At 35.5% G+C, this 140,062-nt stretch overlaps 17 protein-coding genes and 1 pseudogene across 22 annotated transcripts in view; 12 read left to right on the top strand and 6 right to left on the bottom strand.

Moving 5' to 3' along the window:
* The first annotated feature begins 10,617 nt into the window (after positions 1–10,617).
* Positions 10,618–12,877, top strand: LOC106428223 (F-box/LRR-repeat protein At3g59190-like). Its single transcript, XM_013868976.3, has 4 exons — positions 10,618–10,765; positions 10,895–11,885; positions 11,985–12,125; positions 12,218–12,877. Exons 2-4 carry the CDS (start codon positions 10,920–10,922, stop codon positions 12,665–12,667), a joined length of 1,557 nt encoding a protein of 518 aa, XP_013724430.1. The 5' UTR covers positions 10,618–10,765; positions 10,895–10,919; the 3' UTR covers positions 12,668–12,877.
* Positions 12,878–14,494: 1,617 nt separating this feature from the next.
* Positions 14,495–16,614, top strand: LOC106428228 (F-box/LRR-repeat protein At3g59200). The gene is made up of 4 exons (XM_013868983.3): positions 14,495–14,618; positions 14,709–15,656; positions 15,784–15,924; positions 16,058–16,614. The coding sequence occupies exons 2-4, from the start codon at positions 14,736–14,738 to the stop codon at positions 16,457–16,459; spliced, it is 1,464 nt and encodes a 487-aa protein (XP_013724437.1). The 5' UTR covers positions 14,495–14,618; positions 14,709–14,735; the 3' UTR covers positions 16,460–16,614.
* Positions 16,615–16,889: 275 nt separating this feature from the next.
* On the top strand, positions 16,890–19,223 carry LOC106428229 (F-box/LRR-repeat protein At3g59210). 3 transcript variants are annotated; one of them, XM_013868985.3, is made up of 5 exons: positions 16,927–17,124; positions 17,266–18,186; positions 18,258–18,398; positions 18,498–18,764; positions 19,021–19,223. In XM_013868985.3, exons 2-5 carry the CDS (start codon positions 17,278–17,280, stop codon positions 19,048–19,050), a joined length of 1,347 nt encoding a protein of 448 aa, XP_013724439.1. In that variant the 5' UTR covers positions 16,927–17,124; positions 17,266–17,277; the 3' UTR covers positions 19,051–19,223. The 3 variants fall into 3 exon arrangements, with proteins under 3 accessions (XP_013724438.1, XP_013724439.1, XP_022560974.1); XM_013868984.3 differs by lacking the exon at positions 19,021–19,223 and having other exon boundaries at positions 16,890–17,124; positions 18,498–18,997; XM_022705253.2 differs by lacking the exon at positions 19,021–19,223 and having other exon boundaries at positions 16,941–17,124; positions 17,288–18,186; positions 18,498–18,997.
* On the bottom strand, positions 19,173–21,417 carry LOC106428232 (F-box/LRR-repeat protein At3g59250-like). Its single transcript, XM_013868987.3, has 3 exons — positions 20,005–21,417; positions 19,790–19,927; positions 19,173–19,706 (listed from the first exon to the last, which is right to left on the bottom strand). Exons 1-3 carry the CDS (start codon positions 20,923–20,925, stop codon positions 19,383–19,385), a joined length of 1,383 nt encoding a protein of 460 aa, XP_013724441.1. The 5' UTR covers positions 20,926–21,417; the 3' UTR covers positions 19,173–19,382.
* Positions 21,418–26,321: 4,904 nt separating this feature from the next.
* LOC106428241 (F-box/LRR-repeat protein At3g59250-like) lies at positions 26,322–28,628 on the bottom strand. Of its 2 annotated transcripts, XM_048761773.1 has the most exons (4): positions 28,165–28,628; positions 27,409–28,050; positions 27,196–27,333; positions 26,322–27,116 (listed from the first exon to the last, which is right to left on the bottom strand). In XM_048761773.1, exons 1-4 carry the CDS (start codon positions 28,327–28,329, stop codon positions 26,793–26,795), a joined length of 1,269 nt encoding a protein of 422 aa, XP_048617730.1. In that variant the 5' UTR covers positions 28,330–28,628; the 3' UTR covers positions 26,322–26,792. The 2 variants fall into 2 exon arrangements, with proteins under 2 accessions (XP_048617730.1, XP_013724449.1); XM_013868995.3 differs by having other exon boundaries at positions 27,409–28,628.
* Positions 28,629–29,276: 648 nt separating this feature from the next.
* Positions 29,277–30,314, top strand: LOC106428242 (putative pirin-like protein At3g59260). The gene has a single exon (XM_048761775.1). The coding sequence runs from the start codon at positions 29,669–29,671 to the stop codon at positions 30,179–30,181; it is 513 nt and encodes a 170-aa protein (XP_048617732.1). The 5' UTR covers positions 29,277–29,668; the 3' UTR covers positions 30,182–30,314.
* Positions 30,315–30,553: 239 nt separating this feature from the next.
* On the bottom strand, positions 30,554–32,905 carry LOC106428212 (putative F-box protein At1g58310). The gene is made up of 3 exons (XM_048761774.1): positions 31,412–32,905; positions 31,187–31,327; positions 30,554–31,093 (listed from the first exon to the last, which is right to left on the bottom strand). Exons 1-3 carry the CDS (start codon positions 32,054–32,056, stop codon positions 30,743–30,745), a joined length of 1,137 nt encoding a protein of 378 aa, XP_048617731.1. The 5' UTR covers positions 32,057–32,905; the 3' UTR covers positions 30,554–30,742.
* A 2,897-nt stretch (positions 32,906–35,802) lies between these two features.
* LOC125588456 lies at positions 35,803–38,407 on the top strand. The gene is made up of 5 exons (XM_048759805.1): positions 35,803–36,067; positions 36,176–36,345; positions 36,905–37,590; positions 37,702–37,777; positions 38,048–38,407. The coding sequence occupies exons 1-5, from the start codon at positions 35,803–35,805 to the stop codon at positions 38,405–38,407; spliced, it is 1,557 nt and encodes a 518-aa protein (XP_048615762.1).
* A 9,318-nt stretch (positions 38,408–47,725) lies between these two features.
* On the top strand, positions 47,726–48,999 carry LOC106428243 (solute carrier family 35 member F1-like). Its single transcript, XM_048761776.1, has 6 exons — positions 47,726–47,981; positions 48,070–48,121; positions 48,212–48,280; positions 48,384–48,470; positions 48,576–48,637; positions 48,741–48,999. The coding sequence occupies exons 1-6, from the start codon at positions 47,935–47,937 to the stop codon at positions 48,856–48,858; spliced, it is 435 nt and encodes a 144-aa protein (XP_048617733.1). The 5' UTR covers positions 47,726–47,934; the 3' UTR covers positions 48,859–48,999.
* A 3,019-nt stretch (positions 49,000–52,018) lies between these two features.
* Positions 52,019–56,538, top strand: LOC106428196 (solute carrier family 35 member F1). The gene is made up of 11 exons (XM_013868953.3): positions 52,019–54,234; positions 54,306–54,400; positions 54,835–54,892; positions 55,104–55,298; positions 55,387–55,463; positions 55,537–55,619; positions 55,709–55,760; positions 55,851–55,919; positions 56,044–56,130; positions 56,230–56,291; positions 56,400–56,538. The coding sequence occupies exons 1-11, from the start codon at positions 54,111–54,113 to the stop codon at positions 56,515–56,517; spliced, it is 1,020 nt and encodes a 339-aa protein (XP_013724407.1). The 5' UTR covers positions 52,019–54,110; the 3' UTR covers positions 56,518–56,538.
* An 82-nt stretch (positions 56,539–56,620) lies between these two features.
* Positions 56,621–60,253, bottom strand: LOC106428197 (uncharacterized protein At3g49140-like). Its single transcript, XM_048761075.1, has 12 exons — positions 59,948–60,253; positions 59,553–59,676; positions 59,277–59,487; positions 59,102–59,204; positions 58,943–59,007; positions 58,716–58,832; positions 58,536–58,634; positions 58,288–58,441; positions 58,096–58,211; positions 57,298–57,447; positions 57,086–57,181; positions 56,621–56,983 (listed from the first exon to the last, which is right to left on the bottom strand). The coding sequence occupies exons 1-12, from the start codon at positions 59,982–59,984 to the stop codon at positions 56,873–56,875; spliced, it is 1,383 nt and encodes a 460-aa protein (XP_048617032.1). The 5' UTR covers positions 59,985–60,253; the 3' UTR covers positions 56,621–56,872.
* A 3,903-nt stretch (positions 60,254–64,156) lies between these two features.
* LOC106428215 (beta-galactosidase 15-like) lies at positions 64,157–68,261 on the bottom strand. The gene is made up of 11 exons (XM_048761074.1): positions 68,068–68,261; positions 67,897–67,985; positions 67,709–67,814; positions 67,522–67,609; positions 67,324–67,442; positions 67,084–67,245; positions 66,674–66,974; positions 66,485–66,594; positions 66,165–66,386; positions 65,866–66,077; positions 64,157–65,764 (listed from the first exon to the last, which is right to left on the bottom strand). The coding sequence occupies exons 1-11, from the start codon at positions 68,185–68,187 to the stop codon at positions 65,377–65,379; spliced, it is 1,917 nt and encodes a 638-aa protein (XP_048617031.1). The 5' UTR covers positions 68,188–68,261; the 3' UTR covers positions 64,157–65,376.
* A 15,187-nt stretch (positions 68,262–83,448) lies between these two features.
* On the top strand, positions 83,449–85,149 carry LOC106370645 (mitochondrial import inner membrane translocase subunit PAM16 like 2). The gene is made up of 4 exons (XM_013810644.3): positions 83,449–83,643; positions 84,100–84,187; positions 84,566–84,699; positions 84,805–85,149. The coding sequence occupies exons 1-4, from the start codon at positions 83,641–83,643 to the stop codon at positions 84,916–84,918; spliced, it is 339 nt and encodes a 112-aa protein (XP_013666098.1). The 5' UTR covers positions 83,449–83,640; the 3' UTR covers positions 84,919–85,149.
* A 1,346-nt stretch (positions 85,150–86,495) lies between these two features.
* Positions 86,496–89,367, top strand: LOC111212264. The gene is made up of 4 exons (XM_022713723.1): positions 86,496–86,759; positions 86,934–88,052; positions 88,116–88,511; positions 88,693–89,367. The coding sequence occupies exons 1-4, from the start codon at positions 86,496–86,498 to the stop codon at positions 89,365–89,367; spliced, it is 2,454 nt and encodes an 817-aa protein (XP_022569444.1).
* Positions 89,368–96,385: 7,018 nt separating this feature from the next.
* LOC106359129 lies at positions 96,386–104,586 on the top strand. Of its 3 annotated transcripts, XM_048761090.1 has the most exons (3): positions 96,386–98,435; positions 100,237–100,405; positions 100,487–104,586. In XM_048761090.1, exon 3 carries the CDS (start codon positions 103,593–103,595, stop codon positions 104,505–104,507), a length of 915 nt encoding a protein of 304 aa, XP_048617047.1. In that variant the 5' UTR covers positions 96,386–98,435; positions 100,237–100,405; positions 100,487–103,592; the 3' UTR covers positions 104,508–104,586. The 3 variants fall into 3 exon arrangements, 1 of the variants encoding a protein (XP_048617047.1); XR_007325211.1 differs by lacking the exons at positions 100,237–100,405; positions 100,487–104,586 and adding an exon at positions 98,610–99,678 and having other exon boundaries at positions 96,386–98,455; XR_001272512.3 differs by lacking the exons at positions 100,237–100,405; positions 100,487–104,586 and adding an exon at positions 98,610–99,678.
* A 3,735-nt stretch (positions 104,587–108,321) lies between these two features.
* On the bottom strand, positions 108,322–110,179 carry LOC106370655 (solute carrier family 35 member F1-like). The gene is made up of 6 exons (XM_048759806.1): positions 110,056–110,179; positions 109,362–109,556; positions 109,194–109,270; positions 108,884–108,961; positions 108,674–108,760; positions 108,322–108,576 (listed from the first exon to the last, which is right to left on the bottom strand). Exons 1-6 carry the CDS (start codon positions 110,177–110,179, stop codon positions 108,322–108,324), a joined length of 816 nt encoding a protein of 271 aa, XP_048615763.1.
* Positions 110,180–126,261: 16,082 nt separating this feature from the next.
* On the top strand, positions 126,262–128,457 carry LOC106359188 (annotated as a pseudogene).
* Positions 128,458–138,939: 10,482 nt separating this feature from the next.
* Positions 138,940–140,062, top strand: part of LOC106359268 — a 2,690-nt gene continuing 1,567 nt past the window's right edge. Inside the window, exons 1-6 of the mRNA XM_013799017.3 lie at positions 138,940–139,199; positions 139,283–139,359; positions 139,479–139,554; positions 139,727–139,799; positions 139,878–139,929; positions 140,021–140,062. The exon at positions 140,021–140,062 is cut by the window's right edge and continues 20 nt beyond it. Coding sequence (XP_013654471.1) covers positions 139,117–139,199; positions 139,283–139,359; positions 139,479–139,554; positions 139,727–139,799; positions 139,878–139,929; positions 140,021–140,062 — 403 coding nt within the window. The 5' untranslated portion in view covers positions 138,940–139,116. The remainder of the gene's footprint in view (positions 139,200–139,282; positions 139,360–139,478; positions 139,555–139,726; positions 139,800–139,877; positions 139,930–140,020) is intronic.

Genomic DNA, 140,062 nt, shown 5'->3' on the forward strand with positions numbered 1-140,062 from the left:
CAGGATCCACAAAAACTCCGTCGGATGTGGCGTGAGTCATCTTGAATAGTTCAGACAGAGAAGGTAAGACTCCCGTCTTCTCGAACTACAAAAAATAAAATTAAATATTATAAATTATATTAATTGAATATTTTAAAATATATATTTAAAACAAAACTTACAGCTTCTAGACGGACTCCTACATAAGGTTTTTGTCCGGTTCTGTGAAGCATGGGCAAATGACCATCTTTATCCTTCGTCCTTCGAGAAGCCGAGCACGAATTGGCCTTTTTGATCAAAGAGGGGTGCTCCCAATAGGCGATGAGGCCATCCCACACATCCGTCGTGAGCTCAGTGGGCTTTCCTTCATACCCGTAGATCTCCCACTTGTCCTTCCAATCAGAGATTGTGTTGCAGAGGCGTATCTTTGCCTTTGCAACGAATTCCGCCTTCACCCTCTCGGTGATTCCCAAAGACCAATGCCACTTTTGCTGAAACATAAAAATTTTGAAAAAATTACAATTAATAATAAATATTAAAAATATATATATATATTTAAAAGTGAAAATTTAATTAAATTTAAAAATCTTACCACAAAACATTTAAACCACGTGATCTTAACGTGATTTGGTGTCTTGCTCCAGTTCGGGTATGCCCCGTCGTAGTAACCCTTAATCGTCGCCGAAACGCTCCGGCTAACACGGTTGTTAGCCCCAAACCTGAAAAAAAACAATTTAACCGTTAGAAAATAAAAATTAATTAAATTTTAAAGTAATAAAAATTAATAACTTACCAATAAGTTCCTCGGGGTCTATCGGGGTCTAGAACATCCAAACCCTCCCGTCCAGGCTGGGCAAGCAAATCCTCCACCGTATATCTCGCGAAGGGAGCATATGAAGGCACACGCAAATCCGGATGAACTGCACCTTCTGGGACAGGCTCAGGTGCAGCCGCTGGAGGAGGAGGTGGAGGCATCTGCGGTGGAAGAGGAGGACTCGAAAAAACTCTCTGAGAAGTCTGAGAGTCTGGAACTGCATCGGAAGACGATGGACCGGAAGAAGATGTACCGGAACCATCGCCAAACAACTGGGCATAAGTAGGTGCTGCTGGTTTCCTTCTAGGAGCCATCTAAAAAAAATTTAAATAAATTTAATCAATTATGACGACATAATTAAAAAATTATTCTGTTACCTAACTAATCACCTAAACTGTAGTATTCCGTCATCTAACTAATCACCTAAACTAATTATCTAATTAATCACCTAAACTAATTACCTAACTAATTAATAACCAAAACTAACTTAAAAAAAAAAGGAGGAAAGAGAATGTACCTTAGAGGGAGAGGAGAGGAGTTTGGGAGGAATGAACGAGGCAGCCTTGTCTCGGCGTCCCAATATATAGAAAAGGTTTCGTCGTAAACGCGACGTAATATTACGACGAAGTTACCAGGCCCGCGTTTTTTCATTTACGACGAAGTTACCATGTCCGCGTTTTTCGATTTACGACGAAATTACGTCGAAACATCGGTTTACGACGAATTTACCAGGCCCACGTTTACGACAAAGTTACCAGGCCCGCGTTTTTTCATTTACGACGAAATTACCTGGAATAGATAACCATTTACGACGATTTTACAACGCTTAACCCTAAACACCGAGAATGAAATCCCTAAACCCCAAAGTCACATATCATCTAACATCATATCTCTTCTCTACTACTTTGTGCTCTTTCTCCAACTTAAACTCTAAAACCCTAAAACTCCAAATAATTTTTTTAAAACTAACACAAATACATATTATATAAAACAACATTTGTTACACATACATTAGGATGGTAAAAAAACAATATTTCTTTAAACATACGTTACAATAGAGAAATACAACATCAGAGACATATATTACATCACTCTAAATCGTTTTCGTTCTCATCAATATTACATCACTCTAAATCGTTTTCGTTCTCATCACTATCATTACAATCATCATCGTCGCTTCTCTCGAACTCGTCTTCACGTGCTTCATCTGTCGCATCTTCGGGAATATCTTCATATTGAAAGTTTTGCGGGTCGATCAAAAGGATTTCATCAGTTGGTTGTTCTGGTACCTCAACTTCATTGATAGCGTCTTCTTCTTGCAAGGGCGGTTCTTCTCCAGCGACAATGCGTCCACGAGGTGTAATTTTGATAGCAGCTAACCAGTTTATCCCGGAAGTTCGAAGCCGAGGATAAGGAAGGAAGCTAACTTGCTCGGCTTGTGAAGCTAAAATGAAAGGCTCAAATTTGTTGTATCTTCTCCCAAAATTGACATCCACAACACCAAATTTGTTATACCGAATCCCTCGGTTCACAACAGGATCGAACCATTCACATTTGAAGAGGACGCATTTTAGCTTCAATAACCCCGGAAATTCCACTTCAATAATCTCCTGCAAGATCCCGTAAAAGTCCGTTTCACCTTTCACACATATTCCGTAGTTACTCGTTGCCCGATGTCTCCCATACTCGTATGTGTGAAAGGTAAATCCTCGTGTGAAATACATAGGTGATGTGGTGACCTTTGCAACTGGACCTTGAACCAATTCGTGAAACCATACGGGATAATAAGGATCGTCATAATCAACCTGCAAAAAGCAGTTATTCTTAATTAATATTGAAGTATCAAAACACTTACTTAATTAATCAATGTATGAGATATATTACGTACCTGTGATTTTAACCACTTGACAAAGTGCTTATCTTTACGTGTGTCCACATCAGTTGCAGATATTCCTGGTATTGCTTCTTCAACTTGAGATACAAACATGCTGCAAATTAAACAAATAATCAAGTCATACATAATTAACTGCAATTCATATAATTAACATTCACAAAAATATTTACCTTTCAAAGTAACGGGTCACTGCATCCTCGCAGTTGAGCAGAATATAAGTGTGGGCACTATGTTTATCCTCTTCACATGACCACCATACTTCTTTCGTTTTACCACCAAACCGTGCAATTTCGCAGAAAATGTCAGGAACACCATCAATTGGATATGATGTCGGTACTCCACCATCATCATATCTTCTAGGAACTCTTTTCCTCGTACGAACAGTTGGAGCAAAGTAGTATGATGTGAAGTTAGATGTTTCGGCTGTCAAACTTCCCGCAACTATTGAACCTTCCACCTTTGCAAGATTTCTTGCTTTCCCCTTCAAATGTTTCATCTGTCGCTCATACGGATACATCCATCCGTTGTGAACAGGTCCACGAAGCAATGCTTCATACGGTAGGTGGACAACTAGATGCTCCATGACGTCAAAAAATGAAGGAGGAAATATCTTCTCCAGGTTGCACAATATGATCGGAATGTTATGATGAAGTTGTTCGATGACTTCTTCCTTGAACGTACGTGTGCTGAGATCTCTGAAAAAAGCGCCGATGGCTGTATATTGCAAAAGTAATCAAATTAATAACATTTCATAACATATGTATATATATTAACGTTTTATAATTACCTGCAAGTGCTTCATGGACATTTGCTGGAAGGAGCTCGGCAAAAGCAAATGGAAGTAGTCGTTGCATAAACACATGACAATCATGACTCTTCATTCCGGAGAACTTTTGACCTCGTTCAACACATCTTGACAGATTTGAAACATAACCATCAGGAAACTTAACTTCTGATGCAACCCAGTCAAACAAGGTTGTTTTGGCTTCTGATGACAACCGGAAGATGGGAACAAGAACGTTTCCATTGCTCTTGATATGTAACTCACTTCTTGAGCAAATATCAGGTAAGTCCATCCTTGACTTTTTGTTATCTTTTGTCTTCCCAGGGACGTTAAGTAATGTATTCATGATGTTCTCAAAAAAGTTCTTCTCAATATGCATGACATCCAGATTGTGGCGTAAGAGAAGATCTTTCCAATAGGGTAGCTCCCAAAATATACTCTTCTTATGTCAATTGTGAGACACACCATACCCATCAGGCATATTTCCAGGAACATGCCAATTTCCTCCAACTTTAACTGTTTCCTGAGCTCCGTAATAATCAATGTCTGCTTCGATCTGCTGGCCGGTGAGATATGGAGGAGGACCGTCTCTGACAATTTTTTTGTGCCGAAACAATGTCTTATTCTTCTGTACGGATGGGCAAGTGGAAGAAAGCGACGATGACAGTCAAACCAACAACTCTTCCTACCATTCTTCAGTTGAAAAGCATCCGTCGATCCAAGACAATATGGACAAGATAATCTTCCATGTGTTGTCCAGCCAGACAACATCCCATAAGCAGGGAAATCACTTATCGTCCACAGTAGAACTGCTCGCATCATAAAATTGTTTTTCAAGGAACAATCGTACGTCCTCACCCCTTCTGACCACAATTGCTTTAGCTCTTCTATCAACGGTTGAATAAAAACATCAAGAGACCGTTTTGGATGCTTCGGCCCAGGGATTAATATGGTCAAAAATAGAAATTCTTGTTCCATGCACATATCCGGCGGTAAATTGTACGGCGTAAGAATGACTGGCCACAAAGAATATTGTCTACCAGACATTCCAAATGAACTAAATCCATCGGTGCATAACCCAAGATAGACATTCCGAATATTTGTAGCAAAATCTGCGTGTACCTTGTTGAAATGTTTCCACGCTCTTGCGTCTGATGGATGTGCAACCTCACCATCTCTCTGGACATGTTTCGCATGCCACCTCATCAACGCAGCAGTCCTCTCAGATTGATATAATCTTTTCAATCTGTCTGTAATTGGTAGGTACCACATCCTTTGGTACGGTACCCTATTCCTCCCACGGCCTTGCGGTTTGAATCGTGGTTTTTTGCAGAATTGACACTCTTCTAACTTGTCATCTTCTTTGCAGTAGATCATGCAGTTGTCGATGCAAACATCAATCATCTCCGAAGGCAACCCAAGACTATAAACCAAATTAGGTTCTTCTACATTTCCAGTTCCATCAGCTATTGTTGTAGTTGTTTCTAAAAATGCATCACTAATCATATCTTGAACCCTATCATGATCTACCATCTGCTCATGATCTTGATGATAATTATATAATTATTATGCAAATGATTTGGTTCTTCACTATGATGATCATCCTCAAAATTATTATTACTACTACTAGCTTCATTTCCCCCATAACCCTCTCCATGTTGATACCAAATGTAGTACTGTGGTGTAAATCCTTTGTTTACTAAATGCTTCCATACAGTTTCACTACGTGCAAATTTTGAATTTTTGCATTTCCGACAGGGGCAGAACATCTTACCGCTTTCCTGTGTGATCGGTGTACAGCCCGCCTGGTGCATGAATGTTTCTAGCCCGCTCAGAAATGCGTTCGTCACTCTCCCGTCGGAATCTTTGTGCAAATACATCCAACTCCGTAACTCGTAAATACTACCGCCACCGGCCATTTTTTTCTTAGATTTTTTTTTGAAATCTTTTTTTTTCTGATTTTTTTTTTCTCCCGTTTGTGTGTTGTGAGGAAGAGAGTTGTGGGAAATGACATATATATAGAGAAATTTTCGAGTTGGGTAGTTGAAATATAACAACGATTTTACAAGGAATATTTTACATGGATTTTACATGGTTTTAACATATTATTTACAACGACTTTACGACGAAATTAGGTAAGTTAAAGCACATTGAATACATGTTTTCACCTAAGTATAACGGTAACATGTTTCGTTGTAATGTCGATGTAATGATTACGACGTATTTCTCATTCCACGTACATTCGTCGTAAATTTACATGGAGTTTACAACGAAATCTGTTCGTCGTAAATTTACATGGCTTTTACGACGAAAGTTGGATTCCTCGTAATTGCGTTGTAAACACCATGTAAATTTACGATGAAATATTTTCGTCGTAAATATTCGTTGTTATGGGCACGTTTTCTTGTAGTATATTGGTTTGACGTACACTAAATTTTTTTTGATCAATTCTTTAATGTATTCTATTCGTTGTAAACAATGTATATAGATCTGTTGTTCAATAAAATAGTATATAAACCAATGAAATACAATTCACATGAATTCCTCGAGAATTTAAGACCAGTCAATATCGATTTTAGAGAGACAAACATTTACATTTGTGTATTTGACTTGGGTTCATTGAATTTTTCCTTACTATCAGGCCAAACAACGACCTTCCACGTTCTTTTAAACTTTTTATTAGTTTTTGATGGCTTTTACATAAGGCCATCTTTATTTTTATAGTACTGTCATCGCTTTAAGTCTCCTCATACCTGAAGTTCTCTAATTTTCCAGTTACTTTCACAGGTTATAAAGAGTAGTGCTTGCTTCTCCTTCTCTCCTACCAAGCTTTTGTTTTGATGAAGATTGTAGATAAAGGAACAAAACGGCTACACAAGAACATTCATCACTCTGCCTTCCCACCAAACCATCCCATCATACAAAACAAAGAAGATTATGATGTGAGCACGGCAACCTGATATAGCAATCGGCTCACATGCTTTTTTGCAAATATCATGATCCAATTTTACAATAAGGTTAGTGATGTCTTTTTTAAATTGTTCGTATATTAATATATTTTATTCATTTACATTCATAGGTCTACATACACATGAATGTCAATATTTCAAAACATTCAGGTGTAAGAGATCAAAGTTGTGATGATTTTCTTGCGTCTTTTTCTTTAGTATGTAAGTAATATTTTTAGGTTTCTTTTGTGTGTTTGATTGTTTTGGTGATTATGAGTTTATTAATGATTTACTGATATTTAGGTAAGTGTATGATTTTTTTTATGTTGTTGAACCGTTCTTAGGTATTGTTCTTAGGTACTGTATGCACGTGTAAACCGTAACAAAATGACAGTCTATTTACCAACACGAGTATGTTTAATTAACACGAGGCTTAAAATACATAACCCATGCTCTTTTGGTATTTTAAGAAACATGAAATAAATGGAACAAATAGGAAACAACAAATAATAACATGGAACCATTTGTTAAGATGTCTGGGACCTCGAAGGACTTAAGAATATAAAGGAGGAGTGATATCAGAGAGAAAATTGTTTGATGCATGTTTCTGGAGTTAGACAAGAGATTAATATATAAAACGATGGTGCTGGGTACTTGGTCAGAGTAGCTGGAGAAGAAGACTAATGGATATTACGGGAGTATAATGAAGAAAAATGAGCTGATGATTGACTCGAGTGAAGGTCAAAGAAAATCAAGATGAATAACTCAGTTTAAGACGAAGATGACCAAGCTTTTTTTGCAAAGATTTAAATTACTGTAAAATAGGTGATTAAAATGAAGTGAATCCATCATGGTGAAAAATGTATACCCCTACGGGAAGAAAGAAATAAAAACAGAGAGCAACGCACAATACATTCAAATTATCTTCATCGAGCAGTAAGATTGGGATGATGATGGCCACAACTTGTGGAAGATTTTATTACAGATGATTTCAAAGAAACTGTCTTGCCGTTTAACTTAAAAATGTTCTTTTTTCTTTATACTATTGTTTCCTTGGCGACAGGGTACGATTGGGCAAATAACATATACTATTAAGAAGCTGAAGGTTTATGTTAGATTGTTCCAACAAGTGGTCGGGACCTATGTCCATGAGAAGGAAACTTTATTTTTCTGTAGAATCTGCAGAGAAAAGATGCAGTGACACATGTGATTAGATGTTAAGGAGGTATCGAAGCATTCTCTTATCCAAAGACTAATTACATTTCGAGCTCTGCTTTCTTTTTATTGTCCGACAAGGAGAAGACCAGCGCATTGCGCTTGATAAATTTATTTAAAATATTATACGGAAAAATAAATTTATATTCTTGATTGAATTAATATTTTGGTATTTAAACATTTTTTTAATTTTTTGTTAATTACATAATTTGTTTACTGATGAGCTGATCCTATTTTTTTTTTTTTTAAATAGGTTAAAAAATCACTTACCGCATAAGAACCTAACGTTTATGTCGAAAAATCTCGGGTCTATTTGATTACAATGAAACTATGCCAGCTCGGTATTATATCATGATTTAGTAATTTAAAAATTAATTATGGTTATGAGAAGTTTACGTTCACGTACTAATCCTATCTATCTTCAATATTTTTCTCTTTTTCATTTTGGTTATTGTTCGATATAAATATTGATTTTGAAGTTTATTCTCATTTCGTTTGTTTGTTTTGACCTGAGATTTAGAAAATGCTTATGATTTAAAATAACTAAAGAGATACATATTTAGGCTAAGATCTGCACCTTTTGCAGAATAAATATTTTATATATATTTTATTTTTTTCTGCATATTATGAAATAATAAAATAATAAGTATATATACTAAATAACTAAAAAAATAATTACTATTATATAATAAATTGGCGTGTACATATAAATCAAACTATCACTCTTGTTTATTCGCAATCATTTTAGGGTAATAAATCAAAACAATCAATCTTATATATTATATATGATATATAATTAAATTTAAATGATATTAACATATATGTATAGTACACTTTTAATATGGATATTTATTAAATAAAGTTTCTACTCATATGATTTTATGATTATTTGCATATTTGTGTAACAAAAGTTTACACCAACAAATTTGTTTTTAATGTGGGATAATTTCAATACTTTATAATCATTTAAAAAAAATGAAGATTTCAAAATTAAAATATTAACTTTTCAATATATGTTCAATGAAAATATCAAAATATAAGTATACATTTTCATGCGATGTATAGTTTAATCTAAACGATACAATATATATATATTAACATAAAAACCTATTAAAATAAAAATATTTCTTCATATGGTCTTCATATGTGCCAGAAAATAATCGTCTTTCGTCGTTCACATGGATGCGGAGTTACCGGATTGGTTCGCAGAGTCTATATGAGTCTGTTTGTTGATGGCAAAAAAAAAATCATTGTATCTTAATATAGAAAAAAATTTAAACTTTGATCATAAAAGTTTATGTGAGACTTTTAATAGTTTTAGTAATTTATACTCATTTTGAAAAATTCAAAATACAACATATAAAAAAAATCAAAATTTTTATTATATGATTAATGTAATTATTTAATTTATTTTAATAATAAGGAAATAAACAAAAATGATAAAAAGTATACAAATTGTTATCAAATCTTTATTGTTTAAAATCATTAATTGCTATATATATATTTTAATCACATTAGGTAATTTCGTAGGTTTTATTTAAGGAAAGTCTGCGAAACAATGAAGATTTGATATATGCGACCAACTATAGTCTGCAAAATATTATTTTGCTAGAGAGTATAATTTTTAGACTATAGTTTAGATAAAATGCTCTAGAATTCTTTGAAATAGGATTTAGAAGGCATACACAACTGCCGCATAAGATGAATTTTTTTTAATTTTTACAAAATTCAGGTTATAACTTTTTAAAAGATCTTCAATTAATATATAGGGGATGTTTGAAATGAATATGGCGAAAATGTTAGGTCTCTGAGGATTACAAAAAAAATATATTTTAGGTCTCTGAGTAAAGTAGTTAGACTTTTCACTATTTCAGTTTATGTTTTTTTTTTTTAAAGTGCATTGTGAAACTTTAGTGTTTGGTCATATATACAGTGTTATTATTAATAGACTAACCAAAACTGATGCATTTCAAGATGATGCAAATTTGCAAAAAAAAATATGTGTATTTATTCTAAAAGATCAGAAATCAGAATGATGATTTGGCTAGGGATATTTGTGTGATGACCATATGTGCTTGCTGGTACAAGATGGTGTACGAATAGTCAAAACAAGTGCATTAATATTTATAAAATATGTTAATGTTTTTACATTTTAGAATTTATAAATTTTCTATATCGTTTAAGGAAGAGACACTTATGTTTACAGCAGAAACACCAACTTCAGGGTAGGAGGATGATAGAAGAAGTGCCGATAAATCTTCTGCCAAGTGCATTTGAAACACTAATGCTAGGAGTTTTTCGAAGATGTAGTTTATATTATCAAATGACAGTTAAAGCCAAGTAGACGAAGGGGATAAAACACACACTCCTTCTATTTCCTTCTGTTTCTGAAAGTAGGATTTTTTAGATTTATTTTTTGTTCCAAAATGATAGATTTTCTAAAATTTTAAGGTACTTTTAGTAGTTAATGTTGAAAAATTGTATACTTTTAAGAAATATTAATAGAAAATATTTGAATTGGTTGAACACTATTGGTTGATATTTATTGAAAAATGTATAGTAAAATAAATAATAAATTCAATTGTAAATATTTATTATATTCTTAATATATGTGAATACTCTAGAAAATCTTTCTTTCGGAAACGGAAGAAGTATTATATTATGTTTGGAAAGAAGCTTTCTAGAGATAGAGAGAAAGTTGCAATTACTTAGCAAGTTGGGACAAGCCATCTTGCTTCTAAGTCTGATGATTCGAACTGTGTTGTTTTCATTTTTATTGGGAAAAAAGTAACAGTTTAATTCGAAGTCAGTTCCGTTTAAGCATGAAAATCTTACACTAATGTTATAATATTCCGCGGCGTAGTGCGGGTTTTGGCCAGTAATACATAAGAACTAAAAAATCTTTCATTTTTGCTAAGACAACAAAGGGATCAGAACTGTGGCCCAATACAAAGATGAAAGACATAAGCTCAGGCCAACAATTTACAACATATCAAAGCCCAGTTAGAAAAGATCTAATGAACTCATCTACGACCGAACAGCGTCGGGACTCAACACGGAGCACAACTTCACTCTCCGCGACAATGGCATAAACCCTAGTTTCCTTTCCCCCTTCAAGCATTCAAACCTCTGTAAGTTCCCAGCTTCAAGCTCAATGTTTATTGATTCTCAGTTCTCAGATTCTGCATTTGAGCACAACACAAACCACTGCTGTGTGTTTTGTCTAATTACTTACACAAGCCTCGTTTCTTCATCCACAGGTCACAACTCTCTGACTCGTCTCCAATGAACTCGAAAAAGATGGATACTGGCTCCAAAGACTTGATCAGCAGCCTACCAGACGCAATCATCTGCCACATCTTATCCTTCCTCTCCACAAAAGATGCAGCTTTGACCTCAGTCCTCTCGAAAAGGTGGAGACATCTTCTCGCTTTCGTAACAAATCTCGATCTTGACAACACCATCTACGACCGTCCTAAAATGGGTAGAAAGAGAAGGCGCCATTTGCGTAAAAGCTTCAAGCTTTTTGTGGAAAGAGTCATGGCCTTGCAAGGGAACGCTCCGTTGAACAAATTCTCTCTAAGGTGTAAAATTGCTTGTGTTACATCTCGCGTCAACCGTTGGGTACTCAAAGCATTGGAGCGTGGTGTAGTTGATCTTGATCTGTACATCTCTTCGGAACACGAGTATCCTTTGCCTCCACAGGTTTTGATGAGCAAGACGTTGGTTAAGCTTAAACTAGCTGGTACAGATGAGTTCATCATTGATGTCAGAGAAGTTTCACTTCCAAAGCTCAAGACTTTGCATATGAATGACGTTTCTTTCGCTGACGAGAGTGGTGCTGCGTTTGGGAAGCTAGTTTCTGGTTGTCACGTTCTTGAGGAGTTGGTTATGGTTAAAATGACGTGGGACTTTTGTGGCGCTTGCTCTGTCTCAAACCCAACTCTCAAGAGACTGATAATCTATTGTGAGTACGATGAGGAGAATCCAGAGAGTGTGTCTTTGGACACTCCAAGTCTGGTCTACTTAGAATTAACTGATACTGTTGCGGCCAAGTATCCAAAAATGAATCTTGATTCGCTTGTTGAAGCTAGTGTAGGCATTAGAATGACACCTGGTCAGGTCTTTCGCGGAAGAGATCTAGTAAACCGACATTACGGCTATAAGCTAAGGAAAGACGTAAGTGCAACAGATTTTCTCATGGGAATAAGTCATGTTAAGATCCTTTACCTATCGTCCCAGGCTCTTGAGGTTAGCATATACCAATCTCATCTATGTGTTCTTAGTTTCTTTGTAAGTTGTAAGAATTAAACATGTGAACCATGTTCTTGTTACTTGTTGTTGTTTCAGGTCCTTACTTTCTGCTGTAAAGAAATACCAGTCTTCAACAACCTGATTCATTTAACCATTGAGACTGACCAAGACGTGGATTGGGAATCATTGCCGAACCTACTCAAGAACTGTCCAAATCTAGAAACCCTTGTTTTCCAAGTACCATCTCAAATCCTTTTACTGCATTTGTTTTCAAACACACTTTTAAGTTCTGAAGAATAACAATTTCCTTGATTGTATTTGTACTTCAGGGACTCCATTACGGAGACACAAACCAATGTTTTGATGAGGGATACCGTTTCAAAGATACAAATGAATGTTTTGTCAAGGGTGCGGACAGGTGTGTATGCAAACCTTGGTTAGGCACTCCGAGTTGGCTATCATCAAGTCCTGTGAAGAAGCTGAAGGTGTTGAAGTTTGGAGAGATCACTACTTATAAGGATGACATGGATAAGCAGTCGGATCTGATCAACCACTTCGTGGAAACAATGCCGAATCTTGAAGAAGTGGTGTTATACTATGATACTCCGTTTGACAGTGATCTGGAAGTAGTATCAAACGGATTTCAACAGCTTGAGAAGGTAGCCTCAACCAGATGCAAGATCCAAGTAGTCTCTGATAACATTAGCTTCTCAACTACCGTGCACTCTACTTCAGCAACAAGTGGGCTCGTCTTCTTTAAGAATACCTTCCCGGTTTGAAGATCATCCAGCTTCATATCTCAGACAAGATTAGCAAAGCCTTGGTTGTTAGTGTTAGTCTGGTCTCTTTCAGCTGCTCCATAAGTACTTTCTTGTTATTCATGTTGATATGCGTGTAAGCTTTTGTAAAGTTTGCTACAATGTCTAGTAGAACTCCAAGGAACCTTCTCTGTTATGTTTGTTGTTGAAAAAGACTTCTGCTTTTAGGTTTGTTTTTCTCCATCAGTCTCTTGCTGTCTCAGCTTCTCATACTAGGGGTAGGCGTTCGGGTTCGGATCGGATATTCAGGTATTTCGGTATAAGAGTATAGAACCCGTTCGGATATTTTTGACATTTTGGGTCGGGTTCGGGTTTTTTCACTTCGGGTTCAGATATTTTCGGATATATCCGATATCCAAACTTCAAACAATTTTTTTTTTCGAAAAACAAGTTCTGACATGTCTTGAAACCATTCCCGAAACATTATACAAACATCGAACTGTGCACAAACAAGTAAATCAAACCAAACCTAAACTGAACACAAACAAGTAAACCACGTTGCATTTCTCTGCTTGTAATAAACTTTACAAACCAAACATCAAACAAAATCGACGAACTTTTACGCATCATACAAACAGAATCAAACTTCTAATCATCACACGCAAAATCAAAACAAATGAAAGAAATTGAAAAAAAAAAATCGACAATTAATACTTGTTCGGTTTCTCGACATCACTGAGTAAGAAAAAAAGAAAAGATGAGTATTTAAGGTTTCCAGTTTGTTAATTTATGAGATTAAATCTTAACCACTTAAGAAGAATTTAGGAAACATAATTTTCGGGAACACTAAACTATTTGTATGATGCTTGGGTATATTGTACAACTGAATTTTGGGAAAGGGAATAAATCATAAATGGTAAGGTTTTGGTTAAGTTCAGTTATGTTCGGGTAGGTTCGGGTATCGGGTAATAACCGATCGGGTTCGGTTAACCGAAAAAGGATAGGAATAAAACCGATCGGGTATTTGGCACTAACCGAACCCGAACCGAACCACTTACTTCGGGTCGGGTTCGGGTATCGGTTATTATGCCCACCCCTATCTCATAGTATGCGTTCTACTCTAATCACATTGGTCACATACAGTGTCGTTCCTAGCGGTGCGTGCTACCACTCACCACTTATACGATTTGACATTGGAAGCCACTAGGCCTGGGCATTTCGGGTATTGTTTCGGTTCGGTTCAGGTATTTCGGGTTTCAGGTAGTTCGGATAGGGGCTAGAGGATCCATTTAGTACTTGACCTATTTTCGGTTCGGTTCGGATAGTTTCGGGTTCGGTTTCGGTTCGGATAGTAAATGTAGGAACCAGAAAATATCCGGAAAAAGTTCGGTTCTCATTTGGATCCGGTTCGGGTTCGGATAGTTCGGGTAGTTCGGATAATTTGGATAAAATATCGGTTATTTAGGGTAAAATATCAAATAATTAGGATGATTTAGATAAAAATTTGGACATTTCGGATTATTTTGGATATTTCGGATAAAAGTTTCGGATACTTTCGGGTAGTTTGGATACTTTATAATAATTTAGTTATCCTCAAGTATTTTCAGATATTTTTAATAGAATTTTAAATTAAAAATATATATTTAGTGATGTTATATGTATATATAATTAATATTTTTATATATTCGGGTACCCATTTGGTTTTCGGTTCGGTTCCGGTTCGGTTGAGTTATTTCAGATATAAAAATATAGGAACCGTTCGGATATTTGAGGATATTAATCCAGTTCCGGTTTCGGGTATTTTGGTTCGGTTCTTTGGTTCTGTTATTTTGCCCAGGCCTAGAAGCCACATTGGAAGCCACCCATCCCGCCACATTGCTCCTATCTCACAACGATAGACAATTGAAAAAACCCTACTTTTTCAGTTTCAAGTTCGTCACTCCACAAAACTGGTGATTTTGGTGGCCTCCAAGTAAGCTTCTTCTTCTTACGAGATTATGTATAAAGACAAGACTTTGGAACTGTTTTGTAGTTTAATGATATTGTTCTTGTTATTGCTTAGGTTTTGAGTTCTGTTCGAAAGAAAACAATGGATTTTGTCTCAAGAGATATGTTCAGCGGTCTGCCAGATCCTCTCATCTCCCACATCTTGTCTTTCCTTCCGACAAAAGAAGCAGCTTCCACATCAGTTCTCTCTAAAAGGTGGCGCTTTTTGTTTGCCTCTGTGACAAATCTTGATTTTAAAAGCAACGGCAACAGTCCAAGTTTCATGGAGTTTGTTGATATGTTATTGGATCTCCAAGGGACTGCTCCTTTAAAAAGATTCTCTCTCCACTTAACTGATTATCCCGATCCAGTTCATGTCACTGTTTGGATATTACATGCGTTGGGACGCGGTGTTTCGGATCTTACTCTACGCCTCTCGGAGTATCCCTTGCCTCATGAGATCTTAGTTAGCAAGACACTGGTTAGGTTGAAACTAGAAGAAGGACATGATGTCACTTTCAGCGCTGATGTTGAAGATGTGTTTCTTCCAAAGCTCAAGATTCTTGATATTGATTCCGTTGTGTTTGAAGAAGAAGGTGTTGGGTTTGCGAGGCTTCTCTCTGGCTGTCCCGTGCTTGAGGAGTTGGTTCTCACGAATATGGGGTGGGAAAACTGGGAGTTTTGCTCTGTTTCTGTCACAACCCTCAAGAGGCTAACGATCTTCTTGGATGACTTTGATGAGAATCCAATGAGCGTTTCGTTTGATACTCCAAACCTTGAGTACTTGGAATATTCTGACAATATTGCGAGAGAGTATCCTAAGGTTAATTTCAGTTCGCTTGTTGAAGCTCATATCGGCCTTCGACTCTCTGAAGATCAAAGTGCAGATGCAGACTTCTCTGAAGAAGATGGCTATTTCTCTGGAGAGTATGAAGAGGAGAAGGAGATGGTTGGTAATGCAACAAATTTTCTTTTGGGATTATGCAATGTTCAGATCTTATATCTATCTGCCAAAACACTTGAGGTTTGTATGTCAATCAAATCTTTTCTCTACAGCCTTTTTAGTATAGCATTGTTGTTATAATGGCTTCAGCTAGTGATCACAAGTGAGTTGCTTTGTCTATTTGTTGTTGTTGTTGTTGTTGTTTCAGGTATGTACTTTCTGCTGTGAAGCTACACCGGTATTTAACAACCTGATTCAGTTAACGATTGAGAGTAATGATGAAAGTGGATGGGATTCATTGCCAGCTCTTCTACCGAATTGTTCTAATCTAGAAACCCTTATTTTCAAGGTACAAAACAAAAACCAGTAAAGCATCTCTGTTTTTCACTCACATGAAAACATTATACAACTTACCTTTGTTTTCATTCTTTTTGTTGGTAATCAACTTTGACTTTGAGACGTTCCTTAATGCTTTTCTACAGGGTCTTGTCCACAAAAGTACCGATGTATGTGGCAACATGTGCCTTTGTAAACCTCTGAAGAATCCTTCTTGCCTTTCATCTTCTGCTGTGAAGGTGCTAAAGATCATTCTATCTGTAGACATCGATGATGAGGGGATGGAAATGGAGCAGATAATGCATTTTTTGGAGAAAATGCCACGGCTTGAACAGTTGGTAGTTTACTTCAACATATCATATGACCCTTCCGTGTTTGATCTATCCAAGAAGCTTCAGAGTATTCCTAGAATAGCTTCACCAAAGTGCAATTTCCAAGTAATCTCACCGAATCTTAGCTTGTCCTCTACTTTGCCTTCTACCCTATCAAAGAAATGGTCTGCTCCTCCAAATGAAGAATACTCCTGGTTTCTCAAGGCTTTGACGTAAACTCAAAGCAGTTAAGGTTTCCTTTTTCTTATGTCTTTTGTACTCTGCTCAGCATCTTAGTTTACAGACTGGTGTGTTATGCTTTTGTTGTACTTTTTGAAACTTAAGAATGCTAAGTTTGTGTTGTGTTAAATCACAAATGTTGTTTCTCAACTCATTACTCGAGTTCTTAGTATACATAGAAAACTAAGTTTCTTTGTTTCTTTATAGTTAGGACTGCGGATTCAATACTTGACTAAATTTCATTATAGTCTCACTGTATAAACATTTAATAATAGAAATAAATGACTTTTGTTTCTATAACCTTTTTATTTTGAAAAGTTCCATTATATAAAAGTCTAAACGTTTGAAAGTGACTTCTCAGAACCGACAAAAATAATGAATTATTAACATTATCTTTAGTTTGTGAAGGAAACAAAGCTAATGTCCTTTTAGTTTGTGAATATTGACAAAAAGGAAAGTTTGTGAATATAATATTCTTTTCAGTCTTGGTAGTTGTGAGATAATGTCATAGTGTCATGTTTTGCTTCTTCCATGTTTACAAGATCCAGAAGTTCTGCAACAAAAAATAAATAATACAAATCTTCTGCCTCTTCCACTCCCTTATTGAACCTCCTCTGTCTGGTTGCACATGTAGGGTGACTCTTCTTTTACACTCAGCCCAAGTAAGTTTTCTAATCTTTACTTTGTTCTTGTGTCCTATATGATCTGGTTTAGTTTTGTTGTTCCTGTGTAGAGGAATAGACCTTGAAACTAGTTTGGAGTTTCAGCTTTTGAACTCCACTTGTTTTGGATATATTGTTCAGGTTTGTAAGTGCATGTCTATAGGAAACATGGATGATTTACCAGACAATCTTCTTTGCCAAATCTTATCCAACTTGTCTACAAAAGAAGCTGCTGTGACATCACTTCTCTCAAAAAGATGGCGGTATCTGTTTGCTCTTGTACCAAATCTTGATTTCGAGAGCTTTTCCTCTCAGCATACGGATCATACGAGTTTTATAGATTTTGTGGATAGAGTGTTGAAGCTACGAGGGAAAGATCATGTTAACAAGTTCTCTCTAAAATGTGGAGATGGTTTTGAGGACGAAGACGTGTACCCTTGGATATCAAACGTGCTGAGACATGGTGTATCAGATCTTTCTCTACACGTCTCTTCCTCATTGGTTTATTGGTTGCCTTCGAAGGTTTTTGTGAGTAAGACACTGGTTAGGCTGAAGATAGGACCTGAAGATGGTCCCAAAGTTAAACTGAGAAATGTTTATCTTCCAAGGCTCAGGACTCTGATTCTAGACTCAGTTGTGTTTGTAGAGGGTGAGATTGGTTCTGCAAAGCTTCTGTCTGGTTGTCCTGTGCTTGAGGAATTAAGTTTGTGTAATCTTGAGTGGGGTTATTGGGGTTCTTGCTATGTGGCTTCAAAAATCCTGAAGAGACTAACTCTCTGCTGTGCACACTGTGATGACAATCCAAAGAGTGTATCATTTGATACTCCAAACGTTGTCTACTTCAAATATTCTGATAATATTGCAAAGAAGTATCCAAAATTGAATTTTGATTCGCTGGTTGAAGCTAGTATCGATATTCGGATGACAAATGATCAGAAAGCAAATGTCAGATATGTATCTAATGATGATGAGGAGGAAAGAGAGATGGTTGGCAACGCAACAGTGCTTGTTATGGGAATATGCAATGTGAAGACCCTTTACTTATCTTATGACACTCTTGAGGTATGTCAGTCTAAGGTTTTTAGCTAGTGATTGGAAATGAACTTATTGATTTTTCTTTTGTTTTGTTTTAGACACTTAACTTTTGCTGTGAAGCAATGCCAGTGTTAAGCAACTTGACTCATCTAACTATTGAGAGTAACCAAGAAGTGGGATGGGAATCATTGCCACAACTTCTCAAGAACTGTCCAAATCTTGAAACTCTCGTCTTCCAAGTAGATGAACTAAACCCTTGAAAATGAATCTCTTGGCTCCATTTACATCAAAGCCTTTTTTGTAAACCATTTTGTATTGATGTTTCTTTAATGTTTTAGGGACTCACTCACAAAGCTACAAGTAGTCCTTCCCTAACACATTGTCCGGTGAAGTTTCTTAAGATATTGAAATTTGGAGAAGCCTGCGATGATGACGATGTGGACATGGTGATGGAGATAGTAATGATCAACCATTTCCTACAGAAGATGTTGAATCTCGAACGGCTCATAGTATACTACAATACATCAATCGAAGATGATCTGGTTGAAGTATCAAGCCAACTTCAGATGCTTCCTGCAGCAGCTTCATCCAAGTGCAAGATCCAAGTAATCTCTGATAGCCTCGGCTTATCAGTTACTCTGCCTATTTCCTTATAGATGAAATTTGCATTGATCCTCTAGAAGAACCTTTCTGGTTTCTTGGCTCCTTTACCAATGGATGTTTCTCTTGGCTACAAGTATATGTAGTTACTAAAATACCTAAAACTCAAAATCAAGATTTATTGATTCAACTTTGTTGGTTAGTGTTTTATGCTTTTGTTGTGAGAAAGTTGGGTTCATGTTTTGCTTTGTTTATTTATAGATGCTGTCTTTCAATGGAGAAGAAGCTTGACATGAGACCTAACTATCTATAGGAGACTGTTATTTAAGTGAAGTGGAGTAGAAACTAGACTGTAGTCTGTTGCGTTTCAAAAAGTTCTACTTGTGATGCTGCGTTTTGTTGATAGAGTATATTATGTTCACATATTCACACAATAACAATGCAATTTTTCAGAAAGTTTATTATTATGAGTGATTTGTATGGCAAACAAGCCACTCAAACTAAGAACCAAAACGAAAAGCCAAAGATAATCCAGCAGTCTCAATAAAAAGCACAAATCATCAAACACAAAGTCACAAAAACTTGAAAGCAAAAAGGTAGAAAGAAGAGGAGAGAATCTTGGTTTAGCTGCTGGGGTCACCAAAGATTACTTGGATCTCACAACTTGGTGAAGCTTTTGTAGGAAAGCTCTTAAGTTCACTTGACAGTTCAATCACACTATCATCAAACAATGTATCGTAGTATATCATCAGCTGTTCAAGCTGCGGCATTGTCTCTAGGAAGTGCTTGATAAGATCTGTCTCTTTTTCTACACCAGAATCACCAAATCTCAGAATCTTCAAAACCTTCACTGGACTTGATGATAAGCAAGTAGGAACCTCCCCTGAAAACTTGCATAGGCACCCATCAACATCCATACACTTGACTGTAAATGTGTGGCTGAGTCCCTGAATCATAGTAGAAACAACTTAGAAACCTAGTTCTGTCTATGTTAGAAAATAGCAATAAAGAGATATAATTAGTGTTTTACATCAAACACCAAGGTTTCAAGATTTGGACATTTCTTGAATAAAGCAGGCAATGATTCCCATCCTGATTTGCGTGTCTGAATAGTTAAACCAATCATGTTGTGGAATACAGGTATATGATCACAGCAGAAAGTAAGAACCTGAAAACAAAAATGTATCTTCTCATCAATATGCAAATAACTAACTAAAAAAATCAGTGTTAGTTACAATACTATACCTCAAGAGTGTTGGCAGATATGTTAAGGGTCTGAACATTGCGTATTCCCACGAGAAAATCTGTTACATCGCCCACCAAATGTTCATAGCTTGAAAGTCCATGCTGCTCACTTGTCATTGCAAGGTCGATACTAGCTTCAACAAGTGAATTAAACTTGACCTTTGGATACTTGCCCGCTACGTAATCATAGTACTCCAAGAAGACAACATTGGGCGTATCAAATGAAACGCTATCAGGATTTTTATCATAGTCTATACAAGATAGGATCAGTCTCTTGAGGGTTTTGGAAGACACAGAACGGTTCCAAAAATCAGAGTAGACATTAATCAGAACTAACTCTTCAAGGACGTGACAACCAGAAGTAACCTTTTCAAAGCAATCTCCACAATTACCTAACATGACTTTGTTGAGGTAAAGAGTCTCAAGCTTTGGAAGAAACACATCTTCCACATCCATGGGTATAACGTTTTGGGATTCTATCCTCAGCCTCACCAGTGACTTGCTCATAAAGACCTCTGAAGGGAGACAAACTCCAACCAGGTTGAAGTGTAAATCAAGATCCGATACACCACGTTCCAACACATTTAGTATCCAGTTTGTGACACAGACTGGATCAACACCATGTCCACACTTTAAAGAGAAATCGTCTAAAGTGGAGTTCCCTTGCAACACCAACACTCTATCCACAAAACGAGTAAAGACTCTCAGAGTGTCAGCCATTTCCCATTCGCACGTATCAGGATGAGAACGTATGCCCGAGCCATCGAAGTCAAGGTTTGGTCTGTCAGCAAACAGATACCGCCACTTTTTAGAGAGAACTGAAGTCAAAGCAGACTCTTCTGTGGGGAGGAATGACAATATGTGGCTAATCAGAGCTTCTGGTAGATTGCTGATTCTATCCATCTTCTTGGAACTGATCATAGTGACAGATCTCAACAGTTATAACCTACATAGAAAACAACATGACATGATTTTGAATGTGTTATATGAACAAGAACCACAAAAGAAAATGGCTACAGAATTACAAGATCAAAAGAAGAGTTGTGGGAACTCACTTGTGTGAGTTTTTAGTGCAGAGAAGCCATCATTTTCGTATTTTAAAGAAAACACTGACCACGTTCAAATGTATATATATATATATATATATTCTCCCTTACATAATGAATAATGATACGTTACAATTAATAGAAAGATTCAATTTATGATACAAACAAAGGATTATGGAAACGATAATTATATATAAGTATAAATTACTTTCAACAGCAATCAGTTTCCCATAAATTCAGATTTATTTCCTTTTTTTTTTGTTTTTTTGCTGTTGAGATTGATACCAATCTTGGTCAATTCCCTGCATTTATACACGAACCGATGATTTTTAAAAAAATGCTTGCACGTCAAAAATAATAATTTAAGAATCAAATCATCCGGTAGAAAGCTTTTTGGTATTATTGATTTTGGAACTGCATTAAAGAGAGACGGAAAATCTTTACATTAACATAGTTTTACTATCATCATAATGTCACTGAAATAATCAACAAAGATTTCTCTGTTGTGTAATGTTTCTGTCTTTCTAATATGCAGTACCTACAATGTAGGAGCATCACCCCGGCCGACGGTGTTACAAATCCGTGTATATATGAGTTTTATATTAGTGTGCGTATGATTTTGTAAAGAGAAATAACATATTAAAGATAAATAGAATATAATTTATTATGACATCAAATAAAACATAATACAATGTGATGTTGAATGGAATGATATTCATATGATGTTGTCTCTTTCCTATTTTCTCTAATGTTGTCAATCTTCATTTCTTTCGTACAGTCAATCTGAATTTAGTGTAGTCATTACCTCATTCTCTGCAATCATGGACACTTCAAAATTTGAACAATATGTATTGTGCTATATCGTTTGTCACCTTTTATATTATATATGCTCATGTAGAATGAAAATGCATATTATTGTCATTTCAAAATTTGGGTTTAGTTTATGAAATATTGAGGTTGAAATTGGATTAGGATTTATATTTCCATGTAGGGTTTAGTGATTAGTGGCTAGGGTTTAGTTTATGGAAGATTGGAGTTGACATTGGATTATGGTTTATATTGTCATGTGGGGTTTAGTGATTAGTTGATAGAGTGTAGTTTATGTATGATTGAGGTTGACAGTGGAGCAAGTATTACCACCTTCCTTGAAGGCATATCAATGTTTGAGAAGTACGTTAAGATGATCTTTAGATTGCAACTACATTATCACATTTTCTATTCTGTATAATCATGTAGAACGGAAATGCTAACATTTCAAAATTTGGTTTAGTTTATAAAAAGATCAGGTTTGATATTGAATTAAAGTTTATATTTCTATATAGGGTTTAGTGCTTAGTGGCTAGGGTTTAGTTTATGGAAGACTGGGATTGACATTGGATTATGTTTTTTATTGTCGTATATGGTTTAGTGATTAGTTGATAGAGTTTAGTTTATGTATGATTGGAGTTGACATTGGAGCAAGTATTACCATTTTCCATGAAGGCATAGCCGTATCAACATTTGAGAAATATGTTAAGATGATTTTTAGATTGCAACTACATTTTTACCTTTTTTATTTTATGTGTCTCATGTAGAATGGTAATGCATCTTACTGACATTTCAAAATTTGGATTTAGTTTATGAAAGATTGGAGTTGACATTGAATTAAAGTTTATATTTGGGGTTTTGTATTTAAAAGCTAGGATTGCGTTTAGTATTTAGTAGTTGTGACTAAGATTACAACTATATACTATTTCGGTGATATGGAATATACTTTTTTATTAAAAAAATTTCTATGCTATCTATTCATTTTACTATCCATAATGACTAAGCATGCAGTAAATAATGCTGTGACGTTGTCTTTTTAGGTGATGTGCTATTTAAATAGTAAACATTCAGTTATGTCCATAACAAAAATCCATCGACGTCATCCACTATCATCTGCTATTCATTAGTATCTATATTATTAAAATTGAAGTACTTTTTGGTACTGTTTGGAAACATAGATACCAGTATAAATGAAAATTCTTTGGAAACATGGATAGCTGTATAAATGAACATTGTTTGGAAACATGGAGAACAATATTAAAAAAGTATAGTGTTTTTTTAGTAATTTTATTAATTGTATTTTCATATTTCACCCAGTTTAACAATCTCATTAATTATATTACGTTAACAATACATCACATCATTAATTATATTACCATAATAATAATAATGCATATTTTAATTCATTATTTTTCAACAATAACTTTGTGAAAATTATAAAATCAAAAATGTAATATAACTGGGTTTTGCATATGGTTAAACGTTCGGTTTAGTTTGTTTTACTAATACTTTTTTTTAGTTTCAATCGGTTGAAAATTACATACCCAAAAACATAATTCAAATACACGTTTTCTCAATAAAATAATAACTTAAATCAAAATAATGAAAATGTATTACATTTATTGTCACTTAATTTTTCATTCCATATAATTATTTTACTAAATAAAAAAACTCTTTCTATTTCACTTAATTTAACCAAACACATAAAAAGAGTCTCTTTTATTAGTTTATAAAATCAGTTAGGCACAAACGTTAGCTATCCATTTAGGTACGAGTTGTTTCTTTCGAGTATCATTTTTCTGTTTGAAATTAGGCTTGAATATTATAAATTTATGTGCGGATTTTGAGTTTAGTCCTTCTGGATCTGGATGAGTTCGGTTCTGATTTATCGGAACCTAAAAATATTTAAATAACAAATGTATTTGAAATGGGTTCAGATATATGTACGAAGAATAACCATATTACCCGATTCAGTCCAAGTCTTTTGAATACAATTAGTTATATTACAACACATCTAAAATATATAATATTAATTATAAAAAAATAAATATCAATGTATAAAATGTGAGAAAAAAAATTCATGCGGGAGCACGGATCAATCTCTAGTTAAGTATTAAGGTACAACCGGACCAAAGATATGCTAAATGTTAGTTTCTACATTATCTCAAAATCAATGTCATTTACTTAATGTCTTCTCCAGGCTAGTTCACACAAATAAGCTTCTTTTTTTTTTGAACCAACACACATTTTCATTAAAACTAAAAGGGTTTACACTCCAACAGAGGAGGCTTTACAGACAGAGAGAGCGGACTTAGCCACAGAGTCGGCTTATCTATTTTTCAAACGAGGGATAAATGAGAAAGATATTGCATCAAAGTAAGAACTAAACTTATAGATATCAAACAAAATACCAAGCAAGGCTGGTCTAGATTCTCTTCCTTTCAATAGTTTGATCAGGGTGAGGGAATCTGACAGAATTATCATCTATATTATTAAAACTGAAGTACTTTTTGGTACTGTTTGGAAACATAGATACCAGTATAAATGAAAATTCTTTGGAAACATGGATAGCTATATAAATGAACATTGTTTGGAAACATAGATAACAATATTAAAAAAGTATAGTGTTTTTTTTAGTAATTTCATTAATTGTATTTTCATATTTCACCCAGTTTAACAATTTCATTAATTATATTACCTTAACAATACATCACATCATTAATTATATTACCATAATAATAATAGTGCATATTTTAATTCATTATTTTTCAACAATAACTTTGTGAAAATTATAAAATCAAAAATGTAATACAACTGGGTTTTGCATATGGTTAAACGTTCGGTTTAGTTTGTTTTACTAATATTTTTTTTTTAGTTTCAATCGGTTGAAAATTACATACCCAAAAACATAATTTAAATACACGTTTTCTCAACAAAATAATAACTTAAATCAAAATAATGAAAATGTATTACATTTATTGTCACTTAATTTTTCATTCCATATAATTATTTTACTAAATAAAAAAACTCTTTTTATTTCACTTAATTTAACCAAACACATAAAAAAAGTCTCTTTTATTAGTTTATAAAATCAGTTAGGCACGAACGTTGGCTATCCATTTAGGTACGAGTTGTTCCTTTCGAGTATCATTTTTCTGTTTGAAATTAGGCTTGAATATTATAAATTTATGTGCGGATTTTGATTTTAGTCCTTCTGGATCTGGATGAGTTCAGTTCTGATTTATAAGAACCTAAAAATATTTAAATAACAAATGTATTTGAAATGGGTTCGGATATATGTACGAAGAATAACCATATTACCCGATTCGGTCCAAGTCTTTTGAATACAATTAGTTATATTACAACACATCTAAAATATATAATATTAATTATAAAAAAATAAATATCAATGTATAAAATGTAAGAAAAAAAATCCGCGCAGGAGCGCGGATCAATCTCTAGTTAAGTATTAAGGTACAACCGGATCAAAGATGTGCTAAATGTTAGTTTCTACGTTATCTCAAAATCAATGTCATTTATTTAATGTCTTCTCTAGGCTAGTTCGCACAAATAAGCTTTTTTTTTTTTGAACCAACACACATTTTCATTAAAACTAAAAGGGTTTATACACTCCAACAGAGGAGGCATTACAGACAGAGATAGCGGACATAGCCACAGAGTCGGCTTCTCTATTGTTCAAACGAGGGATAAATGAGAAAGATATTGCATCAAAGTAAGGACTAAACTGATAGATATCAAACAAAATGCCAAACAAGGCTGGTCTAGATTCTCTTCCTTTCAATAGTTTGATCAGGGTGAGGGAATCCGACAGAATTATCAGGGACTTAATGTTTGAGAAGGACGCGGTCATAACCGCCAACGTACAGCGAGGGCTTCTTCCATCAGTGCTGAAGAGACAAAGGGATGAGGTTCGCATATGCGCGAGACAAGGGTAGTCGGCTTAGCGCCTGAGTAGAGCACTCCAAGCCCACAATGGCCAGAAGAGGCATTCCACGCAGCATCAACGTTGCACACAACCGTTCCTGCAGGAACAGGGTTGTTTGCTACTTTAGGTCACACAAATAAGCCTTTTATTAATGACAAGATAGTTTTCTGAGTGATGCGCAGAAATAATAAAATTTTACAAATATTTTATTTAGAAAATTATTTTTATATACACTACAATACATTAATCAAAAATAGTGTGGCTGAAGTATCAAGCCAACTTCAGATGCTTCCTGCAGTAGCCTCATCCAAGTGCAAGATCCAAGTAATCTCTGTTAGCCTCGGCTTATCAGTTACTCTGCCCATTTCCTTATAGATGAAATTTGCATTGATCCTCTAGAAGAACCTTTCTGGTTTCTTGGCTCCTTTCGGAGTCATGCCTCCTTTACCAGTAGGAAGCTATGGATGTTTCTCTTGGCGACAAGTATCTGTAGTTACTAAAATACCTAAAACTCAACATCAAGATTTATTAATTCAACTACGTTGGTTAGTGTCCGTGTGTTTTATGCTTTTGTTGTGAGAAAGTTGGGTTCATATTTTGCTTTTTTATTTATTTATAGATGCTGTCTTTCAATGGAGAAGAAGCTTAACATGAGACCTGACTTTCTATAGGAGTCATTGTTATTTAAGTGTTAGTGAAGTGGAGTAGAAACTAGACCGTAGTCTGTTGCGTTTCAAAAATGTTCTACTTGTGATGCTGCATTTTGTTGATAGAGTATATTATGTTCACATATTCACACAATAACAATGCAATGTTTCGGAAAGTTTATTATTAGAAGAGTGATCTGTATAACAAAACCAGCCACTCATACTAAGAACCAAAACAAGCAAAAGATAATCCAGCTGTCTCAATAAATAGCACAAATCATCAAACACAAAGTCACAAAAACTTGAAAGCAAAAGGCAGAAAGAAGAAGAGAGAATCTTGGTTTAGCTGCTGGGGTCACCAAAGATTACTTGAATCTCACAACTTGGTGAAGCTTTTGTGGGAAACCTCTTAAGTTCACTTGACAGTTCAATCACATCATCATCAAACAATGTATCATAGTATATTATCAGCTGTTCAAGTTGCGGCATTGTCTCAAGGAAGTACTTGATCAGCTCTGTCTCTGTCTCTACACCAGCTTCACCAAATCCCGTAATCTGTAAAACCTTCACTGGACTTGATGATAAGCAAGTAGGAACCTCCCCTGAAAACTTGCATAGGCACCCATCAACATCCTCACACTTGATTGTATATGTGTGGCTGAGTCCCTGAAACATAGTAGCAAAAACTTAGTAGTTTTGTCTGTGTTAGAAGATAGCAATAAAGAGATATAATTAGTGTTCTTACATCAAAGACCAGGGTCTCAAGATTTGGACATTTCTTGAGTAAAGCAGGTAATGATTCCCATCCTGACTTGCATGTCTGAATAGTTAAACTAAACATGTTGTGGAACACAGGTATATGATCACAGCAGAATGTAAGAACCTGAAAACAAAAAAAAAGTATTCTCATCAATATACAGTCACTAACTCAAAAGTTATCAATGTTACAATACTATACCTCAAGAGTGTTGGCAGATGCGAAAAGGGTCTGGACACTGCGTATTCCCATGAGAAAATCTGTTACATCCCCCACCGAATGTTCATAGCTTGCATGTTCATGCTGCTCACTTGTCATTGCAAGGTCGACACTAGCTTCAACTAGTGAATCAAATTTCACCTTTGGATACTTGCCCGCTACGAAATCAGAGTACTCCAAGTAGACAACATTGGGTGTATCAAATGAAACACTATGCGGATTTTTATCACAGTCTATACAAGATAGGATCAGTCTCTTGAGGGGTTTGGAAGACACAGAACGGATCCAAAAATCAGAGTAGACATGAATCAGAATTAACTCTTCAAGGACATGACAACCAGAAGTAACCTTTTCAAAGAAATCTCCACCTTTACCTAACATGACTTTGTTGATGTGAAGAGTCTTAAGCTTTGGAAGAAACACATCTTCCATATCAATTCCTATGACATTTTCAGATTCTATCCTCAGCCTCTCCAGTGACTTGCTCATAAACATCTTTGAAGGGAGGCAAAGCCCAGCCAGGGTAACGTGTAAATCAAGATCTGATACTCCACGTTCCAACACATTTAATATCCAAGGTGTGACACAGTCTGGTTCAACACCGTGTCCACACTTTAAAGAGAACTTTTTTAGAGTAGAGTTCCCTTGCAACTCCAACACTCTATCCACAAAATAAGTAAAGACTATCAGAACCTGAGTCTTTTCCCGTTCACACGTATCAGGATGAAAACGTATGACCGAGCCATCGAAGTCAAGGTTTGGTCTGTAAGCAAACAGGTACCGCCATTTTTTGGAGAGAACTGAAGTCAAAGCAGATTCTTCTGTGGGGAGGAATGACAATATGTGGCTAATCAGAGCTTCTGGTAGATTGCTGATTCTATCCATCTTCTTCGAACTGATCATAGTGACAGATCTCAACAGCTACAACCTACAAAGAAAAAAACATGACATGATCTTGAATGTGTTATATAAAACTGTATCAGAATGTTTCTGAAGAAGCAAATCGCTAGAGAATCATTTCCATAATGACTAATGATACGTTAATATTAAGAGAATATTTGACGGATTGATTCCATTTATGACAAATTGCATTACAATTTACAACCAACCATTATGGGAACAAGACTCATATACAAGTATAAAGTGCTTTCGATGCTTTCAGTTTTCAAGAATTTCAGATTTATTTCCTTTTTTATTTTTTGATGCTGAGATTTGATATCAATCATGGTGGATTCCATGCATTTATAACGTATAGATGATAAAGAGAGACATAAGATATACACATTTATGTTCTTGTTATTATTAATCTTGGAACTGCAAAGAGAGACATAAGATATATACATTAACATAGTTTTTACCATCATCAGAATCATCAGCGTGTCATTGCGTCAGGTCATTAAAAAGATATCTGCAGATCTTGAGAATGAAGGTGATGGTGCTGTGAAAAAGCATCACCAAGTGAGTTTTTTGTTTTTGATTTCTATTTCTTCATTTTTCTCAGGAAAAATGGTTTGCTTGACATTCAAGTTTCACATCTGATCTTATTGGGTTAACTAACATTCAGGATTGACCATAAGTTATTGGACCCGTTTGTATCATTAGTAGAATTTTCCGGTAATGTTATTTTACTTCTCCAATATTTATGTTTACTTATCAAAGGATAATCTAATTAGCCAATATCTGTTTCTTGATCAGTTTCACCACCAGGTGGATTCAAAGACCATCATCACAGAGGTCAGATCACTAATTCATTTTTATATATATATTCTTATTCACACAAAGCTTTCTATGTTGTGTAACGTCTCTGATGTAATCAGATCAACTTTGTGCAGGTTTTGAAAGTGTTACATACATGCTAAAGGTGACAAAGACTCTACCATCTTCTCCATATATCAGACTCTTGAATCTTGATGTGAAGATTTATCATGCATTTAATGATATGCAGGGAGGAATCATATACCAAGACTTCGATGGTCATAAGATTACAGTCCATGAAGGAGATGTCCAGGTGAAGAAAAACAGCAAACATGTCAGACCAGCTTAATTTTCTTGTTTCATTCTTTTGATTCTGGTTTTATTACAGTGGATGGCAGCAGGAAAAGGAATCATACATTCTGAGATGCCTGAAGAACAAGTCAACAACGGCATACAGCTTTGGATCAACCTCCCTTCCGTTGATAAAATGTTAAGATTCTTCAAATAGATTCCATTCTCCTTCAGCTTTCTCAATGTTTACTAAGATATGTGTTATTTGGTTTTCAACAGGATTGATCCAAAAGCCCTAGAACTGTCTAGTTCAGAGATTCCAAGAGCAGAAGAAGATGTAGTAGAGGTCAAAGTCATAGCCGGAGAGTCAATGGGAGTTAAATCTCCTTTCTACACAAAAGTACCAATCATGTTCCTTGACATTACTCTCAAGCAAAGAGCTCAAACTCACCAGACCGTTCCAGAGTCATGGACCGCCTTTGCCTATGTTATAGATGGTGATGATGGCGTGTTTAGGTCCTCTGACTCTTACACAGTACAAGCACACACTGTTGTGGTGCTTGGAAAAGGGGATGGAGTTAGCGTGTTGAATACGTCAAGCTTTAAGCCGTTGAGGTTCTTGTTGATTGCAGGGGAACCTATCAGCGAGCCTGTGGTTCAGCATGGTCCATTTGTGATGAATTCACAGGCTGAGATTGATATGACCATTGAGGACTATCGCAGTGCCAAGAATGGCTTTGAAGGAGCTAAGTCTTGGAGGTCAGAGTAAAAAAAGTTTTGAGGGTTTCTTCATTTATTTCACATGGATTTAATCTTACATCTTATATTCATATCAATTTTATTTAATAAACAATGTAAGACCAACTCTTAGCTAGTAACATTTTTGCAGTTTCATATTTACATATCAGAAACTTAGAAGACCTGTTTTCACAGTTTGTAGCTATTCTTTTTCTTGGGATTAAAGGATAGTTTCTTCAAAAAATGACAGACTAAAACTTAATACATTAACTGAAAGATTAATACATTGAGTTGTGGTCTGACCAACATGAGCATTAAAAAAACAAGTCATTAGATACTACTACAAACATAAAGCCGAGACATTCATGTCTTTGGGATTAAAGGATAGTTTCTTTGAAAAAAAGACGAACTAAAACTTAATACATTAACTGAAAGATTAAAACATTGAGTTGTGGTCTGACCATCAAGACCATAAACAAAACAAGTCATTAGATGCTATTACAAATATAAAGCCGAGACACACTCATGGCTTTGAAACGGGAGAAAGAAGCATGAGTGAATCCAATACCAACTTAAGAAACCAAGAAGATGCTTAAGTAGATGAAGACAAGTTGAGGTTATCAGAGATGACTTGAATCTTACACTTGCTTAATCCTTCTCTAGAAACCATCTGAAACTGGCTTAAAACTTCCTCCACATCTTCATCAATAGACGTCTCATAGTGTATTATGAGTTGTTCAAGATTTGGCATCGTCTCAAGGAAGTACTCAACTTGCTCCATCATTTTATCCATGTCCTCGTCTTCACAGATATCTCCAAACTTCAATATCTCAAGGACCTTCACAGGACTTGATGATAAGCAAGTAGGAACGTCCTCCTCCTCCCACGGTTTGCATAAGCACTCGCAACTTCTACAATTCATTCCATATCTATGGAGAAGTCCCTAAACACACACAGTAGAAAACTAACTTCAAAATCTATTTCACTTTGCATGAAACAAGCAGCCATTAAATAAATGATATATATATTTGGTTACTTCGAAGACAAGAGTTTCAAGATTTTGACAGTTCTTGAGAAGTGCGGTCAGTGATTCCCATTCTACATCTCGGTGAGTCTTGATAGTTAGATGAACCAGGTTGTTGTAAACCGGCATTGGTTTGCAGCAGAAAGCAAGAACCTGAACCAAAACACAAAACCATTTCAAGTCAGGTAGAGAACATCACCAACTTAAACCATTAAAGATTAGGAAACTGAAACTGACCTCAAGAGTGTTGTCAGATAAGTAAAGCTTCTTAACATTGCATATTCCCATAAGAAGAACCGTTGCATTCCCAACCATAGTTCCCTCTTTTTCTTTAGCTATATCATCCTCTGAAAGTTTAGCCTGACCGATTTGTTCATGAGTCATTCGCAGATCGAGACTAGTTTCAACAAGTAAAGGAAAATTCACGTTTGGATAGGTATCTGCGATAGCATCAGAATACTCAAAGTAGACAAGATTTGGAGTATCAAACGATACACTCTTTGGATTATCATAAACCATTTGCTTAAAGCGAAACGTTAGTCTCTTGAGGGTAATGCTAGATACGGAGCAAGATTCCCAAAACTCCTGACACATTGTTTCACTCGAATCAACCTCGGAAGACAGAGGCCAAGACCAATGAGAAGAGATGTTTAGAACAAGTTCTGTAACATGACGGTTCAGAACTTTGCTTATCCAACGAATGACAGGAGCTGGGCCAACGTCATCTTTGCACTTGATGGAGAGTCTGTTTAAAGGAGCATTCCTGTGTAAAGCCAGTTTACTATCGACAAGTCTTATAAAACGTCTTCGAATCTTGTCCCGTTCTTGTCTTCTCACACCAGGATGCATACTGATGGAATCATCAAAATCAAGATTCATCATTGTTGTATAGAATCACCAGTTACACACCCTGAACAAAGGAAATGAGTTTTAGCTAAGAATCAAACACGAACCCAAAGAAGCAGACGTATTAGAAAAAGGTAATGGAGAAACTTACTTGGGGGGTAAAGAAAAGAAGCAGATGCCACCAGAGCCAAAAAACTGAGAAGTGTTTATAGCAAAGGATAAAGATTAGGGTTTTGGTTCTGGCGTGATGGGGGGAGTTTTTCAATGCTAGATTTACTTTGGAGTGTTGTCAAGTCGTAAGATCTTCTGGATGATGATGATGATGAGATTCTCTCTGAGTTCAGGAAGATTTATCTTCAGGAGTCTAATCTAGCTATGTCAGTCTAATCAAACTATTCGATTAGAAGGATGACCTAACTTGAATAGTTAACGTGTCAGTTAGTTTACATGTATGTGCTTTGTTCCCTTGGCTCTCAACCAGATGTTGTAAGTAGTAAAGTGGCCCATTATGGATTATAGATGATATGATCTTGAGTTTAAGTAAAATTTTCAATTTACATTTCTTTTCAATCTTGGATTGCGCATAGAAACTTGCTTAGTGTAAAGCCACCCTTGTGAATAATCTGGAATATTTTTAGCATATTGAAGTACTTAGTTATATATACATTAAAAAGGGAAGTTTACTTAAATATACAAAATTTTAGGACAATTGACAAGAACCATACAAATCTTTTTTTTATTACTGGCATTTTTTAAATACCAAGCATGCCTTCTTTTACGTTATGAGAAAAAACATATTTACAGGAATGCCATTACTTTTCGCTGCCACATAAGCAAAAAGTCGGCGCCACATAGGAATTATGTTCCGTGTTTTCATTAAGCTAGCAGTAATTCGCTACATACGTCGTTACGGCTGATTTATATATACATGTCGGCTGAATAAACAAACACGGCTGAGTTAAAAGGAAAAGACTGACTTAAGAACATAAGTCAGCGGAGCGGACGGTATGGCTGAATTACAAAAATATGGCTGATTTATGAGATAAAGGCTGACTTACAGACAAAGGTTACGGCTGACTTATACATCGGCGGTTTATTTTCTGGAAAATTTGGCTGAGTTGTAACTAAGAGACGGCTGAGTTATGTTTCCCCGGCTGAGTTAATGAATATCGACTGGCTGAGTTATATAATTTACGGCTGACTAATGTGATGTTGTTACGGCTGAGTTTATGATTAGTCGGCCGTAATAGGATGGATTAACAGTAAACTCAGCTCGGTTACGGCTGACTTATTAGCGAAAGATTAATTACTAGAGTACCATTCGTTTGACGGCTGATCTATGTGACGATACGACTGATTTATCGTTTTTCATCCTAATTACGGCTGATTAAGGATCAAAAGATTAATTACTGAAATATTTCCATGGTTCGGCTGACTTACATTGTAAATGAGTGCTGATTTACGGAGGCTGAGTTATATATTTGTTTGTCAGCTGATAAACCGATTTTCCATGTCATCCGCCATGTCATCAACTCGGATTTGCCATGTCATTGCTAACGAACTACTTTACAACTACGTTTGTCTGTCTGTTCATCTTTTTTCTTCATCTTCTTTATCTATCTATATATCTATCTTCTTCATATTATTCTTCATCTTTCTCCGAGATCTTATGGATCCGGCAATTATTGTTTATGGTAACTGGATTAAGAAAAACATATATGTATTCAACGCCGACAGTAGAGAGTGTAGAGTTCTGCCTTTAAATGAGAAAACTAAACATGAAGAATTCGCAAAGTCTGTACTCGATGATTACAGATTGAATGAATTGAAAACAACAGATTGAATTCCCAACAAAAGATATGTATTCAACGAACGACACTCCACCAGTTTACGGAGAACAAGGATGACGAAATGAATTGGAATGACAGAGCAAGAGAGACGATGAAAAGAATTGGGTTTTAATGTTTTGTATTATGGCTGGGTTTTGGGTTTTAATGTTTTACATTACGACTGAGTTATATAAACATGTTACGATTATATTGGGTTGTCTTGATTAGTATAACGGCTGAGGTATGGATTTTAATGTTTTCGTATTACGACTGAGTTATCGTTAATTTCTGCCTTATTTAACTTCTTAAACTCCTCGTGATTATCGTCTCCATATTATAAATGGCCTCGATATTAGTTCTGAGCCGTCAAATCAAGAAAAACGAAACGTCCCATTATTATAAGGTGTTTAATATTATAAAAAAGGATTACCGTGAATGTTAAATCAGTTTTTAAATACTAAAGTATCGTCTCGCTGTCATAAAAGCCTCGATATTAGTTCTGAGCCGTATTTTCCACACTCAGCCGTCCCAAAGTATCAATCCTAAATCTCGATGGGCCATGATAAAACCCAAAATATTAACGGCTGACTTATGTTAATATTAATGGCTGAGTTATATTATGAGTTAAATAATAAAGTATTACCGTCTCGATCTCTACGAAGGCGTCGATGTTATATTAACCAACATGGCTGAGTTATGTCAAATATCATTGCTTATTTATATGAACGTTACATTAATGGATTGTTTCCCGATACTCGAATTGCCTGAAGAGATTCAGACGTTAGTGGTTGAACGTGTGGCCGGTAACTCCTTCACAGATCTCTATGGCCTAAGAGCATCGTGCAAGACGATGAAGGCGTTAGCAGAGCGGAGCAGGGTAAACCATTTTTACGATGTGTTATCCGTTCCCAGGAGACTCAATATGCCTCCTGAGTTGTTTAAAACTTGCTACGCAGAGAGAAATCCAAGCACACTTTATATGAAGGGTTTACAGTTTTTCTTCACATTTAACCTTCAAGAAGAAGGACTTGCTTTCATGAAGCTTGCAGCGGATGAAGGATATGAGTGTGCTGTGTATACATACGCAATGACTAGAAAAATATTTTGGGGTGTTGAGGAGTATTTTGCTCGTTTTACGAGGGAATCAGTTGCTAGGATCGGGAAACTAGTTCGATCTCTAAAATGGGCGTGGGGTTTGTCGCACAGTGACGAGTTTTTGGCAAAGAGGGACGAGTTCATTTCAACCGTTGTTCCTTCGTTTTATAGTTGAACCGATGAGCGTGATTATGGACACAAGGGAGTGGTGAAGATGTATTCTATCAGAATATGTTCTCTTTTTATGTTATTTGCTGTGACATTATTACGGCTGGTTTATATTTTACATTATGGTTGGGTTGTTGTCTTTTAATTACGGCTGATTTTTGTAAAAAGGGTTCTCTTCAATTACAGATGAGTTTTAATTTCATAATGACTGAGATATTTTGTTGGAGTGTTATTAAATACGACATGGTTGGGTTAATTAAATACGTGATAGCCGAGTTATCGTTACTTAAAGGCTGAGGTAATGTTAATTTTTTGGCTGAGTTTTGTAAAAAAATCCAAGATACAGACTCGGAATCCGCTATGTCAACAAACTCCTTGCCATGTCATCACTAACGAACGAAATTTATAACTTGCTTTATGAGACTGTTCATGTTCTTCTTCATCTTAGTTATCTATCGTCTTCATCTTTCTCAGTTGGTTATGGAACCGGTAATTATTGTTTCCGGTAACTGGATTAAGAAAAACAAATACGTATTCAACGTTGACAGTAGAGGGTGTAAATTTCTTCATTTAGATGAGAAAACAACACATGAAGATTTCGCAAAGTCTGTTCTCGATGATTACGGATTGAATGATTTGAAGGATCATATTCAGCTTAGCTACATGTTCTCAAATAAAGCATTGAAAACGATGGCGCACGACACTCCACCAGTTTACGTGTCCAATACTCGGCAATTGCAAGGTTTTCTAAGCCTGAAGAAAATCGAACAACTACGTTTCTGTGTGGAGATTACGGAGAACATAGCAAGAGAGAAGAGTAAAATATTTTTGAGCTTTAGCTCAGAAGCAGAAGCAGAAGCTTCAGTGGTTGAGTCCAGAGACGAAAATTACAGTGGGAGTTACGATGGTTGCAGTTTGGAGAAGGAACAAGAGGACAATGAGAATGACTGCTCTAGTAATGTCGAAAGAGAAAAACATGACGTAGTCGGAGAAGATGAAATATGCGAAGAAAACAAAGAAGATGATGAATTTGAAAGCCGATTTGATATGTTCGACGATTCAGACGGTGCGTCATCTGAAGATGATAACTTCAGCTCATACGGTGAGTCTCCTACAGATTACGAAGATTCACCAACGCTACCTCCCAAGAAGAGATATCAGAACTTCTCAATGAGCGAATCTAAAGGGAATCTGGAGGTTCTAAGTTTGGAGATGTTGTCGATAGACATTGCGGTAGGTCAACGATACAATAATAAAGAAGATTTGGAGAGACGACTGAAACTTCTTACAGTGAGGTATAAATTTGATTTTGATGTATAAACATCAACCCGACATCATACGTGTTGGGTTGAAGGATGTCTCTAGAGAATTCGTGCCTCTACCCAAGGAGAATCCAAGGTGTTTTATGTTCGTATTTACGATTCGAAGCATACATGTTCCTGCACAGAGCGTTCTAATCGATCTCGACAAGCAACACCAGATATTTTAGGTATGTTGTACAAGAACTTTCTCGGCGACGTTGGTCCGGCCGTTCGCCCTACAAGCGTCGAAATAGCTATCACTAAGCAGTTTGGTATAAAGGTAATTACTTTGTTGTGGCTAAGTTATTTTAACGACACGGCTGAGTAATGTCAAATGTACAGGCTGAAATAATCATACAATTCGGCTGGGTTACTATATATTTAGATGCGGCCGAGTTATAGTAAAATAGGGTTGAGTTATTCAGTACGTTATGGCTGACTTAATTATTAGATGCGGCTAAGTAATGAGGATCGTTTTTTCATGTGAACAGATGGATTATTGGAAATCACACCGGACGCTGAAATTTGCAAGGGAAATCGATGAGGGAACACCTGAGTGTGGGTTTGAAAGCTTGCCTTCTTACTTATACATGATAAGAAGGGCAAATCAGAGTACAGTTACGCGTCTTCAAATCGATGAGCTTGGAAGATTCATGTATGTGTTTCTTGCCTTTGGTGCGAGCGTTAATGGGTTTTCTTTCATGCGCAAAGTTGTTGTAGTCGACGGTACGTTTCTCAATGGTAAATACAAAGGGACGCTACTCACAGCACTAGCTCAGGACGGTAACTTCCATATTTTTCCAATAGCCTTCGCAGTGGTTGACACAGAAAATGATGATTCGTGGCATTGGTTTTTTACGCAACTAAAACTTCTGATTCCTGACGACGAGGGTCTTGCGATAATCTCAGACATGCATAACTCGATAGGGAAAGCAATTAGAAATGTGTATCCGTTGGCTGCTCGGGGAATATGTACCTACTATTTATATAAGAACATATTGGGACGGTACAAAGGAAAAGAAGCATTCCGTCTGGTGAAGAAAGCGGCAAGATGTTTTAGGATGTCTAACTTTACTGCGATTTTCGACGAGATTGAAGCGATTCATCCTGCACTCCACGGCTACCTCCAAAGAGCTGATGTCCGCCTGTGGACGCGTGTTCATTTCCGGGGCGAGAGGTACAATTTGATGACTACAAACATAGCGAAATCAATGAACAGAGCATTGTCGCATGCTAGAGGTCTAAACATTTTTCGAATATTAGAATCGATACGGGTTATGATAACCAGATGGTTTGCTGAACGGAGAGAGGATGCCAGATCGCAGCCAACGACGCTTATGTGTGGTGTCGAGAAACTACTACATGTAAGTCAGTCGTAACAGTAAAAATATGTCTATCTTTAAAATTCATAAAATTCTTAAGTCAGCTGTTTTATAAAATTCATAATTCAGACTTTATAATTCTTAAATCAGCCGTAATATGTAATAACTCAGTCGTTTCATATATATATTTTTCGTTAATAGGGTCGTGTAACTGCTGCCAGAGAATTGACGGTCCAAAGGATTGATGATCATCACACTGAAGTTAAATATGGATCTTCTAGCGAGTCTTTGAATGTTGTTAATTTGGTATAGCGAAAGTGCACATGTTGGCGTTTCGAACGCGAGAAATTACCATGTGTACACGCAATCGCAGCTGCGGAGTACAACAGTGTTTGTCGTATATCCCTGTGCAGTCCTTACTATAACAGTGAATATTTGGTGAGCGCATACGCTGAATCTATCATGCCGGCTGACTCAGCGCAACCTGTTCCAGAAATCGTGGCAAACCAACCGTGCTTGCCCCCGTATATTCGTCAACAACCAGGAAGACCTAAGAAAAATAGGATGAAATCTGCTTTAGAAGTTGCACTTCAAAACAAACGTCCTAGGAAAGAACACAGATGTTCTCGATGTAGACAGAGTGGCCATAATGCGAAAACTTGTCTGATGTAAGCAAGTGTTGTAGGGATTTTCATGTTTTTGAATTACGGCTGGGTTTTTGTTTTCACTTATATATATTACGGTTGGATTAGGGATTTTCATATATTTGAATTACGGCTGGGTTTTTGTTTTCATTTATATATATTACGGCTGGATTAGGGATTTTCATGTATTTGCATTATGGCTGGGTTTCTGTTTTCAAACACAACTGTTATAATATCCGCCCAAAATAAGAAACGTCGTGAAGTCAATAAACGGCTGATTAATTGAAATAATTTGTATTACGGCTGAATAAATAAGGTATTTCTCGAATAATTATATGTTCAACTCTCTATTTTTTACATAATTTCTCTCTCTATCTAAATGAAATATTTCCCTCTTCTTGAATTGCCTGAAGAAATTCAGGCGTTGGTGGTTGAACGTGTGGCCCGTAACTCCTTCCAAGATCTCCATGGCCTCAAAGCATCGTCCAAGTCGATGAAAGCGTTAGCAGAGAGGCGTGGTGTATACTATTTTTACGATATGTTATCCGTTCCCTGGGGACTCAATATGCCTTCGCAGTTGTTGAAATCTTGCTACGCTGAGGGAAATCCAAGCACACTTTATATAAAGGGTGTATAGTTCTACTTCACATTCGGCCTTCAAGAAAAAGGTCGTTCTCTCATGAAGCGTGCAGCAGATGCAGGATATGAGCATGCTGTGTATACACACGCAATTACTCAAGCAATATTTTTGTGTGATGGGCATTATTTTAATGGTTTTCCAAGAGAATGGGTTAAAAGGATAGGGAAACTAGTGCGATCTGTGAAATGGGGATGGGATTTGTGGCATTCTGACGAGTTCCGCCAAAATAGGGCGCTGTTCATTTCAAAGTTTGTTTCGTCGTTCTACAGATGCCAATGTGCAACACATGTGTGTCGATAATGTCTCTGCTTGTGGCACCTTGATATGACTAAGGATGACAACATGTGTGATCGCTGTTTCTGGATCAAAGAGATTGGCACGTTTTTACGTGATTATGAAACAATAAGCGTTATTAGGGACACAAGGAAGTGGTGGAGATGTAATATATCGGTACCTTATCTTTTTAAGTTCTTTGCTATTTTTTTTTAAAGTTCAAATGAATGTAATGAAGGCTTAGTTATTGTTTCTTTTGGCTGATTTATTGTTCAATTACGGCTGTATTACTGTTTTATCACGGCTGATTTATTGTGCATTAAACATTTAAAAAAGAGGTTCATTTACGTGCATTGCAAAACGTTCAGATTTCTTAGTTTACGTGCAGACATGTAAAACGTCAATTACAAACGAACAGGGGGAGTAATAATTAGCCTTGATATTCTCATATTGTTGGCTGAGTTAAAGTAATAATTAGCCTTGATATTTTAAACACGTGCCACCATTAATCGACAACTCAGTCTAATCAAGCAAGTGGAAACGTCTCATTAATAATGAAAGTGGGTGAGTGATAATCTTCGTTGTGGTATAAACAATGATGAGTTAGCTGAGTTACTTTACACTTTACGGCTGAGTTACTTTATACATTACGGCTGCACGGCTGAGTTACTTTACACTTTACAACTGAGTTACTTTATACATAACGGCTGAGTTTCTAAACAATGTTATCATTTGTTTGCTTCACGGCTGAGTTTGTAAACAATGTTATCATTTGTTTGCTTCACGGCTGAGTTTGTAAACAATGTTATCATTTGTTTGCTTCACGGCTGAGTTTGTAAACAATGTTATCATTTGTTTGCTTCACGGCTGAGATACTTTAATACGTTAAGTCTGAGTTACATAAAACATAGGCTGACTTACAAAACATTACTAAACAAATTAGTCGTAGTAGCAAAGTAACGACATTCCAACCCCACAAACAAACATATTCCTCAAACACCGACCCTGACTCATACATTTTTCTCCTTTTTCCCTTAGATGATGTCTTCATTACTTCAATCTCTTTCTCCAACCGAGCAACGCTAAGTCTGAATTCCGAGATGTCTTTGTTCATGCCACTTATCAGTGACTTAATATCCTCAACCTCTTCAACCAAACACTCATCTGCCCATTTGAATAAATGTCTCTGTTTTCACAATATAACCAGATCTAAGTACTACGTTACAGAACATGCGAAATAAGAACCAAAACAAATTTTATTATATCCTTTTCCGCAGCAATAGTACAATCTTTCTGGATTTGTAGCGGTTCCAGATGTAGAAATGTAACAGGATTCACCACACCAATACTGTTTCGGCGTTCCTCTTTCCGCGTTCAAACAGCTTCTGTGAGAATTTCCTGAAACGCAGGATGAAGAAGACATTTTGATTCTCAAAACAATTTCAGAAACGAAATGGAATTACATGGAATTAGGGTGAGAAAGACGACATGATGAAACGGCATTGTTTCCACACGCACCATAATTAAAATAATATTTAAATGTGTCGATATTGTAAATCCCTCGACACATGCATCACAGACTGTTAATAATTAGCCTCGATATTAGGTTTGAGCCGTATTTTCCACACGCGCCATAATTACTCGACAACTCAGTCCAATCAAACAAGTGGAAACTTCACATTAGAAATGTATTATATTAACATTCACAGCTGGGTTTTGCCGTTTTACAATGGCTGAATTATGATTAATTTATTTACGGCTGAGTTTCGGTCACTTATGGTTGGGTTTATCGTAATCTAACATTCATAACTGAGTTACCTTATACGTTTTGGCTGAGTTAACTTTAAGTTTTCACTAAGTTAACATTCACAGCTGAGTTATTTTATACGTAGAGGCTGAGTTATTATAAAGATACGGCTGAATTAAACAAACACATTATGACTGGGTTATAGCACTTAATATACAAGAAATATGAATTCGACATGTTTGCATTCAGGAACCGAAATTATCAGATTCAAAATACAGACAAGGCATCACTTTCAGAAACCAAAATTGTCTGGACCAAACTCTTCAAACATGTGGACGAGATCACACCAGACTCTTGTTAACATCCACAGAGGCTTGTCGCCTGCCCAAGTTCTCTTCAAATAGCGCATCTGGCAACGAAATAGCGTTCTGGCCACAAGATTAAAATGTGTCCAAACTGTTGAATTATGCCTTCGATCCCATGTGTTTTGCGCTACAAAAAAAAAATTACAAAACTGTTGAGAACACAACAGAAAAATAACTCAGCAACGCTATGCTGCCATTTTAAAAGGACAAATTGTTCTTACAGCGAGTTGAAGAAACCAGCGTTCCTTAAAATGATCGAGAATTGCGCGGTATGTCGGCCAATCATGAACCCAGCCTTCTGCAAGAATCGACGGGATGACGAGAGATAGATCACTTAAAAATTTGAACCAGATAGTACTGGTTGTGTCAAGTAATTCACCCAGACCAGGGTATAGAAGAGGGAGGTTTTCACGATTTGCAGAGCTTAGTATCGCATTGACATTGTTCTCTAACATCGTCGAATAACCAGGAACAATCGTCATAACTTTTGATGGGGATATAGAGTTTTGTTTAGTTTTTTTTTAGAGAGAGAAATGTGTAAGAGAGGAGACAATATATAGAGATGTACAGAACGTCAAACGTCTCGAGTTAAAATTTCCCAAGAAGCAGTTATCTTTTTCCCGCCAAACGTAAGGATGAAGTTACACTTTACGGTTGAGTTACAGACCACATTTACGGCTGACTTAGTAAATGGGGTTTAGGGTTTAGGTTGCTTGTTTAGGGTTTAGGTTTGCTTTTTTGGGTTTTTAAGTTTGGGATTTGGATTTATGGTGCAAGAATAGTTATAAAAACACAAATTCATGATAAATAACACAATAATAGTTTATGAGTTTTGAATTATGCTCACATCTTATATGTATCAGTTAAGTTTATGAGTAATTGTAAGACAAACATATACCTCAAGATCATGATTGATTCTAAACTCGTAGATTCAATAAAGAAGACACATTCAGTTGATTATATATTCACTTCAGATATATAATTGGGGTTTCAATTTAACATTTTAAAGTATAAACACTTATTTATTTTTGATTATAGGGTATGTTTGAGGTATGGATGAGTTATAATATCGTAACGGCTGACTAATCCTAATCGATACGGCTGAGTTATATAAACATGTTACGATTATAGGGTATGTTTGGGGTAAGGCAGAGTTACGTATATACGACACTGCAGGGTTATAAAAACGATAAGACTGAGTCAAATACTTAATAACAACATAAGTCAAGTACAAAATAACAACATAAGTTCATCATAAAACAACAACAACATAAGTCAAGTACTTCATAACAACACATGTTCATTTAGCCATCATTTGGTCCGTTACAACATTTCCTCCTTCAGCGAGGATATCTGCTGCCATCTTCATCCGTAAACCTTGAATATTTTGATCGTTTATCCCATCAAACGTTACACCAAGGGCTAGACACTCCACAAACTTCAACGAATACACCCCACAATCGCCAACCTGGGTGTTTTGTGGAGTGTATCTTTTGCTCCTCCTTCTGAATGAGAACTTCTTCCTGCTAATGGGTCGGATATTGGCAGGAATATGTACACTCAACATAGCGGGAATCATGTGCGTCAGCAGTTTAAATGAATTCAGAATTCTCTGCTCAGTTTCGAGTGTTACCTCTCCAAAGATTGGATCGTAGCAATAAATCTTCTCCTTCTTCAGATCCACGTGATACGCAAACCAGTGATTTCCGCCGGTTTGAAGACATCCGTACAAGTGATCCACATCTTCATACCACTTCAAGTTTGTTCGACAATGATCAGGAATCCTACCATTTATCATATCTTCATAACCATTGCCTTTGAACATCAACATTGTGGGTTTCATCTTGAACTGAGCGTAATCGTGAATCAAAAAACTTTGCCACCAAACGTCAACGAAGGCAATTCGCTTGGACCAGAATTGAGTGGGCTCTCGCATGGACCTTTTAATGAGGTCGTTCATATACGCCACGACATGCAACATAAATAATATTAACAAGTCAGTTGTAATCAAATATATAACTCAACCGTTATATAATAAAAGAATATATAACTGAGCTGTGATATAATAAAAGAATATATAACTCAGCCGTAAAAATTAGATAACGCAGCCGTAATAAAATAAAATAATATATAACTCAGCCGTAATAAAGACTTACATTATCAAACACCCATCCATACTCATTCTCCGGCCACGGTCTCTCATGGATGAGTATACTGTAGAAGTCACTCTCATGATCAGCTGTTTGTACTTCTTTTTTTCCTGGTGCTGCTGGTGGTTTGGGTGGAATTGCCTTGATGTGTTGCATAAGTTTTTCCAACAACGCCGGATCAACAGGTGCTAGAGGGTCATATATTGCTGATGAAGGAGTAACATTCTTCCTTATGCACGTCGTTCCATCATGTCTTACTTTCGGAAAAACTAATGATGAAAAAACTGTCGTCATTGACAACCCTTTTGGAGTTAACCGAACATTTTTCTCCCGGTAGTCCTTAATTATGGCAGATCTAACCACTTCAAAATTCTCGACATCAGACTCCGGCGCGAATTCGTTCTGTTCTGCAACAACTTCGTCAGTTATATCAGCCAATGAACTGTCCTCTACATCAGGTTGTACCTTGCATCTTGTTACACCGTCACGCGGTGGAGTCACCTTTTTGTACTTTGACCCAACCTGTTTTTGCTTCTTTAGCTCAGCCTCTTGTTTCTTCTTTAACTCAGCCTTTTTTTTCTTAGCCTCAGCCACTTTTTTCTTAGCTTCAGCCTCTTTTTTGTTAGCTTCAGCCTCTTTTTTCTTATCCTCAGCAGCTTTTTTCTTAGCCTCAGCCTTCTCCTTCCTCTTAAACACAGCATCTGCCTGCGCTGCTTTTTTCTTCTCATCGGCTTCCTCACCCTTAACAATACGCTTGCACCTGCAGCCGCGTCCATAGGCTGGATCCTTAGCAGCCTTATCATCCTTAGTAGCCTTTGCAGGAGAAACTACTACGAAATCAAGAGGCCGCATATCAGTAGCTTTATCGACACTACCAAACTCCTCATCCAAAGTCCTTTTCACCCCAAATTCCTTTTCAAGCTTCTTGGCCAAATTCTTTTTCGGTCCAAACTCCTTACCAGGAGTTGCAGCTACTAGCGCTGGACTATTGACAGACTTCTGATGAGTTCGAACCACCGGTGATGCCATCGATAAAGAGTTATCTGATAATGGTGGAGAGGGGTTATCATGGTTTTCGGGAATTTTTCCAATCCCCAGATATTTCAGACGCTCCTCCAGTAAAGCATTCACCCTGTCATCAATGGTCTTTTGGTTCATCAATGGTCTGTTCCGGTCTAACTCGTAAGCTTCCAACCGTGAGTCAACCTGATCAAATTTTCTGGAAATAATATCCAGATTACTCACAATGGTCGTTAGAGTCGCTTTGTTCTCCAACTCCAACTCTTTACTACCTTCCTTCTCGCTAGAACCCTTTCCCGCTGCATCAGCTTCAGACTCATTCTGTGTCTTAACTTTCTTCTGCTTTTTAGTGGGTGGCTCAGCTTCTGACGAAACTCCAACCTTCATACTCTTCTTCTCATCCCCCTTCCCCTTTGCATTCCCCTGCACTTCCCACAAACCTTTCACAAATCTACCTGAATGTATGGCTGTTATCAACCTAACGAGTTGTGGGTCGTCATCTTCACCCGGCCAAATAGGAAACATCTCTTCAATTGAGTCATTCAAAACCATTCTCCTCACACGCACCTACAACACCAGGTTATAACAAAACTCAGCCATCAACTAAAATAATTCAGCCGTTATTTAACACATAACTCAGCCATCAACTAAAATAATTCAGCCGTAATTTAACACATAACTCAGCCATTAAGTAACTCCGAACTCAGGCATCAAATAAATTAAGTCAGCGTTAAACCTTACCTCGCCATGCTTTTCAATTTCGGCAGATAACAATTTATCAAAGCTTGCACGTGTACGCTTTCCACCCCATCGCAAAAGCGGAACGTCTTCGTTATTGATCACTCTCCCAAAACTCTCACCGAAGCATGTGACGGATTCATAAGCCCAAATCAATAATGCGTCCTTCATGCCGCTTATTGTGTACGAACCTCATGGCTTCATCGTCGAATACACTTATTGCACTTTGAAAGGGTATCCTTGAATTGTGATGCAAACAATAGACTCCCATGGCTTGAAGAAGTAGCAGCCCCAACCACTTGCGCTTTTCAAAACTCCAAAGCGGACAGAACGCTAATGTTGCCTTCAGTTCATCTAACTTTGGTCTCATCCCAAGCGGCACCTTCAACTCCTCCCCCAAAACTCGTTGTATTGACCAGGATCAAATTTCTCTGTTGGCAATGGACCTTTGTTTAGCCCAGTGATCTCACCAAACTCGAGCAAACTAAACCTGATAGCCTCATCAGCCACGAGACACCATATCTCCTTCTTTATAACTCGAGCTGTCTACACAGTAGATAGTGCACGGTCCTACCAGACCACATGCTTTCGCGTTCAGCTAGCCTAGCAACTACTCCAACGGGAGCAACTACTCCAACGGGAGAGTTCACCAGCTCTTCCCCCACATCAAGTCCTATTGTTTCTCTAACGTGGGGGAAATGCCCTGGATGGAAATTGTGATTAATAACTTTACCATCTAGGTTAGAAGACCCTTCAGAGTAAAGTCTTGGTGGGTAATCCACTGATTTAACTTCAGCAGCATCCATCTGATCATATAACCCAACAATAAAATCAGCCACAACAAAAAAGTAACTCAGCCGCATCATAAGAGTAACACAGTCATAACATAACATTAGGTTATTCACGACACAAATATAACTCAGCCATAACATAACCATAATTCAGCCGCAACAAAACCCTAACTCAGATGATGTGGTGGTGATGTGTAATTTTAATTACTGATGTGGATTATATGTTTAAAAGTAATTTCAATCAAAAAAACTAACCAAAGACCCTTAGAGTCATTTACTATGGGTGTCCAAACATTCTAGTCATTTTAAAAAGATGTTTAACACTCTATTAATAAACCAACTTTTGTTATATATTCTAGTCATTTTCTCTAATAAATATATGAATATGGGGTTTCCTATCATTTTCCTTCTGGCACAAGGTATTTTGATTAGTTAATGTAAAGTATTATATACCCACTATCTTATTCAATATCATTAAACAAGTCAATGATTCTCCAGAAAGGACTCGCTTTCAGCCTCCTCTCTGAATCCGATCCATTGTATTGTCTTTGTATCTTGCATTCACCATAACCTTTCACCGTAGTAGCTGCAGCTACGGTTTGTTAATGAGATGAAGAAGGAGACTTTGATGGGACTTGTGTTGGGACAGATCATCTCTCTTCTCTCTACTTCCATTAGCTTTACAACCTCTGAGCTCGCCAGAAAAGGTTTCACCTTCTTCTCAACCCATTTTTAAATATATTCATTGCTTATAAAAATTTCAAAATCTTCTAGGGATCAATGCTCCAACATCACAGTCATTCTTGGGTTATTTGTTACTGGCGACTGTCTAATGTCTATGGAAGTATAATGCTGTATCGAAGACCTGTGATTAAGGTTAATGTGTTGAAATATTACTATACTTGTCTTTTTCTTCAATGTCACTTTTGTCTTTTTATTGGAAACATCGAGTTTTGTATCTTTTCTGAGTTTGAACATTGAAGGTTTAATTAGTAGTTCTGATAAGCACAGTGCCAAAACAAAACTATATAAGTTTCTAACTAAAGGATATTGCTAACATGTTCCATGCAATGAAAAATTGCTGTAGGCCAAGTGGTATCACTACTTCCTCCTTGCTTTAGTTAATGTGGAGGCCAACTTTCTAGGTGAGCGTGAAGCTGACTGATACAAATTTTCTTTTATTTTCCTAAGTATCTGGTTTGCATAGTGTGCATTTTTAAAATATGTTATACTTTGGTTGCTTAATCATTACTTAACCTGATGTGTGGATTTCCATAATACGTTATTTTCTTGCTTTGGTGGTGAGTAATAGTACCCTGTTATTTTGAACACAAATCCATTGCTTTGCTTTCACAGTTGTAAAGGCTTTTCAGTACACATCAATGACAAGTGTCATGTTACTGGACTGCTGGGCGATCCCTTGCGTTTTGGTATTGACCTGGGTTTTTCTAAAGACAAGATACAGTCTGATGAAGATCAGTGGTGTGGCTGTATGTATTGTTGGTGTTGTGATGGTTGTTTTCTCAGACGTACATGCAGGGGATCGAGCTGGTATTGATGCAAACTGATTCATTACTTCTTTTTCTTCACTCTTCACATATGTAAGTTACCACTCAATATTGGTGGCATTTTTCAGGAGGAAGTAATCCTGCGAAAGGAGATCTTCTTGTTATAGCTGCAGCAACCTTGTATGCTGTCATTAATACTAGCGAGGTAAGCAAGTCTTTAATCACATACTCAAAAAAAATGTAATGGATTCTAAGTGTGGTTGGTCTTTCATGTTTCTTTGTTATAGGAGTTCTTTGTGAAGACTGCAGACAGAATTGAACTCATGTCTTTTGTGGGTCTTTTTGGTGCAATCATTGGTGCCATTCAGATGTATCCTTGAGATAGCAAAGGCTAAGAATTTTAAATTCTCTTTAAATTAAATGCTATCAAAGAGGATGTTCCTTGACTTGATCCATAGAAGCATATTTGAACGTGATGCGCTCAATGCTATTCACTGGTCTACTTGGGCTGTAAGTTTTGCTGCTTATAGTCTTTGTTATTCAGAGACTTTCTATTTTTAGTAGTAGAAATTTACAGGCTCCGCGCTTTTGTGGTTTCAGGTTTTGCCTTACATTGGAATTGCAATCAGCGTGTTTCTATTCTACTCTGTACTCACATTCTTACTCAAGGTATGAGACAAAACAAAAACCATACAATGAGCCTCCTTCACTGTATGTCTTCATGTTGATATGTCTGTTTACTTTCATGCTTCTGAAAATATGGTCTTCTTAGACCAATGGTACAGCAATGTTCACATTCTCATTACTCACATCAGACATGTGGGCGGTTCTGATCCGCATTTTCACCTACCATGAGAAGGTTAGCTGCTCACTTTGTATATCAAACTGATTCAAACATCAGGAAATAATTTTTGTCAGTAGAAACAAGTGTATGTGACCATTTGGCTATATATTTATATGTTAGGTTGATTGGCTCTATTACTTGGGATTTGCTACTACAGCCATTGGACTGATCATATACTCAATGTATTTTCTCCATCTTTCTTCAACTCCATTATATGTTCTTCACTTCAGAGATCAGTATTCTTAACCCCTTGTGTTTCCTTTTCTTGATATTCTCATTTCTCAGGAAGGAGAATGATCAGGAGAGACAAAGAGGTGGAGAAGTGGTAGATGAACAGAGAAAGCTGTTAGATGAGGAAGGTGTAGGTTCACTTCGAGACAGCCTTATAGGTGCTTCCACCTGAATTCAATGCCTGAGGTTTCATATTGTCTATGTGAGAGATTAGATTATTGCTTTCAGCAAGAAGAAATGAAATTTTGTGTGAAGAGAAGTTGTAATCCATAACAATTGGGAACGATAAAGAAGGGAAAAATGTTCTATAAAAGTTAATTCAAATGAATCAACTTCTGTTTATACTTTGGTTTATTGTTATTTAACTTACAATTACAAATGTATGAAGCTGCATCTCCTCACAGCTCTAGTACATTCACTTGAAAGCTCATCTTTATGTACACAAACGTCAGAGCAAAGAACTCATGTAATCATCAGACAGATCCAGTGGCAAAGAAGCTCCTTCTTATCTGTTACTTCTTTTTGGTTTGGTGATTTAATAACGGTTTTTTTAAAGGTATGCGTCCTTCAAACTCTTGTCATCAGACTTCAACTTCCTTCTCCGTGAAGGAGGGAACTGGCTCTTCTTCTCTGCTGCCATCTCTGTTGTTTCCTGTCAAAGAAAAATGATGAGAGACTAATAAGCATAGGCATAAATGAAACACTGAGTTTGTATGAAAGCCTATCTTCAAGTTCAATAATATTTCAAGCTTTCATCCAAATGACATGTGTTATTTTAGCGTAGAGTACCGACTGTTGTAAGATGGAACATACCACTGTTCCATAGAGGGAGAGAAGCTCTATTCCCACAATCTCTAATCTATATAGACCAGTTGAACTCATATCGTTCTCTTCATGTCTGGAACTAGTGCTTGTATTATTATCATCACCTGAAAACAAGTATCCAAACCGAAAAGTTATACAATGTACATTTCATTTCACCACATCTGCTAAGTTATACTTCAAATCAGCATTTTGTATGCCTCATGTAGCTATGAAAGTTGCGTTTATGCTACTTGATCAATGACACGCTTACCACTGGTTTACTTAGTTTCCCCAGCTCACTGCGTTTACCAATCCGTGGATTTGTTTTACCAACATCATATTCACGTTAACAGATGTCGTTGATGTGATTTTTCAGGAAAGCAAATCCAAAGTAGACATGGATTTGAGATGATCTCCACTCATTGCGTGCATCCCAAGTCTATCTCTCTTCAACGGACCGTCTTGCCATAAGTGATTCACGACAGTTGTGTTGGAAGGCAACACCATCACCATCGTCACGAGTATTGTCATCTGTCTATCAAGATACTCAGCGGATACTTGCGTTACACAAAAGATGAGAAGACATTCTTGAAGCATATATAGTAGCGTAGTTATTAATAGAGGAAATATAAGCAAGCATAACGCTAGATTTTGAGTTACGATAAGCCACGAGAGCTTGAGCGCCTAACATGTCTTTGCTCGTTGTGTTTATGGCCCAAGCGATCCAAGTAGAAGACTCAAGATTGGCATGAAGTAAGTAACTATTAGCAAAGGGCGTAAGCCACATCCAAAAACTAACTTAAGAGTGGAGAATTGCCACATCACATTTATATTGTTCATCATCCCACATAATGTGGGATATATTAATAAAAATTCCTGTTTCTCGAACATAACTGAAGTGTAGAAACGAGTCTAAGACTGAAAGATCCGTGCAATAACGAAAACGTTTTTCGTTGTGAGTTTCGAGACTGAAGTCCTTGATCTGTTGTTGCTGTAGTAAAGAATGGACTCAGCAGAAACCAGAACAACGAGAACCGCTCTTGGAGACAAAATCTTGATATAACTAGATTTTGATATGCGTTTTGAAAACGCGGATTTTTGGATTAGAAATAAAGTTTGATATAAATTAGTATTTTGGGATTGTACATTATTATGTTACAAAGTCTTTATTATATCGAAGAAGAGAATTTGTTTAAAATTATACTAGATTTTGATCCGCGCTTTCAAATCGTTTCTTTTTAAAATTTAAATTAATAAATATTTGTCTAATCTATATTTTAATAGATTTTATATTTGTTTATAGTCAAATTTTATAATATTGTCTTCTTTATTTTTTAATTATTATTATAATAAAAATGCTTGTTTGTGTACTAATTAATTAGTTAAAAGATTTTAAAATGGTAAAATTCTACTCAATAAATTTAATCATATTGTGATTATATATTTGCTAAGGTTATTTATTTATAATTTTAACTTATTAAATAAATATTATATGAAAAATGTAGTAGACACAAATATTTTTAATTCTACATATTTTTAATTAATGCATAAATTTTAAATTATAATAACATAAATATTTAATAATAATTACGTATTTAAATTGGTTTATAGTTGGTTTTAAAAGAAAACACTGTTTGACTTCGTTTTGGTTAGAATTTGTTTTGTTTAAAAGATTAAGGTTTAACTTGGCAATACTTATGGTAACATAATATCTTTTATGAGAATATCTTTTTAGTAAATTTCCAGTAACAGAATATCTTTTATGAGTAATTACCAAGAAATAATATATAAGCATCAATTTTGTTACAGTGTTAAATATATAACTATTGTGTTTTTTGGATACACTGGTGCACAATTTTAAAAAGTATACACTTGTTATAATCGTTCCAGAACAACCAAAAACAAAAGAAGTAATTGGAGCCTTTTAAAATTATTTTTTTACAGAACATTGTCTTAAAATTTAACTTTATTCAACGAAGATAACTGTATCGACCAATATGTTTAATAAATATTCAATAGATATGTAATAGGGTGTATTTTTTTTTTTTTTAAATGCATGAATTTAAAAAGTGAAAACCAAACTCCAACATAGTTATTAAATAACCGAGTCTTAAAAATTATTGAATCCTTCCCTTACTTTCAATGTAAGTCCTCTTGTATATTGCATGAATTTTTTGCCCCTAAAACATGTTACATATAAATTTAAAATATTAGTAGCTAACCCCAAAATGTTAAATAAGACATAATCGACTGATAAATACAGGGAAAAACGCTTACAGTCTCATCAGCCAAGACGAATTCCATGGTCTCCACGGATTGAATGTATTGTTTCCAGCCGTGTAGAACCTTTACATGAACCAACCAAGTGTTTTTCCATGGTTTCAAGTCACCAAAGACGACCGATTGTTCATTAGGACCTTTCGATGCTTGGATTTACATCTTAGTAGCCATTGGTTTGGTTTTTGGTTTGTTCTAAGGTGTGGGTTTGAATAGGAAACTGGTGCTGCGTATTTATAATATTGATCGGATTTAAAGCGAGGTGCTTAGGTTTTAGGAAAAACTTAAGGAGAAATTTGGCGGATCTTCTCTTTAAAATCGAATATCTATATATTTTAAGATTAGTTTTTGGAAAATTCAGTTACCATGTCAAACATAATATATTCTCTGCGTGTTCCTCAAGTTGGGGGATCTTCTCTTTATTTGATTTGAATACAAAAATCTATGAGTACGAAATGGGCTTAAAAACGACGAAATGAGCTTAAAAACGAAAAATGTAAGTAGCAAATGTGTTGGGCTTTTATTTTCTGAAAACATTAAAAAAATTGAAACAAATTTATGGATTGTTTTGTAATTAATAGGAAAAGTCAGGGGCAAAATCCTAAGAGGGATTTTGCTTTAATAGTATAGATAATTTAAAATTTAGGTTATTTGAGATTTTATATGTACATTCTTAAATAACTCTTTTTAAGGTCAGTGACTTTTATCCGAATCCAAAAAACTCAACCAAAATTGACAAAAAAATAGGTTTGTTCGGTTTTGGGTACACGGCAAAGTACCTATCGGGTATTTTTTGGACATGCGGGTCTCGGTTCTGGTCTTAATCCTACTCGAAATCCGATCGGATATCTAAAGTGTGCAAAATATTAGGTATATTTGGGTATTTAAGATATGTTTTTTGTATTATATATATTCTTTTAACATTCAGGTTTGGGTCTCTGGTTAGTTTCGAGTTTCAGGTAAAATTTCAAAATTTTAAAATATATTCCAGGTATTTGGATAATTTTTGGGTATTTTTTGGTTCACCGGATTAGATTTCAAGTAAAATTTATTTTTGGGTTTTTGAATATCTTTTCGGGGTTTTGGGCACTTGTTCAGCTTTTGGGTGTTTTCGGGTTTTCAAATACTTCAGGTTTTTGCGTCTTAAATACTGAAACCAACCAAGATCCAATATATATCCTAAAATTACAGGTATTTAATATATATTTAAACTATGAACCTGAATCGACCTGGGCACGAAAGAAACCAACCCGAATCGAAACCAAAAAAATAATATTTAGTTGGGTTCATTTGGGACCTAAAGGATCTATAACCGAAATGAACCGACGTGTAATTAAGCTAAAGACCCCAATGCTCAAATCTACTCTCTCTCGATATATTTTGTGTGCATTTTATTAGATTTACATTTGTTAAATTTATGAGGCTTAGGATTTATTTGACAGATTTTTAGCTAATTTAATAGTATAAAATTGTAAGGGTTTTAATATTTTTAAACTTGTCTTAAATAATTTTTTCTTATTAATATTTTTTCTAGAAAATAATTTGAGTGTAATATATAAAATTTTTTTTAACAGATGATTTGCTAAAGTGTTTTTTCATCAAATTTGATTTTGTAAATATTTAGATATATGTTTGACAATTTCGAATTACATTAAAAATGCTAATTTTCAGGGTTCAGAAGTTTAGATTTTAATTGGCGTATATTATCCCTTACCAATAATAACATACACATAAATATGATTTTGAGGTCATCGTGAATATTGAAAAAGAAGTTATATCAAGGAAAAAATGTTCATACTGAAATCATTATATGGTTGTTGATTTTGTAAACAAAAAAAAATAATCAATCAAACTATAAAATTATTAGTATAAAATATTAATATGATTATGGGGAGAATACTATTTGTTTTAATTGCCGTTGGTGTATCCAATTTTCATGTATTAATATGGCTATTAATAATAATGTTGTATAGTTAGAGAAAATAAAAGCAGGACCAAAAAATATTAATGGGTAGGTGAACAACTTTTGGTAAGTAGATTTTTAAAATGATCATGTTTTAATAGTATAGATAGATCCATGATCACATAATACATATATGAAAATATGGGGTTTCCTATCATTTTCCTTCTGGCACAAGGTATTTTGATTAGTTAATGTAAAGTATTATGTACCCACTATCTTATTCGATATCATTAAACAAGTCAATGATTCTCCAGAAGACTCGCTTTCAGCCTCCTCTCTGAATTTGATCCATTATATTGTCTTTGTATCTTACATTCACCATAACCTTTCACCGGAGTAGATGCAGCTAAGGTTTGTTTGAAGGAAGAAAAAAAACAGTAATGGTGTTGTTCAGTTTTAATGAGATGAAGAAGAAGGAGACTTTGATTGGACTTGTGTTGGGACAGATCATCTCCCTTCTCTCTACTTTCATTAGCTTTACAACCTCTGAGCTCGCCAGAAAAGGTTTCACCTTCTTCTCAACCCATTTTTAAACATATTTATTGCTTGCTTATACAAATTTCAAAATCTTCTAGGGATCAATGCTCCAACATCACAGTCATTCTTGGGTTATTTGTTACTGGCGACTGTCTATGGAAGTATAATGCTGTATCGAAGACCTGTGATTAAGGTTAGTGCGTTGAAATACTACTATACTAGTCTTTTTCTTGAAAAATTGATGTCACTCTGTCTTTTTATTGGAAATATCGAGTTTTGAGTCTTTTGTGAGCTTGAACGCAGGACCGGCTCTATCGAGTTTTGTGTCTTTTGTGAGTTTGAATGCAGGTGTGCGAAGAGTGCTTTTGCACAGGGTCTTATTTTGTTTAGGAAAATTTCTTTAAGATTAAGGGTCTTAGATTTTAAGATTTAGGGTCCTAAATTATAAAGAAATATGAATACATGCCTTTTTCAAGCACAGGGTCCACAACAATTTTATGCCGGGCCTGTTTGAACGTTGAAGGTTTCATTAGTAGTTCTGATAAGCGCAGTGCCAATACAAAACTATATAAGTATCTAACTAAAGAATATTGCTAATATGTTCCATGCAATGAAAAATTGTTGTAGGCCAAGTGGTATCACTACTTCCTCCTTACTTTAGTTAATGTGGAGGCCAACTTTCTAGGTGAGCGTGAAGCTGACTAATACAAATTTTCTTTTATTTTCCTAAGTATCTGGTTTGCATAGTGTGCATTTTTAAATCATGTTATACTTTGGTTGCTTAATCATTACTTAACCTGATGTGTGGGTTTCCATAATACGTTAGTTTCTTGCTTTGGTGGTGAGTAATAGTACCATGTGATTTTGAACAAAAATCCATTGCTTTGCTTTCACAGTTGTAAAGGCTTTTCAGTACACATCAATGACAAGTGTCATGTTACTGGACTGCTGGGCGATCCCTTGCGTTTTGGTATTGACCTGGGTTTTTCTAAAGACAAGATACAGTCTGATGAAGATCAGTGGTGTGGCTGTATGTATTGTTGGTGTTGTGATGGTTGTTTTCTCAGACGTACATGCTGGGGATCGATCTGGTAATGGTGAAAACTGATTCATTACTTCTTTTTCTTCACTCTTCACATGTATGCAAGTTAACACTCACATCTTGCTGGCATTTTTCAGGAGGAAGTAATCCTGTGAAAGGAGATCTTCTTGTTATAGCTGCAGCAACCTTGTATGCTGTCATTAATACTAGCGAGGTAAGCAAGTCTTTAATCACATACTCAAAATGGATTCTAAGTGTGGTTGGTATTTCATGTTTCTTTGTTATAGGAGTTCTTTGTGAAGACTGCAGACAGAATTGAACTCATGTCTTTTGTGGGTCTTTTTGGTGCAATCATTAGTGCAATTCAGATGTATCCTTGAGATAGCAAAGGCTAAGACTTTTAAATTCTCTTTAAATTAAATGCTATCAAAGAGGATGTTCCTTGACTTTTATCCATAGAAGCATATTTGAACGTGATGCGCTCAATGCTATTCACTGGTCTACTGGGGCTGTAAGTTTTACTGCTTATAGTCTTTGTTATTCAGAAACTTTCTCTTTTTAGTAGTAGAAATTTACAGGCTCTGCGCTTTTGTGGTTTCAGGTTTTACCTTACATTGGAATTGCAATCAGTGTGTTTCTATTCTACTCTATACTCACAGTCTTACTCAAGGTATGAGACAAAACTAAAACCATACAATGAACCTCCTTCACTGTATGTCTTCGTGTCTTCATGTCTTCATGTCTTCATGTTGATATGTTCGTTTACTTTCTTGCTTCTGACTATATGGTCTTAGACCAATGGTACAGCAATGTTCACACTCTCATTACTCACATCAGACATGTGGGCGGTTTTGATCCGCATTTTCGCTTACCGTGAGAAGGTTAGCTGCTCACTTTGTATTTTGAACATCAGGAAACACATACATTCCTGTCAGTAGAAACCAGTGTGTGTGTCATGTGGCTTCTATTATATATGTTAGGTCGATTGGCTCTATTACTTGGCATTTGCAACTACAGCTATTGGACTGATAATATACACAATGTACAGTCTTTTCTCCATCCTTCTTCAACTCCAATATATGTTCTGCACTCTAAGGATCAATATTCTTAAACCCTTGTGTTTCCTTTACTTGGTATTCTCATTTCTCAGGAAGGAGAATGATCAGGAGAGACAAAGAGGTGGAGAAGTGGTACATGAACAGAGAAAGCTGTTAGATGAGGAAAGTGGTGGTTCACTTCGAGACAGCCTTATAGGTGCTTCCACCTGAACTCAAAGCCTGAGGTTTCATGTTGTCTATGTGAGAGATTAGATTATTGTTTCCAGCAAGAAGAAAGGAACTTTTGTAATCTATAACAATTGGTAACTATAAAGAGGGGAAAAAAGTTTTTATAGAAGTTACTTCAAATGAATCAACTTCTGTTTATTCTTTGGTTTATTTTTATTTAACTTACTACTACAAGTATAAGAAGCTGCATCTCCACACATCTCTAGTACAGTCACTTGAAAGCTCATTGTTATGTACACAAACGTCAGAGCAAATAACTCGTGTAAGCACCAGACAGACCCAGTGGCAAAATAGCTCCTTCTCTGTTTCTTGGTTTGGTGGTTTTGATAGGAGTTTTTTAACGGTATGCGTCCTTCAAACTCTCCTCGTTAGACTTTAGTTTCCTTCTACGTGAAGGAGGGAAGAGTAGCTGGTGGATCTTCTTCTCTGCTGCCATCTCGGTTGTAGCCTGGCACAAAATATGACGAGAGCTGAATAAGCATATGAACGTCCTCCATAATCAAAAATGTTGTATCTTTGTTCAATGTTTTGGTCTGAAAAATTCTCTCACCCTGGTTTTGAAAGGGAAACGGTGAGTTTGGACTTTTGCGCCTGAAAAAACTCTCACATCCATACCAAGACTATCAACACTGATCAGGTTTGCTTCCTGCATAAAGTAGCAAGCAAGATTGGTATAAAAAATGTAAAAACCGGAATGGTAACAGTGTGATTAGTGGTTAAGCGTATTCTAAACTACATACACAGACACTTTGGATACAATACCTCTGCATGGAGACCTTTCTTTTTGCAAAGAGCTTTAAGGGCAATCCCTGAACTAATCCCTCTGTTGTTGAAACGCTCTATGATTGTAGAAGTAGAGTGCACTAGAATGTCTGGTTCAGCATCTTGAAAATCTTGCAAACTTATAGAAAACTGAAAACGTCAAAAGAATCTAGACATCAACGCACGGTGACACACTTGGTTCAAAATGGCGCATGGCGAGGTGAGGCGATGAGTGTCTCGCTTCTCGCCTTGCGCCATGGCGACACAAAGCGAGCGCTTTGTGTGTGAAGGCAAAAACTATAGTGCAAAATATAGGTATAGATAGAATACAAGTTTAGAACCAAAGTGCAAAACAGAGTACTTATTAGTGAACAAAAAGATCAGGAGAAACATCAAACATCAAAGTCGTGAAATAGAGAGAAGAACAATAGCACATGGAACCCTAACTTTAAACTTAGGTTACGGTATATAAGACTAACTTAGGGTTTGAAAAGAGCTTTTATGTGACGCTAAAGATGTGTTACAAATCTAACTCGGTTTAGCAGTTTAAATTTGGCAAACCAATTCGGTTTGACTTAAAATCAATTAAGGCGTTGCTTTAGGAGCCTTAGGTTTAGTAAGAAAGCGTAGAAAGCGCTCGCTTTGTGTAAGTCGCCACGCCTTGAGGTGCTGAGGCGATGAAGACATCGCCAGACCTCGCCTAGCGCCATGGCGCCAAAAGCGAGCGCTTTTTTAAACCAAGGTGACACAGTGGGAGAAATTGTAAATGAAACACTGAGTTTGTAAGAAGGAACACACCTCTGTTCCATAGAGGGAGAGAAGCTCTATTCCCACAATCTCTAATCTATATAGACCACTTGAACTCATATCGTTCTCTTCATGTCTGGAACTAGTGCTTGTATTATTATCATCACCTGAAAACAAAAATCCAAACAGAAAAGTTACACATTGCACATTTCAGAACATATGCTAATTTATACTTCAAAACACCTTGAACCTCCAAGCTATAGTCATCTCTATCTTCCGAGAGAAACAATCTTCTTATATAGGATTCCTCGTCGAGGAAAGCGGGTCTAAGGCATCCTAGTATGGATACACCATTAGATGGACAGTCCATTTTCTTCTCATAGTCCATGCTGATGGCCTGCATGATTGCAAAGACAATGTTCCAAGTTTATACAAAGCATGACACACTGATTATGATTTTTATTCATCATTCTATTGTGAATTGTAAGGACCTTGGACATGTGTTTGGCAAAGTAAATAGGATGAACCCCGTTGGAAGTGTCAGGCATTCCCCAATCTACTGGAATATCTCTAGCTTCAGAATCCATTATCTGCTCAAAGTAAATAACCAAAGAGTGTTAACAAGGCAATATAGACTTGGCATGAGAGTACAATAGATTCATTCAACCTACCTCGAAATAATGCTCATCAAAAATGATGTGGTCAAGATTACCCATTTCAGATATGTTATATTCCTCATGAAGCCATGTGTTTTCGTATCGTGGGACATCCATTCCAATAAAGGCTTTCTACAAAGTATGTGATGAATACTCAAGATAAGCATGTGCTAGACGTTGTGTGTTCCTTATGAGTTATGTACAGATACATTACATTCACACTTGAACAATGACAAGCTTACCACTGGATTACTAGCTCCAGGATCTTCTAAGATGTTCCCATCACCAGGAATTTTGAAAAAGATATCTAGATTCCATAGAAACACACGAATAAAAACCGAGCTGATGAGAAAGGACGTGACTGATACATATATATATAGAGCAATGAATATAAGACTGACCTCCATAATCATCAATGACATACTTAAACTCGGACCATGAGTTCTGACCGTGTGGTTCACAGTGAATTGCTCCAGGAAACATCAACACAGCACTGGTGTTAGCCTACGAAGGAAACCATGTTCAACATATGAAACTCAACAGTGGTAGTCTTAACTTATTTTTTCAGCTACAAACCTCGACGGTGGTTCTAGCTACTTCAGCAGGAGAGAGTTTTGTCTGCCGCACTCTTTTGCAGGGCTTCAATTCTTCAAGAGGATGATAGCCGTAGAGAGATGAATCAGGAACCGAATCAGAATAATCAGCAGCAACGGAAACCTTAGTGAGGCCAAGGTCATGTACACCGGTTGATACATGAAATGCTGATCCAGATACAGGAATCTTGCATCTGGACAACGCAAAAAAATTGGACTAACGTTTGCCATTACATAGGTTACATTGTTGAATTAATACCTTAAAACAGAGAGATTAGCAGAGGCACATGCATCAAAGACACGGTTTCTTCCGCTGCGGTGTCTTTTGTAAGGCATGGAGGAAGTGAAGTCATCCGTGTAAGAGTGATGGCAATGAGATGGACCTAATAAAGATTGAGACTTGATTAACAGATTCACAGATCTCTAACAAACGACATTAACACATAACTTTTTTTTTTTTGAAAAAACATTAACACATAACTTCCCCAACATTAAATTTATTCAGACAGAGAAACAAGACTTGTCTCGGAAAGTAATCTCCTAAGCAGAGAAAGATGGAAACTTTAATCAACCAACGAGAAAAGATTGAACAAACTGAAGCTAGAGAAACAAAACGATGAAGAGAGAAAGATCCTGAGAGTTGGTGAGAGGTACCAAGGGAAAAAGAAGAAGCAGCCGCAGCGATCACCATGATTACATTAACAGAGGGAGGAGGAGAGAAGCTGAAATCTCAGCCGCCGTGAAATATCAAAGTAGCTGATCGTTGGCACTAGTCTTGGCCTCCGCCGTCGTGGCTGATCACGTCTCTGTCTCGTTGTTTGTGTGTTACTGTCGCATCTATATATTTAATTTGTCAGAGACTTCTGAAAATTTTCAGCTTTTTATATTACTATATTTTGTTTATCTATCTATTTGGGTCAGGAAAGTTGTTGTGGTTGGTCTAGAGTTTCGTTTTCTTTGTTTTTTTTCTCTCTAAAACTAAATCCGTCGAAATTGAATAAAATGATGAATGAATATTCCTTTGATTCGTTATTTTTTATTTTTTTCCATCTGAAAGTTTCATTGATATAACAGTGGGTACAAGTAAGGATAAACATTGAAACTCCTACTAAAATCCAAAATATCAGAGAGAGCATACATCCTTTGATTCGTTATTTAATATACTCATGAAAAGAAAAACACAAAAAGAGTCTAAAATAGACTCGCAGACGACCGATCCGAGTTTGTAACAATTTGGTACGGTTTATCCTTCTCAAATTTATCACTCTATTTTTTTCTTTAAAATAAATTAAATTTTAAATACTCTATTTTAGGATAAAAATAGTGTGATTAACAAAAATAGATGAGCTATTCTACTTTATAGAATAAGCCAATTTTACATTATATAGAAAAAAATTGTTAGCACATTTTTATTCCAAGTTTTATTTTAGAATTAAAAACGAATGAAGTTGGAAATGATCTATTAAACCTAACTGAATGATTCGACTAGATTTTCTAAACATGACATCGATAACATGCAAGTCTCTTTACTTTTTTTGCTATTTATTTTTTGCCTATTCGAGGGTCAGAAAATGGTTTTGTTCAAAAAAAAAAAAAAGGGTCAGAAAATGGTAAAAGTATCGGGTTTTTAGGAAAAATGGTTTATTCTCTGTAAACCAGTTGTTCCTAGCTTCAAAGGACATAACTTAGGTTTACTCCTAGGCTGAACCTTTATATTCACTCCATCCTTTAGGACCAATCAAAGTGACACATAGATTATTAATTAAAAACATTAAATTAAATAAAAGATAGTTACAAAAAATAAAAACGCTAATTTTAACGACGCTAACACTTCCGGCTAAACCCTAAATCTTAAATTCTAAACCCTATACCCTAAATTCTAAACTCAAATCCAAACCCCTATACCTTAAACCCTAATCCTAGACCCTAAACCCAAAAACTAGACTATAAACCTAAACTCTATACCCTAAACCCAAATCTTAGACCCTAAACCCAAACCATAAACTTTAAACCCAAATTATATACTCTAAACCCAAAACTTTAACCATAAATTCAAACGGTAAACACTAAACCCAAAACATATACCATAAACCCCAATCCTAGACCCAAAACCCAAAACGGTAAATCTTAGATCCAAAACCCAAACGGTAAATCCTAAACCCAAACTCCAAACTTAGATGCTATAGGGTTTGGGTTAAGGTTTACGGTTTGAGCTTAGGGTCTAAGACTTGGGTTTAGGGTTTAGGTTTATAGTCTATTTTTTTGGGTTTAAGGTATATAATTTGGGTTTAGGGTTTATGGTATAGGGTTTGAGTTTAGAGATTTGGATTTGGGTTTAGAATTTAGGATATAGGGTTTAGAATTTAAGATTTAGGGTTTAGGATTTCGCTAGCGGCGTTACCGTCGTTAAAATTAACATTTTTATTTTTTTAGCTATTTTTTTTTAATTTAATGTTTTTTTAATTAATAATCTATGTGACAATTTAATTGATCCTTAAGAGTGAGGTGAATTTAAAGGTTCATGGCAAAACCACATGAACAATGGAAAAGTGACTTATTCTCCTATGAACTAGTTGTTCCCGGATATTTCACACACAAACTTTTAAGTCATGCCAAAAACCACATAAACAACTCTATTTTTTGAATTACATGCAGAAACTATCGATTTTAAACTAGTTCCCCTAAAACCGTAACAGTGTTATTTAAACGTTAACTTGGTTTATGATAGGTGGAGAGACGGTTTAATTTGGGTTGATAAAAATAGAATACTACGTTTTTTTTTCTTTTCTTCTTCTTTTTGTAAACTTCTCTTTTTCTTCAGAAATCGTTTTACTCTTCATCATCAACTGGGGATAAAATTTATTATCATGCAGAAGAATAAAACATTTTACATGATGCATAAAGCATAAAGCAACAAATACTAACTTACCAATCTCCATGTATTGTCACAAGGAACTATAAAATTGGCGTAGTCTAGGATGCTTGATTGGTTCCGTAAGCGGATGTTACTCTCAGGTTCTGGTTCTACAGGGATTTATATATTCTCCTCAATCCAGAAATTAATGTCATATGATATCTTTATATGCTTTATGTCATATAACTCGTATCTACCCAACCAGTTACTATGTCATATAACTCGAAAATGCAGAATAAATTTTTTTTATCCTCAATTGATGATGAAGAATAACGATTTCTGAAGAAGAAGAAGAAGAGCAGATGACAAAAAGGAGAAGAACAAAACAACATAGTATTATATTTTTATCAACCTAAATGAAACCGACTATCTACATGTCATAAACCAAGTTAACGTTTAAACAATACCATTTACGGTTTTAGGGGAATTAGTTTAAAATCGATAGTTTGTTTATGTAATTCAAAAAAATAGAATTGTTCATGCGGTTTTTGGCATGATTTAAAAGTTTGTGTGTGAAATAGCCGGAAACTACTAGTTCATAGGGGAATAAATTATTTTTCTGTTGTTCATGTAGTTTTTGGCATGGTTTAAAAGTTCGTGTGTGAAAAAGCCGGGAACAACTAGTACATAGGGGAATGAACTATTTTCCCTAAAAATGTCATATAACATTATAGTTTTAAGGGCCGACCGGTAAATGCTGTAATTTTAATTTTTGCTGTAGAATTAAAACAGCAAATTTTTGGCTGTAGATGTAGATTTTATTTGCCAGAATTTTAGCTGTAAGATTTAAGCGGTAGTTTTTATTTATAAAGCATGATTGGTATAAATCAGCTGTAAAATATTGTATACATATATTAAACGGTATATTAATTTTTAAACAATTTTTAAATTTTCTGAATAAATAAAAATAATTATTATAAAAATTTCATAAAATAAATTAAACATTTTTAATAAAACATATTTTGTATAATAAATTAATAATATATTTAATTAATTGCATGTATTCTATAAATTCATTAGAATATTATCTTGCAATCCTTTTTATAATTAATACTGACGACTTTTCATTAGTATCATATACGGTAGTATAATAAAATAGTGCGCCAATATATTGTTGACAAATGAATTAATTAATGAATATAAATTTAAAGACTAGTTCATGAGATATGTTCATACTAAAACTAATACAAGAAACTATCTAATATAAAAATAAGTTCATACTCAAATTAGTATGAAAAAAATAGTTCATACTCAAATTGATAGGATTTTAATTACTACGACAAATAATCTAATATACAACGTGAACTAATTCATATTCAAATTAATGGCATGAAATTGGTTCATCAATCAAACTATAAATTAAATAAATAAAATAAAAAAGAATAGATGAGTACAATACATTTTCATTTTAGTCTCACTACTACGTATATATATTTACAGTTAGAGTTTTTGTTATTTATATTATTTTAAAAATAAAAGTTAAGTGAAATATTACATTTTGTTTTGGAAAGCTCAAAAATCTGAGCTGTGAATATTTAGCTGTGTAAAGCACTTATTTCCACGTTAATTTACTAAATTGTTGTGAACAGATTTTTTTAAAATAAAATCTAATTGCTTTGTAATTCATGCGGTAGATTTAAATAGTGTTGTGAACAGCACTCACATCAACAACCAATCATCCTCTTATATTGATATGTTTGTTAGCAAAATTGTTTTTTTTCTATGAAAACTAGGAATGGAAACTCCACGAAATCTATATTAACAAGTATAAATAAAAATGTTTAGAGCAAAATAATAATACATATATATATATAATTTAATATTTGAAAATAATTCTATAATTAATATATTTTAAAATGAAAATACAAATTTTAAATAGTTTTAAATTATTAAAAATTAGTTATAAATAAAAGATATAATTTTTGGTCAAAAATAAAAGATATAATTTATGATAAAAAATGCAATCTCTTAAATATATTTTGGTTTAATATTATCAATAGAGTATGAAGCTATATATATATATAGCAAAAGACAAGTTTTGAGAAATTGATATAACTCTTACAAATATTTTCTTGTAATGTTGAATTGTTGAAAACAGTATAATAAGAAAATGATTTAAAATATTATATTATAAATATACATTTTAAGATTATTAAAACTATTTTCTAATTAAGTATGGAAGATACTTAAACACCAAAAGAATACATAGTGAAAAAATATCTAATAACAGTTGTGTGTTTTTATTTTCTTTTATATTGTCAGCTTTAAAATTCATATGCAGTTGCTAATGTTTGATTTCTGTAGTTAAACTAAATTGTGTATCTAATTTTTAAGAGATTATAGTTAAATGAAACAATTTTAACAAAGAAAATTTTCACTAATTTTTTTTTAAAAATTAGTAAATTAGAAAAAATTGAAGAATTATTTATCATTAAGTAAGAAAAGGTAGGTTATTTGATACGGTGTTTGAAAATGAACCACTTTATAAATTTTCTCACCGAAATTTTTAACAAAAACTTATTTTGGTGGAACTCCATGTCTTTATGGTTTAGTATTTAGGAGTTGGGGTAGTGTTTAGTATTTAGAGATTGTGGGGATATGTAATATTTTTGGGTAACTTTTGTCCATATGTTCTGTCATCTATATCATCAACTATATCACACGTTCACCAGGTAATTGTAAATGGAAAGGGAATAAACGGATAAAATGTGTCCTAATGCTAGTTTCTTTATTATGTCAAAATAACTGCTATTTTATTAACTTCTATTGCCAATTTGGTTTCTCAGAGAATAAGTTCAAGGTTTTATTTAATGCAAAATACAAAAAAAAAAAATTGTACAATAAGACTTGAATTCATGTATTTTAATACACTAAAATTAGTTATTTACCAACAGAGGCGCAGTTTAGCCAGTGTTATATATTGAAGAGAAAAAAACAAATATTGAAGGAACAATTATTCAATTTTTCAGAGAGAGTGAGGATGGTGGGAAAGAAATGACCATGACTTTTTGGGAAAAAGATGACTGTGTAAAATGTATATAAGAATGTGTTCCTTTATTGAATAAAACCACCAGCAATACAGATTAAAAAAGACTTATATCTTTGAAAACAAAAATATAGCATAATTTGGAAATATAATAAAGAAAACACTGTAAATCTAGAAAAACACTTAGCAAATAGCTTCCACAACGAGTCTTCTAGCAGATCCAGTGCAATCCGGTGCTCCAAACTTTTCCGTAGATACATCAATGAAACACTTCTCTTTTCCAACACATTCTTGTGTGAGAATATCAACCGTGTTGTTACTTGATTCACAAGTTCCTTTTTCGAAAGATCCACAATTGCCATCTGGGTTACCAAATGAGGCAAATTTGATGGCAGAAATGGGTTTTCTATCGCAAGAAAGCTCAATAGTATTTTTCTCATAGACATTAGCACATACACTTCCCACTCTAGTAGTTTGGAAATTGACAAGCGATGGGTTTCCTCCCATCTCCTCAAACAAAACTAGTGTGTTATCTCCTTCTGCATTCAAGAAAGAACGAGGAACATGATACCTGCTCAAGAAAATAACAAAGAAAAAAACCCCAGTAAAGATTTCTGAGGTGTAACATTAAAATATCTGATTCTAGACTTTAATAAGATGTGGAAAATGTACCATCTTTGTGTGGGTTCTCCACAATTGGTCAGACACTTTTCAGCATGATAAGGCCCTCTATAATTACATTTTGCAGCACAACCATTTTCGCTTGAAATGAATGCTGGCCAATAACGTCCAATGTTGTTTCCATTGACCCAAGCTGTACCTTTTCCAAGTCCCAGAAGATCGACAACAACTGGATCATTTCCTAAGGGAGCGTTGAACGTAGCCTTAAAGACAAAATGGAATAATGTGATTTGATATTAAAATCAACAAGTGTTTGATTAGTTATCTTATAGATAATAACATCTCTTTACCTTATACCAAGTCATGGTTCGGTTAAAAGGTACACTTTCAACTGACCATTTAGACATTGATTCTGTTCTAAAGAGTTGGTTCTCAAACCCATTTAAACCGGTCTTATAGCTCCATTTATGAGCAGACAAGTCCTTAACTATAGTTTCATCAACATTTCTTCCAGTAATAGAAATGGGTCCAGTGATTCCAGCCGGCTTACTTTCAAAGAAAGCACCATAGTTCTATATAAAAAAATGACAAAAATTTATTTTTCAGTTAATTTTTTGAAGGAGTTTTTACTTTTAAAAAATACAAGATAAAATAATATCAAAGAACTTACCGCAAGTCCCACAGTTATGCTAAGAAGAGCAATGACATTACGACCAGACTTAAACTTCACATCTTTCTCAAATATATAGTTAAATTTTCCATTCTCGGCGTGTTGATTACCTAAAAATATAAATAAATGACTTTTTTTTGGTAAGTTAGTGTTATTGAGATTTGTAAAACATATATAGGAGTTACTTACCAATATATTTTCCATTAACAAAAGCGTGAAGGACATGAGCAGTACAGTTGACGCGAAGAGACATGTTTTTACCCAAAAATGGATCTCGTTTTTTAAACTTAACGGTAGTCATGTACCATAGATAATCACTTTGGTCATTGGTTACTACTTTCTGATCAAATAGTTGTGTCTGTGTAGATTCTCCTTTTCCTTTCAAAAGGAAGTTGTCCATGTTCTCTGGCCTCCATGACCATTTCAGAGTTGAAGGGGTATCCTCAGCTTCATTTGGTTTCTTAACCATCATTGAAGTCTGAGTGGTAATCTGAAAATTTAAAACCAACAGAAAATGATTTTTGGTTACAACATTTAACGAATAATGATTGTTAGTATGAAAATTTAAAATTTACAAAAGAAAATGTAAAATAAAAAACCTTGGCAGTGTTATAAGCCTCATTTTTGCAATCCGGTAAAATGGTAATAGACCAAGCCGGGACAACATAAGATTCTCCTCGGAAACTAATTGTTGCATCTGAATTTTCATTTCCATTTCCAAAAAAGCAGCTTGATCCTTCTTCGGTTTTATAAATTGTTGCCTATATAATATTTTCATGATGAGTAATTAGTTCAAGAATAACATGAACAATACTGATAGAAAATAACAAGAATATTACCGATGCAGAGTTTCCAAAGTCAATGGTGGAGATGTTTCCGTATGTGAGAGTTTTTTCCATAGAATGAAGAACATCATGAAGTTGTTTCAAATGCCCGTATTTTGGTTGATTCAAATTACCTAATAGATTTTCACATGTTAGTAAAAATAGAAACTTCTAAAATATTTTTAAATATGAATATACTTTAAATTAATTTACCATATTCGTCAAGTGGAGCATCATAATCATATGAAGTTGTGATGTATGGACCACCTGCAGTTCTATCAAAGTTGGTGCCTCCATGGTACTATAACAATAAAAACTTTCAATTACTCTTTTTAGTTAATGTCGATTTTCTGTGAGCTTATTTAAATAAATAAGCTAAATTTTCATTATTATATTTTACCATATAATAATTATTAAAAGTTCCTCCTCTTTGGAAGAATCTTGCAACCGAAAATGCAACATCTTCGGTTGTTCTATGAGGATTTTTACCACCCCATTGCTTAAACCTGAACAAATAGAAGACACAAAAAATTACGATAAAATACTTACAAAATAAGAAAAAATAATCATTCGGAAAATAAAACTAACCATCCGGTCCAATTCTCAGTCCACATCTTAGGAGTATTGGGATTGTTTGGTACAAAATTGTCACAATAAAATCCATTACATGTATTCAACTATAAAAACAAAACAATTTAAAATAGTTAACCTTTGAATATATTAAATAAATATTCATTATAACTAGACTGATCTAATTACCATAGGCTGAGGAGCATCATTTTGTTGACACATTATCCATGGAACACCAACATTAAGAGACTGAGCCATGTTTGCACACCACTTAATGTATGCTTTACCCGATTCTCCATAGGGTCCCATTACATTTCCATACTCATTTTCTATCTGCAAGATTAATAAACAAAAAAAAAATATTGCTAAGAATTGTATATAACATTATGAAACTCATAAGAAATTTAAAACGTTAAATCGATTGCCTGAGCAAGAATAATTGGGCCTCCCTGTGATGCAAATAAGTTTTCTTTCTTGACCATGTCTACTATCATAGTTGTGAAGTTTTGCATCTCATCCTATACATAAATCATTCATATAAAATTAATTAAAAAATAACATTATGTATATGTTAAAATAATATTGATCATTAGGTAAGATTACCATGAATGCTTTATTTGTAGTTCTAAACACCATTCCAGGCATGTTGTGCAGCCACACAGGAAATCCTCTGTTTAAAATGATTAAAAATTTTGCTGGTCAAATTTATTACATGAGAAACTGTAATATCATCATACAAGAGGATAACTCATTATGATAATTTATTAAAAATATATATTATAATTAAAAAGATTAGTATTGAAATTTATGATACATAAGTTTTAGTATACTGATTACTAAAATCAGTGACCATTAATCGACCTAACATTATATGGAAAACCATACCATCACCATACAAGAAGCTAACTTATTATGAAGATGTATTAAACTGATATATATTTCACTTAAAGAGGCTAAATAAATCCATTTTAGTATATTACCCGTAATTCCACTCAGCACATGCATATGGTCCTATGCGAAGAACACCATACAATCCTTCATCTTGAATTGTTTTCAGGAACCGAATAAGATCTAACTTTCCAGAAAAATCATATTGACGGCGAGTAGGCTCATGCGCATTCCAGAAGACATAAGTTTCGATCGCATCAAGACCTCCTTCTTTACCTTTTTTGATAAGATCTGGCCACATCTAAACATATTAACAAAAACAATTATAATTAGTAGCAAATATAAAAGAATAAGACCATACATACCATTTGATGTAAGGTATATTAAATACCTCAGGAGTGCTTCTAGGATAATGGATCGAACCAGAGAGGAGAACTCGGCGGTGACCATCAATGGTAATGGCTCGGCCATCATGAGAAACAATTGTGGCATAGACACTACTTACGAAAATAAAACATAAAAGAAATCTTAGAGAAATCATATTTATTTTGAAGAATGGTTTTTGTATGAAGAAATAAGAAAGGAAACAAAGCTTTTTATAGGGTATAAAATCGGTACCTAAAGATAATATGGATAATTATAGATATTCTGAAAAAAACAAAATTTTAACTGCCTTTTTATTTAAGCATAAATTTTGTTTATCGTTTAACTAATTTTCGTGAATTTTGCGACTAATAAAAAATCATTTATCCAGATGATAATTTAAATTTGATTTGGATAATAACAGATTTATTCCAAAAATCTAAATCGATGTAGCTTGATTGTTGAAATTTGTTTGGGATGACTGCCTAAAACCCCCCTGTAAACATCACAACCCTATATATTCCCACCTATACTATCCATCTCATGACCAAACCACCCACAGATGTAAAATCTCTTTACAACTCCCCCTATTCTTTTTTGTTCTGCCCAAATCCCCCTTTCTAATCCAATTTCGAAACCGTAACTATAAATTTGTAAATCGCGTTTTGTGAACTGTGATTCCCCGTTAACAAAACCCGAACCGACCAATAAACATCCGACCCGACTACATAAAAAAAAGAAATCAATTTGGGGGCAAATTATAATTTGGTTTGAGTTCGTCTTTCTTTCTCACATAAGACAACGACGAGAACAGACAGAGAGATAGAGAGCAGACACAGAGAAACGAGAGCAGAGAGGGAGAGACGAGAGTAACGACGTGAGAGAGAAGACAAAAGCTTACAAGAGAACAATGAGCTTCTGTGATTTCATTTCTTTCATCTCTGTCAAATAAAACCAATTTAAACCCTAATATACTTTTTCTGTTCTTTCATTGGTAATCAACTATAATGGCTACATTGTGCTTGCATATATGTATGTATATATATTTATATATATACTTGTACAATACGTAACACTTGTTGACTCTTGTCATAATTCTCATGATAAAGAAATAAAAAGAAATTTATGAACACAACCAAGTTTGATGTCACCGTTTTTGCTCCTTGAAGCATTTGCAGATTCCAAAGGCAGAGGCACCGTTCTCTGCTTTATTGTATACATTTATATATATATATATATATATATATATATATATAATTTATTTTACGCATAATGTTAAGATTACATTAGTCTAGTGGATTGGAAGTTGCCCTATAACCATTCTATTATGGGTTCGAAGGTCGGTTATGCATTTTTTTTTGTAAAGTAATGGCAAAATCGTAAATATATCATCTTCTTCCTTTTGTTATCGGCCAGAATTTCTGCAATTTTCATCATCATATTCAGTACAGATCAGTCACGATTCAATGAAATCTTGTATTTTTCTTATCATTTTCTCATTAAACCTTGAAATCTCACATCTTGACATAGATTCCAATCATTTAAATTATGTTCTCATTCTCGTCTCTCCCTCTCAGTTCTCATCTCTCCCTCTCTGTTCGTCGTTGGCGGTGAGAAAGAAACGAACTCAACCCAAATTGATTTCTTTTTTTATTGAGTTGGGTCGGGTGTTTATGGGCCGGGTCGGGTATTAGTTAATGGGGAATCACAGTTCACAAAACGCAATTTACAAATCTATAGTTACGGTTTTGAAATTGGATTAGATAGGGGGATTTGAGCAGAACAAAAAAGAATAGGGAGAGTTGTGAAGAGATTTTATATATGTGGGTGGTTTTGTCATGAGCTAGGTAGTACCGGTGGGAATAGATAGGGTCATGGTGTTTACAGGGGGTTTTAGGCAGTCATCCCAATTTGTTTTCAATTCATTATATCTTTAAAAATGACTGAATATGAAAAATTAATTGTTTTCTAAATAATGTAAATCTTAAAAGCATCATATTTACTTACATATTTTCATCTAAATTTTTAACCAATTTAATTATGAATAATGTTTTTACAACTTTCAAGTTTTCACAAAGGAGATAAAAACAATTGTCTTAACAATCTCTGTTTTTTATATAATAAATATCTTGTTTGTATTGATCAAATTTGTGTATGAGCGTTGAATAAATATTATCATAACACTTAAAACTACTTTGGCAAATATATCATTAGTCAACTGCTAAATTTTGATGAGTTATCTTTTACATATATAAATATTCGCTTTCCCTTATTATTCAGTTAGTCGCACGAATTCAGTTGGTAAATATCTAACTTTACTGTGCTACCGTACAAGAGTTTGAGTACTTAGTGTGACATTTTCCATTTTTTTATTTTTGCATTAAATAAAACTTTTAACTTTTCTTTGAACCATTATCCATCAAATCCTTATTTTTCAAAGCTCTTAAACAATGAAGGCTAATTTTATTGTATCGAGTTTCTTAACTGGTTTCTCTAATCAAACACACTTTTTATTTGGTTTCATCATCTTCGTTGAGTTTCTCTCCTCTGGACCTTTGATATGCATTCATACTTTGGGACTTTATGTTCATAATGACGTCATGCTTGCTTTTGGTACTCCCGAAAAACAAATCTTGATCGAACCCATATTTGCCCAATTACGGAACTCTATTTATGATTCATTATTTAGATCTCATTAGCCATTTTCATATTTTCATTTTAGCATATCCGGTTATGCACCTGTGTCAGTTTCAGGTACAGGTACCCTTTTGTTGAAGGTCGTTCGAGCTTTTCCTGTGAGTATAGCATGGGTTACTTCCGCGCCATAGCGCCTGCAGATCCACTATTTTTCCTATTCAAAGATCAGCCCTTTGTCCCTCTACCGCGGAGTTATATCCCTTCCTTCATTTCTTCTGGAACAATCACAAACACTTTTTTTTACTAAAGATACGTTTAATTTGAAGACTATAAACTGATCAAAATTAATCAATCCTATGCCAAGAATCAGATTTGAACTGGTGACACTAGGATAAAACAAAATATGATTGAATTATTTCGTACCCTTCGCTCAATGAGAACATGGGTCAGATTCTATAGGATCAAACCTATGGGACCTCCTTGCTTCTATGGTACAATCCTCTTCCCGCTGAGCCTCTTTTCTTCCGTGATTAACTGTTGGCACCAGTCCTAACACTGGAATCACCTTCGTCGGAGAAACTTGCCAATGAGAAAACATCTTCGATTATATATCATCCTCCATACCTAGAATCTGTAATGTTATAATTAGCATTTCCTACCAAAAGTGAGAAATTTTTCTATTGAAATCTATAGGAGTATGGATAATCTTATTAAGAAGAACCATTGGAAATGGAATTCCTAGCTTTTATTTGCTCGTTTATAAAGAGCAACAACATGATGGAAATGGAATTCAAAGTAAACTAACATGAACCAAACTGGTTCAAATTCGCTTGACCACCTCGATCGAGGTCCTTGAAACCCCTTTACAAATCTAAACCAAACCAAACCAAACTTATCGTCATCCTCGATGCGTCTGGCTCTATCGTCTCACCATCGGTAACAATTAATCCTCCAGAGCACAAGGAGGTTCAATTCAATCTCCTCCACCATAGTTAGAAGCAGAAAAAAGGACTGAAAAGAAAGTGCTTCAGTCTCTTCCAAGGCTTACTTTCTCGCCAGAATCAATTTCGTCGGAAAAATCACCGAGGGCGGCGACAAGCTCCGATTACAGATTTTAAGAATCAGGGCGGTGTCAAAGATAATGGGGAAGAAGAAGGGTTATAGATTTTAGGGAAATTGCATCGTATATCGCAAACAATTATAATTGATTTTCTATCTACATAATCTAAATTGATAGCATATACCGTGTATTTTATGTAATAATGTCATAATACCCTTGTATCAAACCGGGGAAGCCTGCAAAAAAAAAAATATTAGTTAAGAATTAGTATATGGAAAAAGTAAAATGTGGTCCTTAATTTTTCACACAACTCTCGCAAAGTAAGTTTATGTAAAATATCTAACATTTCTCTGTTTCTTTGTTTGTAGCCAAAACAGAGAGGGAGACAAACAATGAGATTGTTTTGAGTTTTTTTTCTCATCTGAAAAAGCTTGAAGTTCTTCATGCGTTTTCTCTTGGTCTCATAAACTCACAGAGTCACAAACACCACCGTGAAAGCACAAACCCCCTCTGCCCTCACTTTCTTCCTCTTTTCTTATTCGCATTCCAAGACTCACTTCCCCCACATCCTATGTATTCGACATGGATAGATGCACCTTCTTCTTCGCAGCTATCACATACACGCCACCGTTAGTTAGTAAAAAATGATTGGAGAAAATGAACATTTTTTATGTTCTATGATACTGTATATATATAATAGAAATGAAATGCAATATATATTATGTTTCCTATTATTCAATATGTAAAATCAGCACCACGACTACCATCATCACCAGTTGTTTCATCGTTGCCACCATCTTCTCTCCACTGCCGTCTCCACCCATTTCTCTTCATCATACCCTCGCTTCTTCTTCTTCACCCTCTGTGGTGGTTTCTTTTCCTTCTCTATCAACTCCGGCACCAGCTCTTCTGCAAATCATATCTTCTCATTCGTCTCCTCATTCTTCTCTTTCATTACCCATCAGCTTTATATCATGCCACTCAGTTGCAATGTGTTACTTGTATTATTATATTCTATTTGACGAAGTATAATAGAAATGTGGCCGCACAGTAATAAACATTTGGTATGTTTTGTTGTTGTATCATTGTTATGAATCGATTGGTTTGTACTTATTATCAAACTTAAGCATTTACAAATAATAACATATTATGGTTATATTATTGAAAATTATAGATGGCCAAAAATTATTGAATACCGTGAACGAGTAAAAATTAAAAACTATACATTGGAATATTGGAGACTATAGTATTTATAGAGAGTCTACTATACTATTTGAGATATAGTCTTCCTTGAATTAAAACACTATGTTATACTTTCAAATTTGATATTTCTTTTCTCTGTCATTTTGTGTGATTCGTATTAATATAAACTCATTCCATGCAAACTATTGAACAAAGATTACAAATAAGTTCAATATGATTTGTTTATCATATGATTCAATTTCCTTCTCCTTCATCTCATCCTCTACTATATACTATTTGTATTATGTCTATATTATTGTCTTGTAGATTGAAGACAATGTCATTGATATCATCTTCATCATTATATACTATTAATAGAGGGTCAATAATATTTCTTGTACATAAAAACAAAATATTATATATTTCAGAAAATATTATATATGATGAATATGTATCATAGTTTATATTTAAGTTTAGGGTTTATGGTTCAATGATTAGGGTTTAAGATTTAGTCCATATGTATGCGGTTAATAAACCTGTGACGTGAATTGCTCATTTTTTTCATATGGAATAGTTTTCGGTAACTTTTGTCCATATGTTCTCTCATCTACGTCATCAACTATATCACATCTTCATTGGGTAATTGTAAATGGGAGGGTTATAAACAGATCAAATGTGTCCTAAATGTTAGTTTCTTTATTATTTCAAAAACACTGATATTTTCTTAATTTCTATTGACAATTTCTTACTCAGAAAATAAGCTCAAGATTTTATTTAATGCAAAAAAAAGAAGAAATAAAAACAAAATAAAAAATGTTACAATAAGACTTGAACTCGTATATTTTAGTACACTAAAATTAGTTAGGTAGCGTAGTTTAACCAGTGTTATATATTAAATAGAAAAACAATAAATATTGGTGGGAACAATTATTCAATTTTCGAGAGAGAGTGAGGATGGTGGAGAAGAAATGACCACGACTCTTTTTGGGGAAAAAGAGAATGTGTAAAAAGTATATAATAATATGTTCTTTTTTGAATAAAACCCCCACCAGTAAAGATTAAAAATACTTAAATCTTTGAAAACAAAAATATAGAAAATACCATAAAATCTAGAATTACAGATAACTTCGACAGCGAGTCTTCTGGCAGTACCACTACAACCTGGTGCTCTGAACTTTTCCGTAGAGACATCAATGGAACACTTCACTTTTCCAATGCATTCTTGTGTGAGAATATCAACTGTGTTGTTACTTGATCCACAAGTTCTTTTTTTGTAAGATCCACAGTTGCCTTCTTGGTTAGCAAAAGGCAAATTTGGTGGCATAAATGGTGTTTTTTTTATCGCGTTAAAGCTGAACAATTTTTTTTCATAGACATTAGCACATACACTTCCCACTCTAGTAGTTTGTAACTTTGCAGTGAACTGATAATATAATTGATAAACTACCAATTTATATTATGTATTCCAAAATAATGTATTTCTCTGTATCTTGCAACTCTTCATCTCCTTCTAATAAATCCTCTCCAACACATGAATTTCTAAGAGAACCATAAATTTTACCATCAAAATATCAAAATATCCTCATAGATTTTAGAGTTGTTTACATAATGGATTATCATTTGAAGATTAAAGAACTTTTCTTAAAAAATATTTAACCTTTGTCAAACCTTGGATTACACAAAATATTTTTGTAGGATAAGACAACTAAATTTCCATTTTTAGTCTAAGATACAAGAGATACAAACAGAGCTTTTAAGGTTTATATGTGTTTCTCCAAAAATGTTTTATGAATCTTTTGGATTAGTGAATCTCTTTTTTCTTTTTATATATTTCTTTCTTTGTTTCGATGTTTCTTGTTGTTGCATTTTTCACTGTTCACAACTACTGTATATAAAGAGACCAAAGATTGTGATGGTTAACCACCAAAGATTGCAATGTTAAATAGAGATTAAAATATTTATCACAAAATGTTGCAATGATTGAACACCAAAACTTACAATGGTTAACCATAAAAGTTGCAATGGTACAAGTAAACAGTTGCAAATGTTCATCCTAATAATTTAAATGTTTCATTTAAATGATTGCAATGGTTCACTTTAATCTGCAACAAACAAGATAAAATTTATGCTTATATAATATTTTATTTTTCATTATTTGTTTCTTTTAATTTTTTTTGTTATTCTATATTTCTGTTTCGACTTTTTGTATAGTAATATATAGTAACGGTAAGTGAAAAGAATAAATAGATGCAAAACCTAATCTTATCTTTAATTTACCATTTCAGTTTTCTGATACTTAATTTGCAATGGGAAGATGTCAGCCCACATGAGATACCACGCCAATCAATACGTAAAAAAAAAGATTGTTAGGAAATTTTCTAAAGTATATTAAAAACTATGAGTTTGTCCAATGTGATGCTTCATAACATTCTTTATCTTCTTCCAATAAGCTATTTTCTATGCATGCATCTTTTAAACGAAGAATAAACTTTATCGTCAACTTAAGAATATCTTCATACAACTTGGATACTTGTAAAAATTACCCATATATTAGCTTCTTTGAATCTACTACGGCCGTAAATAATGATAATACACCAAAGAAAATTCTGATTCTCACAAAGAATCAATCGACAGTAACAACTACGCACACGAATAGCGGAGAAATGTAGCCATTAAAGGAAATATTATCCTTATTTTTTGGCCAGAATGTTTTTTGATGGTATATCTTGGTTTTTTTTTTACGTCGAAAGGCCATTGTATTACTCAAACTTAAGGTGGTCTAGTTAACCAAACCGGAATAGAACAACCAATAAAAAGTAACTCCTTATGGAAGGATCTTGCAGTCTTAGATAAAAAATCTGAAATCTGATTGCGCGCCCGTGGAACATGAATGATGTTGAAGTCCGGGAAGCGTATCTGTAACGTCTCTATCCTCTCCAATTCTGTCGCAAAACATGGTCAAGCCTGAGGGTCCTTTATCATTGCAATCAGCTCATTGCAGTCTGTCCCGAAGCTCTGACATGTTGAGTGTTGAAGCATATTCTCCATCGCCCACCGCAGTGCTTCTACTTCCGAATGCAAGGCTGATTCGCGTCGAGTGAAATTCCTTGTTCCCATAAGTTGAATGTTCCCAGAACTGTCCATCCATACCTAGCCGCATCCACTAAAGTGAGCAGAAGATGTCCAACATCCATCTAACAAGCAAATATTACCCAAGCTTATGACTTGGGATACATCAGGAATATTATCTTGTACCACTGGTTGTACCACTTCGTTAGCATCAAACCAGGCTTGGCATTCACTTTCTACATGTCGAACTAGCTCCAAAGGATCTCTATCTATACCCCTGAAGAGTTTGTCATTCCTAGCCTTCCAAATATACCATAATATCCAGGGATAAGGATCCATGTCTTGTTCTGGCTCGATGATGCTATTCTTCCTCCAAAACAGATAGTCCATATTTGTGTAAACGCTTGATACTAGAAATATATATGGGCTTGTTGGAGTTGATGATAATGACCAGACTTGGAGAGCTGGCGGACATTCAAAAAATGCATGGGTCACAGTTTCCTCTAGTTCTCCACATCTTGGACAGTAGTTGTCACACCTCATATTGCGTCTTGTTAAGTTCCTCATTGCTGCCACATGACCAGTTAACAGTTGCCATATAAGATGACATATCTTCTTCGGCGCCTTTACCTGCCAAGCAAAGGCTTGGAACTTAGTGATGCTTGGCTCTACAACTTCCTTCTCTACCGCTGGCTTTAATACATTTTGAACCACCCAATATTCAGATTTAACCAGGTATTGGTCATTCCTTGTGTACTTCCAGCAGAAAGTATCCCGGCGATGAGTTGAGCTCATGGCTAAACTCCTTATGAGAGGTATGTTATCTTCCCTTGGATCTCTGCATGATTGAGAAGGCTAACGAGCGCTTTCGTGCATAGAATAAAAATGAAAAGAGACAAAAGATCTCCTTGACGTAAACCTCTACCTGGAACAATATTTCTTCTTGGCTCTCCATTCATAAGGACATTATATTTCACCAACGTAATACAACGCATTATCCAGGTGATCCATGTATCTGAGAACTCCATCTTGCGTATGACAATTTCAATAAAGGACCATTATATTACGAAGATTATATGTTTATTGTAATGCAATAATTTGTAACATTAAAAATATTAAATTCTCATCGCAACTTGTTGTTGGGTCGCCTCTCTAATTCTTAGAGTACAAATTCTCCACTTAAACACGTGCACTGACAGATGAGTTTTGCATTTGAGCATTATCAGTTCTGAACTGAAGAAGAAGATTATACATTGAAGTTATAGGCGATTGTCTTATCAGAATGAAGAAAATATATACGAAACAATGAAAATTGAGTAGACAGACATAGTAATTAACTGCAGGACAAACATTGGGAGAATTAATACCAAAATCACAGCGAAAGAATCAACAAATGATCTGAAAAGAGAAAAGGAAAACGACAAGTAATTTGTTTGTTGCCCAAAAAAAGAACACGCCAACACGCAATTCACTCCATCTCCTCCTGCAAATTACTAACCATTCAACAAGAGATTGGATTGCAGACACATTTACAAATTTTGAGAGCTTTCAAATATTATGATTTGATAGCGCAAAGAATATTGTATAAAACACAATTTATAGAGTTAAAAAGACATAAAAATCTCTTTCTCTCAATATATCCTCTACCATCTCTTTATACTTCGTCATCTTCATCTGATTTCCTCAGTCACTGACTCCGGCTGCTTCCATAGATCCGGAGTCGCATTTAGTTTTTCTCTTTATTTCTCTGGTGTGTTTAATCGGTGGATTTGTGTGTCGATTTGGAGGTTAAAAGCTAAAATCCAGATTTGTTCAAGATCTGTCGGGTTTTAGGCTTGTTTGAAGGTTAGGGGTTCCGGATTTGATAGATCAATGGTGTGGTGGTGTGTCTCCTAAGCTGCATGCTCCTTCTCTTTTGTGTTGGTATCTTTGGCTTCGCTCCGTCTCAATTCGTAATCCCTCTTGTCTTCAAGGCTGATTTTGGACTGTGTGTTGAGACTTGCTCACTGTCTTTTCTCTAGAGGTATGATTGCGTCCTCGCCTTTCACCTGCTTCTCTTGGCGTTTCATGGTCGTCAATCGTTTCGACTTTGCCGTCTCCAAAATACGAGTTAGAAACCAAAAGATGAGCTGAAAACTCTGTTCGCGTTGGAAACTCTTGTTCGCTACGGAGATTTGAAGCAAAAGTTTTATGCTATCTTTATTCACTATGAGAAGTCTCTTGTTGGTTCTCTTTTAACAAAGATTTGCATGGAGTTTTGGTGTCTTGGTGCTTGGAGCATTCTGCTACTCTACGCTTTTGTTTTTTTTTTTTTTTTTTTTGAAAAAGGGCTTCTTACTCTACGCTTTTGTTGTGGACTTTTAATCTTGTCATGATTTATGTTCAACTGTATAACAAAAATGTTTCATTGTGTTAGTGCCTTGTCTCCGGAGAATCTATTTATGTCGGCTCTGTCTCCGGGTTGTTTCCGGCTTTGGTTTATGTCCTATGTTCATCTTATTTTGTAAATCTCATGTTTAATATAATCATCCTTTAGTGTTAGAAAAAAAGAGTCATAAGTGGAAAAAATACAATTTTCCAAGTCAAAATTGCTAATAAAAATATATAAAATACTGTTATGAAACACACAAAACAAAATAAATAGAAATGGAAAAAATAAATTAAAAAGAAATGCAATTTGAAAAAATGAAAACAGTTATAAATGAAAAGGCAACATAAACAATTATGAACAAAAATATGTATAATAAACAGTTATGAGCAAAATTATAATGAAAATACATATTTGTAGGAATTAATTGGGATTGGAAAAATGAAAGTGGTTATAAACAAAAGGGTACATATTTGTAGGAATTAATTGGGATGGGAAAAATGAAAGTGGTTATAAACAAAAAGGTACCATGAACATGAACGGTTATGAACAAAAATATATAATAAACACTCATAAGTAAAACTATAATGAAAAGACCTGTTCGAATTAACTGAGATTGTTATTATTAATAAATAAGTTAAACAATAGTATTAAAAACATCAATATACAATACTAAAAGGAAAATATAAGCTATGGAGATGGTGTCTATGTAGGATAGAAAAATCAATCAATCAGAGAGTCTGAAGTTGCCACAGCATCTCATTTATTTTTTCGTAAAAAATAAAAAAACAATGCAAAGGAAATGATCGAACCCGGATTAGTATGACATAAATATAGGGCAGTTACCACTAAGCCATTGAAACTTTCTTGGACATATATACAAGAATCACTAAGGGGGGGGGAGGGGTTATTAGGCAAAGAATTTTAGAGGAGTTATTAAAATTTGAGGTTTTTTTGTTATTGGTTTGTGAATTTTTAAAATCTAAATAGAATCCATTGTTATTGGGGTGATGATTTTTAAATTCCACTCAAAATCATTTGTTATTGGAAAAGTTTAGTTTTCATTGATTTTAAGATTCTATTAAAATATGTTGTTATTGGGATGTAAATTTTCTTTGTTTTTACTCATATTACTCAACTTTGAGAATATCATCTATACCCATAAGATTTTTGAAATCAATGTAATAAAATACACTCACATACAAAAACTCAAATTGAAGAATGAAATAATATACAAATCACAATTTTAACATAATACAATTCACAACTTAAAAAAATAGAAAAAAATTTTAAAAAATTAAAATAAAAATTATAAAAATAGTTTTAAAAAGCACTTTCAAATTTTTTTTAAAAACATTTCAAAATAATAATTCAAATTTTTTTACAAAAATTCAAATTTAAAATATATATTTCGAAATTATATAAAAAATATTTTCTATTTTTTATTATTTATATATCTATAAAGATTAAATTTTTTGGTCATTTTATTTCTTTAAATCTTTTTTGTGACAAAAACTTTTTTAAAAGTTGTTTAAGAATTGCCTTAATTGAAATGATTTTCTTTCTTTTTTTTTCTACCACCATTAATTTATTACTTTAAAAGTTAATAACAATCAATAGAATTCTATACGCAAGTAATGAAAATCTATGTAAAAGTATTTGATAAAATTTGTTAAATCTAGTTAACTTGTAAAACCCTTTCAACTATTAAAATCCTCAAATTCCACAGAAATTCATGTTCCAATAACCCCCCATAAGTATGTAATCACAAACTCTTATGTACAGTTACAATAATATGAATTCAACTTTCAAGACTCCGATATTTTGTTTTGTAAGAAAAAAAAGTAAGTGACTAATCTAATATATTCTTTGAAAGTGTGAGAACATTGACAAATATGAAAAAGCATAGATTTTTGTTTTCGTGACAAAGTTAGAAATTTTGTAAAAGTAAGTTTAACATATAAATTTTCGTGACAAATATGAAAAAGCATAGATTTTTGTACAATTTTGAGAAAACAACTTAAAACATAGTTCTCTAATGTCTTAATAAAATATTATTTAAGGGTGCAATAATTAAATATATCAATTCAATAAATTTTTTAATTTACAAACAAAACAATTACACAACGAATTTTGAAACATTTGTTTAACCTATCGATTTCTTTTCATGAGAATCCAACTAAACAAGATAAAAAAAACAATTAGATTTACAAATATTTAATTACCATTTTCTTCAATTTTGATTAATTTCAAATTTTAAAAATTTATCTTTTTGAAGTTACAAAAAAATACTGTTCTTTCTTTATTACACTAGCATTATATATAGATTCTATATACACAAATAAATTTAATATAACAATATAAACTTACTTTCCCCGATTCATATGAAAACTTTTTAAGTTATTCACCAAAACAAATTAATTAAATCAATCAAATTGTTAGAATATAGCAAATTAATATATAATTTTATTTTAAATTAAATTATTTAAAAAGTGAATTTTTATTAAAAACAAAATAATAAATAAGTAAAACTGATTTGATGGTAATTTTTATGACATATATATATATATATATATATATCAATTCTGTGAAAGAAATAGAAGCTTAATATGGAAAAAATCTTAAATACAAAAAACTCTAAAAATAACAAAAATAAGAAAAAAAACTATTAAAAAATAAACTATGATATCACTTGAAAGCTTCTTAGACAATATTAATAAAATATTCAAACGAGAATTAGGTAAATTTGATTTTTTTGCCAGCCAAAAGTTTATTATTAATAAGCATCAGTTATTTCAAGATGTTTAAGAAATGGTGGACAAAAAAAATAGGATGTACATAAATGATATATGAACTATGAATAATACTTTGTAAAGGTGACTTAGATAACATATCTGCACATCCATTTCCAATCCTTTTTGATGCCTAAATTCAATTTCTTCAGAGCAGTTATTCCACAAAGAGATCGTATGAGATATTGTTTTGATATTCAGATTTGTTTCTTGACTGTTAAGAAGATTGATAACTGTAAAAATGTCTCCTTCGAATATGATATGTCTATAACCGAGTCCCCAACATGAGACAAGTTTGTTTAAAAAGTAAATAATTTAATTTTTCTTATATTATATAATAAATATATATTATTTACTGATAATAAAAATATAGTTATTCATCTATCACAAATATCTATGCAAATATGTAAATCAAGTACAACTATCAAACAACATAATGATTTCCACAAAGAAATTTTTTAAAATATATTTATATTATGTAATCTTATTTTATATTCTTTAAATAATGTAATACAATATTATACATTATTTTTTTTAGAATTGAGAAATACATATAATATCTTATCCGCGCGTAACGCGGTTAAAAAATCTAGTATAAATAAAAGTATAACTTTGTTGTCTAATATCATAGTTTAATTCTATTGTTGTCAACAAAAAAAAGTATAACTTTGTTAATTGAATATTAGATAGAACTACAATATACTCCTTCTGTTTCAGAAAAATTAATGTTTTTAAAAAAAAATTATTTATGAAAGATACATTTCTTACATTTTCAATGTATAAATTAATTGTAAATCGCAAACTTCAAAAAATATAACTGTGTTTATTAAAATTCAATTGGTTAGAAGTTATGGGAACTGAACAACAACAACAAAAATAAGGGAAATATTTAATCACGAAAAATAATGCATTAGTAGCTAAAATCTGGTATGTTTTTTTAACGAGTGTGAAAATCCTAAAACATACATTTTTCTGAAACAGAGGGAGTAAACAACAACAACAACAACAAAAATGATAATATATACAGGTATGAAACAATTTTTATTCAATTTTTAATTAACATAAAGAAACTCTTACGATTTAATTTAAAACCAGGCGTCATAATTTCTCAGAGGTCATATATCTACCCAGTAAACATGGGCCTAATTTCTCAACAGCCGAAGCCCATACAAACACGTGCAGAGTTTCTATTGGATAGTACTAAATTTTCCTTGGGCGTCAAACCTGTGCTTTGTGGTCAACTGGTCATCCCTCTCCCGTGTTTCTCCCAACTTATTTGTTTATTACAGGAACACGAGCTGAACAATAGAGAACCCTGGATTGTTTTCCTCCTCGCCAATCATAGTCTCGTTAAGGAAAGAAGGCATCTTCTCCAATTCAAACGGGTCAACTAATCTGCTTCCATGGTGGGTTTTCTCTCTCCGCTTTAATCTCTCTCTCTGGTGTGATGACTCCTTGTTCTTTTGATAAAGTTGTTTCATGTTAGCTTCCTTTTGGATCGCTTGTTAGTGCTATGTTGTATTAAACCCGAGAGATTGATGGGTTTCGCGCATTGGGTACTAATTATTTATCTTTTTGTATGTTTTGATTGAAATTGAAATCAATCCATATTAGTACTAAGGCTGTGAATGCAGTGTTTAGAACATTATAAATCGAAAAGTTACATACTTTTTTTTATAAGAAAATACATGTATAGAGACAGTAACCGGTTCTGTTTTGTTCTTTCTAGATTTGATTATTAGGCAAAAAGACTTGTTGAAATATATATGATTGCGAATCCCATTCATCCATATAGATATCAGCGGCTAAAGGCGTATGCTGCGTTGATACTAATAATGTTTATGATTACTTTCTTTTGACAGGCTAGTAGAATAATTGCGCAGTTCATTGTGATGGGTTCTGGGATATTGGGTCGTGCTTTCTTTCAAGCCTATCGTCAAGCCATTGCTAGTGAGTTTCAACACCTTTTCTACATCTCTGATATCTTTTTCCAGTTAATAGTGATCCTGGAAAATACATTTTCCCTGTTTCAGTTGAGTATATTGAACGGGTGATTGCTCTGTTTCTATATATATGTTGGCATCAAATGGTTGCTACATGAATCCAATGATGATGGCTTGCTCTCTCTTATTGAGATCTTTTTTTCAGTTGATAGGTTTTTTTATTAGTTGCATCTTACTACTACTACTAGAACAGGTTGTATGTTTCTCGAAACATATTTGCTCTATTTCACGAGTATAAAATTGCTCGGTAGTTAAGTCAAGAGTGTCATATAATGTAATGTAATGTAATGTAATGTAATGAAGGATGCCTATCTTCTTTTCACAGATGCATCTAAAACTGGCGTTGCACAGGAAGCAATCCAGAATGCAGTACGTAAAGCAGGAAAAGCCATTAATGCGCAAGAGGCTAGGCAGATTCTCGGTGTAACCGAGCAGACCTCTTGGGAAGAGATTTTACTGGTAAATAACACACTTCTCTTTCAGTCGTTGGTCTGATCTGAAACTCTCTAGAGGGAATTAACTAAAAGGAGTTAGCTGGTTTGGTCTATATATATATGAATGCAGAAATACGACAAACTGTTTGAGAATAACGCGAAAGCTGGGAGCTTTTACCTTCAGTCGAAAGTTGTTCGAGCCAAAGAATGTCTCGAAGTTGTGCACAGGACCAAAGCCAATTAATACTTTAATCCTTTTCTTCTTATAGATTTTATTTTTTTAATGTAAAATCCAAGACGATGTCTCGCAGTTATTGCCATAGTTTTGGTCACCTCTTACTTGGTAATAACGAAGAGGGCTTGCTCTGTTTAGTTGATCAGTGTCAAAGAACTTTGTAAGATTTTAAACTGAGATAAATCTAGAGTTTTTTTTAAGAGAAAATGAATAGAATGTATAACAAAAGTTTGTTTATTACTAGAATGTTAAACATCTTATCTTTTTTAAATGACTAGAATGTTTGGACACCCATAGTAAATGACTCTAAAGGCCTTTGGTTAGTATTTTTTAATTGAAATTACTTTTAAACATATAATCCACATCAGTAATTAAAATTACACATCACCACCACAATAGAAACCAAACCGTCTCTTCTCCAACATAACTAAATCGAAGTTTTAAAAAACAAAACTAACTAAGAACATCGTTTTGTCGTTTCGAAGAAGAACTGTCGAAGAAGGAACCACGAGGATACTCCCACTCTCCGTCATCGACGTTGTATGTGTTAACTTCCTCTTCGTCGAAATAGCTCTCTGTCGTTGTACTCTGTTTTCTCTGTTATCATCGTGCCCGAAATTAGAATTCTGAACTCGTTTGTACGAAATCGTCTTCGCCTCATTCTTATCTCCGAGTTCGTCTTTTCCGGTAGGATATCGCGACGTTATTTATTGTGTTTTGTTGAGTTTGTGGGTCAGTTATGTATTATATTTCATCTGATTTATATTTTGTTGCGACTGAGATAGGGTTGTGTTGCGGCTATGATTTTGTTTTGTTGGGGGTTTCGTTTCGTCTGAGTAAGGGTTTTGCTGCGGCTGAGTTATGGTTATGTTATGGCTGAGTTATATTTGTGTCGTGAATAACCTAATGTTATGTTATGACTGTGTTACTCTTATGATGCGGCTGAGTTACTGTTTTGTTGTGGCTGATTTTATTGTTGGGTTATATGATCATATGGATGCTGCTGAAGTTAAATCAGGGGATTACACACCAAGACTTTACCCCTGAAGAGTCTTCTAACCTAGATGGTAAAGTTATTAATCACAATTTCCATCCAGGGCATTTCCCCCACGTTAGAGAAACAATAGGACTTTATGTGTGGGAAGAACTGGTGAACTCTCCCATTGGAGTAGTTGCTAGGCTAGCTGAACGCGAAAGCATGTGGTCTGGTAGGACTGTGCACTATCTACTGTGTAGACAGCTGCGAGTTATAAAGAAGGAGATATGGTGTCTCGTGGCTGATGAGGCTATCAGGTTTAGCTTGCTCGAGTTTGGTGAGATCACTAGGCTAAACACATGTCCATTGCCAACAGAAAAATTTGATCCTGGTCAATACAACGAGTTCTGGGGGGGAGTTGAAGGTGCCGCTTGGGATGGGACCAAAGTTAGATGAACTGAAGGCAGCATTAGCGTTCTGTCCGCTTTGGAGTTTTGAAAAGCGCAAGTGGTTGGGGCTGCTACTTCTTCAAGCCATGGGAATTTATTGTTTGCATCACAATTCAAAGATACCCTTTCAAAGTGCAATAAGGGTATTCGACGATGAAGCCATGAGGTCGTATCCATGGGGTCGGACTGCATACGAAGTTCTAATTGACTCTATTAAAACGTTGGCTACAGATGGAGGTTCATACACAATAAGTTGCATGAAGGACGCGTTATTGATTTGGGCTTATGAATCCGTCACATGCTTCAGTGAGAGTTTTGGGAGAGTGATCAATAACGAAGACGTTCCGCTTTTGCGATGGGGTGGAAAGCGTACACGTGCAAGCTTTGATAAATTGTTGCCTGCCGAAATCAAAAAGCATGGCGAGGTAAGGTTTAACGCTGACTTAATTTATTTGATGGCTGAGTTCGAAGTTACTTAATGGCTGAGTTATGTGTTAAATTACGGCTGAATTATTTTAGTTGATGGCTGAGTTATGTGTCAAATCACGGCTGAATTATTTTAGTTTATGGGAGAGTTTTGTTATAACCTGGTGTTATAGGTGCGTGTGAGGAGAATGGTTTTGAAGGACTCAATTGAAGAGATGTTTCCTATTTGGCCGGGTGAAGATGACGACCCACAACTCGTTAGGTTGATAACAGACATACATTCAGGTAGATTTGTGAAAGGTTTGTGGGAAGTGCAGGGGAATGCAAAGGGGAAGGGGGATGAGAAGAAGAGAATGAAGGGTGGAGTTTCGTCAGAAGCTCAGCCACCCACTAAGAAGCAGAAGAAAGTTAAGACACAGAATGAGTCTGAAGCTGATGCAGCGGGAAAGGGTTCTAGCGAGAAGGAAGGTAGTACAGAGTTGGAGTTGGAGAACAAAGCGACTCTAACGACCATTGTGAGTACTCTGGATATTATTTCCAGAAAATTTGATCAGATTGACTCACGGTTGGAAGCTTACGAGTTAGACCGGAACAGACCATTGATGGACCAAAAGACCATTGATGACAGGGTGAATGCTTTACTGAAGGAGCATCTGAAGTATCTGGGGATTGGGAAAATTCCCAAAAACCATGATAACCCCTCTCCACCATTATCAGATAACTCTTTATCGATGGCATCACCGGTGGTTCGATCGCATCAGATTTCTGTCAATAATCCAGCGTTAGTAGCTGCGACTCCTGGTAAGGAGTTTGGACCGAAAAAGAATTTGGCCAAGGAGCTTGAAAAGGAATCAGGGGTGAAAAGGACTTTGGATGAGGAGTTTGGTAGTGTCGATAAAGCTACTGATATGCTGCCTCTTGATTTCGTAGTAGTTTCTCCTGCAAAGGCTACTAAGGATGATAAGGCTACTAAGGATGATAAGGCTGCTAAGGTTCCAGCCTATGGACGCGGCTGCAGGCGCAAGCGTATTGTTAAGGGTGAGGAAGCCGGTGAGAAGAAAAAAGCAGCGCAGGCAGATGCTGCGTTTAAGAGGAAGGAGAAGGCTGAGGCTAAGAAAAAAGAGGCTGAAGCTAAGAAAAAAGAGGCTAAAGCTAAGAAAAAAGTGGTTGAGGCTAAGAAAAAAGAGGTTGAGTTAAAGAAGAAACAAGAGGCTGAGCTAGAGAAGCAAAAACAGGCTGGGTCAAAGTACAAAAAGGTGACTCCACCGCGTGACGGAGTAACAAGATGCAAGGTACAACCTGATGTAGAGGACAGTTCATTGGCTGATATAACTGTTGAAGTTGTTGCATAACAGAACGAATTCTCGTCAGAGTCTAATGTCGGGAATTCTGAAGTGGTTAGATCTGCCATAATTAAGGACTACCGGGAGAAAAATGTTCGGTTAACTCCAAAAGGGTTGTCAATGACGGCAGTTTCTTCATCGTTAGTTTTTTCGAAAGTAGGACATGATGGAACGACGTGCATGAGGAAGAATGTTACTCCTTCATCAGCAATATATGACCCTCTAGCACCTTTTGATCCGGCGCTATTGGAGAAACTTATGCAACACATCAAGGCAATTCCACCCAAACCACCAACAGCACCATGTAAAAAAGGAGTACTAATAGCTGATCATGAGAGTGAATTCTACAGCATACTCATCCATGAGAGACCGTGGCCGGAGAATGAGTATGGATGGGTGTTTGATAATGTAAGTCTTTATTACGGCTGAGTTATATATTATTTTATTTTATTACGGCTGTGTTATCTAATTTTTACGGCTGAGTTATATATTCTTTTATTATATCACGGCTGAGTTATATATTCTTTTACTATATAACGGCTGAGTTATATATTTGATTACGGCTGACTTGTTAATATTATTTATGTAGCATGTTGTGGCGTATATGAACGTCCTCATTAAAAGGTCCATGCGAGAGCCCACTCCATTCTGGTCCAAGCGGATTGCCTCCGTTGACGTTTGGTGGCAAAGTTTTTTGATTCACGATTACGCTCAGTTCAAGATGAAACCCACAATGTTCATGTTCAAAGGCAATGGTTATGAAGATATGATAAATGGTAGGATTCCCGATCATTGTCGAACAAAATTGAAGTGGTATGAAGATGTGGATCACTTGTACGGATGTTTTCAAACTGGCGGAAATCACTGGGTTGCGTATCACGTGGACCTGAAGAAGGAGAAGATTGATTGCTACGATCCAATCTTTGGAGAGGTAACACTCGAAAGTGAGCAGAGAATTCTGAATTCATTTAAACCGCTGACGCACATGATTTCCGCTATGTTGAGTGTACATATTCCTGCCAATATCCGACCCATTAGCAGGAAGAAGTTCTCATTCAGAAGGAGGAGCAAAAGATACACTCCACAAAACACCCAGGTTGACGATTGTAGGGTGTATTCGTTGAAGTTTGTGGAGTGTCTAGCGCTTGGTGTAACGTTTGATGGGATAAACGATCAAAATATTCAAGGTTTACGGATGAAGATGGCAGCAGATATCCTCGCTGAAGGAGGAAATGTTGTGACGGACCAAATGATGCCTAAATGAACATGTGTTGTTATGAAGTAGTTGACTTATGTTGTTGTTGTTTTATGATGAACTTATGTTGTTATTTTGTACTTGACTTATGTTGTTATTAAGTATTTGACTAAGTCTTATCGTTTTTATAACCCTGCCGTGTCGAATATACGTAACTCAGCCTTACCCCAAACATACCCTATAATCGTAACATGTTTATATAACTCAATCGTATCGATTAGTATTAGTCAGCCGTTACGATATTATAACTCAGCCATACCTCAAACATACCCTATAATAAAAAACAAAATAAAGGTTTATACTTTAAAATGTTAAATTGAAACCCCAATTATATATCTGAAGTGAATATATAATCAACTCAATGTGTCTTATTTATGGAATCTACGAGTTTAGAATCAATGGTGATCTTGAGGTATATGTTTGTCTTACAATTACTCATAAACTTAACTGATACATATAAGGTGTGAGCATAATTCAAAACTCATAAACTATTATTGTGTTATTTATCATGAATTTGTGTTTTTATAACTATTCTTGCACCATAAATCCAAATCCCAAACTTAAAAACCCAAAAAAGCAAACCTAAAACCTAAATAAGCAACACTAAACCCTAAACCCCATTTACTAAGTCGGCCGTAAATGTGGTCTGTAACTCAGCCGTAAAGTGTAACTTCATCCTAACGTTTGTCGGGAAAAAGATAACTGCTTCTTGGGAAATTTTAAGTCGATACGTTTGACGTTCTGTACCTCTCTATATATTGTCTCCTCTCTTACACCTTTCTCTCTCTGAAAAAAACTAAACAAAAACTCTCTATCCCCATCAAAACTTATGACGATTGTTCCTTGTTATTCAACGATATTAGAGAACAGTGTCAATGCGATACTAAGCTCTGCAAATCGTGAAAACGTCCCTCTTCTATACCCTGGTCCGGGTGAATTACTTGACACAACCAGTACTATCTGGTTCAAAATTTTAAGTGATCTCTCTCTCGTCATCCCGTCGATTCTTGCAGAAGGCTGGGTTCATGATTGGCCGACATACCGCGCAATTCCCGATCATTTTAAGGAACGCTAGTTTCTTTAACTCGCTGTAAGAACAGTTTGTCCACTTAAAATGGCAGCATAGCGTTGCTGAGTTATTTTTCTGTTGTGTTCTCAACGGTTTTGTAATTTTTTTTTTGTTGTAGCGCAAAAACACATGGGATCAAAGGCATAATTCGACAGTTTGGACACATTTTAATCTTGTGGCCAGAACGCTATTTCGTTGCCAGATGCGCTATTTGAAGAGAACTTGGGCAATCGGAGGCAACAAGCCTCCGTGGATGTTAACAAGAGTCTGGCTTGATCTCGTCCACATGTTTGAAGAGTTTGGTCCTGACAATTTTGGTTTCTGAAAGTGATGCCTTGTCTGTATTTTGAATCTGATAATTTCGGTTCCTGAATGTAAACATGTCGAATTCATATTTCTTGTATATTAAGTACTATAACCCAGTCATAATGTGTTTGTTTAATTCGGCCGTATCTTTATAATAACTCAGCCTATACGTATAACTTAAAGTTAATTCAGCCAAAACGTATAAGATAACTCAGTTGTGAATGTTAGTTTACGATAAACCCAGCCATAAGTGACCGAAACTCGGCCGTAAATAAATTAATCATAATTCAGCCATTGTAAAACGGTAAAACCCAGTTGTGAATGTTAATATAATACATTTCTAATGTGACGTTTCCACTTGCTTGATTGGACTGAGTTGTCGATTAATTATGGTGCGTGAGGAAAATACGGCTCAAACCTAATATCGAGGCTAATTATTAACAGTCTGGGACGCATGTGTCGAGGGATTTCCAATATCGACACATTTAAATATTATTTTAATTATGGCGCGTGTGGAAATGATGTTGTTTCATCATGTCGTCTTTCTCACCCTAATTCCATGTAATTCCATTTAGTTTCTGAAATTGTTTTGAGAATCAAAATGTCTTCTTCATCCTGGTTTTCAAGAAATTCTCATAGACGCCGTTTGAATGCGGAAAGAGGAACGCCGAAACAATGTTGGTGTGGTGAACCCTGTTACATTTCTACATCTGGAAACGCTACAAATCCAGAAATATTGTACTATTACTGCGGAAAAGGATATAATAAGGTTCGTTTTGGTTCTTATTTTGCATGTTCTATAACGTAGTACTTAGATTTGGTTATATTGTGAAAACAGAGACATTTATTCAAATGGGGGGGGGGGATGAGTGTTTGGTTGAAGAGGTTGAGGATATTAAGTCACTGATAAGTGGCATGAACAAAGACATCTCGGAATTCAGACCTAGTGTTGCTCGGTTGGAGAAAGAGATTGAAGTAATGATGACGGCATCTGAGGGAAAAGGAGAAGAATGTATGAGTCAGGGTCGGTGTTTGAGGAATGTGTTTGTTTGTGGGGTTGGAATGTCGTTACTATGCTACTACTACTACTTTGTTTAGTAATGTTTTGTAAGTCAGCCTATGTTTTATGTAACTCATACTTAACGTATTAAAGTATCTCAGCCGTGAAGCAAACAAATGATAACATTGTTTACAAACTCAGCCATGAAGCAAACAAATGATAGCATTGTTTAGAAACTCAGCCGTTATGTATAAAGTAACTCAGTTGTAAAGTGTAAAGTAACTCAGCCATGCAACCGTAATGTATAAAGTAACTCAGCCGTAAAGTGTAAAGTAACTCAGCTAACTCATCATTTCTTATACTACAACGAAGATTATCACTCACCCACTTTCATTATTAATGGGATGTTTCCACTTGCTTGATTGGACTGAGTTGTCGATTAATGGTGGCGCGTGTTTAAAATATCGAGGCTAATTATTACTTTAACTCAGCCAACGATATGAGAATATCGAGGCTAATTATTACTCCCTCCGTTCGTTTGTAATTGAAATTTTACATGTCTACACGTAAACTAAGAAATCTGAACGTTTTGCAATGCACGTAAATGAACCTATTTTTTAAGTGAACACGCATCCACAGGCGGACATCAGCTCTTTGGAGGTAGCCGTGGAGTGCAGGATGAATCGCTTCAATCTCCTCGAAAATCGCAGTAAAGTTAGACATCCTATAACATCCTATACCTCACTGTAAGAAGTTTCATTCGTCTCTCAAAATCGTCTTTACTATCGTATCGTTGACCTACCGCAATGTCTATCGACGACATCTCCAAACTTAGAACCTCCAAATTCCCTTTAGATCCGCTCATTGAGAAGTTCTGATATCTCTTCTTGGGAGGTAGCGTTGGTGAATCTTCATCATCTGTAGGAGACTCACCATATGAGCTGAAGTTATCATCTTTAGATGACGCACCGTCTGAATCGTCGAACATATCAAATCGGCTTTCAAATTCATCATCTTCTTCGTTTTCTTCATTTTCTTCGCCTATTTCATCTTCTCCGGCTACGTCATGTTTTTCTCCTTTGACATTACTAGAGCAGTCATTCTCATTGTCCTCTTGTTCCTTCTCCAAACTGCAACCATCGTAACTCCCACTGTAATTTTCGTCTCTGGACTCAACTACTGAAGCTTCTGCTTCTGCTTCTGCTTCTGAGCTAAAGCTCAAAAATGTTTTACTCTTCTCTCTTGATCTGTTCTCCGTAACCTCAACACAGAGACGTAGTTGTTCAATTTTCTTCAGGCTTAGAAAACCTTGCAATTGTCGAGTATTGGACACGTAACCTGGTGGAGTGTCGTGCGCCATCGTTTTCAATGCTCTATTCGAGAACATGTAGCTAAGCTGAATATGATCCTTCAAATCATTCAATCCGTAATCATCGAGAACAGACTTTGCGAAATCTTCATGTGTTGTTTTCTCATCTAAATGAAGAACTTTACACCCTCTACTGTCGACGTTGAATACATAGTTGTTTTTCTTAATCCAGTTACCGGAAACAATAATTACCGGTTCCATAACCAACTGAGAAAGATGAAGACGATAGATAACTAAGATGAAGAAGAACATGAACAGTCTCACAAAGCAAGTTATAAATTTCTTTCGTTAGTGATGACATGGCAAAGAGTTTGTTGACATGGCGGATTCCGAATCTGTATCTTGGATTTTTTTACAAAACTCAGCCAAAAAGTTAACATTACCTCAGCCTTTAAGTAACAATAACTCGGCTATCACGTATTTAATTAACACAGCCATGTCGTATTTAATAACACTCCAACAAAATATCTCAGTCATTATGAAATTAAAACTCAGCCGTAATTGAAGAGAACCCTTTTTACAAAAATCAGCCGTAATTAAAAGACAACAACCCAACCATAATGTAAAATATAAACCAGTCGTAATAATGTCACAGCAAATAACATAAAAAGAGAACATATTATTATAGAATACATCTTCACCACTCCCTTGTGTCCATAATCACGCTCATCGGTTCAAACTCACGGAAGAAGAGCCCCAACTCTTTGATCCAGAAACAGCGGTTACACATTTTGTCACCCTTACTGTTTTCAATGTACCACAAGACCCAATCTCGCTCCATAACAGGAAAACATTGGCAACTATAGAACGAAGGAACAACGGTTGAAATGAACTCGTCCCTCTTTGCCAGAAACTCGTCACTGTGCGACAAACCCCATGCCCATTTTAGAGATTGAACTAGTTTCCCGATCCTGACAACTGATTCCCTCGTAAAATGAGCAAAATACTCCTCATCACCCCCAAAATATTTTTCTAGTCATTACGTATGTATACACAGCACACTCATATCTTTCATCCCCTGCAAGCTTCATGAAAGCAAGTCCTTCTTCCTGATGGTTAAATATGAAGAAAAACTGTACACCCTTCATATAAAGTGTGCTTAGATTTCTCTCTGCGTAGCAAGTTTTAAACAACTCAGGAGGCATATTGAGTCTCCTGGGAACGGATAACACATCGTAAAAATGGTTTACCCTGCTCTGCTTTGCTAACGCCTTCATCGTCTTGCACGATGCTCTTAGGCCATAGAGATCTGTGAAGGAGTTACCGGCCACACGTTCAACCACTAACGCCTGAATCTTTTCAGGCAATTCAAGTATCGGGAAATAATCTATTAATGTAACGTTCATATAATTAAACAATGATATTTGACATAACTCAGCCATGTTGATTAATATAACATCGACGCCTTCATAGAGATCGAGACGGTAATACTTTATTATTTAACTCATAATATAACTCCGCCATTAATATTAACATAACTCAGCTGTTAATATTTTGGGTTTTATCATGGCCCATCGAGATTTAGGATTGATACTTTGGGACGGCTGAGTGTGGGAAATACGGCTCAGAACTAATATCGAGACTTTTATAACATCGAGACGATACTTTACTATTTAAAAACTGATTTAACATTCACGGTAATCCTTTTTTATAATATTAAAACCCTTATAATAATGGGACATTTCGTCTTTCTTGATTTGAAGGCTCAGAACTAATATCGAGGCCATTTATAACATGGAGACGATAATCACGAGGAGTTTAAAAAGTTAAATAAGGCAGAAATTAACGATAACTCAGTCGTAATACGAAAACATCAAGATCCATACCTCAGCCGTTATACTAATCAAGAAAACCCAATATAATTGTAGCATGTTTATATAACTCAGTCGTAATGTAAAACATTAAAACCCAAAACCCAGCCGTAATACAAAACATTAAAACCCAATTCTTTTCATCGTCTCTCTTGCTCTATCATTCCGATTCATTTCGTCATCCTTGTTCTCCGTAAACTGGTGGAGTGTCGTTCGTTGAATAGATATCTGTTGTTGCGAATTCAATCTGTTGTTCTCAATTCATTCAATCTGTAATCATCGAGTACAGTCTTTGCGAATTCTTCATGTTTTGTTTTCTCATTTAAATGCAGAACTCTACACTCTCTACTGTCAGCGTTGAATACATATATGTTTTTCTTAATCCAGTTACCATAAACAATAATTACCGGATCCATAAGATCTCAGAGAAAGATGAAGAATAAGATGAAGAAGATAGATATATAGATAGATAAAGAAGATGAAGAAAAAGATGAAGAAAAAGATGAACAGACAGACAAACGTAGTTGTAAAATAGTTCGTTAGCAATGACATGGCAAATCCGAGTTGATGACATGGCGGATGACATGGAAAATCGGTTAATCAGCCGAAAAACAAATATATAACTCAGCCTCCGTAAATCAGCTCTCATTTACAATGTAAGTCAGCCGAACCATGAAAATATTTCAGTAATTAATCTTTTGATCCTTAATCAGCCGTGATTAGGATGAAAAACGATAAATCAGTTGTATCGTCACATAGATCAGCCGTCAAATGAATGATATTCTAGTATTAATCTTTCGCTAATAAGTCAGTCGTAACCGAGCTGAGTTTACTGTTAATCCATCCTATTACGGCCGACTAATCATAAACTCAGCCATAACAACATCACATTAGTCAGCCGTAAATTATATAACTCAGCCAGTCGATATTCATTAACTCAGCCGGAGAAACATAACTCAGCCGTCTCTTAGTTACAACTCAGCCAAATTTTCCAGAAAACAAACCGCCGATGTATAAGTCAGCCGTAACCTTTGTCTGTAAGTCAGCCTTTATCTCATAAATCAGCCATATTTTTGTAATTCAGCCGTACCGTTCGGCTGGTTTATGTTCTTAAGTCAGCATTTTCCTCGTAACTCAGCCGCGTTTGTTTATTCAGCCGACATGTAGATATAAATCAGTCGTAACGACGTATGTAGCGAATTACGGCTGGCTTAATGAAAACACGGAACATAATTTCTACCTGGCGCCGGATTTTTGCTTATGTGGCAGCGAAAAATAATAACATTCTTGTAAATAAGTTTTTTTCTCATAACGTAAAAAAAAGACACGCTTAGTATTTAAAAAATATCAGTAATAAAAAAAAAATTGTATGGTTCTTGTCAATTATCCTAAAATTTTGTATATTTAAGTAAACTTCCCATTTTTATGTGATCATGGATTATAATTAACAAAGACGTACAACGATTTGAGATAGTCCGTAGATTTTTTTTTTGTCGATGTATCTGATCTAAGTGTAAGAATTAATTGAGAAAAAGAAGAAAAAATGAAATATAGTTTTCCTACACTTTACTAATAATGCTTTAGAAAATAGAATTTACATCATTTTTAAATTTCTTTTACTGCATTTTAAAAACTAAATTAATATTTTTATGGTTTTAAGTAAAAAGTAAATCTAAATACACTTGAGACATTCCAACCAATCACTCTCATTAACTTTCATTATCATCAAAATTTATCGAAAGAGATAAACATTATACTTTAATCTATTTAATTTTACCTTATATATTATACAAAATATTGTCTTCAAAACAAAATTGCTATGAAATATTTTGCAGAAATGTTTTTACAATATAAGCATTTTAAAATTTTTATTTGAAATTAATGCATATTATAAATTAAGAATCTTACTACACAATATGCTTATTTAAATTGCTTAAAATGCCAGAAAAAATACTTAGGTTACTAGATAAAGAAATGAAAAAGGTAGTTGTTAAAAAAAGAAATGAAAATGGTCAAAATTCGTTCCAAATTTGAAAGGGGATAAGATAATAATATGGAAAACTGATTTTGATTAATAAAACGTTTAAAAACCAAAAAAAGGAAATAAATAGTTAAATACTAGCGAAACTTGTTATCCAATGAGATAAAAAAAAACAGAATGGAAATGGAAAACAAACAACAATACGGAAACTCAAATTACAATAGAGGTGCAACTAAATTACCAATACCAAATCTGTCAGACTGTGAGAAGCAATTGTTTGAGAAAATCTTTTTGTAGCTTTTTAAGCATGGATTCCACAAGAAGAGAGATGATTCACGGTGATGAACATGCGTCAGAAATAAACCATCGCAATGGGTGAGTTTCAGGTTCTACTCTCTTCTACACTCTAAAAAATCTGGTTTTTGTCGGAGTTTCGTTGTATGGATTGATCAAGGAAATTTTTTCAATAACTCTTAGAAGATATATCATTCACATCAAAACTGCACAAATCATGTATAAGTAAGAGTGGTTCTACACTTCACTTAAAGAAATGTGGGAATAAACGATTGTTTACACTGATAACGAAATGACTAAGATAATTCACATATATTTTAGTTGACGTTAGTACATTGTAGCTTCTAAGCAATGTATACTATTTGAACTTTTAAACTATTTAAAATACCAAAGACAAATACCATGACTTTTAATTTTTAAACTATTTAAAATGAAAAGATTATTTTAATAGTTATTAATTATTCAAAATTATAAAATTATAAACATAATATATGATTTTCATACGATGTTTATATCCGCCAAATCGTGGACAACCACGTAGTATAATTATAATTTACTTGTTGTAATTTAATTTTCATTTTACAAAAGCAAAAAAAATCAATAGCTTCCTAACCATTACATATTCACATGTATGTATCGACTATTTTTTTCTTACAATAATAATTTTATTTGTTCAATAATCTTATATTTACGAGATTGGATTAATCTAGTCCACATAGACATTAAAATTCAGCAAATCAAAATACATCATCAGCTATCACAACAAATAAATATCTCCAAAGCAGGCTTTTAGTTTCAACGTGGCCACTTTGTTATTACCATTCATTAGCCCATCATTTGGCCCACCTTTCATCCGAAACCTGTTACGTGTCATGATCTATATAGCCTTTGTCTTCTTCAAACTCATCTGGGAAATTCAATCGTTTCTACAGCTTCCGGTTCTCCTCTTCAACGTATATGTTCCTGTATTTATTGCAAAAATCCTAACAGTTTCGGAAACCAAATTATCATCTCGCAACACCTCTGATCATCTCAAGGTATAAACCTTTTACTCTAGCCTCTCTCCCTCTCTCTATCTTATTATAGCTTGATCCCATGCGCGAGCGAGCATCACTGAGAGGAGGAGCGCGTAGAAGATTGTAGAGATGGACAAATCAGTGAAACGAAAAGACCATATTGACAAGATTTTGAAAGAAGACTCTTTATCTCCAAATCAAAAAGGGAAAAATCTCTCTCTTTCCAAGCTGGTAAACATCTCTCTCTTCAGGTGAATGGTGAATATGAGTACATAAATTTGTTTAACTGACTGTATAATATACTAAACCACGTAGAATTGTGCTTTAGCATCATGCCTATCCTTCATCTTAAAAATTATCATAATAGATTATCTCTTTGATTGGGAAAACACATCTGTGTTATAGAATATTTTACAGGTCGATTGGGTATGATGGCTTTACTTCGGCTTGGAGATGATACAATACTGCCACTACGTTTTCATCCGGCTGCGTCATCAGGTGTGGTTTCATTTGTTTTCGGTGGTTAATTGGCTGAGATGAAGCTAGCATTGGCCAAAACCTGGGTTTGAAGATAACACAAGGGTGTTTGATTGAGGCGGTATGACGTGGTCAGTCAGCGCAACGATCTAATTCTTGATGAGGCAGATCAGATAATAGACATGGGCTTGAGCCTTAGGTTGTTGGTGTGTTAGATGTGATGCCTTCAGGAAATTTGAAACCCTATAACAAATAAGAAGAGGAGTGCTGTACGAAAATATGATTTACAGAACTACATATATGTATCCTGGTGTAGAGCGGCTAGCTTGGATTGGAAGTACTTGAAGAACCCGTTTGTTGTCATCACTGATACTGCAGGAAATACGACCGATTTGATTTCGCAGCACGTGATTATGATGAAAGAATCTGAGAAAATTCTTCAGATTGCAGAAACTTCTCTTCTCGATGAGCTAGGCGTTAAAACCGCCATCTATCTATATATATATATATAAATATGTTTGCTTCTCTCCTATGCTGCCACCTAGGATGCCACGTCAGAAAATTAAGCGTTCTGGAACTGACACGTGTTCAGATAAGTAAAACTCTGCGTTTCATTTAATCGAGTTATATTTCGTTTGTTCACATGTTAATAGGCTTCTAAACATTTAATTGTCCCAACGGAGAGAGGTTGTCTTCCCCGATGGGGTGACAAAAAATTAAGGCTCGTGTCCTCTTCGATCTACACCAGCTATGGAGGAGATATGATGAATTGAGTGAATCAAATCGACGGGTGTTCAAGAAAAAAAGTGAATCAAATCGACGTGAAAAACCTTTGTGCCAAGCTTTAATTGCGTCTTTTCGTCTTCTGTTGTAATCTTCCAAAGCGTTACGTAACAACCTTCATAAATGATTCCATGATTTCTCATTCATTGTATTTCGCTGTATCCTTTTTTCCTAGCAATGAATCTCTACCTATAAAACGCTAAAGCTTCATCTCTTGAGAATCATCCTCAAAAATCCAATAGCATTCGATATTTTCTCATTATAATAGTTAACTCCTCTGTTCGACTTGCTGATTTGAATTATGGGTTGTTCTTCCAACTTAGAGGTGAGGTTGCTCAGTTTTTGGGAAATTGACATGCTTTTTATTGATTCTAAGATATTTTATTTTTAAAACATATCTTAGTATTGAAATAATTTGTCTTTACGAAGAAGGTTGTATAATCTCAAAAAAAAATTGAAAAATTGTATCCTAATGGAGGACTCTTTGATAACAACAAAGTGTCTTTACGAAGTCAAAACTAAAAGGACATACATATCCCTCACTTATGTCATCGATATGGTAAATGTGCTGAAGGAACCATGACAGAGGAAGATGTTGTCTTGAGAGAAAGTTCAAACAAAAAATATGGCATGAAAAAGTATAAAAGTTTCTTATTTCCTAAATCTGAGGAACATGTCCTCATGAGCCAAAGTGGTCATCAGAAGAGTTAAAAGTTTTTTTCTTGTTTCTTAATCTAAGATGTGTTATTTGTTTTGGTTTTTGGAACTGTAGAATGCTATATCTTATGTGGAAGGGGAAAAATAAATACTATGGAACTAAAGTAACTATAAATGTGTGGGAGCCAAAAATACAGCAGCAGTACGAGTTCACCTTCTCGCAGATATGTCTTCTCAGTGACTTATTCAGAAAGTATCTTAACAGCATAGAAGCTGGTTGGCAGGTACACTCAGTTAACTTCTAGAGAGCGTGAATTTGATTTTCATTATCTTTTCTGTATAATGATTTGTGTGTTTTATTACAGATTAGCCGGATTTATATGGTGACAAACTGACAACAATACAAAGGCTCTTTACTTACTGGACTGTAGGTTCTTTAGAAAAAAAAATTATGTTAACGTTTTTAAAAATTTGAAGCTTCTTGAAATAAATATAGTATTATTTGTATAAACTTTATATTTTTACTATGTCAAATTGAAATAGAAATAATAAGAATATTTCTATTATTACATTTTTTAATTATTTTTGTTAATATTGTATTATTTAACGATAGAGAATAATGAAAATTGTTGTCATTTTAATTCAAATCAAAAATATTTATTAACAATAACAATATGATCTCAGAATTATTTCCATTATTTTTTGTTTATAATATTATTTTCAATACATAATAATTTTAAATGTTTCATAAGTTAATACAAATTCATTTAAAATAATTTTTATAATAATTTTTCATCCATAGGACGGGCCGATCCTAGTTGTGTATATTAACTAACACCAAGAAAACTCCAACTCTATTGCTAAGATCTGGATAGGCCGGAACCGTGTCATGACCTTGCCAGGTGGCAAAACTCAAAAGCATGGGAAATCAGACAAAATTTCGGAGCAAAGTACTTCCTTGACAAATTGGTCACATAAGCTGATTAGGATATGTTTTTTGGTCAGTGACGTATGTATGTGTATCTAAAACCTATTTAAAACTTTATAATAAATGAGATATAATAATAACCATGTAAAGTAATTCGGTAGAAAAGCCTGCCAACTTTGTTTATGTTTTATTTATAAAATAAAATGTCGAATATGAATACAAACTTTAATATAAATAATATTTAGTTCCAATTTTGTAAAGTTTTAGAATAAAAAATAACATCAATGGAAATTAATCCCAAAAAATTAATATATATTTATGTTTATGGAGAATATATTTCTATTACAACATTTAGTTTACACCAAAATAAAAAATGGCTTAGAAAAATAACTAAATACAAAAAAAAAAATTGTCAGTATACAAGCAGCTAGAAAGGAAGTCATAGAAATGAGACTATGAGTTCCTAACAAAATATGTTGTTATGGTTAGAAGGCCATACTCAGTCGAAACTTTACATGATTTTTAAATAATTATTTCAATAATTTATATCATTTTAAACAAAATAAATAACGTTATCTCTTGGCTGCTCCATATGTATTGAGACAATATTACAAACACAAAAACAAATTAATGAATATAAGAAATCCATTGAATATTAAATCTATAATCAAATTCAATCATATTAGTTTACAACGACTATATCTACTTTATAATCTTAAAATTAAATTACGTTAAACGATTTAAATCTCAAACTCTATAAAGTAATTCAAATCTCCAAATTTTGAGACCTACTTTATTACCCCACAAAACCTTCAATCATTTTTGTCAAGATGGTCAAATTGCTTACTTTTTTTTGGGAACTATACAGAGTTATCCTGGTCACCAGACCACAAGTCCTGGTTAAATTGCTTACTTCGGATTATTCATCAAAAAGATTCCACCAATCCCATTTTAAGAGTTCAATAGATTAACATCTAAACTAAAGAAAGATTAGACTCAGATAGGTAATGGCATGGCTCCATGAGGATTATAACATATCTGAAATCGGTAATCTTGACCAAACCATTTTTTATGAACATTATTTCGAGGTAGGTTGAATCTCTTGTATTATCTTAGTTTACTTGCAAAAACATGCCAAGTCTATTGCTCATTTACTTTGAGCAGATTATGGATTGTGAAGCTAGAGATATTCCAGTAGATTGCGGAATGCCTCACTTCCAACGGGGTTCATCCTATTTACTTTCCCAAACACATGTCGAAGGTCCTTACAATTCAATATAATGATGAATAAAAACGATAATCAAAATGTCATGCTTTGCATAAACTTGGAACATTGTGTTTGCAATCATGCAGGCCATCAGCATGGACTATGACAAGAAAATGGACTATCCATCTAATGGTGTTTCAATACTCGGATGCCTGAGGCCCGCTTTCCTTGACGAGGAATCCTATATAAGAAGATTGTTTCTCTCGGAAGATAGAGATTGTTGACATGAAGAGAATAAAGAGCAAGAGTGTTGAGATGGAAGCAAAAGAAGAAGGAAATAATTAAAGAGGTTGAGTCTACTTACAGCAATGAAGTGGGCACTCTAAGAAAGCTACATTGAACACTTTGAAGAAAAAAGCAGATTACCTACAGCACCAAAGTGGGAGCTTTGATAAACCTGCATTGGGAACTTTGGTGCTGTAGGGATTTGCGAGCACTGTTCACTACAGCCCAAAATTCAAAATTCAAAAAATAGCTGTTGGAAATATAGCTGTTGGAGCCTTATCTCTTTATAATTTTCTCATATCTTTTGTATTTATGGTTTGGCTACAAATACCATTCTTTGTACACATAAACAAATTAAGGAAAAATGTTCCTCAAATATTCTTGTCTCCCTCTCTTGGATTCCTTCACATATCTCTCTTAATTCTTCACCAAAATCTCTCAAAAAATTCTCATAAACTCTCATTAACTCTCATAAACTTTCATGGTATCAGAGCCACAAGCTCTTGAAACCTAAATCTCTTCCGCAAATTGCTCTGGTTTTATCTCTCCTCTGTTCTTGATCTGTTCTTGAATTTTTCCAGTTGTGTTCTTGTGATTCTTGATGGATTCAGGAGAAAACTCAAGAATGGTGGTGATTCCAGTTATTCTTAAAGGAGCTAACTATCTACATTAGGCAAGGCTTGCAAAGACAGCTCTTGGAGGCAGAGGGCTTTGTGAGACTGTTGAAGAAGGCAGGCCACAAAAGAAGACTATCCTAGGAGAGGATGGCAAAGAGGTTGTTGTTGTTGTTGTTGGCGCCAAGAAGAAATGTCAAGAGGATCAGTTGGTGTTGTCCATTCTTCAGCACAGTCTTGACCCCTCACTTCAGGAAGGTTACTCCTATTGTGAAACTTCCAAAGAGTTGTGGGATACACTTCAGAAGGTATATGAAAACAATTCCAACATCAGTAGATTCTTTGAAGTCAGGAGGGCTATCAATACTCTTAGTCAAGAGGACAATGATTTTGATAAACATTTTGGGAAGTTCAGATCCTTGTGGGCTGAACTTGAGATGCTCAGGCCATCAACTATTGATCCTGATGTGCTTAATCAAAGGAGAGAGCAAGACAAGGTCTTTGCTTTGCTACTTACCCTCCATCCAAGCTATGGTGACCTCATCAAGCACATCCTAAGGAATAAGGAGCTACCTTCTCTAGATGAGGTATGCTCTGAGATTCACAAGGAGAAAGGCTCAGTTGATCTCTTTGGAGGAGGAAAGAAAGATCTGGTGCTTGCAAACCAGGCTGATGGAGTAGCAAACAAAAGTTCTTACAAAGCTGAAGACAAGAAGGTGTGGATTTGTGATCATTGCAAGAAGAAAGGCCATGGAAAGTACAAGTGCTGGATACTCCATCCCCATCTCAAGCCACAGAAGTTCAGGACAGATTACAATGATGCCAAAGCAAACTTCTCTTGTGATATTGGTGAGCCATCTGTACAAGGCAGCATGCGCCAGACCAATGAAGTTTGTGAGAACAAAGGAAGAGCTTCCAGCAGTGGCTCAACTTTAAGGAACACTCAAGATGAGACCATCAGGAGATCTGATATTGAGGCTCTCATCAAGCTCCTTAAGGATAACTCTGGTAACTTACTTGGTACCTCTTTACATGCTATTGCTTGTGGAACTTCCTTGAATGCTATAACTAAATTTAATTTGACAAAACCTTTAGTTATAGATTCAGGAGCTAGTCACCACATGATCAGTGATTTAAAATTGATTAAAAACATTGTCCCTGCCTTAGGAAATGTTACAATAGCTAATGGTGAAAGAGTACCAATTAAAGGAGTATGTAATCTTAGGTTGTTTAACAAAGATTCTAAAGCTTTCTATATGCCTAGCTTCACCTCAAACTTGTTATCAGTTAAAAGAGCTACTAATGACTTGAATTGCAGTGTTACTTTCACTCCTAATGATGTCTATTTTTAGGATATTGAAACTAGTAGGTTGCTTGGCAAAGGTGTCACCAAGGGAGACTTGTACTTGCTTGAAAATACTAAGCTTGGTGCCGATTTATCCCATGCTTTAAATTCCATTTCTGATTTCTCTAAAGATGTATTGTGGCATGCTAGATTAGGACATCCTCATTCTAGGGCTTTAAACATCATGTTGCCTAGTATTTCCTTTAAGAATGATTGTGAGGCTTGTATCTTACGCAAACATTGTAAATCTGTTTTCTCTAGATCAAGTACTCTTTATGAAAATTGCTTTGACCTGATTCACTCTGATGTATGGATTGCGCCATGTTTATCTAGAGAGCATCATAACTGTTTTGTGACTTTTATAGATGAAAAATCAAAATATACTTTGATCACACTGATGCAATCTAAAGATAGGGTCTTAGAAGCTTTCATAAATTTTCAAAATTATGTATCTAACCATTTCAATGCCAAAATAAAAATTTTGAGATCAGATAATGGAGGATAATACACAAGCAATGCTTTTAAACAACACTTGGCCAAATATGGGATGATCCATCAAACTAGTTGTCCATACACTCCACAACAAAATGGAGTAGCTTTGAGAAAAAATAGACATCTCATGGAGGTTGCAAGGAGCATGATGTTCCATACAAGCATGCCCAAAATATATTGGGGAGATGATGTCCTTACTGCCTGCTACTTGATCAATAGGATACCTACCAGGATCTTTCAAGATCAATCTCCATATCAGGTACTGAACAAAACTAAACCATCCATAGAGCATATACGTGTGTTTGGGTGCTTGTGTTTTGTCTTGATTCCAGGAGAGCAAAGAGATAAGCTGGCGCATAGAAGCACCAGGGCAGTGTTTATTGGCTATTCTCCTCACCAAAAGGGCTACAAATGCTTTGTTCCAGAGACTAGGAGAGTCTTGATATCAAGGGATGTGAAGTTTGTAGAATCCATAGGCTATTATGATGGAAAGAGTTGGGATGAGCTCAAAGATCTTTCTCAATCAGCCTCAGATAGAGCAAACAACCTTAGGAGAGTAATGGAGAGCCTGAGAATCAGTATGCCTTCTCTACCAAGGGTGGAACCTGTCCCTGAATATGTACCATCTACTGCAGCAGATAGTGTTGAGAGCACTCATCTTGATCATGAGGGGGGCAGTAGAAATGTTGAGCAGTCTACACAAGCTCAACCTGAAGAGAACTCAGTAGCTCATGATCAAGATGAGATGCCATCAGAATCAGATGATGAGACTCAAGTAGAGGCGCCAAGTGTAGGAAATGAAGCAGAACTTGAGCAGATACAAAGGAGTACAAGGATCAGGAAACCTTCACACTGAATCAACACAAGAGTTTACTTCAATGCTGAAGCTGTAGCTCACCCAATAAGTGTAGTATCTCAATATCCAGAAGAGCATCAAGTCTTCATCAGTTAATTGGATCAGGAATACATTCCAAGAACATATGAAGAAGCTATGCAACACAAGGAGGGGAGAGAATCTGTTGGAGATGATACATGGTTTGAGACTGAACTTCCAAGAGGAAAGAAGACAGTGACAAGCCGGCTTATCTACACTATCAAGTATGGAGCCAATGGAAAACCAGAAAGAAAGAAGACAAGACTGGTTGCAAGGGGATATACTCAAGTATATGGTGAAGATTATCTAGATACTTTTTCACCAGTGGCCAAGCTTCACACTATAAAGATTCTCTTGTCTCTTGCTGTCAATCTTGAGTGGGATTTATGGTAGATGGATGTGAAGAATGCCTTTCTTCAAGGAGAATTGGAGGATGAAGTCTACATGAGACTACCTCATGGTCTTGAGAACATAGTGAAGCCAAAAAATGTTCTCAGATTAAAGAAGGCAATTTATGGCTTGAAGCAATCTCCAAAGGCTTGGTACCATATGTTGAGCACCACCCTCAATGGAAGAGGCTTTGTAAATTCAGAAGCTGATCACACCCTCTTCACATTAACTAGTAAACAAGGTATTGTGATCATCTTAGTCTATGTGGATGACATTATCATCACTGGTAGCAATAAGGAAAGTATTCTCTCAACTAAAACCTTTCTTAAAAATGCCTTAGATGTCAAAGATTTGGGAGAGTTGAAGTATTTTCTTGGGATTGAGATTTGCCGCTCTAAAGAGGGGTTATTCTTATTTCAAAGGAAGTACACACTTGATATTTTAAATGAGGCAGGAAATCTTGGGAGTAAAAAGGCCAATACTTCATTAGAAGAAGGATACAAGGTGCTGAGAGAGGGGGAGTATGAGTCTACACCATTTGGAGATATCAAGAAGTATAGAAGAATGGTGGGCAAGCTCATCTATCTAACCATCACAAGACCAGATGTGTGCTTTGCTGTGAATCAAGTGAGTCAACACATGAGAGCTCCTAAGGTGCATCATTGGAATATGGTGGAGATGATCTTAAGGTACCTAAGAGAGGTGCCTGGCCAAGGAGTATGGATGACATGTAACAAGAGTACTGAAGTTGTTGGGTATTGTGATGCTAATTGGGCTGGAGACAGAGTTGATAGGAGATCAACTACATGCTACTGCACCTTCATTGGAGGAAACCTTGTCACATGGAAGAGCAAGAAGCAGAAGATGGTGTCTTGCTCAAGTGCTGAGGTAGAGTACAGATCAATGAGGAAGCTCACAAGTGAGCTTATATGGATCAAGGGACTGCTAAGGGACTTGGGTATTGAGATCAATACACCAATGACTATGCATTGTGACAACAAGGCAGCAATACACATTGCATCCAACTCAGTCTTTCATGAGATGACAAAACACATAGAAGTGGACTGCCACAAGGTGAGACATGCAGTGGAACAGCAAGTGATTCTTCCATGCTACACAAGAAGTGAAGATCAACTAGCTAACATATTCACCAAGGCAGCTAGCAGCAAGGTTTGTGAGTTCATTCATCCTAAGCTTGGACTCATAGACCTCTCTTGTCACTGATCCTCTTGTCATGAAGTGTTCTACTCTTTTTCTTTTGCTTGGTTTTTATCCTAAGTGGTTTTTCCCAAGTAAAGTTTTTAATGAGAGAATGTTTCATGGTTTCCAAGCTTGACCAAGTCCCTATGGTCAAACTTGAGGGGGAGTGTTGACATGAAAATAATAAAGAGCAAGAGTGTTGAGATGGAAGCAAAAGAAGAAGGAAATAACTAAAGAGGTTGAGTCTACCTACAGCAATGAAGTGGACACTCTGAGAAAGCTACATTGAACACTTTGAAAAAAAAGACAGATTACCTACAGCACCAAAGTGGGAGCTTTGATAAACCTGCATTAGGCACTTTGGTGCTGTAGGGAATTGCGAGCAGTGTTCACTACAGTCCAAAATTCAAAATTCAAAATATAGTTGTTGGAGCCTTATCTCTTTATAATTTTCTCATATCCTTTATATTTATGGTTTGACTATAAATACCCTTCTTTGTACACATAAACAAATTAAGAAAAAATGTTCCTCACGTATTCTTGTCTCTCTTTTGGATTCTCTCACATATCTCTCTTAGTTCTTCACCAAAATCTCTCAAACAATTCTCATAAACTATCATTAACTCTCATAAACTTTCAGAGATGACTATAGCTGGGAGGTTCAAGGTGTTTTGAAGTATAACTTACAGATGTGCTGGAATGTACATTGTATAACTTTCGGTTTGGATATTTGTTTTCAGGTGATGATAATACAAGCACTACTTCCAGACATGAAGAGAACGATATGAGTTCAAGTGTATATAGATTAGAGATTGTGGGAATAGAGCTTCTCTCCCTCTATGGAACAGAGGTATGTTCTTACAATTCATGTCATTTGGATGATGCAAAACTCTAGTTTTTCATCTTCATTTTCTCCCACGGTCTCAGATGCTGAACCAGACATTCTAGTGCACTCTACTTCTACAATCACGTAAAGGGAACACAAGGGGTTAAGAATACTGATCTCTGAAGTGAAGAACATATAATGGAGTTGAAGAAAGATGGAGAAAAGACTGTACACTGAATATATGATCAGTCCAATAGCTGTAGTAGCAAATGCCAAATAATAGAGCCAATCAACCTAACATGTATAGTAGAAGCCACATGATCACACGCATTTGTTTCAACTGACAGAAATGTAAGTGTTTCCTGATGTTTAAAATACAAAGGGAGCTAACCTTCTCATGGTAAGCGAAAATGCGGATCAGAACCGCCCACATGTCTGATGTGAGTAGTGAGAGAGTGAACATTGCTGTACCATTGGTCTAAGAAGACCATATTTTCAGAAGCATGAAAGTAAACGGACATATCAACGTGAAGACATTAGAGTTTGTTTTCCTAAAAGAGAAAGTCTCTGAATAACAGAAATTTAAAGCAGTAAAACTTACAGCCCAAGTAGACCAGTGAATAGCAGTGAGCGCATCACGTTCAAATATGCTTCTATGGATCAAGTCAAGGAACAACCTCTTTGATAGACATAAATTTAAAGGAAAAATGTCTTAGCCTTTTTCATTTGAAGGATACATCTGAATTGCACCAATGATTGCACCGAAAAGGCCCACAAAGGACATGAGTTCAACTCTGTCTGCCTTCTTCACAAAAAAAATTCCTATAACAGAGGAACAAGGAGGTCAGAGCTACACATCTACTCCCCAAATCCATAACATATTTTGAGTATGAGATTAAACACTTGCTTACCTCACTGGTATTACTGATAGCATACAAGGTTGCTGCAGCTATCACAAGAAAATCTCCTTTTACAGGATCTCTTCCTCCTGAAAAATGCCGCCATAATATGCGAGTGTTATTAACTATGAAGAATGAAAACAGACACAAGAGAAGTAATGAATCAGTTTGCATTATTACCAGATCGATCCCCTACATGTACGTCTGAAAAAACGACCATGACAACACCAAGAATACATACAACCACACCACTGATCTTCATCAAACTGTATCTTGTCTTTAGAAAAACCCAAGTCAACACCAAAACGCACGGGATCGCCCAGCAGTCCAGTAACATGACACTTGTCATTGATGTGTTCTGAAATGCCTTTACCACTGTAAAAGCAAAATCTCATAATACTTAACCACAAGACAGAAAAAAATAACTGATAACTTTCACTATAGCAGCATCAACTCTCAAGCTCGAGTTAACATACATACTAAGAATTACTGAGACTAAAGAAGAGTTTGTCAGTTAAAACACTCACCAAGAAAGTTCCTTTCGACATCAACTAGCGCAAGCAGGAAATAGTAGTACCATTTGGCCTACAACAATTTTGCATTGAATGTGCTTAGAAAGATTTGCTAGTTCAAATTTCAATAACGCAATTTTTAATACACACTTATTAGTACTCCCATGATCAAAAGTTAGTAAGTAACATTAACCTTAATTACAGAGCTTCGATATAGCATTATACTTCCATATACAATTGCTAGTAACACATAACCTAGGAACGACTGTGATGTTGGAGCATTGATACCGAGAAGATTTCGTAATTTGTAAGCCATTAATATGTAATATTAAAGTAATGGATTGAAAATTAAAGGTGAAAACCTTTTCTGACGAGCTCAGAGGTTGTGAAGCCAATGGAAGTAGAGAGGAGGGAGAGGATCTGTCCCAACACAAGTCCAATCAGAGTCTCCTTCTTCTTGATCTCGTTAAAACTGAAAAACACCATCACTGTTTTTCTTTCCTTCAAACAATCCAGTGAAGCCATAAAAATGTAAAGTTAGGTGAATGTAAGATACAAAGACAATACAATGGATCAGATCCAGAGAGGAGACTGAAAGCAAGTCCTTTTCCATTCTACAGAATCATTGATGACTTGTTTATTATATTGAATTCAGATAGTTGATATATAGTAATACTCTACATAAATTAATCAAAAACACGTTGTGACAGAAGGAAAACATTAACTAATCAAAAGACCTTTGTGAGTTGTGACTAAAGATAAATGATATGAAACTTCAAATCTCATTTATGTATTATGTGATCATGGGCTACAATTAAAAAGATCCTAGGATGATTTTATTTTGACTTTCTTATCGGCACATTTTATTGCATGAGATCAATATTATACTTTTTTTGAGAAAGTATTATAGTTTTTTCTATTTATTTGTATCTTGCAGTATACAAAACACTGTCGTCAAAATAAAATATTCTTAGTGTTATGAACCAGATCGTGGATGGCTCATAACCAAGAGATTATGATTTGTAATCTTTCCATTTATCTATGACGGTGTAATCTCCTATATAAAGAACTTTTATGTTATAAAGAAAGAGAGACTTTTTCATTACTTTTATAACACGTTATCAGCACGAAACGCTAAATCCCTAAGCTAATACCCAAATCGAAAAACCCTAAAACCCTAACCCTAGCCGGCGATCCGACGAACCCTAAACCCCGATCGCGTCTCTTGTTTTCGCAATTGTTCCAGCTCGCGTCCCCGATCAGCTTCAGCCCAAGGTGTTCCTGATCCTAGCTCAGACGTTCGCGGCCCGAGAGCAGCTCTAGCACGCGACCTCTTCCTCGTTCGCGACAGCATCAGACAGCTCGCGTCCGACGATCAAGGCGTTCCCGATCAAGCAACAAAGGACGTCCGCGACCCGATAGAAGCGACCCGTTCGTGTCCAGCTCGCGTCCCGTTCGTGTCCAGCTCGCGGCTCAACTCCTTTGGTGGTCCGATTCAACAATCATCTAAGGTTAAAAGGTAATTCAAAACCTAAGAACCCATAATCAAATATGGATTGATTGATAAAGAATAAAACTCTAAACCCTAATCTTTATGAATCAAAACCATAGGGTAATAGATCAAAAATCCTAATTGAGTAAATCGAAGCTCTAAAAGTTCGATACCCCAAACCCTAAATCATGTTCCTACATGATTAAAACCTCAAATCGGGTTTTACAAGTTAAAATACGATAAACCCTAACCCTATATCTATAAACCCTAAATAATATAAGTATCGGAATTAATTATACTATAATTATCAAATCACATATTAAAACCATAATCGAATATTTTGAAATCAAAACTGTTTTCGGTTTTGATCATTGAGGTTTTAAATCTGATTGAATTTGATGTTATGTTTCTAGAATTGTTTGACCGTTAAATTGATAGATTTAATTTATCATCATGCTTGGTTAATTGTTCATCTGATTTAAAATTGTTTAAACCGACCAGCCTGTTAAAACATTGATTGAATCCGATAGGTTGCTAGCTTGCTTTGCTTATATAATCCGATGAGTTGATAGAGTGATTGAGGTTTACTTGTTTAAAATCCGAATGTCTGATTGCATGATTCTTGAGGTTTAATATCATCTGCTAGGATTGATAGTTTTGTAACCTGATATGTTTAAATAGAAACCCTAAATAATCCGTATGATAGGTTATATTGATCTGATTTGGATGTCTTTGAGAATTGAGAATCTGTATGCTAGGTTGATAGATTCATGATAAAGTCTAATGTCTTGAGGTTTAAGATTGTATGCTAAGTTCGATTAAATTGATTGATCTGATTATATGTTTTTGAGGTTTGATACATTTGGATACTAGATAAATTATTTACACATGTTTATGCTAAATACCAATCAGCCTTGAAACTGATTCATTGAAATTCATGCTTGAAATCTATGTTCTAGTATTGCTAAAATCAGCCTTGAAACTGATTGAGTGATTAATAAATCTTTTTACTAGTCTTGCTAAAATCCATCGATTGTTAAACCCTAATTGCATGATTAATTGAATCTGTTTTTGCTAGTCTTGATAAACCATAATATTATAAGCACATAGAAATAGTATTGCTGAGACTTGCTAGAAATTGACTGATTGATTAAATGCCTTTAAGATTGATAGTCTCATTTTCCTCACAATATTGAAATCCGAATTGATTGTTTTTAAGAGTAAAGCCGCATGAAAATTATACCTAAATATTGAGTGATATATGATTTGAGATGCCGAAAATCAACCTGGATTTTGCTGCCCTAAATCTCTCTGGAGATAATTATTTACAGTGGGCATTGGATACAAAGATTATCCTAAAGTCAAAAAGATTTGGTGAATGTATCATAGAAGGAAATAATGCCAATGAGAAAGATTGATACAGGACAATATTAATTATTAGCCATCATCTTATTAAGATTCTCAAAGATCAGTATCTGACTATAGAGAATCCTCTAGACCTTTGGACAAAGTTAAAAATCGAGATATGATCACCAAAGACCCTATTTGATTGGAGGAATCCCAGAATCCAGGACTATAAGTCTGTGGATGAGTCTATTGCTAGCTGGGCAAAATAATGGATTACTGATGAGAAACAGTGAATTGAGACCTCCTGGATTAACCTCATTACCTGATACCAATAAGGCCGCAGAAAAAAAAAAGTAACCACGTCCAGAATAATAGACCACACGGTCATGGCCGTGGAGGGTGGAAAGGACGTGGCCATGGCCACTATAACACATTTGGCCTTGGGAATCACTATGGCAGAGGCCATGGGTATCAACCCAATTTGAGCCATGGTTAAGGCAGTGGCTATGGTATATTCTTTAAACCACAAAGCTCGACCAAATTAGTGTGCCATAGATGTGAAATGGGGAACCATTGGGCTAAGATATGAAGGACTCCCAAGCATTTTTGTGACCTCTATCAAAGAGAGTCTGAAAGGGAAGAATCCTGAAACCCACTTGGTCTATAAAGATGGTGAAATAATTTCGAACATGATCAAGATGATCTTATGGAATATGAGATTTATTATTGCCTAAAAGAATCAAGTTGATAATCTGATTTCGACATCAAACTTGTGTGATTGCTTTGCTTGTATGCTTTCTCTGATTTTTATCTCCTTGAACTTATTTCTATTACATTGTCTGCTTAGATTAAATGAATGAATGATTTTTTTTATATGAGTACACTGAAAGACCAATATAAGTACTAAAGCAGGTATCGCTAGTCTGAAAGAAGACTATGGTTAGGCTAATATATTATTGCCTAAGGGTATGCATCTAGAAATCAGTGATGCCTTATATTCACCCAGCTCTAAGAGCAAAAGCAGCCTATTGAGTTTTAAAGATATAAGAATGAATCATTACCATATTAAAACAATGGACGAAGGAAACAAAGAGTTCTTTCAGATATATGTATAAAATCATCCAAGACCATAATAAGTCATAAAGACTATACCTGCATTATCTACTGACCTAGACTATGCATAGATCAGTATGATAGAGGCTAAAAGCCTGCGAAAATCTACACTTTATGGCATGACCGGATTGGCCATCCTGGTCCAAACATGATGTGAAAATTGATATTCAAAAGGCACACATTAAAAGATAAGAAGAGTTATCCCAAAGAATCTCACGTGTGTAGCATGTACACAAGGGAAACTCATTAGGCCATCACCAGTAAAACGGCTACGAGCCCCTTTTTCATAAATAAAGACTATATGCCTAGATAATACTGGTGAATACATGTCCCAAGAATTTAAATGATTATGGTATGTCCATGGAGGTAAGTGTGGACAATTATGTGATACATGTCCATACCAATAACGGCTTGGCCGAAATCTTTTAAAATGCAAATAGCTGATTGATAGACCATAACTTATGAGGTCAAAACTCCCATTCACAGCTTGGGCCACACGAAATTTACATGCACCTAAGTTAATACGCATCAGACCATTTAGTGAGCATAGATATCCCCTATCACAATTATTAACGGGTCAAGAGCCAGACATACCCCATCATAAGACATTTGGATGTGCTGTCTATGTACTAATTGCTCCACCACAGAGAACTAAGATGGAACCTCAAAAGGAGGATGGGGATATATGTTGGATATGATTCTCCCACAATAATAAAGTACTTTGAGCCAACTATGAGTGATTATATTTGAGGCCAGGTACACAGATTATTTTAAGACCAGGAGGAGAAAAAAAATAATAATAATAAAGTTGGTAAAAGAAATAGAATGGAATCAACCATCAATGTCTTCGAAAGATCCTCGGACTAAAGAATGTGAAATAGACATCTAAATATTATACATTTACAAAGCTAGCTAATCAAATGCAAGACACATTTGCTGACCCGAAAAAGAATGAATAAGTCATATATAAATCAGCTTGTAAAGCACCAACGAATTTGATGTCCAAGAAAAGACACAGTAAAGTTACTACAGAGTCTAGACAACGTATGAAACGTGGTAGACCAAATAGGTTCCAAAAGATAAGAATCCTCGGAAATAAAAGAAATGTGCAGAGAATGATAATAAAAATCCAAATCCGAGGTTACTAAGAAAACCATCCCAAACATGGAGATAAGGCCGGCAGGCTCTAAGGTACAGGTACCAAACAATGTAGCTTGGGACGCCAAGCTGCAAAGTATTAAAGATCCTGATAATAATGAATCTCAATAGATTATATCATGTCTGGAACATAATGGAACCAATAAGGAATGTCGACATAAGATGATTTATTTGCATACAAGGTAGCACTTGAATTTATGAATATAAGGGAGGATCCTGAACCCACGTCAATATAAGAGTGCACACTCGTAGAACATATTGGATTGAATGGAAACGTGGAGTTAAATAGTTTAAGGAAGAAATGCGTATTTGGCCATATGATTAAGACGCCATATGCTGTTAAAAACAGTGGATATAAATGGGTCTTGTGAGGAATAGAAATCGTGAGATATAAAGATGATGTTGCACAAGGATTCTCACAAAGACCAATAATAGATTATGAGGAGACATACTCCCATGTGGTGGATGCAACTACTTTTAGATTTCTCATAAGTCTGGCTATATAAGAGAGAAAATTAGACTTGCAGCAAGTTGATGTAGTGACTGCATATTTATATGGTCCACTGGATAATGAAAGTACTACAGGGTATTGAGCTGAAAGTACAGCAAGTTCTCGAGAACAATATTGATAATCATCAAAGTATATAATCTGAATATCCTAGGAACCTCTGGATACAATTTTCCAAACAATTGAATATCTCAAGAAAGAGTTTGAGATGAAAGATCTTGGAAAACAAAGTTTTGTTTGGGATTACAGCTTGAGTACATTAACAATAAAATCCTTGTGCATCAAATAGTATATACAGAAAAGGGTACTCAAGAGATTTAATATGGACCAGTCTCACCCATTATCTAGTACATGGGCGTGAGATCACTTATTTTGGACACTGATCCATTCAGTCCAAAAGTAGACGATAAAGAAGTCCATTTAGTCCTCAGATGGACGATGCAAAAGTCTTGTTTTAGACACTGATCTGATTGGTCCATAAGAAGGACGATGAAAAAACCTTTGATTTTGGTTTATTTTATACTAACTAGCTCAAAGAGGGGTTATTTGATTTTGTTGATTTGTTTTCAGACAGGTTATGTTTTACATGGTGGTACACGCATATCACAGCAACATCATCCAAGATTTCGTGTGTGTGTATTTGAGGTCGATGACTCAATATGTTCGATCAGATTGTGGCATGGCCGATGGTAAAGAAGAACCAACTATCATGTTCGAGGACAAAGCATATTCTGCTCAAGATCTTCATCACCCACGGATTGCAGAAAATTGGAGAGGTCCAAGAGACCTTCAGTAATGTCCAAATCAGGGGGAGTAATGTGTGTTGTACTCTTTTTCCTTCACCATAGTTTTGTCCCAATTGGGTTTTCCTAGTAAGGTTTTAATGAGGCAACATTAAAGCACATTACAATCTCTAAATGGTTATGGCATCCAATGAGGAGTGTTCTGAACCAGATTGTTGATGGCTCATAACCAAGAGATTATGATTTGTAATCTTTCCATTTATCTATGACGGTGTAATCTCCTATATATGGAACCTCTATGTTATGAATAAAGAGAGACTTTTTCATTACTTTTGTAACACTTAGAAGTATTTTACCGAAAGATAATTTACAATAACAGCATTCAAAACTGTGTATTTTGTTTAGCAATTACTGTATTTTTTTTTATCAACAACATTACAGACTCATATTGACCATGTAAACCACGCTGGGAGATGTTGATCCATGTGAACGACGAAAGGCGTTTGTGTCCTGACACTGCGTGCTAGGTTACCCGCCTTTGTATTTTGTGTTCTTGGTACATGAATAATCTCTGATCGTATGAAACTCTCTTTCAGATTCTTGATATCTTCCAAATAACTTGCAAAAGCTAGCCATTCTTCTGGTTCCGAAACCATATTCACCAATTAAGAACAATCCGTCGCAAACGTAACCTGAAATTATCGTAAGTTTCTCATACATTTCATAGCCCATAGTAGCGCCTCCATCTCTGCATGTAATGATGTTAAAGTGGCCCGTACATTCTTTGCTCCCATCAGTCCCTCAAATCCTTCTAACGTACTGAACCAACCCTGACCAGAGAAAATATCATCATCTTTTCATGATCTATCCGTAAAACACCATCGTCCGGGAATTGACGGAAGAGTCGTAACCTGTTCTGAGTTCCCATTCTCTGTTCATTCAAAAGTTGTGTCTCTATCCAGAGTAAAGATTTTGTTTCTGCCAATTTTAGAGTATTCCTAGGATCCATATCCAAATTACTAAAAACCTTATTGTTTCTTTTTTTCCAAATATACCATAGTATCTAAGCAAACTGATGATCCTTCATTTGTGGAACAATCTTCCAAAAAAAATGATCCATATTCGTAAAAAAAAACTCGTTGGGAAAATGACTGGATTTGTCGGTATCTTTGAAAGAGCTCAAACCTGAAGTGCTGACTCTACAAATACTTATTTTAATTGGTAAAAATACAAAAAAAAGGAAAAATGACCATCCTAAACCAAATCTTTCTTTCCAATCTAGTACCCAAAACCCCAAAATGATTTAAAAGGTTTCATTTCATATGGTAAATTATCATATTACCCATTTTACTAATACTTTAATTATATATTTTTTAATGAAAAATTGAGAGATATTTTGTCGTTGATGTCTTCATCTATGAAGGTATTCATATCCGCCATCGTAAGTCCCCCGTCATCAATTCCACCATTATCAGAATCACCACCATCCATCCCAATTTCGTCGTATCTCGTTATTTTTTATCCAATTGAACATTCGATTCACAGTTTTACTAAATTGATGATTAATTTTAAATTAACATGTCATTTTTTCAACAAAGAGAACATTCATGTAGCCACACCAAACCTGTATGCATACAAGGTTTCAGTTTTATGACTGAGAAGTTCCACAAGCTTCGTGAACTTGTGTTTGTTTACGATGAAGAATACTATATCACATCTTTGTCTTCTTTTGGAGGAAATCGATTATCTTTGTTGCTTCAACAAGATGTGACTGCATATATTCACTTGTGGGGTTCAAGCTCTTTGGCCGAGTACATAGTCTCGTGGACACGTCTGTTTACTGTTTCAGACTCTAGCATCCCAACTCTACAGTCCTCTACAACTCCGCCTATCCATGTCACTTTTTCAACAAAGACAACATTCTTGTTATCCATTTTAATAATTCTTTAATTACATTATTTTTTAAAAGAAATATTGAGAGAGTCTTTGTCGTTGATGTCTTCATCTACGAAGATATTGTTGGGCCTAAATTATTAAACCAAATGGATAAAATAATATAAAGCAAGAATTGAAGAGAAACGGATCTATGGGTTAATAAAAAGCTTTTTGGTTTTAACGAAGAAAGTGAGTAAAGTCTCACATCGGTTGGGAGACTCAATGTTGAGTTATATATATATGGCTTCCTGCTATGAAAGGTTAAACAGCTCAATGGGAGAGAAGGCTCTCCACGCGCACGCTGTCGCCGCCGTCTGGCTCGGTGTGGGCGTGGATCCGATAAGAATATTCTTTTTGGACCAAGTTAATCTCAACGCTTTGCCATTTTATTTCTAAAAAAAAAACAGCATGACATTTGTGTATAAACGACATGTAGTTCGTTTAAAAACGACACGAAGTTTATCTGTTCGAAATGGATCAGAACGAGTCAACAAGAGAGAAACTTGCGGAGAAAGCTGCTCAACGTTCCACTCCGAGATCTTTGCGAGATTTTCGGAAAAATATTCGCAACAGTTTCAAAAAACCGCTCCTAGTCTCCTCTTTAAATACGGACTCTCCTCTTCTCATTTCTCTAACTTTTTTAGATCAAACCAACAGCTAAAATCCCTTAGCGTAAGTCGTAAATACGAGAGTGTTTCGTAGAGTTTATAGTTTGATAGGGCGATCACGAGTGAGGTGTGACTCGTCTGCCATGGTTGTATCCTGAGACTCTATATTCGTACAGTCCCGTCTCACTAACGGAGCGAATATTATGAGTTAAGGAAAGAGATCATATATCGACTCTATGTCTCTTAGCGAATACGATTTCTTATCGTTCTTGTATTCGTTTTTTATATTCGTCTAATTTTCTTAACATCACTTTTATTTTATCATTTATGTCAGTCCGGTTTACCGGCTTCTACAATATTAACTCAAAATAGCTTTATGTCTAAAGCTCGAATCGGGTTGGTGAACGATTTATAAAATTGTAGAAGCCGGTAAACCGGACTGGCATAAACGATAAAATAAAAGCGATGTTAAGGAAATTAGACGAATGTAAAAAACGAATACAAGAACGATAAGAAATCGTATTCGCTAAGAGACATGGAGTCAAGATATGATATCTTTCCTTAACTCAAAATATTCGCTCCGTTAGTGAGACGGGACTGTACGAATATAGAGTCTCATGATACAACCATGGCAGACGAATCACGTCTCACTCGTGATCGCCTATCGAACTATAAACTCTACGAAACACTCTCGTATTTACGACTTACGCTAAGGGATTTTCGCTGTTGGTTTGATCTAAAAAAGTTAGAGAAATGAGAAGAGGAGAGTCCGTATTTAAAGAGGAGACTAGGAGCGGTTTTCCGAAACTGTTGCGAACGTTTTTCCGAAAATCTCGCAAAGATCTCGGAGTGGAACGTTGAGCAGCTTTCTCCGCAAGTTTCTCTCTTGTTGACTCGTTCTGATCCATTTCGAACAGATAAACTTCGTGTTGTTTTTACACAAATGTCATGCTGCTTTTTTTTCTTGTAGAAATGAAATGGCAAAGCGTTGAGCTTAACTTAGTCCAAAAAGAATATTCTTATCGGGCCGGAGGCCCAAGCCCAAGCCCAAGCCCACACCCACGCCCACGCCGAGCCGAGCCGGACGGCGGCGGCGGCGCGCGCGTGGGGAGCCTTCTCTCCCCTTGAGTTGTTTAACCTCTCATAGCATGAAGCCATATATATATAACTCAACATTGAGTCTCCCAACCGATGTGGGACTTTACTCACTTTCTTCATTAAAGCCAAAAGGCTTTTTATTAACCCGTAGGCCCATTTCTCTTCAATTCTTGCCTTATATTATTTTACCCATTTGGTTTAATAATTTAGGCCCAACAATCCCCCACATGAATAGAAATGACTCTAAACATATGTAGACTAAATGCAGACTCGATAGACTCTAAAAAAAACTATACTTATCCTAATCCTGACTAGACTAGACAGACTTATCGAGAGTGTTTGCGAAAAATTCACTGTGTTTGAGTTGGTGGCATTTTTAAGCCTTGAACCACTCATAGTTAATATCTGTCGGGTTTACTTTACCAGAAGGTGAACATGATGTCTTGAACCAACCGGTGTTTTATGTAAACTGAGACAACAGGCATAACGCAGCTTCATTTTCTCGTAGAACTTAGTTCTCTATTGTGTTCATTGTGGCCCTGAACTATTCCTGGTTTTCATGAGTGAACTTAGAGACTATAGCCTTGCATTCATTCTCCTAGAAACGGCCCCATTTCACACTCATTAGGTGATTGACCATGAAAAGTATTGAGTAATACTCCGATTAGAAGCTATGGAATCATTAAAAGCTTATGCTTATCCTTCACACATTCATTAGCACTTTTATCATCTTAGGAGCTTGGAAGAGACTACTTTGTCTCAAATGCTTTGGTTAGATTCTGTTTGATTTTGTTTTCCCTTTGAACCTACGTCTTGGGATCTCCAGTCATGATAGGTAGGGTTGCAATCAAGCATCCTCATTCTTTAAAGGCTTCAAACCCATTCCTTTTGATGATTTAGCAACAACATCTCATGGCAACCCTTTAGTAAATGGATCCGCTAGGTTGTCAGCCGATTTGATGTAGTCTATTGTGATTACACCAGTTGAGATAAGTTGTCTAATGGTTTTATGTCGTCTTCTGATGTGACGAGATTATTCTGAGCCCGAGCTATTGTTGATTGACTATCACAATGTATGTGTATAGCTGGCACAGGTTTCTCCCACATCGGAATATCTTTCAAAAAAATTCTAAGCCATTCGGCTTCTTCTGCTGCTTTGTCTAAGGCTATGAACTCAGATTCCATGGTAGATCTGGCTAACACTGTTTGTTTGATAGATTTCCATGATATTGCTGCTCCTCCTAGTGTAAAGACATATCCACTCGTGGATTTTGAGTTTTTAGAATCTGATATCCAGTTAGCATCACTGTATCCTTCTAAAACTGCTGGTTATTTACTATAGTGAAGCCCAAAATCTTTGGTGTAACGCAAGTAATTGAGTACCCTCGTTATAGCTTTCCAGTGTGTATGACATGGATTACTTGTATATCGACTAAGTACGTTTACTGCATGCGCCAGATCCGGTCTAGTACAATTGGTCAAGTACATGAGACTTCCGATCACATGTGCATACTCGTTTTGTGAAACCGCTTCACCTGAATTCTTTGTCAAGTGCATTTGGGGATCTAACAGAGTTTTTGTCGTACTATTAGAGTAATTTTTAAATCTCTTTAATATTGTTTGAGCATAATGAGATTGGGTTAAGATAATTCTGTTTAAATTTCTTGTGACTTTAACCCCGAGAATTACATCTACTAATTTCAAGTCTTTCATCTCAAATGTCCCTTTGAGCATGTTCTTTATTTGATTGATAATGTCTTTATTGCTTCCAATAATGAGCATATCATCTACATATAGACATAGCAAAACATACGTATTTTTGGTAGTTTTGTAGTATATGCATTTGTCACATTCATTTATTTTGAAACCATTTGACATTATTGTATTGTCAAATTTTTCGTGCCATTGTTTAGGAGCTTGTTTAAGCCCATAAAGTGACTTTACAAGTCGACATACTTTGTCTTCCTGTTCGGGAATGACAAAACCTTCAGGTTGTTTCATGTAAATTTCATCTTCTAAATCACCATTTAGAAAAGCAGTTTTTACATCCATTTGATGGATTTTTAAGTCTCTTAAGGTTGTGATTGCTATCATCAGTCTTATTGATGTTACTCTCGTCACTGGAGAGTATGTATCAAAATAGTCAATGCCTTCCTTTTGTCGGAATCCTTGAACTACAAGCCTAGACTTGTATTTTCCACCAGGTTTTCATGTCATTATCCATTTATTCCCTAATGCTTTGCAGCCAGGTGGTAAATCCATTATGTAATAAGTATAATTTTGCATGATCGAATCAAATTCACTCCTGATAGCTTCGTTCCAGAATGGAGCTTCTGGTGAAGCCATGGCTTCTACCAAAGTTTTTGGAACATTTTCTACTAAAAATGCCATTAGGAAATCTTCTTCAAAAGATTTTTCTTTTCGAGCTCTTTTGCTCTTTCGAGGTTCATCTTTTTCTCCATTTTCTGAAATATCATTTATAGAAATCTCGACGTTTGTCTCATTTTCTGAGTTTTTGTCATTGTCTCTTTCTTCTCGAGTTCGTTTTGAACCTTGTTTTTCCTTATATGGAAAAATATTTTTGATGAAATATGCATTTCTTGATTCCATGACTGTATTTACATGAATGTCTGATATTTCAGATTTATGTACCAGAAATCGATAAGCATTACTGTTATGTGCATATCCGATGAAGATGCAATTCACTGTTCTAGGTCCAATAGAGACCTTCTTTGGTGGTGGTACCGCAACTTTTGCCAATTACCTTGTGTGGAAATTTGTTGAGGATATAATTAGTGTGGTAAGCAACACTTTCCCCCACATGTTCTAGGGTAACCCAGATTCCTGCAACATTGCATTCATCATCTTTTTTAGAGTTTTTTTGCGTTCAGCAACTCCATTAGATTCTGGTGAGTAAGGAGCTGTAGTTTGATGGATTATTACATGTTCTTTACATAATGCATTGAATGGACCATCATACTCGCCTCCTTTGTCGCTTCTAACTACTTTAATAGTTGTTTTAAGTTGATTTTCAACCTCGAGTTTAAATTCTTTAAATTTTTCTAAGGTTTCGTCTTTGCTATGTAATAAATATACATAACAATATTTTGTGCAGTCATCTATGAAGGTCACAAAGTACTTTTTTCCACCTCTAGTTTGTATGTATTTTAAATCACATAAATCGGTGTGAATTAAATCTGGAGGTTTATTAGTTCTTTCAACACGAGGTGATGGCGTTTTTGTGAGCTTAGCCTGTACGCATACTTCACATTTTTGTTTACTTGTTTTGCATTTAGGAATTAGATTTAAATTCATTAATCTTTGTATAGATTTGTTGTTTACATGGCCTAATCTTTCATGCCTTATATTAAAAGACTCAACCAAATAAACAACTGGCTCTTTCTTATTCATTGAAACTTTTGGAGCTACAACTTTCGGAAGGACTGTCATTACATTCAACTTGACAAGTCCACCCTTAACATACCCTCTTCCCAAATACATCTCATTCTTCTTAATCACGAGCTTATCCGCCTCAAAACTTGTGGTGAATCCATTCTTGTTGAGCAAGGTTCCCGAGACCTGGTTCTTCCTCATGTCAGGCACATGCTTCACATTCGTCAGAGTGACCTCACGTCCAGATGTCATCTTCAAAATCACATTGTCGCGTCCTTCAATCTTGGAGACTGGAGTGTTTCCCATCTTGAGCTTCTCCTCAGTCATGTTTTTCTGATAGGTGTTGAACATCGCCCTATCGGTGCAAATGTGGGTGGTTGCACCAGTGTCATACCACCATTCCTTGGGGTTGTTGCTTTCAACCATGTTGGCTTCAGTCACCACAACAACGAGATCCTCCTCAGTGAGATTTGCCTGAGCCTTCTCATCCTTGATCTTTTTGCGACACTCAACAGTCTTGTGCCCCACTTTGTGGCAGTAGTGACATTTCTCCTTGAACTTCTCCACATTTGCATTGATCTCAATACCTTTGTTCTTGAAGTTTTTTCCAGAAGCTTTCAAGGCTGCATCAGTTTTGGAAGGCTTGGCAGGAGAATTAACGTGTGCCTTTCCTTTGCCTTTGTGCTCAGCCATGTTGACAATGTGCCTCTTAGCAGTGACCTTGTCAGCAGTTCGGTTTCTGGATTTCATCTGAAGCCTCATGATGAGCTCCTCGAGCCCCATCTTCTTCTTCTTGTGCTTCAAGTAGTTCTTGAAATCCGCATAGCTTGGAGGAAGTTTTTCAATGAAGCTGAGAGTTGTGAATGTCTCGCAGATGGACATTCCTTCAGCAACGATTTCATGGCAAATGAGCTGAAGCGCTTCCACCTGATCCATGATGGGTTTTGAATCCACCATTTTGAAGTCGTGGAATTTTGAGACCACATACTTCTGGCAGCCAGCGTCCTCACCTCTGTACTTCTTGTCCATTGATCCCCACGGCGTCATATCCGTCATCGTAAGTCCGTCGTCAGCAGTTCCCCCATTATCAGAATCACCATCATCCATTATAGTTTCGTTGTATCTCGTTGTCGTTTATCTAAATGAACTCTCGATTCACAGTCTTACTAAAATGATGATTAATTTTTAAATTAACAGTTACCTATCGATGATAAATTGATGATTAGTTCTGATTCACAGTTACATATCGATGATTGACTTGTAGATGATTGACTTATGAACAAAATTTGTTTTATGAATAATGAAACAAGAATTTTTATGAATTTAGTGGACCAAACTGGGTATATATTATAGAATTATGTAACTGATCAGACAATCATTTGTCTTAGGTTGTGTTTGCTTTCGACTGTTTTGGTCCATGAGCTTGTGATGTAATAAGAGATCGCTCATCAGTCCAATAGCATCATATTCGTAGTTGAAATTTAGAATACCATAAATACTTTTAAATTAATCTTAATAAAGGTTTGATTATTTGAGGATCATGCGATATATGAATAATACTCCATTCCTCCGCTATGTTATGATAAAAGTTTTAGAAAAAAATTATTTCACAAAACTAGATCTTCTAAGTTTTCTATGAACTTTTTATTAACTAATAATAAAACTTTACCAAAAAAGGAATTGTGTTTGTTGTATTACTATTAGTTAAAATGTTTATAACTGTAAAATCAATGTATTTATAATAAATATTTAATATATTTTTTAAATATATATATATAGATATGGCAATATAAAAAAATCTATCTTTACAAGACATGATTATAATTCTTTAAATATAGTAGCCAAATCGAATGTTTCATCAAAACGTGTTCAGGAGTCGGAACCGGTAGATGTGTATTGATTCACTTTCACCACTGTAAAAGCAAATTGAAGTGGTTTAAATCCCACTACAGAACATGAACAGTAGCAGAGCCACATGAACAGTAGCAGAGCCAGCTGAATCAATTACAAGGGTCAATTTACGTATAAGCATACATTACATGGGTTAAGAAGTTGAGTTGGTGATATTTTTTCAGTTCTTTTTCTTCAAAATCTAAACAATTTTTTTTTTCTAGAAAACCACATGGGTCAAGTGACCCCTTGCTAAAGAACTACATCTGCCACTGGACATGAACGTAAAGTTTTTGTTTTAGTAACCAGGAAGAACAACATATTACTTTGACCACAGCAGCAACAAGAATGTCATGCAAGTATAAGTATTTACATTTCTAAACTCCAAAATCTCATTACATTGTCAAGAAGAAGAAGAGTGTGTCGACAAGAAGACTCACCGAGAAAAGTCCTCTCCACATCAACTAAAAGAAATGAGAAAATGGTGATACCACTTGGCCCACAACATTTCTTTTCCATTGAAGATGTTAACAATTGCTGGTAGTTAGAGAGACAATCATAGCTTTAAATGTAATTTTCTTACAGATGAATGTAGAACATTTGATTTATGTAATATATTAGTATATTTTAACTAAAAAGTTAAACTAACATCTTCAACATTTTCCCCTTTACCAAACCAAAGAAAAACTGATTCACATTTTGATATTTTATTCAGTTGTTGTTTTTGGACTACTTTAAGAACTTGACAATAATGTTTTCCACATTTTTTCTTTCTAAAATAATATTAAATCAGTCAATATACAGTATTACCCTTTACTAAAGTGATCCAAACTGTATAAACTTTCAGTTCAAAAGAAAAAAAAACTGTAAAAACTTTTCTTCAAATCAAAGGTCGAAACAACGCCGACAAAACAGACCTGATTAGGTCAAATACGTAAAAGACTATACTAGAATGTTTATTCCGGACGAACGAACCATCGAAAACGATGTTGACAAGAAAACAAAGCAACAGAATCAGAAGAAGGTATTAAAATATCATTTGTCCAAGATTTTTTCCTTAAGCGCGTTTGCTTCTTCTCTCTGTCTCCTCCACTATATATCTCTCTGTCCCAAGAATTTCAGTTCCCCACGTCTATCTCCCTTCTCTCTAATCTGTCCAACTAACATAACAAAACAAAACAGAACAGCAAAACACAGAGATAGACTTTTAAAGGTATACTCTCCTCTTTCATTCTTATAATCTTGTAAATGTAGTTTCTTTGTTTTGTTTTATTGGTCACAAGTGTCTGTTTTTTTTAAATCATGTCTCTCTGCCTCTCTTTACTTTTGACACATTCTCTTAGCTGTTTTCTTCTCTTTATATCTGTTTTTCCTTTTTTTTTTTAATTTTTTGCTCTTTGTTGAGTTCTTTGGGTCCTTTCGTCGCTTCCTTCTCCTTTCTCTGCCACAGTTCTTAACTTTGTTCAATCCATCTCTATCTGGGGTTTTGGGTATGTATCCTACGGATCCTGACTATCATCACTGCCGTGGTCAGACGGTAAGATTTACATCCAAAAAGCTTTGATCTTGAACCTCACGTTTAAGCAGCTCGTGGGTTTGTGTAAAGGTCTTAACTTTAGCCTGAATCTCGAATCAAATGCTCATACTTGGAATATCAGTCTCTCTGTTGGCCTAAAGAACCTTGCTTTGTCTCTGTATTGATTGTGTAGATATGAGAAATGATGATGATTGATTCATTTGCAGGCGAACGATCGATCACCAGGCTACTTTGTTCGGCTGGATAAACCGAGAGCTGTAGACGATCTTTTACATAGGCAAGAGAGAAAAGATGCGCAGGTGGTTGTGCTGTGCTTGCAACGTAGAAGAGCCTTACCATACTACTGAAAATGATCACCGGAGAAGTCCCAAGCACCATAACGGTACTAGTTGTGATTCTTTTGGTGCCAATATGTGGCATTATTAATATTTTTTTTCGTGTTTCTTGTTCTTGAAGGGCACAATAAAAACACAGAAGTGTCTGTGAGGCCTGATGCTCTAAACGTGCCTCCAGCTATCGACGTCCCTGCATTGTCGTTGGATGAGCTGAAAGAAAAGACTGATAACTTTGGATCAAAGGCATTGATCGGTGAAGGCTCATACGGAAGAGCTTACTACGCAACTTTGAAAGATGGGAGAGCTGTGGCGGTCAAGAAGCTTGATAACTCAGCTGAGCCTGAATCGAACTTCGAGTTCTTGACTCAGGTCTCAAGGGTTTCAAAGCTGCAGCATGAGAACTTTGTTCAGCTCTTTGGCTACTGCGTTGAAGGGAACCTCCGTATACTTGCGTACGAGTTTGCCACGATGGGTTCTTTACATGACATCTTGCACGGGAGGAAAGGAGTCCAAGGAGCGCAGCCAGGTCCCACGCTTGATTGGACCCAACGGGTTAGAATAGCGGTTGAGGCAGCTAGAGGACTTGAGTATTTACATGAGAAAGTTCAACCCGCAGTTGTACACAGGGATGTTCGGTCTAGCAATGTGCTTCTGTTTGAAGATTTTAAAGCCAAGATTGCTGATTTTAATCTGTCTAATCAGTCTCCTGATATGGCTGCTCGCCTTCATTCTACTAGAGTTTTGGGGACCTTTGGTTACCACGCGCCAGAGTAATGAATGCTTCTGAAACAATTCATCACACTAATCTTGAAGAAGTAAAAGATTGTTAACTTTTACAGTTTTTTGGTGTTGCAGGTATGCCATGACTGGTTCACTGACACAGAAGAGTGATGTTTATAGTTTTGGTGTAGTGCTTTTGGAGCTCTTGACTGGTAGAAAGCCTGTTGATCATACTATGCCACGTGGTCAGCAAAGTCTTGTCACTTGGGTAAGCAACAAGAACATATTTTTATTCTTGGATGTTATTGTTCTTGGCACTAAAGTTCTCTGACATATAACTTCAGGCCGCTCCAAGGCTGAGTGAAGACAAAGTGAAGCAATGTGTTGATCCAAAACTCAATGGAGATTATCCTCCTAAAGCAGTTGCAAAGGTTAAAAAAAAAACTTTGCCCCCTTTTTATGGTTTCATCTTTAACCTGTGAAACTACTTTTGAAGCTAATCATGTAATGTTTTCTTCTTCTTTTTTCTTCTCTTTCAGCTCGCGGCTGTTGCGGCGTTGTGTGTGCAATACGAATCAGAGTTTAGGCCGAACATGAGCATTGTGGTAAAAGCTCTACAACCATTGTTGAAGTCATCAAGGTCATCAACAGCAGCAGCTACTCCATCCCAGGAAACTTGATTCTTATATGTGATAATGGAAGATTGGCTTTTGTTTCATGTGTTGCCATATAATATACAAATACTGTTATTTAGTGTCTTTTTGTGGAGGCTTATATCTTCTGCTCTTCTTATACGTTTATTAGTAGTGATTTGGTGAGTCTTGACAATTGTTTTGTTTGATACTTACAAAAGTATTCTATATATTGGAGCTTTTTTGTTTTGTTTTTTCTCCTTTAGTATACTGCTTTTCAATTCACTTACAACTCACTAAATATCCTTGTTAGGAAACTTGATATGCGCTACGAGTGCAGCACACGAACCTAACGATTTATTGGAAAAGTTGGAAAAAATTGGGGAATACGCGGGGTGAAATTTTTTGTACTTTAATATGTAAAATATCACAATTTAAACATATAATACAAAATTTTATATAATAAATATTTATTAAAGATACATCACTGATACCAAAATTCATAAAATGCTTACAATATCTATATACTAATAATATCAACCTTTCTCTATGCAAATCACAGTAAACACGTGTATATAATGTAAATTGGCATGGAGTACAAAGTGTATTAGCTTTGTCTAGTGGTCTGTGTTCCCCCTAAAACTCCTTCATGTCAAAGGTTTGATTGTGGCCAAGTGCACTTTTGACATATAATTACTTTTAAGCTTTAATGAATGTAAAATGACCAATACACCCTCGTTTTCAACCTTGTGATTTTCCAAGACTTAATACGCAGTCGTCTTCAAGTTTTCTGCGATTTCACCGTTTTAAAAAGCTATTCTTGTGGGATTCAACTTCATATAGAAGATTAAGTTATAATCTGATTTCTAACTAAAAGCTTTGATATTTTCAAACTCTTTCAGATTTGCACAAATCGATTTTCCAAAACTAATCGACGATTTCTCTATTTCTTCAGATAACGCGTTCATTATACGATTCAGCGCCTAGACACACCGATCACATCCATTTCGCCACGGTGGCCTTCCGATTTACGTTTAATCGGACGAGTAATCGGTAACTCGGCCGAGTTTTAGAACAAGGCTAAATATTGGTCTTGCAATGTTAGCATTCATCAGATTTGAGTGCAATACTGAATCACTCAAGACACTGTGCTAAGAGATGCTTCTTGAATATGACCGGTTTAAATAAACCCACTAGCTGAAATTTTTATGATGTATAACCAAAGAATATAAATCTTAGTATATCCAAAATATATACTTCACTCGACCAAGTTTGCTCACTCTATCTCAAGACGATAATACAACTATAGACATGACAAGCTCTTCCACGAACTTGAACCAACTCTTGAGTCTTGAGAGAATTAAGAGTTGGTCTCATCAAAGTTTGCTTCGCTGTATCCTGCTAGTATCCCCCCCCCCTTCCCCCTCTGCAAATTGGTTACTTTATAGGAAAAATTGTCAAATATGACTCACAACTTGATTTCAAACACAAAGGTAAACCCAAACTTGAATCAAATGCAAAAGTAACCTAAAAGACTATTGAAATTACAACCAGCCCTTTGTGAACAAACAAAAAAACTAAATTTTTTTTACGTTTCTAATTCCCGTAAGTCGTCTGGTCTAGTTCTACTTAGAAATAATTTAAAATTTTTGTAAAACATATTTTGATAAGTGAAAAATTGAAATCATGTAATTAACATATGTTTTAAGAGATATAAATTAAGATATAACAAAATTTAATGGTTTTCAACATAGATGAGTGAAAGTAGTGAGTCATGATATTCTTTGGTTTAGGTTTTGCCAACATATGTTGTAGTATTGTATGTGTTCTTAGGGTTAGATTTTGGAATGCATAAATGTTTTTTTGAAAACTTTAAAATTTACGTAAGTGTGTTTATTTTTGTGTATAGTAAATACTATTTAAGTAGAACTACGGCTTTATAACATGGTTAGTTAGTTAATTTAGTCAATTTAGTTTAGGGGTTAAATTTAGGGTCTGGGACGACTTACTAGAAAGTCGTTTGATGTACGGTATTCAACAGACAACTTACTAGTAAGTCGTCCAAACCGGACCGAACCTTTAATTTTACAATGTACTTTTAAACCTAACCGGATTATTTACCGGCCATATATAAGGTGTTTTTTTTTTATTCACTGTTTCGCGAAAATCAGAAAACCCTAACGTCGTTTCTCTCAAAGGCGATTTCGAAGGCGATTTCCGTCGCTTCTCTCTAATCCATCGTTCTCATCGTTCTCACCGCTGGTTATCTCTCCGCCGTTATCACCGTCGTTCTCACCACCGTTCTCACAGCCGCTTCCTCTATTTAAGATCCGAGAGGAAACCCTAACGCGCATTCTCTCAGAGGCGTCTCATTGAACTCCACCGCCGGTAAGTTATATCTCTTACTGTCAAGTGATTGATTGAGGAAAATATGAACATAAAATTGGAAGTCTTGGAAGACTTATAATTAAGTCGTCTGGAAAGTGAAGACTTTCCAGACGACTTAATTATAAGTCTTTCAGCTGGAAAACTTGCCAGACGACTTAATTATAAGTCTTTGATTGTTTGAGATGGTTGTCTTTGATTGTTTTGCTGGCAAAAAAAATGGAGATGCCAGAAATCCCCCGTAGGATATATACATTAGGGGAAGAGCCCCCCGCAGTGCATAGCATTTCGTATCATATTTGTTGGACGTTGCATGCTGCTTTAAAAGAAAGCTCTTCATGATGACGAATATGAAGAGCTGAAGGAGTCGAAGTTGGGAGTTTTCATCAAGTTCCAAAAGCTGAGATTTGATTGGGCTTCAAGGCTGGTTCACTACATGCTCGGTTTCCAGCTGAACATAAAGAAGAAGTATGAGCCGTGGAGTCTCGTTGGTCCAGAATCTGTGAGGTTTTCACTGTTAGAGTTTGAAAACCTCACTGGTCTAAACTGCGAGTACATCGAGGACCTTGAGAGACCTCACTCTGTTGTTACAAAGGAGTTGACTTCTTTTTGGGAGATGTTGGGAGTTCATGTCGAAACTGGGCCATCTACTCAGGAGATAATAGCAGCACTTGAGAGATGCGAAGGGTGGTCTCGGGATGATCGCAAGCGGCTCGCGTACCTTGCCATCTTCACTGGATACATTGAAGGGAGAAAGTATTCAACCCCTACACGGGTTAGTCTGGCAAGGCTAGTGATGGAGCTAGAGCGGTTTGAGAATTATCCATGGGGGAGAGTCGCGTTCAAGGTGCTGATGGACTCTGTGAAGGGCAGAGATATTTCGGGTTGTTACACTATTAATGGGTTTGCGCAAGCTCTCCGGGTCTGGGTGTACACAGCTCTTCCGGAATTGGGTGCTACTTTTGGTAATCCTCTCCCAAACAATCCGTCTCCACCGATACTGGCTTACAAGGGTCGCAAAGGACGCAAACAGTTTAAAGAGGCTATCCTCAGTCAGGTATTTACTTCAATCTGGACGACTTCGCAGAAGACTTATAATTAAGTCGTCTGATAAGTCTTCCAACTGGACGACTTAGTAGAAAACTTATATTAAGTCATCTGGAAAGTCTTCCAGCTGGATCACTTATAATTAAGTCGTCTGGGAAGACTATTCAGACTATTTAATTATAAGTCTTCTACTAAGTCTTCCAGCTGGATGACTTTCCAGACGACTTAGTTATAAATCGTCTGCGAAGTCTTTTCTTTTCATCTTTCTTAATCCGTCAAATATCTAAGTTCATATCTTCTATTTACTGCAGACTAGGGTGATCAACTTTGTCCAGAAGGACATTGGTCAAATGTTTCCAAAATGGGAGTTTGATGTTGAGGACACCCCCGCGGAGAACATAATTAAACTCATGTTTGTGAAGAAACCGTGGAAGTGGACCATGGATTGTTGGGAAGTCACCGGTACTTGGGCCGATACAAAGCCGGCGGTTGTGAGTCCAGCGAAGAAAATGGTAGTGAAAGAAGACAGTCCAAGACCTCGGAAGAAAGCTCGTAAAGAGGCACCTGTAGAAGCTAGTGAAGAGGCAGCTGCAGAGGCTAGTGAAGAGGCAGCTACAGAGGCTAGTGAAGAGGTGACTACGACTGTTGGTGGGTTGACCAAAGTGGATATTAAAACCATGTTCAAGGACATAGCTGATGCCATGAGGGAAGAGTTTGGGACGTGCCTTAAGTAGATCAAGTATCCGTCGGAAAGGGTGGAAGCTGTGGAGAAGAAGGTTGGTATCACCACAAAATGGAAAGGGACTTCATCTCAAAACACTACCTCTCCACCTAAACCGACGCTCGAACCCGGGGTTAGTAACGAATCCTCTCCCAACAAGAGATTGACTAGACAAAGTCTTAAGAATAAGAACTGAAAAGTTGTATTTGCTTTGTTTCTTGTATGTCAGAACATGTGTGCTTTATTTATAGTGTATGGATTTTATATATGTATTTTGTTTCATGTTTGAAGATACTCATTGGTTATTATTGTTTGAAATGGATCTTTGGTTATTATTGTATAAACCCATCTTCTATATTGCAGAGTGAAAGTGTTAATGGGACGAACGCGGGAAGGAAGAGCTTGGTGGAGGGTAAAGGTCCAGATGTGCCCGCAGCTATGCCCGCAGATGCTAGTTCCTCGAAAGATAAAGCTCCAGAACCGAGCCTTGTTCTATTGGACAAAAATCAACCCACTGTTTCGGATTTACAGAAGAAGGATGCTAGATATCAGGAAAAGAGGGATGTTGCTTTGGCAGTTTGCCGTGCAAAGAGTGATCGAACAAGGAAATTTGTTGCCTCACAACAATCTCCTTATACGGCAAACAGCACGGCCAGAGTGATCATTCCAAACAAAAAGCTTTATCCAGGCTATAATCCTTTTGCACCAATTGACAAGAAGAAGTTGAAGGAGCTCGCTGATTGGTTGAAAACTTGTCCGTAAGTGTTTGCTTTTCCCATAATAGCTTGCTTTAGTCTACAAAAACTGATTGCTTTTCAACATTTTGTGTTTGCAGTAATTATAGAACAGCTCTCTATAAAAAACCACGTAAATGTAGAACTTGGTGGTATCAAATCCTCCGAACCTCCTTAGAGTGGCTGGAGGACTGTGTAAGTCTTCTGCTATGACTTAGATGACTTACTGATAAGTCGTCTACGTAGACGACTTACCAGACGACTTAATTTGTCTACGAATTACTTGTAAGTCGTCTACGTAGAAGACTTACCAGTAAGTCGTCTGATATCTTCTGACTTGTACCCTATTTTATATGCAGCATATTGATGCTTGGATTAATGTGCTGAGGAAGAGGTACGACGCTAACCCACAACATTTCAGGAGCGAGAGAATGTGTTTCCTTGGTCATCTCTTTGCTCAGCAATGGAGATTCAACTTCAAGGATTTTAAGGACTCGGAGCCCGATCAGAACGGTTTAGGAAGAAGACTCCCTGGTGGGGCGTGGAATTATTATACAGGCACTATACAATCATTTTGCCAATCGAACAAGGTTTGGGGGACATATATTGATGATATCTATGCGCCAGTGAACTTCACCGACACTCATTGGATTCCTATGTGGATATCGATCCCTAAGAGGCACATAGTCGTCTTTGACAGAATTTGTTCCAGTATCTCCCCAGAAGAACTCGATGTGGTAATGGAGCCTTTTCTCTACATGGTCCCTTATCTGCTTGTTGAGTGCGCTTCCTCAGACGAACAACGTGCCCAATACAGCCTGGAGCCATTCACATATGAGAGACCGACCAATATACCTCCGGCCCGAGCTGGTGATTGTGGCGTGTACGCTCTAAAGTACATTCAATGTCATGCTCTTGGGATAGAGTTTAGTAAAAAAAGACTTTGCTAAGGCCAACGGGAAGACTATGAGGGATAAGATGGCGGTGGATATATTTCAAGAGCTTCCAGACGCGCATGAGTTCGAAAACAAGGACATGGATGACAACATGGGTGCGTATGACGGGTGATAAACAGGCTACATTAGATTATTTTGTATGATAGATTAGGCTGATGTGTGTATTTGAACTTGATCCCTATTTTGTATTTGAACTTGATCCCTATTTTGTAACTATATTCTGCGCAGAAGACTTACAGTTAAGTCGTCTGGAATGTTGGATGACTTAACTATAAGTAGTCTGGAAAGTCTTCTGAGCAGTGACCTTTTGTAACTGTATTTCGGATAATATAAAGGGCAAGACCATCTCAAATTTGTTTGGTAGTGCAATTTGACAAAGAAGTTGACACAGATAAGTTCATAACACAAATTTTTAGTACATAGACTAAACACTGGACGACTAACTGGACGACTTAATTGAAGGTCTTCTGGACGACTTAATTGAAGGTCTTCTGGAAGACTAAATACTGGACGACTAACTTGAAGGTTTTCTGGAAGAAAAAACCATGGACGACTAACTGGACGACTTAATTGAAGGTCTTCTGGAAGACTAAACACTGGACGACTAACTTGAAGGTCTTCTGGAAGAAAAAACCCTGGACGACTAACTGGACGACCTTCCGGACGACTTAATTGAAGTTCTTCTGGAAAACTAATCACTGGACGACTTACGTTGTGGTTTCGTATGGTCAGTTTCCTTGCATTTTGAGCATCTATAAACCATGTGTTGCTTCCGGGGTTTGCGTCCTCTCATCCTGGATAGCTCCAACCAAGATTGCCATCTTGATTTCTTCTGTCTTCCCGGACCCGGAGGAAAGCATGTGCGTTCCTCAACTCGTTGTCCAACACAAGGATATATATTCTTTGAGTATCCTGCAAACAGAAAATCCTTTGAGTACACTGGACATACAAGTGTGGAGATATGCAAACCAACAGATGTTCCAGCAGCTATAGCATGAGAGCAAGGTATTTTCTCTACTGCATAGACACCACAATCACACTTTCCATGTTCCAAATCAACCACACAGTCCATTTTCCCACCTTTCACAAAGAATCGTCATCCATCAATTGGTTGTACCGTCATCGTATCCGCTATCTCCGATCGAACAGCAAGCAAGTATTCAACACCTCGACTATGTTGAGTTGGGAGACTCAAAGCATCTTCTCTCCTTTTCCAAAACCACTTTCCTAGCTTCTCCCTTATGAACTCCAACAAATACTGAACCGGAAATCCTCTAGCTCGCTTCAGAGCAGAATTAATAGTTTCAACGATGTTGATTGTCTTTATGTTGTACCTGTCCCCCTGACAATAAACTCTTGACCATAGGCTGACGTCGGTATTCTCCAAATACGTTGCAAGGTCCGGGTTTGCACTCCGTATGTCAGCCATGTACCGGTCAAAATCTGAAACCGTATGAGCATAAGCAACACATTTCACCAAGTACAAGAGATTTTTCCCTTTATACTTTTTGACAATGTTATCTTGAAGGTGATAATAACATATTCCTCGGGTTACCCAAGGAAACACCTTATCACACGCACTTTTAATGGCCGCATGCCGGTCAGAGACTATCACCAGAGGCTGCTCATCAGATACACAACTAGCCAATTTTGTGAAAAACCATTCCCAAGAAGGTTCATCTTCAGCATCTACGATCCCAAAAGCCAATGGAAATATCTGAAAATTTCCATCTTGTGCAGCTACAACTAACATAACACCTCCATACTTCCCACTTAGGTGAGTCCCATCCACCACAATGACCCTTCTCTGATACTTAAAATCTTTGATAGAAGCTCCAAAAGAGAGAAATAGATACTTAAATCTATTGATAGAATCAATTTCTATAGCCGTGATAGAATCGAGATTTGCTAAGGAGATTTGCTTGAGATATGATGGCAGACGCGAATACCCATCTTCTGCTGATCCTCTCACCAATGTTTGTGCATATAAAAGTGCTCTGTATGAAGTGGTGTAATCAAGCGTCATGCCAAACATGTTCTTCATTGCATCAGTGATATGCTGTGGATTCAACCCATCAATGATTCCAACACGATCAATGAAAAGCCTACCAACATACTTCGGAGTACAGTGTCTCCGCTGAGCGAGTCGGTCTCCCACTGAGCATGTATGTTTTTCCACATACTTTGTTACCCAAAACGTGTTTGTCCCATGTTTCACACTCGCTCTGACCTTCCATTGACAACCACTAACCGGATATGTTGTCACAAGGAGAGTTTTCGTTGACTTGTATATTCTGAAGGAGAACCTAAACCTCACTGCTGTCAACCACAGCTCTGAAAGCAGTGCATCCTTGCTAACAAAACTCTGATTGACATAGATATTGTTACCATTCGATCTTCCTCCTTCAATCTTTTTGATATCTTCAAAACACATATCATCATCTTCCTCATCCTCATCTTCAACCTTTCCATAAACACTGTAATCCTCACCATTCTCGTCCACTTCAGCAACAATAGAGATACCAGCATCCTCCTCCCCATCGTCCTCCTCCCCATCGTCCTCCTCTCCATCATGATTTTCATCTTCAACCAAATCATCATCATCATCTTCAAAACATTCATCAGCTTCATCAGCTTCATCATCTTCTTCCCTGAACTCTGAAACCGTTTCCACCTTGCTACGGCTTGATACACAAAGCCGTACTCCATGCGTTTTGGTTATCTCGAGCAAGTTTCGAACTTGTCTATCACTTGTAACATGAATAGGAGGGGTGTCTGGAGCCTGCATCATTTCTGCTGGTAATGAGTAGGTTATCTCCACAGATTTTGTGCTCATGTCCAGGTTATAATCTTCTTGAGCCATTGCAAGAAGTTCAGCATGTGTCGAACCTTCCCAAAAAAAAATGATTCTCGCTCCTTTGACATTATCAACCACAAAATCCCAACGGCAATCTTTCAACAACCATTCTCCATACACTGTATGTAACTGACGCATCATCATGTAATTGTAAATATTTAAGTTTTATTTTCCAATTGCAAAAGTAACCTGAGACGACTTACAAATAAGTCGTCCAGATTTAATAAAATATTGAAATTTTTGTTTTCCCGGAGACGACTTACTGGTAAGTCATCCAGGAAAAGTCAAATATCTGACACAATTCGGCCAAATGCAAAACTAACACGTTTATCCTAGACAACTTTTCAGTAAGTCGTCTAGGGTATTCTCTAGATTTTTTTTTAACAAACAAAGATGACGACTTAAAAGTAAGTCGTCCGTTTGACCAGAAGACTTACCCGTAAGTCTTCTACAGACAGACTACTTACGGGTAAGTCTTCTACACGAACAAGTCTGGAAAAAATTTCAATTCCATACCTTAAACTAGTGAGATGACTTCCTTAGCACACATAGTCTTCTTCAACCACCCAGAATCTCAAACGAAAGTAACCCACCAAGAATAGTATGCTTGAATGGCTCTATCAACCATAAAAAATTTTGAATCAAAAGCTTGAGTTTTTTGGATGAATATGGAGGGAAAATGAAAGAGAATGTTGTTTTTAGTTCATAACAAGTAAGAAAAAGAGAGTGTAAATCGATTTTAGGTGCATTAAGAGCTTCAAATTGGTTGTTCACGGTGGTTGGGGTATTGATGACAATGACAATCTTGTAATTACTTGAAGATGATGAGGGTGAGAGAGTAAAAATATCATTTTAGGAAAAAAAAAATTTGATGGCATTTTCGTGAATATTATGAACTTGTGAGGTGAATATGACAAAAAAAAAATTCAAAAAAGCATGGATTAGTTTTATGTTTGACTTTGAATTTTGAGTCAATCTTACGAAGCCCTACTTTATATGGGTATTCCAATGATAAAATATAAATGGTGTTAATGAGTTAACTAATATATTATTTTAGATCACTTAAATATAAATATAATTTATATTTTCTTAATAAATTAGTTTATTACTTTAATATATTTTTAAAAATTGAATTTATACATTTATTAACTAAGTACAGAAATTAAAAGAGACTAATTAACACCATTTATTAATTAACTGTAGTTTATGGGTGAAAATTAATAGCAGCTTTGATGATAATATTAAATACTTTACACAAGGAACACCGTATATTACAAGATTTATTGATAGATTAACAAGTGGGAAGAATTTTTTTCCTAGGAATGAGCATAATTTATTTCTTATATTTATTACTCCTTCTATTTTTTTAATATAAATAGTTTTAAAATTGTGCAAATAGATTAAGAAAATCATTAATTTTTTATATTTTCTAAACAAAAACATCATTAATTATTTACTTAACCACATATTAACTAATAATAAAACAAAAAGTATATTATCATTGGTCATATAATATTAAGTGTTAATAAATTTTACATCGAAAACCGAAAACGTCGTATAATTTAAAACATAAAAATTTCTCTAAAACGATTTATATTAAAAACAGAAGGAGTATAAAGTATTTTATTTTCTATTAATTAATATTTACAGAAACTTGGATCATGACTGCAAACCTCCGATGCTTTTTCATAATCATTAGATTTTCTTTTTCTGGGCATCATCCTTAGATTTCCTTACAAAATGTTGAAAGTAACATGATTACATTAAGTAAAAAACGGTTTTTTCTTACCTCAACATTTACTAAAATTCAGTTTATACCTAGATTGGTAAGTCAGTCTATTACATACATCAATTCTTTATTTCTTTTATTACATACTCAAACTTCAAAATTTTAATTAATTCCTATATTGACCGAAAAATCACGAGTCAACAAGCTGAGGTATAAACTGAATTAGCAAGTGTCGAGGTATGAAAAAAATTGGGTTTCCTTACATTAGTAGATAGTAATCTTAATACACTATTTTTAAAATCGAGTTTTAATTTTTATTTGAATTTTAATTAGATATTTATTTTTGACTAATTAAATATTAAGTAAAGTACGATTATTACTTTTTTACTTGTATAGTTCTTTTCATAAACTAAAACAATCTCAATTTGATTGCTCGTAGTCGGAACTTGATCTGGTCGAAAGATTTCGTTCTTTCTCCGACAAGAATGTCGACATCTGGGTTTAGTTTGTTCGTCGGTCTTCTACAACTCGTTGGTTTCTTACTTCCGTTGAGAACATATGCAATTAGGTGAAAGATTAAGTTTATGTTGTTTCTATGGATTGCGACGAGCCTCTGTTCTGTCTTGGCTTGATCTCAATTGAATTTTGCAGGAAGGACATCGGATTCTTAGAAGAGAGGATTTGCAGAACAACCATCCAAGGAAGGTATCTGATCTCTGACGATGAAGGTCAGCAACTTCCTCTCCAATGAAAGATTCAGTTTTTACAGCTTTTAATCTCTTTCCGACAAGAGATTCAGTTAGGAAGACTGGTTCTTTTTATAACCATGAATGATTGTTTGTTGCAGGCAATGTGTGTAATGCTCTGTCTTTGGATTCTCGAACCCGTTGCTGCCCACTGAAAGGAGAAAGATTCTCTTGTCAGTAAGTCATGACGATCATAACCTTTAACTGATGGAATAATCTTTGCAGACTAATGTGTATAGTATCATAACCTTTGCAGAATAATCTGCTGCAGATTTTGTGTAGATTGATGTGTTCTTGACCAGACAGTCTGATTCTGACTTTGTTGTTTTGTTGTTTGGCTTGATTTTAGTGGATGCAACATACTTTCGCAATGCTGCAGCTCTTATGAGTTTTGCGTCTCTTGCTGCTTGAATCCAACTCGGGTATTGTATGGAACATTTGGTTTTGTTTCTGTTCTTGCTTCATTTTGTTCTGCTTATGAGTGTGTTTATCTTCTGCAGACGCTTCTCGAGAAGGTGGTGAAGATAAAAATGGCTAAGCCTGCTACAGCAGGTAACTTAATCGTTTTACAGCAGCTTCGATGTCAAAAAACTGCATAGATGTATTTGCATTTGCAAGATCATCAACCTTTCCTCTTGAACAGGGACATACAGGACAGTATTTGATTTTTGTGCCGGGAGATGCC

This window comes from Brassica napus, chromosome C6, assembly GCF_020379485.1.
Source record: "Brassica napus cultivar Da-Ae chromosome C6, Da-Ae, whole genome shotgun sequence".
Taxonomy (NCBI): domain Eukaryota; kingdom Viridiplantae; phylum Streptophyta; class Magnoliopsida; order Brassicales; family Brassicaceae; genus Brassica; species Brassica napus.

What these genes read in the sequence shown, in the direction of transcription:
- LOC106428223 (XM_013868976.3), top strand. Translation starts at nt 10,920, where the DNA reads ATGAACTCGAAAAAGATGGATACTGGCTCCAAAGACTTGATCAGCAGC. An exon ending in TATCGTCCCAGGCTCTTGAG is followed by an intron (nt 11,886 to 11,984) that starts GTTAGCATATAC and finishes TTGTTGTTTCAG; the next exon opens with GTCCTTACTTTCTGCTGTAA. An exon ending in TAGAAACCCTTGTTTTCCAA is followed by an intron (nt 12,126 to 12,217) that starts GTACCATCTCAA and finishes TTTGTACTTCAG; the next exon opens with GGACTCCATTACGGAGACAC.
- LOC106428228 (XM_013868983.3), top strand. Translation starts at nt 14,736, where the DNA reads ATGGATTTTGTCTCAAGAGATATGTTCAGCGGTCTGCCAGATCCTCTC. An exon ending in TATCTGCCAAAACACTTGAG is followed by an intron (nt 15,657 to 15,783) that starts GTTTGTATGTCA and finishes TTGTTGTTTCAG; the next exon opens with GTATGTACTTTCTGCTGTGA. An exon ending in TAGAAACCCTTATTTTCAAG is followed by an intron (nt 15,925 to 16,057) that starts GTACAAAACAAA and finishes GCTTTTCTACAG; the next exon opens with GGTCTTGTCCACAAAAGTAC.
- LOC106428229 (XM_013868984.3), top strand. Translation starts at nt 17,278, where the DNA reads ATGTCTATAGGAAACATGGATGATTTACCAGACAATCTTCTTTGCCAA. An exon ending in TATCTTATGACACTCTTGAG is followed by an intron (nt 18,187 to 18,257) that starts GTATGTCAGTCT and finishes GTTTTGTTTTAG; the next exon opens with ACACTTAACTTTTGCTGTGA. An exon ending in TTGAAACTCTCGTCTTCCAA is followed by an intron (nt 18,399 to 18,497) that starts GTAGATGAACTA and finishes TTAATGTTTTAG; the next exon opens with GGACTCACTCACAAAGCTAC.
- LOC106428232 (XM_013868987.3), bottom strand. Translation starts at nt 20,925, where the DNA reads ATGATCAGTTCCAAGAAGATGGATAGAATCAGCAATCTACCAGAAGCT. An exon ending in TATCTGCCAACACTCTTGAG is followed by an intron (nt 19,928 to 20,004) that starts GTATAGTATTGT and finishes TTTTGTTTTCAG; the next exon opens with GTTCTTACTTTCTGCTGTGA. An exon ending in TTGAAACCTTGGTGTTTGAT is followed by an intron (nt 19,707 to 19,789) that starts GTAAAACACTAA and finishes ACTATGATTCAG; the next exon opens with GGACTCAGCCACACATTTAC.
- LOC106428241 (XM_013868995.3), bottom strand. Translation starts at nt 28,329, where the DNA reads ATGATCAGTTCGAAGAAGATGGATAGAATCAGCAATCTACCAGAAGCT. An exon ending in CATCTGCCAACACTCTTGAG is followed by an intron (nt 27,334 to 27,408) that starts GTATAGTATTGT and finishes TTTTGTTTTCAG; the next exon opens with GTTCTTACATTCTGCTGTGA. An exon ending in TTGAGACCCTGGTCTTTGAT is followed by an intron (nt 27,117 to 27,195) that starts GTAAGAACACTA and finishes ACTATGTTTCAG; the next exon opens with GGACTCAGCCACACATATAC.
- LOC106428242 (XM_048761775.1), top strand. Translation starts at nt 29,669, where the DNA reads ATGTGTTATTTGGTTTTCAACAGGATTGATCCAAAAGCCCTAGAACTG.
- LOC106428212 (XM_048761774.1), bottom strand. Translation starts at nt 32,056, where the DNA reads ATGATGAATCTTGATTTTGATGATTCCATCAGTATGCATCCTGGTGTG. An exon ending in TATCTGACAACACTCTTGAG is followed by an intron (nt 31,328 to 31,411) that starts GTCAGTTTCAGT and finishes GTTTTGGTTCAG; the next exon opens with GTTCTTGCTTTCTGCTGCAA. An exon ending in TTGAAACTCTTGTCTTCGAA is followed by an intron (nt 31,094 to 31,186) that starts GTAACCAAATAT and finishes GTGTGTGTTTAG; the next exon opens with GGACTTCTCCATAGATATGG.
- LOC125588456 (XM_048759805.1), top strand. Translation starts at nt 35,803, where the DNA reads ATGGCGCACGACACTCCACCAGTTTACGTGTCCAATACTCGGCAATTG. An exon ending in TGTTGTCGATAGACATTGCG is followed by an intron (nt 36,346 to 36,904) that starts GTAGGTCAACGA and finishes TCATGTGAACAG; the next exon opens with ATGGATTATTGGAAATCACA. An exon ending in GTTCATTTCCGGGGCGAGAG is followed by an intron (nt 37,591 to 37,701) that starts GTACAATTTGAT and finishes TATGATAACCAG; the next exon opens with ATGGTTTGCTGAACGGAGAG.
- LOC106428243 (XM_048761776.1), top strand. Translation starts at nt 47,935, where the DNA reads ATGTCTTTTGTGGGTCTTTTTGGTGCAATCATTGGTGCCATTCAGAT. An exon ending in TACTCACATTCTTACTCAAG is followed by an intron (nt 48,281 to 48,383) that starts GTATGAGACAAA and finishes TGGTCTTCTTAG; the next exon opens with ACCAATGGTACAGCAATGTT. An exon ending in GGACTGATCATATACTCAAT is followed by an intron (nt 48,638 to 48,740) that starts GTATTTTCTCCA and finishes CTCATTTCTCAG; the next exon opens with GAAGGAGAATGATCAGGAGA.
- LOC106428196 (XM_013868953.3), top strand. Translation starts at nt 54,111, where the DNA reads ATGGTGTTGTTCAGTTTTAATGAGATGAAGAAGAAGGAGACTTTGATT. An exon ending in TTCACTGGTCTACTGGGGCT is followed by an intron (nt 55,761 to 55,850) that starts GTAAGTTTTACT and finishes TTGTGGTTTCAG; the next exon opens with GTTTTACCTTACATTGGAAT. An exon ending in TACTCACAGTCTTACTCAAG is followed by an intron (nt 55,920 to 56,043) that starts GTATGAGACAAA and finishes ATATGGTCTTAG; the next exon opens with ACCAATGGTACAGCAATGTT.
- LOC106428197 (XM_048761075.1), bottom strand. Translation starts at nt 59,984, where the DNA reads ATGGTGATCGCTGCGGCTGCTTCTTCTTTTTCCCTTG. An exon ending in TGCTTCTTCTTTTTCCCTTG is followed by an intron (nt 59,677 to 59,947) that starts GTACCTCTCACC and finishes AATCTTTATTAG; the next exon opens with GTCCATCTCATTGCCATCAC. An exon ending in CTATAGCTTGGAGGTTCAAG is followed by an intron (nt 58,212 to 58,287) that starts GTGTTTTGAAGT and finishes TTTTGTTTTCAG; the next exon opens with GTGATGATAATAATACAAGC.
- LOC106428215 (XM_048761074.1), bottom strand. Translation starts at nt 68,187, where the DNA reads ATGGGACCCTATGGAGAATCGGGTAAAGCATACATTAAGTGGTGTGCA. An exon ending in GCATAACTGTGGGACTTGCG is followed by an intron (nt 66,387 to 66,484) that starts GTAAGTTCTTTG and finishes TTTTTTATATAG; the next exon opens with AACTATGGTGCTTTCTTTGA. An exon ending in GAACCATGACTTGGTATAAG is followed by an intron (nt 66,078 to 66,164) that starts GTAAAGAGATGT and finishes TTTGTCTTTAAG; the next exon opens with GCTACGTTCAACGCTCCCTT.
- LOC106370645 (XM_013810644.3), top strand. An exon ending in CTATCGTCAAGCCATTGCTA is followed by an intron (nt 84,188 to 84,565) that starts GTGAGTTTCAAC and finishes TTCTTTTCACAG; the next exon opens with ATGCATCTAAAACTGGCGTT. An exon ending in CTTGGGAAGAGATTTTACTG is followed by an intron (nt 84,700 to 84,804) that starts GTAAATAACACA and finishes ATATGAATGCAG; the next exon opens with AAATACGACAAACTGTTTGA.
- LOC111212264 (XM_022713723.1), top strand. Translation starts at nt 86,496, where the DNA reads ATGAGGTCGTATCCATGGGGTCGGACTGCATACGAAGTTCTAATTGAC. An exon ending in ACGGAGTAACAAGATGCAAG is followed by an intron (nt 88,053 to 88,115) that starts GTACAACCTGAT and finishes GTTGCATAACAG; the next exon opens with AACGAATTCTCGTCAGAGTC. An exon ending in ATGGATGGGTGTTTGATAAT is followed by an intron (nt 88,512 to 88,692) that starts GTAAGTCTTTAT and finishes TTATTTATGTAG; the next exon opens with CATGTTGTGGCGTATATGAA.
- LOC106359129 (XM_048761090.1), top strand. Translation starts at nt 103,593, where the DNA reads ATGCTCAGGCCATCAACTATTGATCCTGATGTGCTTAATCAAAGGAGA.
- LOC106370655 (XM_048759806.1), bottom strand. Translation starts at nt 110,179, where the DNA reads ATGGTGTTTTTCAGTTTTAACGAGATCAAGAAGAAGGAGACTCTGATT. An exon ending in TTCACTGGTCTACTTGGGCT is followed by an intron (nt 108,761 to 108,883) that starts GTAAGTTTTACT and finishes TGGTCTTCTTAG; the next exon opens with ACCAATGGTACAGCAATGTT. An exon ending in TTTTCGCTTACCATGAGAAG is followed by an intron (nt 108,577 to 108,673) that starts GTTAGCTCCCTT and finishes TATACATGTTAG; the next exon opens with GTTGATTGGCTCTATTATTT.